General features: G+C 39.1%; 2 protein-coding genes across 2 annotated transcripts in view; one reads left to right on the forward strand and one right to left on the reverse strand.

Moving 5' to 3' along the window:
• The first annotated feature begins 34358 nt into the window (after nt 1–34358).
• Nucleotides 34359–94473, forward strand: CDYL2 (chromodomain Y like 2). The gene is made up of 7 exons (XM_041400917.1): nt 34359–34776; nt 66438–67032; nt 75138–75355; nt 82128–82300; nt 86768–86978; nt 87675–87818; nt 89947–94473. The coding sequence occupies exons 1-7, from the start codon at nt 34753–34755 to the stop codon at nt 90103–90105; spliced, it is 1524 nt and encodes a 507-aa protein (XP_041256851.1). The 5' UTR covers nt 34359–34752; the 3' UTR covers nt 90106–94473.
• A 42037-nt stretch (nt 94474–136510) lies between these two features.
• Nucleotides 136511–144179, reverse strand: part of CMC2 (C-X9-C motif containing 2) — a 12705-nt gene continuing 5036 nt past the window's right edge. The window contains exons 2-4 of the mRNA XM_041400631.1: nt 142849–142985; nt 138696–138767; nt 136511–136772 (exon numbers count right to left, since the gene is read on the reverse strand). Of these exons, the coding sequence (XP_041256565.1) occupies nt 136698–136772; nt 138696–138767; nt 142849–142929 (228 nt within the window). The 5' untranslated portion in view covers nt 142930–142985 and the 3' untranslated portion in view covers nt 136511–136697. The remainder of the gene's footprint in view (nt 136773–138695; nt 138768–142848; nt 142986–144179) is intronic.

Raw genomic sequence — 144179 nt, forward strand, 5'->3', positions numbered from 1 at the left:
AAATAATACTGTCATGGAAAAAAAATAAAAGGAAAGAAAAAAAAAAAGCTGAACCAGCTTCATAGCCAGCAGAGGGAGCCAGGAAAAGCTCTTCATATCCACAGTTAGGGAATAAAGACAAATTAAAACAGATGCATCTTTTCTAACACTTTCTCCCATCTTCCTCTTTCTGGGGAAAGTCTCACATTCCTGGGTTCCTAATCCAGATTATCCATTTCCAGTCCTGTGGAGGCATATTATATGCAATGAAATCTCTTCAAATATTTCAACTCACTTTCTCTCAGAGACCAACAGGATTTATCCAACTTGTAGGGAAAACAGAGTTCTGCATGGACCTGGATGACTTGCCTGCTGTGGATTTTGATCCTGATATCAGGGGCACCAGTTCTCCTGCAGTATTCTGCAGAGCTGAGCCACAAAAAAGATGCACGCACTGATCCATGGCTCGTGCTTCTCCCAAAATACCTCTCCACAGACAACTATCCCTGAACTGAGAAACTGATACCACACCTGAGCAGAGAAATGACTAATGCTGGATTAGCCACGGGCTCAGACATTGCTGTTATTCATCAAATTGGACAGCAGATGATTTGAAGCCTTATTCAGCCAGCAACAGAAATGACTGAAGAACTTACTAGATAGATTAATAATATCACATAAATCAACTCTATTTCTAGCTGAACAGACTGGACCACTATGAGTTGCAGAAAAACCCAGGTGCACTTCCTTCGTTGCAAGTTGTCTTATTTACACAGCTCTGAATTTCTCACCCAGGGCTGAGAAATTGTTCCTTTACAAGAAAATCCAGAAAACTTCCTTTGGGAGAGGGGGGGTCCCTCCTTTGCATCAGTTCAGCATTTCTTGGGGGCTCATTTTGGGCCCTGCTCTTCAGCTACAGAATCACAGCAGCAACTGTTTGAGTAACCCAGAGTCTGAATGGTCTGATCTTTCAAAGAGATGCAGCAGCATTTGACTCTGGGCAAATTGTTCACAATTAATTTTTTTCCCCATAAGAAAAACACTTGTTCCAGTACATGATAACTTTAATGTAGACCATCAGAGTATCTCCACTAGCTCCAGTTTCACTACTGCTGTATCTTGGCTGTTCAGAGACAGAAGGTTTTGCAGGGATCAAGTTGCAGACATTCTTCAAGCCAAGTTTTCCGAGGTTTCTGAATATAGATTTTTTGTCTAATACTAAAAGAAAGATATATTCATATTCATAACCCTTCAGATTTACAAAAAGCATTTGAAGCAAGCCATAACACTCAGCACAGCATCACTTCACTTATCCCACTTGAAGGACTTGGATCAACATTAGGCATTAACAATGTATCAGCTGTAGTGAGCCAGGGGCCAGGATATTTTTTGAAACTTATTTTGTAAACAATCCTGGAGTGCAAGGAAATGTCAGTCTATTCATGAACAGGATGTTAACAGAAAAATTTAAAATATGATTAATAAAACCCAGATCTTCTTCAATGTTCTTCTGTGCCCTTTGGACTGCCAGAACAAAAAGTAAAACCAGGCATTTTATAAGTCTGTAAGTTGGTTATGAGTGCACTTAGGACAAAAATGATTTACTGAAGCTTACATCATGTACTATTATTTTCCACTCTGACACAGAATCATGGTTGTTCAGCCCATAACAGTGATATGCAAACATCTTCAGCCTCAAGCATTTGCTCTGTGACAAGGAATACAGAGCACATTATGTTCCCAACTCTCAGAGCAAGGATAGGGCAGTATTCTACTGGTGGAACAGAAAAGAAAGGAAGAAAATGATTCCACATAGCCTGTATTTATGTAGTCTTCTGCAATGGTATAAATGTTGTGTGTTTGGCTGCATGCTTCGGATTGCAAATGCTGTTTGATCTACTAGACTTACCCTGAACACAAACATATTTCCCTTACTGTTGCATATTATTATTTCTCTTTAGGTTTTTTTCCTGAATATTACTTAAAAGTCTTGTCAGAAGACTTAACAATGCTGTAAGCATGATGATAAAACTCAGTCATAAGGAAATAGCAAACAGGTCCTAACTTCTTCTTTTTACTAACGAAGTGATTATAATAGTCCTGGTGTTTTTCCTCTTTGCAAAGTGTATACGTGCTTCTAAGAGATACTGATATGTGTGCCTTACCAATGTCCTTTATCTTAAAAATAGCATTAGTTACACACAATATAGCAGTTGCTTTGGTAACTGATTTTTCCCCTTTTAAAGGCTGAATAAATAATTGCGTAATACCCATTTAAATTATCAGTGTAAGTGATTGCATTGGTCTGAAGCAACTTTTACACCATAATTTTTTCTGTGGTGCCATGAATATGCATAAATGTTGAGGTATGGCATGATTACTAAGTAAATAACTGTGTCAGCATGGCATGTTGTGATTAAAGGAAAGTATTTGGACAATGATGATTTTGAACAGAAACTGAAAAATTAACAAGTGTTGTGGAAAGCAAAACTTCAACTAGTTTCACTCTACTGGTAATCTCCATTTTAATGAGAGTCCCAAGTGTGCAAGACTTTGGGAATTAAACCATTGCATCATGCGTGTTTTGAGATGATCTCAATAGCAGAATCCAAGCTTGTTGTTTTGGGATTCTGGGCAAAGCAACAAAAGAGACAAATTTCTCAAACTGCACAAATTATTCATGCCGGACTGAAGTCCACTTCCCCAGAAGATCCTCATCTTTTAGAGCAGGCACAGCTCCCAGCACAGCAATCCTGTCCCAGGAAAGCAGGGAAACTGCCTCCAGGATTAACACCCTGGGCAAATCAGGGAGCAACTAATTAAGGGTCAGGTAACTCCAAGGAACTCCACTGCCAGAGCCCAGCTGACCTCAGTGAGAGCAAGGAAGGAAGACACTGTATGTCTCCTGGCAAAATGAACCACATGACTCAAAGCAGCACCACTTCCAGTGAGAAAGCTCTTGTGACTAATGTAGGAATGCATTTATTTTACATATGTATGGGCATACTTGGACATAGTCAAAAAAAATATAAATCATAGCACGGTGTTATATCATTTCTCCCCCTAGAATGAGTGCAAATATACTTGATCTCAACTATTATAACATCTTTCTAGTGACTTACTTAAAATAAAATACTATCTTATTACCCAGAGCATTAAAATGTCATGTTTATATAGCAGAGATTTAATTAAAATTCAGATTATAATAATAATTTAACATCGAAGCATAGAGTTAAATTTCTTTTGCTGAATTCAAAAGAGTACATTAGCAGAGACAGATGTGTCAGTAAAACACCACACTATCACATTGGGGAATTAGGTGCAGATTGGAGCAGATGACCACATTTTTGAATCTGCTGTTGAATGCCAAAGTACATCATCCAAACCCAGTCAAAGATTTCTGGCAGTACCAGATAATGAATAAATAAGGGTAAGTATTTCCTAAGAGTGATTACAAAGATGGACCAACAGATCAAATGTGTCTCAGACATGCACTACCAAAGTCAACCCAAAACTTCTACTGATTTTGGCATTAGACATTTAATAAAATAAGTTGCTTTGGAAAAGCAGTAGCCCTGTCTCAAACTCTCTAGGAATGTAAGTATGGTGGGTTAAGCAGCAGCTCCAGTCTTGAAAGTCTTAGAGGTCCTTCAAGGGTGACAGTGTAGTAAAAAAATCCCATGAAACAGGCACAGCATCAAATATATAGAGGTTTATTACAATACACTGTTTCACCAAAGCAATTTGTAGATTGGACACAAGGAGTAGCTGATACAGCTGACAGAAGTGACTTTGTGCATCACCTCCAAAAAATGTTAATCCTTCTGCACTGTTTAATACTAAGAATTTACTTTTTCCTCAGCCTCTGAAAGAGATTGTCCCATTGCCACCTGTAAAGGCAGTACCTCAAAATTAGAAGTATCCTGGTTTACTGTATCCAGGTGCATGATCAGGTATCCTCAAACATCATCCTGACAGTGGCTACTTTAGAGGAAATAAGCAAATGGGTTTTCAAGTTGTTTAATTTTTCTTCTTAAAGGTCCATTCCTACACCTTGGCCTGCTCAGGAACTTAGAAAGAATTTTATTCACTGTCATCAATTATTTCCCTGTGTGTGACAGTGCAGAGATCTATAACATCCTTGTTTGATTGGTTCCACACTCCCAGTCCCATAAAGGTTTTGATGTTTTCAAACAGCCATTTCACATAATCTGATGCCCAGTGGGACCTTTGTTCATTTAATGCTTGTTCCATGGGATTGTCATACCTTCTCTGCTCCTGTTTCAGACATCCCAACCTAATTTAAAACACACAGTGCCACTAACCTGCTCTGATGCCTCACATTAACCAGAAGTTCCACCAAGTGAAGCACTTCCCTTTTATCACTATAGGCAGTGAGTTTCATGTGATCTTATTTTCAACAGCAAATTACTTCCTGTTGTGAGTTCAACTGTTTGAAACACTTTGCAAAGGATCCTACGCTGCAGGAAATAGTCCTGTTCTATTTAAATATTTGCTGGTTACACAAATTACTTCCTTTTCAAATTGCTTTGCACTTTTTTTTTTTTAGTTTTTAAATTGTTATGTTTAATTATCAAACTGCTTGCAAGTACAGGGTAGCTTGTTTGGTTGGTTTTTTTTCAGAATACTATTAGTTTTAAGTTATTTCTGTAAATAACACATGTTTTTTTTACATCCATTTCAACTCCCACAGAAGTATTTTGAAAAGAACTGCAGCATCAGAAAAAGTAACACTGGGATATTTAAAGTTTAAAGGGTAAAGTTTAAGTGACAACTAAACAGTGATTTTTCCATTCTGATGAAGACAGACCCTGTAATGTCAACCCTTAAAAAATCAAAGTAGCCAAAAAAGCTAAACATTTACTTTCTCTTTTTTTCAAAGCCAAAACATACGAGGATTTTATTTCCAAATGGAAAAATAAAAGGTAGTCTTGAGTTAAGTTAATTGCATTAAAAAAAGTGCTTGGAATACTTGATGAAATGTTTTGGAGGCAAATGCAGAGTGACATGAGCCTAATGAACTACCAACAGCTCTGGTTTGATCCCAATGGCACCACTTCCAGGTTGTTTCAAAAGGTCACTGTAAAAATAACCATGCATTTTTAGGATTAGCCCTGATACCTGCTTGCTCAGTGGACCAGCAGGCATCAAGCAATGACAAAAGCAGTTTTATGAAAGTTGAGTAGTTAGGGCTTAGCTCCGGGGTTGACATCAGGGTCTAATTTTAGGCGGCTGGGTCAGGCACGGGCTCTGCCCTTCCTCGGGAGCGCCAGCCCCAGGGAGCCAGGGAGAGGAGGCTCCCCTGGGACAGACTCCTCTGCACCTGGCACCTGCTCAGAAAGGGAGGCACAGCCACGTCTGATTTCAATGTTGACATTTCTAACACAAAAAAATGCTCAAAAGGGAAAAAAAGGAACTAGGAGAGTGCAATGATCACTCTGCATGACTTTAATCTTCACCTATTCAAAGCCCCAAAAGCAGACTTTGCCAACAAATAGGTTTCAAGAAATGCAATTAAATGTGTGAAATAAACTATTTCTAGGGTTGCTGGGTTTTTGATACCATTTACTTGATCATGTCACTGGCAAATTAGGGAAAAGTCCACAAAGAATTTTCATCCACAAAAAATGAAATTGTCACAGGGGCTGTGAGCTCAGACTTCAAGGCTGCTTTCTAAAAGCACCAAAGACCTGCATTATTTGTAAACTTAGAGGAAATTTGTCTGCTGTGCAATACAATTGTGAAACAGCTAAATTGTGTAGGAGGAGGACAGCATGTTGTAAGTGGTGGATGGGTCTGAAAATTAATACCAAAACCTGCACTTAAGAATGCAGGAAACTCTTTAAGTTTCTCGTGCTGAAATGGAAATATTAAATTGTAGCTTATCTAGGAGATGGTGCCCAAAATGCCTTTGCTAATAGTGTCAATACATTCCTTCTTCTATTTTTTATTGGCTATGCTTCAAAAAATAGATAATCTTTTAACTTCTACTCCATTTGCCACATTTTAATCTCACAGGGCAACAGAGACAAAAGTCTAGTTAAACCAACATTCTACAAAAAGTTGGTAATTATAGATAAAAGAAGTACTGTGAAGTTTGGGGATCTTTTTTGTAGGCATCACCAACCTTTCCCAAGACTATTTGTTCATTACTTTTTGCATCCAGGGACTTTTACAGTGATATTAAATGTTGCTTTTTGTACAGCTACAAATTACAATTTAAACTCTTTCTACAGATCAAAGTTTTTATTAAGACAAAAGTATGTAATCATATCTGAGGAAGAAAATGTAATGAACTTATAAAATCCATGTTGTCTGATGAGTGAGCCCTGATTCTGAGTGACTCCAGTCTGAAGGAACAGGAAGGGTTACTAAACACAGAGGATATTGCAGTATGAAAGGAACACAGTATCTTCATTCAACAAAGCAAGGAGCAAGAGGGTTCTGAAATTAGGCAGAAGGTGGAGTGCTTATAGTCTTCCTTTTAATTAAGGTGATAATTTTATATGACTGTATTGAAAACAAAAGAAGGTGCCTGATCATTGCGGGGAAAACACTGCTTGAAGGTCAAATTCCACTGCAGCTGCATAGAAGTCACCTGCATTTCATATAAAGGGCAGAACTGGCCCTGTGCTAGGAAAAGAAAATATCTCTAACCTGATTTTTCATCAGCTTTTGGATACTTACTTAATTTGCGTGATTATACTGAATTTATTCTATAAATTTATAAATCTGAGGAGCCCAGCCTTTGAAGAGTCTTCCAGAACTCATCTAAAACCATGAAAGAAGGCAGGTATTTAGAAATCTTAGAAAGCCTTGCCCATCAAGACATTTTCTGGCAAGTAAAATTATTGCATTATTTTAAAGGTTGATGAAGTTAAAGCATAACAAAAGACATGAGTTACCTCAAATACACAATTATTCTTGATATGTTTAGTGCAAGATATCAGTCCTGAATCAGTCAGCTGAACACTCTCATTGTGCTGCCAAGTCTTGTAGGTTAATATTTAGATCAGTGAACAGCCACTCCTTCAGATGGAGTCATCTCCTTCTGTTGACACTAGGCCAAAAGGAACTCTGACATTTTTCTCTCATAAAGGATATTACAGTAAGCTTTGTGTCCTTCCCTTTCCAAATACATGTTAAAAATGCAGTCAGAAATTATAAAGCATGTTGTTTAACTGAGAAACTGAGAGCATGACACAGGTTGGAAGATTCACATTAATAGTGCTGTCCCCAAAATAAGTCCCAGAAAGGTTAAGTGAATTCTAAAACATTATAACCAATAATTTAATAACTAATAGGAACAAAGGCTCTTTAGTTCTGTGAGCTGCTAGGTGTCTGAACGACGAATATTTTGAAAACCATCCATCCTTGCTGTTTACAAGAAACTACAAACCAAAAGAGTCTCCAAAAACACGACGTTGCTTCATTTTACTGGGAGGAAGAATGACAAAAGGTGATTGCCCTGCTCTGCTCTGGTGCAGCCTCACCTCAAGCCCCGTGTGCAGCTTTGGGAACCACATATGAGAAAGATACAAAGCCACTAGAGTGTCCAGAGGAGGAACATGAGGATGGTGAAGATCTGGAGTGGAAGCTGTGTGAGAAGTGGCCGAGGGCACTTGGACAACTGAGGGCACTCCCAACACGGTGGGATTGTTGCCCTGTGCAGGACCTGCAGTTGGACTCGATTTTTGTGGGTCCCAACTTCCAACTCAGGATATCACATAATTCTATGACTCAGAGTTGACTGAACATCAATGTTGTTACCAGATAATATAACAGAATTTAGCATTCACTCTCCTTTTTCCAGAAAGGTGCTGAAGTGAAATATTTAGAAAAACATCTCTATCACTAATACAAACAGCAGAAAGTAGTCCTGTTACAATACTTTTAGACATCAATTTTCATGTACAGAATACAAAGTTCACCTTTGGGGCTTTGTCTCATGCTTCCTTGCTTATATTATGCACACTTTCAGGTCAATATCCCTGCTCCTTCCCTGCTCCCAGACCCCATAATTCAGCCTATATTATGCATACTTTCACGTCAATATCCCTGCTCCCAGACCCCATAATTCAGCCACAAACAGCTGGATCCTGCCTTAGCCCTGAGCTGCACTGGGGATGTGGGGCTGTAGGGCAGGAGGGTGGCCATGGCAGTGCACCAAGCAGGACACCACACATCCCAGCAGAGGCTGTTGGTGCAGCACCCAGCAGGGCCAGCGATGGTGATGATGGGATTAAAGTGCTGCTGTCACACCACCCAGCAGGGTCACACCCTGGGATCCACGACTGCTGCACGGTCTGACATGTGAATTGATTCCAGCAGGGACACTCCATTCTGGTTCCTTAGCAGATCTGGGCTTCATGCCAAGTTTTTAGTAAATCATAATTAGGAGCTCAGATGGTAAGGATTGGTATGATGAACAGATCCAAGCAGGGAACTTGGTTCCAATCCCCTTCTTTTTCACCACAGAACTAGAAGAATGACCACCCAGCACTGAGAAATCTCAATTTAGCAATGCTTATTGCTCAGTTTAACAGAGTGAATTGCATGTAATAATCTTCCGCTCTCAGAGCAATCCATCTCCTGAAAAATTCTACTTCATCATTGTGGACTAGCTCAAGAAGAAATTTTTTTTAACCTTGGCATGAGAATTCTGGATAAGATATTCAGTACTCACAACTGGACAATGAAAAAGGTCGGAGGAGACATATTGTTCTGAGCTCATTTTCCTTTTTTATAGCTTTCCAGTTGTATTGGAGACTAAGAACACTGTAAGGAAACTATTGGTGAGAAACAGATCCTCTCCTCATCAGAGCTCAAGTTGCTGCAGGAGGCAGAGCAGATATTAGTCAGGACAGGACTCCTGGGCTGAGGGCCAGCTTTGCAGCCCCAGCAGGGAATGCTCCTACAGCAAAGGATTTCTATCCCAGCCAGCTGTGGCCAAACCCCGTGTCCTTTGTATAATGGAACACACAGACCAGGATGTCAGAATCCATTCCAAGGATTTTGCCAGATAACAGTTAACAAGGATACTCATTTTTACATAATTTATAAAAGCTGATGGCTTTTATATGAAGGCTTTGGGCTTTGCTGGAGAATAAGTATGAAAGAGTCTACTTTACTTCCTCCACTGAGGTTATTTCTTTTGCTCCAAGCAGCAGGACAGCAGCAGAGTCAAGATAAAAGAGTAGGTAATGCACAATGAAATATTAATTTCTACCACATTTTTAGAAATACCAATAATATTATTCTCAGTATGTGTGAGAATTTGAATATTTCACCACTTTTCTTGAATGTTTTACTTGCAATAACCTGTGATATTTTAAATAATTTAAATTTATTTTCACCTTTTATAATTAATAGATTATCTAGATAAGATCTTATTTTTCTCATGCTGCATATTTTTCCTCACGAACTTAGATTAATATTAAAAATAACAGATTGGCTGCATCTTTTGAGGGAGTGAACATTTTTTCTTAGTAACTGTTTAAAGGAATTCACTGTTTGGAGCATTCTACTAGCATTAAAGTACTCTGTATTCTACCTCTGACTTGAATGGGGAGATTAAACTAAAAACAATATATTTGGCAAATGCCAACCCCTACACTTGGTTTTGAGTAGGCACCTCATTTTTTTTATCAGATATAAATAGATGTCATATCTTTCAGGATCACATTCCTTCTTGTTAGTCAGCACTTTAATAGTAAAATACTTGACCACTGCAACATTTTTCTACTGGAGTAGTTAATGGAAACCTCAGTATAGCTCCTATTATGTATTCAAAGTATTTGCCAATTTCCTCTCAGCATGTGAAAACCCTTATTTGTGAGCAATGTGCTTCATACACTGGGACTATCCCAAGGAAGGCAATTACTGCACAAACCGTGGTTTCAGTGTAACGTCCTCCAAAGCACAAAACATCAGAATGACTTTTACTGATACCTGCAAAGGAAGAGCCACCCTTTAAACCAGCTGTACCCAGGGCTGACCTTTCCTAAGGTAACTCAATCACATTCCATTTGGCAGCACAGTGATTTTATCAAAACACCTTCTGTTTTTGTAATTCACTTCATCATTTTTTGCTGAATCTGCTGCATGTTAAATTTTTAATTCAGGTGCAGCTTCTCTTTCAGGAAATACAGAATATTGAATCATCTGAACTTTAAGATACAGAAGTAAAGAAACAGATTTACACACATCAGTGATGCCTCCATAAGTTTTATGGACATCTACTTTCCTTTAAAGTGCCTAACAGATGGCTCACAAGTTTCTAGAAACAATCACAAAAGTCAAGCTTATAGGTCAAACCATCTTCTCTGAATATTAACAATAGAAATGGCTGTAATTTAAAAACCAAAAAACCACAGCCCTACTGAAGTACTCCAATATAAAAATGAAATTAGCATAAAATACTCTAATACCTCCTCAGAATTCAAACTGTACACGGGAAAGAGTGAAAAAATCCAAGAATCAAAGCAAGGAAAAGAAAAAGGTGATTAGGGATATACAAAATGAAGTTCATGAACAGTTGTTCAAAGACCTTTCAAAACAGGGATGTGGAACGAAATGGGAAATAAAATTAATGACCTAGAATGCAACATAATCATCTTGCAAGCTAAAAACATGACAGCAAAACTCATCTCATCATCTAGCAATGATGAAGCTAAAAAAATCATTATATTTATGACTCCTGTAACACCAAAAGCACCCCAGAAATCAGACCCAAAACACGACAACCATTCCCAACAAACACTGAAAGTAAGATTTTAGAAGCCTTCAAACTTCAAAATGACTCCTCACACTTTAAATGCATCTTGTGAGATCAAACTCCTTAATTCCCTTATAGATCCAGTTCATCAGGAACTGTGCTAATAAGCAAAGAACATTGGACTTATGTTTTCCACCTCAGGAATTTTCAGCTGGGTTGAACTTCCAGCTGTGAAGCCACAGAGTAGTGCCAGCCTTGGGACAAACACAGTGGGCTCTGTGTGCAAATCCCCTCCTGCAAGGCAGACTGGAGTGACTGGCCGGTATCAGTGAGAGTGTCCCATTTCCTCAGGCAATGGTGAGGGCTTTTTTATGTAATGATGAAGATGTTTTCAGAGCAAAACACCCACATGATTTTAGCAGAGGCTTTGCTGGCCCTCTAAGCCTACCCAGGTGAAGCTGACAAAACGTTGTTGTATTTCACTGATGACTTATGCCCATTCATTTTTGTGTCATTTTGGTTTTCTTGGCATCTGACTGGATTCTTCCTAAGGCAATGGAAGGGGAGAAGAAAATTCGTTTTTGTGTAGATTTTTGTCGCCACTGCTAATGTTGAAATGGTAGGGCAGCAATTTGTGAGTTTGGGTGATGGCTGTGCAGTTCCAATCTAAATTTGGATCTTGTGCTGGGGAGGGAAGTTTGCTCAAATGGATACAGATATTTCTTATGGACAGAGTTCTTCCCTCTCATCAGTGATCTCATAACTAAGATCCCCTTGCACCTTCTCTGCCTTTATATTTTTTAATATTTTGAAGTCTTTGCTGCTCCAGGGGAAGATCAACTCTTCTCATATGTCTAGAAGGAACATTGTTGTTGTTTTTGTGAATGTTCAAGCAGCATGTCAGGCCAAGGAACTGCTCAGGGCAGGAGGGACTGGAATCAGTTACCCACTGAGTTCCATGTTGTACCTCTGAAAGCATGACACAGTCATGAATCACTTTTCCTTTACACCAGTATGGAATATGACTGGAAAATACACCTATAAACGATACAAGTTCATGTACTAAAAGGAAAGACACAATTTCTTACCTTTCATTTATTAACTTTTATAGGAATTACCCCTAAATTCCCAGTAATGAAACTTAACAGAAAACTGAGATTTTTCCAATGTGATTTTTTGATTTCTGAGGTCAGGGGAAGTTTTCCACACCCAGACAGGTGATTCATCCCAGGCAACAGAAAGATTTTTGCTTTGCTTTCTTACTCATGTCTTTAGCCCTGCTGGTATCCCAATGTACAGTAGGTGCTTAGCCAGGGAGAAGGGATTTTTCACTGCATGGGAAGGAGGAATCCCACCAAGGAGTGGAATGCCATGTCATCAGAACCAAACTCCAGTGCTGTGGTGCCACCTACATTGCCCCATACGAATGTTCTTTCACCTTTCTTTGGAGCCAACCCTTTCTATGGAAGTACCTCTCTCACAGTGCAGCGCCTTCTCTTTTTTCCAATGAAACCTTCTTACTCCTCAAATAATTCCTAAATTAATTGTCCCAATCCCATGTAAAGGACGGGCTGTGGGTAATGAAATCTCCCCACAAACTGGAAAATAGCTCAAGCAGAAGTGATAAGCATCAAATTCTTTTTGGAGGGCTCAGCTGAAGCCAGAGGTTAGTTCCACGTTTTCAAGCCGGCCACAAGGTGTGGCCTCATTCTAAAAGAGGTGGCAATGCCTGGAATGTAAAAATAACTGATGCAGACTCTGCTCTACCTGAGTTTTTCCATTACAGATCTGATATCTTAATGATAGGTTGGACTTGAATAGTCCTGCATGGAAACATTCTTTTGGAAATTAAAAAATCATAGTCTTTGGATTCTTTGAGAGTTTTTTCCCTCAAAAATCCTATATAATTCTCTAGGGAGCTGTGTCACTGCTATCGAATTTTACAAGCTACTGCAAAAGTCAATCTGAGGTATCACTTACTGTTTAGTTCCAGGGGTAATCTTCAAAGTTTTGGTGGGACTTTATTAAATTCTTGCAGAATCCTACTATACTTGCTCCTATTAAATTTCCTATTGTTTTTCCACAGGGGCTTGCACAGCCTGTTAAAGCAAAAGCCTGGAGTCAATATAATCTAATTTGGACATTCTGATGAATGAATTTAAAGGGGAAAATTGAGTCATCATTAATTTGCAGCACATTGCCAGACTTAACAGTAAATACTATCACCATAGTTTTGGAAATATCTATCACAAAGCTTATGCTCCAAGTCTTTTACAAACTGGTTTACTACCACAAACAAACAATCTCAATAATTTCATGATATAGACAGCTGGATCCTAAACCCCTATCCTTGAAAATATAAATTTAAAAGTCAAAACAACTTAGCTTCTGCCTTCAAATATTCTTATAGAAAAGAAAAACAAGCAAAGAGAAAATGGTTTACTGTTATCTAATTAGAAAGCAGAGGTTTTAGTTTGAAACAAACACATTTTATGACTGTCCAGGATGAACAAATTGGAGCAGAGAGCTAATAATTTATACCAGCATTGCTCCATGCATCAAGGATCTTTTATGCTCCTGGGAGGGCATTACAAAAATTAGAGTAATGTAGCAGAAAGAATGAGTTTGATCTTCTGTTACAGCATTATTCTATCACTCTTGCTTTGCATTTATGGAAACTTCACAAGGAACATCTCGAAGACTGAGAGAAGTGTGCCTGCTGGTCAGAATTCACTGGGCTTATCTTGGACTGTGTGATTTCTAAAAAATATGTAGGAGATGAGAAAAGTGGTATTTCCTCTGTGCTTGCTCCCTTTCATGCAGAAAGCTGTATATTTGATGACAGTATTTAAAATCTTCTCCAGCCCCTTTGATCATGTTGTTAATTTTGTTTAATTGGCTCCATCCCTGCCTCAAGAGCAGGGAATTTATAGGATTCTCTTTACTGGCACAGAGCATCATAAGGGGGCTATGACCCAATGAGTTTCAAATAGCAGTTGGAAAGATACTGTGAAAATACTATGGCAAGCAGCAAGAAGTTATGAAAGTGAACTCAGGATTCACATTTTGAACTAATTCAGTACTTCAAGTGAAGGAAAAATTCATATACATTCATTATTATTGATAATAATAGTAAAGTAAGTAGAGAAAGCCCAACTTATAGGCATTATGCATAATCTGCTTTGCAGTGATCACAGAAGGCAGCCACCTTCAGCATAATAACCCAGGAATGGCCTCACAGGCAGTATAAACTACAGGGATTTAAGGCTGAATATATATATGTACACACACACACACATATATATATATAATACATATATACACACACAAACACACACACACACACATATATATATATATATATATTCAAGATTTCAAATAAACATTTAAATGAAAATAAGATGAAAGTGACTACTGATTTAAAGTCCTGTTCTTCAGATATCAGGATCACAGTTTCCAAAGGTGGTAAGAAATTAAACCAAGAAGGGGTCTGCAATGTAGTTCTCAGGGCAGGCCTTACCCCCATATCTCCAGATACAAATAAGACCCTCTGCAGAATTGTACCAGAAAATGGAACTGCAATGTTTTGTAGGAGAAGCTGCAATGAAACTTCCCTGCAAAGTCTCACCCTTTACAACACAAAATTAAGAAAGACTTTAAGAAACCTTTTATTGAAATCATCAGAAAGTCTTTCAGTGACCCTTGGTTTTCATTATTAACTTGTAACACAGCTGAAAATAAACATCTTTAGTGCAAAATAACAAAGGGCAAATGAGGAGGTTCTGTTACTGAAAAATACATTTCAGTATGAAAGTTCACTGGCTGAGTAAGCACTTCACAGTACTTATCTTAATATTTTTTTACATATATATTATAAAACCAACTTCTCCCATTAATTATACAAAAGTGCATACATGACAATTTTGTACTTCATGCACTTTCTCCATTCAGGGTATATTTTGTGAACAAACCTCCACGACACAAACACTAGTAACTCATTAGCATAACAACAGTATATTAATAAAATCAGTGGCATAATAAAACAATAGCTTAAGCAACGCCAACATTTTGTCACCCATGTATCTTCCATGAAAAAGAATACTAATATCAATGCCACTGATAAAAGCATGATTTCATTCTTCTGTCACATACAAAATATCACTACCACATAATTAATGCCATAAACTCACAGGCTGTACACGTGTGTTGCTTTTATCCCCCTTGGAAAGAAATAATTCCAGTGGTTTTCATCATATGCAAGTCAATTTTGCTTTTCAATCCTAAAAGAAAAGCATTGTTTAAGAATTCATTAAGCACTGTATTTTCAGTCCACACTCCTGTGCACAAAAGGAAGGGCATTCACAGGAAGGGAAGGATTGCTCCTGCAATGGAGGCACCCTTGCCCATGCTTGGTTTGCCACCATCCTGTGAGGGACTGAATCCTCACTAGCACTTGCTCTGGTTGATAAACTGCTTCCACTTACCAAGGCCCTAAAAAACATCTTCCAGCAGTTGTTGCATTAGGTTCTAACTCAGCTGAAAGTAAAAATATTTACTGCAAAAAAATTGTAAATGTAGCAAAGGTACAAATGATATTGAGCCCCTCGAGATCCGAGCCGGCTTTCAGGAGAGAATGAACAAGTTTTGTTCCTGACTATCCACCTGCTGCAGGCAAAATGGGGCTGATTTCTGTTATTGATCAGCCCACTCATCGCAGTAGCTGGTTCCAGCACATCCAGTGACGCAATCTGACCAGAAAGGTGAGAAAGGAGGTGAGTCACTACCCTGAGATGAGACACACACGGGCGCTGATGCAACAGCAGGGGGGTGTCAGTTTTTAAATTAATGCTGGAGTGCCAAAACAGCCCTCAATCCAAGGTGCTTTGTTAAGAAGACCCAAAGTTAAGATCCTCTTGCTCAGAAGAGGCAACACTCATCTGGACCCACTTTTTAGTGATGTTTCTTCCTCCCCTCAAAAGTCACTTGGGCAGGGATCACGTGGGGCCTACTGAAAGCCACCTGCAGTACCAGAATTCTGAAATGAGGGAAAGAAATCCCTCCTGATGTCTGTGAAATCACAGGGATTTGATATTTGTCCCTGTTACTTCTGACTAGAGGGTCATGCCTTTTAAAGCTCTGGCCTTACACTAAAGCAGATGTGTGTATAAAGATCTCTTCTGCAATTCATTATCAATTCTAGAACACAATTTTGTTTCCTGAACAGAACAGCCTCATCATTCATTGTTTTTCACTTGCAAACAGCTGCTATTTGCATGGGAGTGGAGTCCTGCTTCTTAAAACAAAGGAGAGAAGGAAAAGTAGTGTGTAGTACTGTTCCATATGATCACCAGCTCCAGCCCTCGTAGCTGGGCATGAGGCCTCATAAAAGAGACCTTGCAAAGCTGAGCTGTTCTTTGTGTTCTTCTGCACAGCTAAGACCATGCATCAAAAGAATGTCTTCTGCTGCAATGTCTTTTCCATACAGAAGAGAATATGTGAAACTTAAAACTCCATGATGAATGTGAAAAATCTTCAAGAGCAAAGAAGAATTAAATGCAAGCTGCTGCAGCCTCTGAACTCTGCAGCACAGCTCTGTTCTAACAGCATGAAAGGAAGAGGTGGAGTAGACAAATGATGGTAAATTGAATGAAGTAGGAGGTTAAAAGGGAAGAAAAAAGGTAGCATGTCTTCTGGAACTGAAATTGCAGGAAAACACCAGAAAGTTGGAAACTGAAAAAAGAAGTGGAATGAAACCTTTATACACTGGGTGAATCACTGTTTGGCTAGAAACCAGGAAATAATTGCTGGAACAGGCAAACAGTGAAAAGCCATTATGAGACCCTCAGCAGGAAACAAGCAAGATGGCTCGGGAGAAGCTGCTGGGCTGGCTCTGGACAATCCCACTGGTGATGCAGGTTAACAGAAAACAGGGAAAACAGGAATTAGGGAGCAGACTCCTGCTCACTGTGAGATGTAATACTACAATGGTCTGATCTAACAAGCTACAGGAAACACCGATCCTAAGAATCACAAATTAACTTGGTAAGAATTATCTGCCTAAGTCAAAAGGTGACATTAAAACCTCTAAAATGGAAGCAGAAGATTTCTTTCCTCTGTCCTTCCATAAACTGGATGGCTACATCTGGTTTTAAAAGGAGGACTTTTTTGTTTCCTACTTAAAAAAAAAAAAAAAAAAAAAAAAAATTCCATAAAGTGTTGGCCGTGTTGGCTTTTCTTGGTAAAATGCTGATTCATTAAAATAGAAAAAAGATCATTGTGAAATACACAGAGGGCTTTAAACTGTATTAAGGTTCTAGAACAGACATGTAGTTTGAGTCTTGCACTTCCATGAGAGGAAAACTGTAATTTAACTCTGAAAAGACAATAGCAGAAATAAGACACACTGGAAACATTTCCAAATTCAAAATTTGAGATTCTAAACCAAAGTCTTTTGATGGAAAAATTTTGTGTTTCCCCTGTTTACTTTTTTTTTTTTTAACGCCATGAGAGGAAAACTGTAATGTAACTCTGAAAAGACAATAGCAAAAATAAGACACACTGGAACAAAGTATTTTGATTGAAAAATTTTGTGTTTTCCCTGTTTACTTTTTTTTTTTAACAATACAAAATCAAAAAGTCTTACCATTAGCTTTAAAGGCAAACTTTCAGAATAATTTTCTCTAAACAGACAGAGATATTCACTTAGCTTGATAAGTGCAAGTTGAGTAGGACATGTCTTTGGGAAAGAGCAGGAGGATCAGATTGTACTAACTGGGTTTAGCCAAAAAAATGTTCTTCTGTCCCACAAGATTATTAAGAAGCTGAAGACATTACTGCACTATATTTATCAAAGTACAAGGCATAAACAGTTGCCAAAATCTCCCTCCTGTGAGGTCAGATACCGAGTCACCAGCAGGAGGATGCTGAGGAGGAGCTACTGCAGTGTGGATGAGGCTGTGGCTCCTGCCCCATCCCAGAACAGACTCGAGTGAACTCGTGCTGTGAAAAGACTGAGTGACCAGGGGGGTATCTGACCACTGGACAATTAATAAAAATATTCAGTCCTTACTCTTGGCAAGTCTGACTTCTGGGTGGTCATTAAATATTACAATATTAATCCTTTGTAACAGCCATGAAGACACACTCGAGTGAAGGAGATTTTAGCCCTCAGCCATTAACATCATTAGCTTTTATTCTGGTTTTTTCAGGCCAACTCAGAGCATTAAATGCACGTACAATTTTCCTAGTTCTTATGGAGGACACAGATGTGAGCTAATTGAAACATCTCAGAAAACATGTATCTTTTGGAGGAAATATACATTTCTTGTGCCTACTGATGTCTTTGTAATTTCACCCTCTTAAGAGATAATAGCTGTCTTCTTTTCCCCTCTAAATTAAAGGTACCCTTATTAACTCAATAAAATAATAGTGGTAAAAGGGAACAAGTATCAGGCCCATTATGCTCTTGCATTGCATAAAACCAGTGTTCTTCAATAGAACTTTTCACTGTGACTGGTCTCTAGAAATTAGACCTCTAAGGAGAAAAAATATTTACACAGGACTTCAAGATTTTAAAATTTAACTTCATTCTAAATTAAAAACCAAAGCTTATAAAAGCTGTGCACACTATCACACAAACACAGCAAAGCACAGCACTAGCAGGGAATGGTATTTCCCCCAGAATACTCTTCCAGATTACTAAGCTAAATATTGTGTCTCTTAATTAATAGCTGTTGATTTATTTTTCTTTTATAAACTATTCCAATTGCTTTTAAATTCATGAAAACTTTTGCTTTCCACAGGATCCTGTGGCAGAGAGCTCCACAGGTAAATCCCATGGTCTAAAGGAGCACCTTCTTTAGCTGCTCTGAACCTTCCTGATGCTGCTTTCATTTCATGCCCCACATTTTGCTGGGAGACACTGTGAACAATTCCTTCCTCACTTTTTCCATGCCACTCTGATTTCATGGATATCTATCATATCCTTCATTTACAGAGAACTTCATTTACTAAGAAGTCCCACTCTTCATTCATTATCCAAGAGGATGCAGCATCACTCCTTTGATTTGGAATGCTGTTTCCACAATTTGCCATCTTCTGGAATTCTACTACATTTCCTTTGAGGCACAGAACCAAAAATTTGTATACAGTGTTATGGATTAAACAGCATAACATGCATCAACTTTATAATGCTTTCTGGTTTGTTTATATTTTTCCTGATTTTTGTCAATATCCATTTTTTTTGACCAATCCTGGATATCAAACTGACACACTGAACTGAGTGACACTCAACTGAGTGATGCCCTGCCCCTGCTTTGAGCAGGGGGGTTGCAGTATAATTTCTCTAGATGTCTCTTCCAATTTCAATAACTCAGTGAGGCTGGGATTCAAGCTTAGGGGATGGCAGATGAAAGATTTCTATTTTGCCACTGTCCAAAACCCTGAAATCGCTCCTGTCTGTCCCAGAGTTATGCACAGCCTCAGCAACCCCCATTGGAGAAAAATGAACACAAACTGGATCAAGCACAGAAAATCATTACTAAGATGAATGGGAAAGGCAGAGCTTATCTTCCACAAGAAAACTAAATGAACTTAGGCTCAGCCTAGCAGACTGAAGCCTGCAAAGGTTTATGATTGATGTCTGAAGTACATTAGAGAGCTAAATACATTGAATGGCTATTTTTGCTATATGACAGCATTGAATTAACAACAAATTGTCCAGGAATATGAACAATTCTTGGAAAAACTCAAGCTAGAAAATAGGAGAAATATTCTGTGAAGGTTTTAAATAACATTTTCATCTGCCAGTGATCCTGGCAGTACCAAAATCAAAAGCTTATAATATTTAATATTGAGTTTACCAAGTTTTGACATTTTTGTGAGCTTTTTCTTTCTTGAAGCTAAATGATGGGAGAGACAATGTAATTTTACAATGTGCTTTAGCTTTCATGAAATTTCAGACTGTAATGGAATATGACACTTGAAATTTCTCTATCCACATCTATCTCAAGTGCAATATATGCAGTTTGAATCTATGAGCTATAGCAACAAGTCTGAGAGAGGCTTTCCACAAATTCTGGATAAAATCCTTAACAATATAATGAGGAAAAACTTCAAAAGTCTCAGAACTGTCTATACTGAAAAGAGAAATATAAGCCCAGAGAAATACAGGTCTTGGAAAAGGTGATTAATGACTTAGAAATTATAGCTGCTAACTCTTTCTAAGGAGATGTCACAAATGTTTACAGAGCTAAAGCAGCAATGGTTCTATCACCTCAAATAAAGGCCCTTATTAATGACTGGAAACAACAACAAATTCCTTGAACATTAGGTCAGAAGACTCAAGACAACAGCCTATATTCTGCCTATTGAAACCGGAGAAGAAAGTACAATCAAAGTAATCAAACTGAACAGGCTTCTACACTTGCTCTTTAAAACCTCATGTTCCCTGACCTCCCAGTGCATGAAGCATTTAAGCTACACAAAGGTGGGGCAGAGTTTGGGAACCCATTGGCCTCAGCCCTGGAGAGCTGTTCAGCTGCTGCTGTGTCAGAGGACCCAGCATGTCAGATTTTATTTGAGCTGCAAAAGTCAATCCGGTAGTTAGGAAGTGCAGAGCATGAGACATTACACACCTCATAAACTCTTCTAGTCAGAGCATTCTACACAAAAGACTTTGAGTCACTGACTTTTTCAGGACTAGTTAAGTACATAAAGCATGTCCAGTGCATTGCTGCTACAACAAAAGGTCTGTCACACCATGAAGAGGGTTTGTGTCTGCTCATAAACAGCTTGGGTAAGACCTCCCCCTCCTCCCAGGCTGCATCCACCCTGACACACATGCATCATATTTTGGGGAGCACCACATGCAGAAAAAGATCAACTCAGCTAAGATATTTGTTTGTTTCCCAAAGGAAAAGCAACAGAGCTTTTCTAACTCTTTAATTTTAAACAGGAAATAAAAAAAAGTTATTCCAGTTTTTAGACAAATATCAGCATCTCTGAGGATCATTTTTCTCCTCCTTTGATGGAGCAGCATTATCACATTATCTCTGGAGTGAACACAAGTCTCCCTACAATTCACATTTTAATTCTCATTTTAATCATTCTCTCTTACCAAGTCTTGACCTCACTAAGGGAATGGCACATACATCACTGGCCTCAGGAGAGTCAGTTCAAGACACTTTTTTGTACATAAATTATTTCGGAATATGTATGTAAGACATACAAAAGTGAGCAACACTTAAATCTTTAATTACTATTATTGCAGATTACATGAATCTCCCTCTTATTAAAGTCGTGAACTTCTGACAGGATTTAAACAAATTACTCTTGTGTGGTGGAACAGATCACATCTGGAACAGCCAGTCCAATCAATCACCATCCTGCTGTGCAGCAATAGTGATGGCAGTTGCCTTGTAAACCTTCTTTGGAGAGCTCCTGGGGAGGAGACCAGGGGTGAACAGGTTCAAGGTAAGCTCAGTTGTCAGTGTTTTCTTGTGGATCTTTTTTAATGTTTTAATTTAATTGCTTAACTGATTTTGTCTTTTGGACACCTGAGCTGATTTACCAGTATAATTAACTCATTTAGGCTGTAATATTCTGATCAACAATTTAATTTGAATGTGAATACATTTATTTGCCCAAGTATATTCCTTTTTCTACTTAATTCTCCTGTCATTTTTTGAAACTTACTGCTTGAAAAGCACACTTAAATATTTCAGCCAAAAGGTCTGGCTGAATCCCATCTCATTTGATGGGAAGTCTTTGAAAGACTTGGCTGGAAGTGGATGGGTTCCTAATGGCTCCCTGAAGGAACACCAGGTCTAAGGGACAGTTGAGTGGCCATCATTGCACTTTTTTCACAAATATTTACCTAAGTGACAACATACATGTTATACTCTTCCTTAGGGTCAACACACCCTGAACATTAAATACATTTCTACAAAGTAATAAAAGTTAAGAAAACTTCCTTGGAGTTTCCTGGAACTCTGGATAGAGTAGAGCTGAAGGCATTAGCTCTTCTTCACTATGCTGCCATTTGAGCCATCCATTTTCTTTACCTCAAAGATTTATGATGACCAGAAATGTTTCAAAGATCACAGAAATAATGCACACAGAATCCTCAGTAACACATATGTAATAATGTGAACAGGATGGATCTTCATTAACTCAGATTCTACACTTTTAATATTCTGTGGCCCAGGTTTACTGACATCTTGCAGCCATTCACTGGTTATTCTGGTACTCGCCTGTATGGAACTGCTAAGAGAAATTGTGTATTAGCCTTGTCTCTGTAACTTAGAGTAACTTCCCACTATACATAAATGGAATCATCTGGGACTGCATCAACCTAATACTAAAATAAATGTGGAACAAATACCACCATCTAGATGTAGCTACATTTGGCTCTATCAATATGTGCCATATTCTACTTAGAATAAATAGCTCTTCAATTTTCATGAACAACGTTTATAAAATCCTGGTCTCAGATGAAACAAGCTTATTCCAAAGCTACCAGTTATGGAATATTACTTTACAAATTTAGATTTTCAGCTTTTCTGTAACTTCCCAAGTTAACTTAACCATTAATGCATGAAATGTGTTGATGGTCAGATAACTCATCAAAACCAACCTCAGCTAGATATCACCACCATATTAACACCAAATTTTCACTGAGTTTTCCTTCAAGTGATCAAAAGTCACAAGACTATAGCTGATGCTGCATCTCTCCCCTATTTCCCCATCATCATTTGCGTTTATGCCATGAGTCATATCCCACAAGGTCAAATGTTAAACACAACAGAGGATTCATTCTATATAATGCAGCCCTCTGTAACATAATTTAGACTTACTCTGATGCAATACTGTAAATTACTTTTGGTTTATATGTTCCAATAGTAAAATTCATGTAGCTTATAATAGGTTTTGATATTATTATTCTTATGTTACTATAATATTGAACACATTAAAACGCAACAGGATGTAAAGACTCCGGTTTGTACCACTTCAGTGGAATTAAGATCTTTGTAACCAAGAGGCAGATCAAACCCAAACATGAATTTTACTATCTACATAGTTTAGAAACATAAGACAGGAAAAGTTCAGTAGGGCAAATAGTATAAAGTAAATTTAGTACTGAAATGTATTTTCCATATAACAGGCTGACATGTTTTTGAAGGTTTGCAAAAGGCACTTTATGACCCATTAGGAATCAAATGCAATATTTGTGGCACAAGTGCATATACTGTAACATTTATTGAGTCTATTTATCTGAGATAAAACACATAGGATACAAAATGTGAAAGCCATTACCATGTTTTGTTCCCATTTATTTACCTGGCCAGGATACACTATTGAATTTCCCAACTCGTTTATGACGCAGTCATGGGAATATGGCAATTGCATAAATAAAAGTCAAAATGCAAAGCTGTAACCATTGAAAAAAGTACAATTGCCTTTTATAGCAGTTCTTAATCTGCTCTTTACTCACCAAACAAATATAGCACATTACCCATTTATTGATCTTTGATGTCATCATGTGACCTTTAAAATGAAAATGCATGGACTTAAACAAAACTCTGTTCTGTAACAGATTAATGCAGTTGGCCTTTGTTGTGACACTGGGCAAGAGTTTGTGATGCTGGATGCCAAATATCATAATCATGGGCAGAGCAATAGGAGAGAGAGGTACCATGGATCAGCATCATTGCTTTAGCCTGGTGATGAGAAGTAACTTTAAATAGAAAATACTTGGGTACATCTAAAATAAATCATGTCTTTGTTGGAAACAGTGATCAAAACACATGAAATTAGTAATGAAATTAGTTTCCAACTTCCAACTAGGCCACATCCAGACTGCAGACAAAAAATACCTTCTACCATGAACACATCTCAAGATGGAAGTGCTGGAACCTCAACACACAAGGATTAAAAAACACCCAAATGCCTGGGTCTTTGCAGTTTTTAGTGAATGCACTGAACTTACAGACAACATTCTGCCTGCACTCACAAAAGTACTAATGATAGAGTCATATACCTTCATTTCTTCTGCCTTTTTTTGCCTTTCTTTTTTGTACTAGTCATACTCAAATACCTGTAATCAGATAAACTGCTGAGTCATTCAGCATGCACTGCTGACCCATGGCTGCTTCAGTTTAGTTTTGTGAAGAAAAGCCTGAGAGAAATTATTTAGTTAAGTATCTGCAGCAGAATTAGAATTTCCTATTATCCTGGTTCTACTCACATAAAAATAATTATTATATTTAAAGTGCATAATTACCTTCTTGCCTACCCAAAAGCTCAATGAGAGCTTTGCTTGCTGACTGAAAAAAAATGAAAGATATTCATTATGTTCTCAAACAAGAGGCTTCTAAACAGAAAAGGTGACATAAATCACACCATTTTAGAAAATACAAAGTTCTGTACCAGTAAGCAACCAATGCCTACCATGATTTTGGTTTCAGAATTTCTCATCGTTTGGCATGCTGGGGTAAGTGATCTGGAGAGCTCTTCCTGAGCTCCCAGCATTTATTCCAGAGGCTTCCCCCAGCCTTTATGCTCTCCGTGAACAACTGCAGTTGACGTTCTACATCTTACTTGATATTTCCACAACAGAAGTAATGGGACATATGTTTTCCAGCTACAACAAGAACAATGTGTGGAGAGATGAGACTCGCAGATGAGGCAGTGCCAAATCCTGCTCTGCTGCCATGATGTGGCCCCAGTGATTTCAAGATGTGGCTTTAGGGATAAAAGAAAATGGAAATGCAGCTACATCACAGGCCAGCTTTAGAATGAAGAGGCAGAATATACAGGAGTATGAGCAATATTATGAGTAACATATAATTATGTTTTAAGGCAGAACTATGAATCAAAACAGTCATTAATGGAACCCCTGAATTTATTAATTTTGGTAAAGAGGTAAGCCACTAAACTGCCTTCGAAGTGGTGTTAATAGAAAGGTCAGTCAGTCATTACCAGCATAAAGTATCATCCTGCACTTTGGAGAATTTGAATGCTTAGTAATGGATGTTAAAAGAAAAGCTAGAGTTTTTTCAGTGCATTTTAGCTGAAAATTGGAATATTCTTCACATAGAAACATACCAGGAAAAAAAATGATAACCTTTTCACAGCAGGAAATGTCAGTGCTAAACTACAGAACAACAGAAATATTACATTTCTATTGGGGTTTTTTTGAAATGCGACTGTGTAAGCGTTGACTAATGGTGAGGGAGAGACACTCAGCAAATATTACAAGTGCTTGTTACCCTGTTTATTGCAGATGTAAGTGATTCAAAATTCCCACAGACAAACTCCACCTGTGAAAACCCAAACAGTATAGAGCAAGGGCAGCTGGGAAGCCATATTTTTTATTTCATGGCAAGTTTTAATTAGCAATAAAAATATTTCATTAAATTTGGGAAAAGGGTCTGTATAAAACATGTTCTTGATTATCAGAATTGAGAACATTTGCATGTTTTCAGATTTTAAGTAAAAAAAATAGATGTCCCAACAAAAGTTCTTCTTCCATGCCCAAAATGGTATTTAATTGAAGAGCCACTTATTCCTTCCAGAAAAAAGTTTTGCTGAAAAATGTCCTACTTGCAACTACTGTTTTTAATGCTCAGCCTAAGAGCCTGGAAACCATTGACACTGATAAATTTGCTTGCAGTAGCAGAGCAATGCTGCAAACTTCCTGCAATCCCCACCTCCCTTCAGGGACCCAGAAATAGCTGCGAAGTCCCACCGTGGGTTTAGCTGATTCATGAGAAATACAATTAGGCCAGGAAAAAAATGCACTGATTAGTCATTTCGCAGATAGGTTTTTGCAGGTGAGAGCTGCAATCTTGGAGAGGCTTTTGGGTCATAAGAAACTCAGCCAAACTGGAGAGGCAATACCAACTGCCCTCATTAACTGACTCTTAATCCACAAGTATAAAGTAATTTGTGTTCTGTTTTTAGGGATTAATCTAGGCCAGAGCAAGAGTTTCTAGTAAGCCTAATGCACAAGAAAATCCCAAATGCTGAAGGAAAAGCTTGCAAACAAGAACATGGCTTGATACACATCTTATCACCCCCCAGTTTATTTGGTGCTATACAGAGTGCTACAGCATTTCCAATCAGTAACAAGATAGCTGTGTTGATAAAGGAATTCTGAGTAATGGGCATGGAGAATTTAGTTACTGAAACAGTGCTCCAGACCTGGTAAATGTAGCAAAATTTCTCTAGAAATAGGAATATAGGAAGTGTTTTACCAACAAATTAATAAAAAACATTTCTTAAAACTACTTGTCCAGTCTCCACAATGCTGGTGTAGGTCAGACCTGTGATTGCTACAGACCAGTCTCAGGCCACAATTAATCCAGAGCAGCACAATAATTTTCCCTTGACAGGGATTATACCAATTTTCCCTTGACAGGATTATACCAATCATTCCCTCTACACTTGATGAAAATGGAGCTTCTTCTTCCTCCTCCTGTAGGTTAAGGGGGAAGGATTTAGAAAGTTTTTAAAAAATCCTGTTATTGGCCATTATTGTTATTGGCCAGTCCAAGATTTATAATGTCTAAAACCCTGTATTTTAAAAGATTCTTACAACCATTTTGACAGGCTACCATGGTTGCTACAGGTTTTTGAAACTCACAAGGCAGAATGCCCTTAAGCATAAAAAGTGCCTTTTCTTCATCCCATTGAATTGTACTCAAGCTGAGCCCAGTTACAAATAGTTTAAAATTGACATTTTCTTCTTATACTTGAATTGCTCAGGAAAATTTAGGAACACAGGACTGGAAGGGATCTCCTGAGTCATCAGATGCAGTCTGTAGGCACCATGTTATATAATTCCTTTCATAAAAGTATTGAGCTCCACCTTAAAAGCTGCTGTTCTTTTTCTGAACCCACTACTTCATTTTCAGGCTGTTCCAGAACCTCATAAAAATAAAAAAGCTTTCCTCTGATTTCAGTTTAGACCCATTTATTTCCATAAGCAAATACTGCCCTTTAGCTCAATAGTTCTTTTCCTTGTCTCGTATTTTTTCCCTCAGGTATTCATATTGTCTCTGGTTTTCCCCTCCAATGCTGAACAAGCCAAGTCTTTTTCAGTCCCTTATCCTAAAACAGGTCTTTCATTCTCCTAATGAGCTTCAGGAGCAGAGGAAGAATGAACTGTCCACGGGCATCCTAAAGGGCCTGGTCTGCAGGGCTAACCTAGAGCTGCCACACTGCTCTTCCCCAGCCCAAACCACTAAGCATTCATCAACAATTTCAGTTAAGAAATGGATTAAGCAAAACTTCTCCAATGCACTCATTTTTGGAGCTCAGCACCAGCAGGGAACAAAAGGAAGAGAGCACCGGTGCAAGCTTGGTTTTTTTATTTCTCAGGTTCTTTTGGAATTGATAATTCTGGAAGTATGTGATCTAAGGACAAAACCAGAAAACATCAAGAAGGGTTTTTTAAGTGTTGTATAAAAAGCCACTGAAATCAGTCTGAATTTTCTAGAAGCTCTCAAAAGGTTTTTAACCAATAGGGGGTAGGTTTTAAACATTTAGTGACTGCCAAGACAACAGAAGCAATGGGACATAGGTCCTTGCAACAGCATAGTACACAAAGACTGGTTGCCTGTGGACTTCTTGATGGATATAATAAACATAGTTCTGGGAAAAGATGTGGGGAAATACCATATCAAAAATGGGAAAGAAAAAAACAGAGATTATATAATCACATTTGGTGAGTCAATGTTGATTTTGATAAAGAAAAAAAAATAAAGGCATGGAAAATTAGCTTGAGTATTAGAAAAAGCTCATGATTTCCTAGAGCCTGGAAACTGCAAAACAGTGACAGTCTTAAAGTTGGTAGCAAAAATCACTGGATGAACAGAGCAGTGTTGATCTGACAGAAAGCATTTTAATGCTCTATATTTTCTATCTTCTATTTCTTGGGGTTTGAGACGGTCATTCTTTGTTGGGTTTCATTAGCTTTTTTTGTATTCTACTCGATAAATTTCTTTCTAAATTCCACCCTGAATTTCTCTCTGTATGGGAATTTCAGGGTGACGGATCAGAATGGCACCATATCTATTTCTCATACAATGAACACACCTGATGCCAGAGAGCAGGGAGAGGAGCCCCACCACTGTTCCACCATTCCTTTTGTGTAAGTTCAGGGCTGAGAAGCTCTGGAGAAGGGCGGGGAGAGCAAGGGAATCATTTGCCAGCCTAAAAGATGAACACTCATCAACAGCATTTATGAATGACTTAGTATTCAGAGTGCACTTGTGATACTCTTGTGCATCCATCACGGACAGACACAAAGAAAGACACATAAACCAGAAAATTAATCCTTTATATGTTGTTTTAGCCAGCACAATGTGTCAGCCAGACTTTAAAAAATACATTCTGAAGATGCCACAGCGGAACAGCAATACATTTTAGCAAGCAAGAGACTTATGGCTTCAATATTACATTCCAAAGTCCAGCCTAGCTGAAGGAAAGGCTGGTACATCACTTCAACAATCACCACTTTTCTGCCCTCATTGGATAGCTCTGAAATCTGCAGCAATGCAGATTAACCTCTTTAAAAAATAGGAAAAGAGCTGTATGTATTGAAAACAGGTGAGAATACATCACAAGAGTCTTTAAGGCCATCAGGCATAGCTTTCAAGACCAACCATAGGTCAAAGGAGCAGTTGATATCATAACTGATTATTCATTTGATTCAGAAGTCCTCCTGAGTCAGTTTTATCTGTTACTGCTCAATTTTGCCATAGATCCCAACAGAACTACTCAGTGGTTCCTGATACAGTAGTCTCTGTCCTCTTATAAGAAATATGTTTTGTAACTTCACATACTCTCTATCCATATATGAAATTTCCTCCATGTCTGCCCTCACTCATGAGAAAGAAATATTATTCCATTTGAAGGAAAATAGCTGAATTTGAAATTAATCTTCTACTTTTGAAATTATTCCTCCTCATTACACATCTGTGGAAATAAATTTTCCAGCTGTCAAGAGCAAATACTGCTTTTTAGGGTGCCACCTTCCAACTCATTTAACATCAGTAGAGTGTTCTCAGTGTTCTGTTAAAGCCTGCTCATGGACCAAGTTACCTCTGTCCTGTTAATCATGTGAAAGTAGAGGCAAGGTTTGCTCTGTAAGGAATTTTACTACCCAAGAAAGGTGATAGTTAACAGCCATAAAGTCTGAAGTGTACTCATGGATTTCTTGGGAGCAAACAGCTGATACACATAACCTCTGCGCTAAGCACACCGCTTCTGCAGATGACAGGGACATTCTGGGTTTATACCCACCAGCATTAGTCTTTTGAGACCAAAAGAAAAAGTTCCTGGTTTTGTGACATGAATAACAGTTCACCTCGACTTGAAACTCAAGATTCCAAACATATTTCAGACATATTTTCCTTTTCTAGTTGGGAGCAGACTACTGTTTTTATGAGTCTTCCTCCACTTCAGCTGCTTTTTCTGTCTTTCGATTGCACCAACAGAGTCAGCAAGAAGGTAGCTACTGAGCACGACTGGCTGCACCAGAAGGAGCCAAAGGCATTTCCTGCCTCTGCTGCTGTCACCACCATGTGACAGCAGAGCCACTGAAGCAATCTCATGAGTTAAGCAGAGTCCACGGCCCAGCTTGTCCATGATCTGTGAGAAGTCCATGACAGCAGCCAGCACACCACACACACGTGGCCGTGGTGAGACATCACGGGTGGGTCAGGCAGAATTCAGACGGGCAGTGAGAGAGGGAATGAGACTTGTGGACAGGAGAGGAGATGTTTCTGGGCATGGCAGGGTGGTACCAGTGGGGCTGTAAGTAGAGCTCTCAGTTCAAGTACTGTCTCTGCTGCTCTGGGCAGCCAAGGAAACACGCCCTGTAACAGTACTGAACCCTCCAAGAAACTGGTTCAGGCTGCAGCTCCTGCTCAACAGCACCAGACTGTGAAGGCACAGTGACCAGGCACATCAGCCAACTCTATCCCTTTCTGAATGTCAAGTGTTGGCAGGTACACCCAAGAATCATCAGGCAGCCATCAATGACCATGTCCCTGGGTTGCAGTGCCTTGTACAGCTAACATTCTGGAAAAGTTCATGGGTCAGACTCTGAAATAGCCTGAAACCAAAAAATAAAGGCAAAATATGTGATCTGCATCACATAGATTTAGAAAACTACATCTAACAATGCCAAATGTCCAAATTCAGGTGTGTTTTACTAACCTTTGTTTGTTTGCTTGACTACACATTTGAGTAGAGCATCAGCATCACAACAACTGGCAGACCATGATCACCTCACAGGTTCTCTTGCTTCCTGCCTTCCTTCAGCTGAAGCCACCCTGGTACTCGCTCACAGGGCAGTGAAGAAAGAGCATAGAGCAATGCAGAGAGCAGGAGCTCCAGAACAGGATACATTCTGCTACCACCCTGGTTTAATTACTATTTGCTGTTCAAGGCTGCACAGATTACCTCCACCCACACAAGGTAATTTGAACACTTTTATTTCGTCTGACTATGTACTGACACGATGTTAACAGTTGCAATTTGAAGGAGTAAAATCCTTAGAACTGAAGTTACAGATCAAGGACAAAATAATCTCAGATCTCTCCCTGTGGTTTCATAAAATTACAAAATAGCTGAGCACGGAAAGGACCTCTGGAGGTCATCCAGTCCACCTTCTTTTTCAAAGGGTTAATTTCAAAGTTAGATAAGGCAGTCCAAGGTCTTGTCCAGTTGAGTCTTGAAAGCCTCTGAAGATGAAGAACCCAGAAACTCTGTAGGCATCTGTTCCAGCACCTAGTCTCTCTCATTATGATTTTTTTCCTTCTGTCCAGTCATATTTTCCCCATTTACAGCTTGTGATCATTGCACCACATCCTTTTGCCATACATTACTCAGAAAAACCTGGCACATCCTCCCTATTACCACCCCTTAGGACCACTATCAGATCCACCTTAGCCTTCTCTTCCCTGCACTAGACAAACATCAGCCCCTTCTTCTGTGAGGTTCTCAGTCACTCCAGCCACTTTAATGACCCAAGTGCTCCCACAGCACAGCCCTCAGCACAGACACACTGTCCTGCTCTGCACCAGCAAGGCTGGGAGGGTTGAAAACTATCCCTACTATCCAGTGACATCAGGTGTGAGGTCCCAGTCTCCACATCAATTTAAAGTTCACAGTGAAGACAGGTGCTCACCTGAGACCTCTGCATTTTCTGCCACATCAGAACCCAAATTCAGTTCAGGGGGTCGACAAGGTAGAGAACACGCGTCAAAGATTTCTGCATTAAAGAGCAAAAACAATCAAAAACACCAATAAGGAATTGAGTAGCTGTTTTCATGGGGACACTTAGTTGACACATGCTCTGAAACTGTGTTATTAAAACTAGAACAGAAGATTATATGTTTCATTACCCAGAATTAGAATGAGAATGGACTGGTTTGTGCACAAAAGAGAGTGTAACTGAGAGGCTGTTCAAGATAACAAAAAACAAACCAAGACTGTCATCTGATGATATCAGCACCAATATGCTGCACTGTCTTGAATGAAAAATTATCTGTATCAGATACACTAAGTTGCACAAACTCACAAATAAACAAAACTCAGGTCTCATTTCCATACATGCATTTAGACAGGCTGATTTGGTTTGGTGTAACTGGTTAACAACAGAGGGAACACACAGCAATACAAGTCAGTGAGAAGTACAACTACAACTGACCAGAATGCCAGGCTGAAACAAAGTCTCAACTTCTCCTTTCAGGGGACTCTGAAAAGTAAGAAGTCACATGCTGCCAAGAGAGCAGATGAAGAAGCAAAATTAATGTACTGTTATAGTACTAGAATAACACTGAGTTTAAAAAGTGTGAGAGGTGAGTTGGGAGTAATCCTTGGTTCCTACCAACATTATCTCCAGTGAAAGAGTCCAGGTGGGAATTTCAGGGAAGGTGAATTGCTGTTTCTATGTTGACATCACTACTTAAATTCACCGAAAGTTCAGATTTCAGGTTTTGGTTTGTAATACACTCCAGCCTGCTCTGTTGTGACAAGACCACCAGGAAATTTGGGGTTTAGTGTAAAGGTACAGACCTGACTCTCATATTTCCTCAGGTTTTATGTTATCTGATTTTTCAAGAATTACTCTCAATTCACACTGATAAATGAATTAGTCTTTCTAATTAAAACTAGGCTTTTTTTTCATTGAGTTCTCTCACTCTAAGACAGTCCATCCTGGTTTAAGAAAGACTTTTGTGGAGGCTGTGGACCAGCTCATGCCTCCCACAAGTGGGCTGGCTGCCATCTCATCTGTACTGACACACTGGTACAGGCACTAAAGAAAAGTTAAATGGTTTGTTATTTGGAAATCAGTATTACAAATGGATTTACAATTTTAAAAAATTTTAAAAAACTAAAAAGAGATAAATTCTTGACAATTCTGAAGTTGAGAATATTTAATGTCTAAAAATAAAAAGACAATATAAAAACTTAGAATAATGTCTAACAACAAGATATTATCACTTTCCAAGTTCTTTATGAAAAATTGTGTGAGTAACACTTTGGAAGGGTACTTTTCCTGCAAATAAATGTAATGCAAATACTAAGTCCCATAAGAACAAGTTTATAGCCCTCACCCTAAAAAGCAGTCCTAATAATTAGCATAGCTAAGTATGTACTGTAATGCAGAGCCTGCTGCATATTCATTCACAGTGTGTATAATTCTCTTCTTAGAGACACTACCAAACCACCAGCAGCCCTTGTATGTAAACAAAGACTTCCACTAGCTTGTATTTAAAGGCATCTATAATAAAAAATAATTAACATGTGTGATATATTTACACATTTTTAAAGTGCACACTGTATGATAAGGCACCATTAAACATATTATTTTAAAACATAAAACATCTTAGCAAAATAAATAAAAAAGAAAAATATTCCTTTAAAATTTAGTTTCCACGCTTCTAAAAAAAAAATCTCCTGTGAATACATAAATCTTTCAAAAACTGTGCCATTAAGAACTCCAGCTAACTTGGCACAGAACGAATTTCTGAATGACCAGCGACAAAAGGAACACTGCTTCTCCCTGGACTACATTTGGTTTCTCCCATTTTGCCAAGATCAAAAAGCTCTTATTTTAGCTTTCCAGGCAAAGAGCAGCTAATCCTTGATCAGCTCATATTTTGGCTGTGCTATCATATACAACATATATTCATTTTCCTGAGTAAAATCTAACATAATATACAAAGGCCCAAGAATCCTATAAGCACAAAAAGAAGTCTCTCCTTAAAGAATGCCATCAGAAACAAAGCCACAGAAATGCCAATTAACTGATGGAGAAAGGGCCTCAGAGCTGGGGTACCAGTTTCACCCCTGACTATGCAGCCATACTCAAAACCCAGCTGGACACAGTCATGAGCAAATGCACTCCAGATGACCCAGGGCTGAGCTGCAGGGTTGGAGTAGACAAGCAACAGAGATTGTCTCCAGCCACCAGTATTCTATATTTTCTTATAATTGTATGTATGTTTAAGTACGTATTTAACTCAGTGTATCATGGAGTTTTTGCTTGTAAGCCCAGAAAAACAGACTTGAAGGTACCTTGTGGCTTCAGCCTCTCCATCCTCACAAATAATGACATTATGGAATCTTTTCCATGGATGGATCCAGCTCCATACTTTTTCTCATTAGTAAGGAATAATTCTTTTCATTTTCTGAAATGTTATGTGTCCTTGCATAGTTTCAGAGTTATTATTAAATCATGCAGAGATTTTCCTTTTCTTGGGCAACCCTCATGAGCAGCCTGCTATGCACAGAGGGTTTGTGAGAGGCAAATACAGAGGTGCAAGCTGAGTCCATGATTAAAAGCCACAAACATAGTATTGCTTAACATATACCATTTATACACCTAGATCCTAAAACCCTGCATATTTGTAGGCTGAGTATCATTAGTTCACTGCAATTTTTATAGAGCAAAGATTCAGGGAGAAAAATCAGCTTAAAAAATTAGCTTACTAATGTGCTGTAATACACTGTGATCACTCTGAATATCACATGCAATCTATGTGTAAACCACACTGAACATGTCAGATGTCTTCCCTTAAGAGAATCACTCATATTAATCTGTTTCCTATTGTCTTGCTATTTGTGGATTCTTTTTAACAGTTCTAATACATCTTGCCCAGATGTAATAAATAAATAATATTAATAATACTAATAAATAAATAATATAAATAAAACTAATAAAACATATCCCAACCTCCTGTCATTTCAAGTTTCAAATCCCATATTCTACTACAGCTTACAAGATTCTGAGGTGTTCACACATTGGTATTTGCTGCTTAAGAGAAGAAGCCACTGGAGCTCCACTTCACACTTCAGTTTCAACCCACATGAAAAATAAGGCCATAACCCAAAATCTCTAATACTGGACTGGACTCTTTCCTGTTGTTCAGGATATACAGGAATATAGGAAAACAATGTGTGCCATTTGCTCCTGTTATATGTACATCTTGATTTCCAAAATCAGCTCCAATTTTGAAGGTTCTATGCACACAAGGGATCCCAAATGAGACTGACTTCTACATACATGATCTACACTTTGTCTTTTTTTTTTTTTTTCACCTTAGTTGGAAAGTCAGGGGGGCGGAGGGAGGAGCAGGGAGAGGAGGCCGCCGTCAGAGCGGCCCGGGGACTTTCCCGGAGGGAGGGCGCGGGGGGACCCGTCCCGGTCCCGGTCCCCGCCCGGCGCGGGAGGCGGCGGCGGCGGGCGGGGTGTGAGGGGAGGGCGGGGGGCGCCGGCCCCGCCGCCGCGGGGGAGACGCGGCTCCCGGCGCTGTGCGCCCGAGCTGCTGCTGCTGCTGGTTACGCCAGCCCCGCCGCCTGCCTCTCCGCTCTCCTCGCCTCTGATTCTGCGCACAGCCAGCCCCAAAGCCTGTCATTCTGCAAAACACAGTTTACTCAACAGAGAGAGCGAGTGGGGGAGCGGGAGAGGTGGAGAGAGGGAGACGGCGCGGAGGAGCCCAGTCCCGCACCCCAGCATGGCTTCGGGGGACCTTTACGAGGTACCGGGGGCCGCGGGGCGGGCGGGCGGCGGGGGGGGCGCCGGCCGGGGCGCCGCCGAGGGCAGCGGGGGCGCGTTCGGAGCCGCTCCGCCGAGCCCTCGTAGTTGCCGAAGAGCGGAGGAAATCGCCGAGGGAAGGGCTGGGGTGGGGGGAAAAGGGCTGGCGTGTGTGCCCGGGGGGGGCAGGGAGGGATGGAGCGGCTCCCCTCCCTTCCCGCTGCCTCTCTCTTTCTCTTTCTCTCTCTACTTTCCATCGGGCTTGATCTTAGCAGGCCTTGCAAGAGGGAAGGAGGAAGGAGTGAAGGAGAGCGAGAGTTAGCGGTAGGATGGGGAGGCGATCGCGGTGTGATGAGCCCGGAGAGTGGAGAAAGTCCAGGTAAAGTCATAGGCGCTCTGGACGTGCTGAATGTGCAGATTAGTGCGAAAAAATGCGCCTTAGCGCTGCCGGGAGGCGCAGGGATGGAGGCGGCTCTGCGCCCGCTGTGCAAAGTGCAGGAGCCGGCGCCAGGTTGCTTCACCTCCTGCCCGGGGTGCTGCGGGGGCGGCGGGGGCGGCGGCCGGGCCGGGCCCCGGCTCCCCGCGGGCCGCAAAGTTTGGCGGGGGCCCCGCTCCGGGCGGCCCGGGGTGCGACGGCGGGGCAGCATCGGGCGACGGCCGCCGGGTCGGGGACAGGCAGGGAAAAAGGAGCCGCCGGGCAGTGGGCGAGACCCAGGCGAATTTTGACCTCCGGCACCCAGTTCCAATGGCCCAAATGAGAAGGAGTCTAGCCACTCTTGCCACGCCAGAGAAGAAGAAGGGAGAAAGCTGAAATGAAAAATGACTGGACATAGGTGTTTGAAATATGCAGTAAGCGGAACCAGGATGGAAGTGTTAAAAACACCAAACATGACTGGATGTCCTACACTTCTTGATCTGGAGCACCTCCTCAGGCTCCACATTTCCTGGTGAAATGGCCGTTTGCACTGAGGTTCTCTGGAGTGCACAGTTTAAGAGCTAGGACAGAAAACATCACCTTCCACTTGGAGCTGTGTGCCAGTGATAGGTACTGCTCAACCATCAGGGTGTGCTTGGGTGTAGAACTGCTGCTGTGGTTGCTTGGACATGGTTGGACTTATTCTCCGTTTGATGATCTTGATGATCAGCTGTAGGGACTCAAGTGCAAGAAGTGCAGGATCTGACAGGTTTCACGTAGACAGTTTTCACTTTGTCATTGTCTTTCGAAGTCTTTAGCAGAGGTCACAGCTAAGGGATAACATTGCTCTGTTTGGATGGTATTTTACTGTGTGTGACACAGACCTCCTCTGAAGTGAGCAGCACTTAAACTCTCCTACATGGTGTTAAATTATCAGAAGTACATGATGATCTGGATAGTGTCATTGACCTCCTCCCCCCCTCCATTTTGCAGTATCTGTCATTTAATTTGTAATTTCAAGGATATTGTATGTCAGCTGTATTGCTGTTGTGACTCCAGAATAGCCAGTGGGAGTTCCGTGAAGAACAACTTTGACCCAAAAAAGTTAGCGATACAATTCTAGGATTAGTAGCTTCTGGGCTGCATAGAAGACGTTTGCCTGGTGTTGTCTGAGTTTTCTTTAGACATTTGGTTTTAGTTCTAGAAAGAAATAAAGTTAGTATGTCTTAGGCTAATGGTAGCCATGCTGGATTACCTCTGACTCATCGTTAAAAAATTCTGCTGTTTTATCATCTTTGTGTTGTAAGATGATGATGTTTGGTAGTTGGAAGTGGGCAGTGTCACTGTGTGACATCCAAGTGAGGTTGCTCAAATGGTCACCTGGTGTGTTCTGTGAGAGAGCAGACCAACAGCTCAGTTTGTAAGCAGTCTCTTTGCAGGCATCTGCATGGAGGAATGAATTTTTGGTACTGTGGTTCAGAGCCTCTGAATCACTTCCTTTCTTTGTTACTCCACTCGAAATACTTTTGCTTATCATTGTACAATATGGAAGAATTGTCTCCACCAGAACAGGTAGGTGGAAGAAGTGTTGCTGTTCCTTTCTTGTTGTGTGAGATGTTTGGAAAATTACCTCAACTGGTCATAGTGTAAAGTCTTCACCTGCATGTGGCAAAAATGTGTGCAGGGCTTCAGTTATCAATCCATTTGCATTTTGCATTTTGCATCTTCACTGGGAAGTTCTCCATGACAGAGGTCAGAAGAAATGTCTAGAAAGCTGAAGAGTTTGTATGTCTAATAGGTAGCAATTGTGTGGATGGTAGTGGCTTCATCTAAAAGATTACTCAGTTTTGCCTTCCTGCTTTTTCCCCTTCCCAAAAAGCAGCTGCATCTAGGGGATTTATTAGAAAGAAGCTCTTAGAGCTTGGATGTCCCACACCAGTTTGCAAGTGAGATGAAGTGCTTTGTGCCTTCAGAGCAGTACAAGTTCTTGAACAAGTAAAATGTTATGTGGGTCACAAAATAACCATTAAATAGTTTCAGGATTTTACCTTGAAATAATTTGGGACTGTGGGTGTAAATAAATAATTTGGATCTTATGGTGACATTCCAAAGGTGTAGCGCACTCCTGATTCCTCTCTCACTCATTAGTAATATCCAAATCCTTCAAGGAGTCTTACTGAACTTCATCAAGAAAGACCAATAATTAACTCTGCAATTTGGAGAATGTAATACTGGCTGAAAAATTATTTTTAAAGTCAATCACGATATAGAAGCCCTGATAAAGCACATGGAAAAAGTGCAGTGTGTATATTGCCTGCATGAACTCATTGTACTTTGGTGGTGCCCAAGAAACTTTTATAAATTTTGAAGTTTTGGACATAGATGTGCATATTTATCCTGTCAGTGCATTCATTTCCTACTGTCATGTCATTTTAAAAGGCTTTTTAACCTTCTCAACTTAAAGATAAATTCAATTTCTGACTTTATATTGAAGCAAAATAAGATCACAGACAAAATAACCTCAGTGTTTGGTTAGGTGGGTGCCTTTTTCCAGTTAGAAATGGCTTTTAATCATCTGTAATACCTCCTATTACATTTAGGTTAGGAGTGTGAAACAGGCACCGATTTATTCTAGAAGCAAAAGAACACCCATTAGGAGTTCTGTGTTTCCTGGTAGTCAGTTCTAGACCTGTGTGGTAGAACCAAGACACTTTACAGCTAATTATTCCATTATATGGTAAAATGTAGGTGTTAGTTTTGATGGTTTTAAGTACATTTTTTTCCCTTTACCAGTAAAGAATATTGTGTATCTTTTAGTGTAATTCTCAGGCTATATGAAATACTGGTTTGGCTTTGCTTGACTTTCATGTGCTTATGATTTCAAGCTTTTATGAGTGGGTGAAAGTGTCATGGAATATTCCTTTTTTTTCCCCTTGCTTTTCCTCTTAAGAGGTAACCTGTTAAATATTAAAGACCTATGGTGCATGTTTCTGTTGAAATAATAATCTGAAAATAAAGGACTGGCAAAAAGGGTCTTCAGAGTAGTCTTCAGTAAGGCTGCCCTGGTTTGCCTTGTCTTTTTCAATACTCTGTTGGGTACATTGACAGGAAGGACTCGTTCATTTCGGCAACAGACAGAAAGGGAAATGTATTTACGTTTAAATCCCAACTTTGTTGATTTCACATTAAAGTTTTCAGTAACTTGAAGTAACATTTTTAGTTTTTCATGTACAATTCCATGTACATTACCTGAACCCAGACAGTTATCTCACAGACTCTGGTATTTTAAGTCTATGAGATGGCTGTAGAGGGGATAAAAATTCCATATGAACTGTGCTCCTCACTTTTTTTTCTGAGCCCAGAGCATCCTTTTTACTGCAATAAAAACCTCCTTTACTGATGAATATGTGACCAGTTATCAGCGTTACAGAGATGCTCTTTAAACACATTTCGATGCTTCTTTTAATTTGATATTTTGGGGGGTTGGTATGCAATGAACACCATTAGACTTTGAGGGGTGATGAAGTTGAAATCTAAAGTGTTATTTTACCATTGTACCTTTGATAAGTGATCTAAAGATTACACCCAGTTCTCTGAAGGGGACTTAACACGTATACGTTTCTGGATCACAATAATAAAACCAGTCTTTAAAATTCAATAGTTATTGCATTAAAGGCAAGAATGACATTTTTAAAAATAGCATCTTCTCACTGAAATGATGCAATGCCCATGGCTAGGAGCATGTCCACCACAGTGACACATCTCAATTCAATCTTAGTCTGTTTAATCAGCAGTGTAAGAATGAACTGCAGTTTATTTCAGCTCACATGATCCACTAGAAAGATAACATACTTCCAGATAATTGCAACATTTCCCATTTATACCTGCACTCAGGTACCAGCAAAGTCAAAACTTGAAGATAATAATGGCACTGTTTGGGCTGCTGAATCCCTATGACATGTGGAGACATGCAGATGGGAGAGAACAGGGTTGAACTTTTGGATGCATGGTTTGGCTTGAGATGCAGGGTTTAGAAAATCATTTTGGCTTTACAAGGAAATGCAAGTTTTTGAATGCTGTACTTTCCATCTTGCATCTCTTTCAATGGAGTCACTTTTTAGCAGAGATACATACTCAAACCTGCTTATTGAATAAACTGAAAAGCAGAAATCTATTTTTTAATTATTTCACGTGTGTATTTTCTAAGAGGTGACTTGGAAGAAGATGGTGTATTTTAGTAAAGGTTATTATTTCTCAAATCAAGCTCTATACAACTGCTCTGTGGTGAAGGAATAGGACTGACTTCACAAGCAGAAAACAGTGGCTTGATACAGGATTTGTGGAACATACAGCAGTTAAGCACCTACTCCTTCTGTACACTGGCACGCTGTGGATGCAGTGCTGATTTCAGTAATACTGAAGCTGGCACTCACAAGCTCTAAGATTTGGTTGTCTGTAAGTAACACCTTTTCCATTTTTTTAGTGGAAAAGCTTTACTAACAACTATTTTGGACAATCAGCTATTTATCAATACATTATCACTGATCTGTTCTCAAAATCAGTGTTTAGAAGGCAACTGTCCTCAAAATCAAGTAACCTCTGAGCAGTATTAGCTTCAGTAGGTAGAAATCCAGAAATTTTGTTGCTTAATGAAAGTTTTCAGGACTCTGTTCCAAATGTGGTGGGATTTGCAGTGCAGACTGTATTCCTCAATCCTAAACTGGGCAATCATCTGTGGTATAGATTGAAGTATAAAGATGGTAACAAAGAGTTAAGCAGAGATCCCCTCTGCCCACGTCATGGGGCTTCTGTAAATTAAAGTTACCAAGCAAGGTTCAAAAGCAGACCTGGATAACTCTGGCAATATTCATTGTCTTACTAAGAAATTCCAGTTTAGAGCTGCATATGGAACATTGCAATGCCCATGACTGTCTTGTTTACCTACATCATCACTGTTACCACAAGCCCAACTTCCTCATTACACTGTAAACTGCTGAGCATATTTTGGGACACCCAAAACCAATTGATTTCTTGTTACGATCTTGATAAAGTGTTTTATCTGGCTCAAGCGTAGCTTGCTTCAAGGTATAAGTCTTAAGTGTGCTGCTGCTTGGGAGGGACACTGAAATACACCCTTGTCACTCTTAAAAACCTGAACATTTGAAGTGAAGGTGCCACCAAAGCCACTGAACTGAACAGGCTTCCTTCCCTTCAGTGTCCAGGTTCAGTGCCCATGACTATCCAAAGATTAAAATTGCATCATTTTTTGTAATACTTCCTCCAATGACAAATACACTGCTTTATTTTGGGCTGGTCTTTGATTGAATATTAAAATCCAGCAATAAACTCATTGCTTAGTAATTGCTTCTGGAAGTTAAAATATTTTGAGAGAGACAGCTCAAATAATGGCAAAATTTAAATGTGGTCTAATATTGAAGGAAATGGGCTAATTATTTTTTTTAAATCAATGGAGTGATTGTGATGGCCAGCTATGTTGTAAATAGCATTTCTTTGTCCATTCATTTGACTTCTAGCATTAGTACAGTTTCTTGGCTCTGTACATTCTCATCAGTGCAATCCCTTTTTGTTGTTCCTTCTTATCGATATATTTTTCAGATCATTTTTGCAGCACATTTTATAGCACTGGCATCCTGACACTGGCAAAAAAATATTAAATACTTAACTGTTTCTTGTATTCAGACTATTAGAACAATATAATTAAAGTCAAATGTTTGTAATGTACGTTCATGCAAATGCAAATATTTTGGTTTTGACAAAAGGAAAGTCATCCTTTCTGCCTGTTGAATTACAATGCCACACTCTTTGTTTACTAGTAAAACTTTACATTGGTAATATTGCAACACTAAAAGGAAATACACTTGAGTCTGTTTTCTTCTATTACACAGAGCAAATGTAGATTACACTACTATTTCAATACTATCTCATTAAGAGTCCTGATATAAAATATTGCTGGAAATCTATTAGATCTCTAAGGACTTTCACAAGAAATTGATAAGATTGACCTGTGTAGAAAAGAATGATTCTTCTCATGCCTCACTAAAAAGAGGAATTAGGCTGACTCTTGCAAAATGGTAAAGGGTAGTATGAGCAGAGACTACTACACAACACTAAAACAAAAACGTGATTTAAAACATCTGTCAGACACTTCTGTCTGAAAATAGCAGTTCCCCTACTTGAGCTTTCCTAAATGTCTCATAGAATACCCACAAAATTTGCACCCCATTCCTTCAGAGGAGCAAACCAGAAACAATGAGGATGTTTTCTTCCTTCAGGTTCTTCAGTGCATTTCTTTAGATTTTGTTGGGGTTTGGTGAAATCATCTTATATTAATCACTTATATGTGCTCATACCAAATGGATTAAGAAGGAATATGAGGAAGTACGCAGCGCTGAGTCTGAGCACCATTGCATACAGATTAGTAGTACCTGTCAAAAGAAATAGAATTAGCAGATACATGTGAACATGTCTTGGTTTGGACAAGAGTTAACATTTTATAGGCCTTCTCACAGATCTTAGGGTCAGTATTTAGAGAAGAATGACTCTGGCTGGTGCAGAGGGTTTTTCAAAAAACCTTTTTGTAAGATCCCAGAGGAGCAGCTGGTAACAAAACCAAACTGTGGTTCAGAAGGTTAGGTCATCTCTTGGACCACCTGGTTTACAGAGAGGTGTCTATGAATAGAGGTTTCAAACACTGGTAATGAGACCTGTGTTGTAAAACAGAGCCATCAGTTACTTGAAAATAATCTCATTTACTCCGGATAATTTATAGATTATTATTATTATTATAATTGTCAAGACAAAAGTTGGCAGTGAAGAGCTGAATGACAGCAAGTGAAATTCAATGCTTACAAATGCAAGCTAATGATCAACGGAAAAATAATCCTGACTATACATGCATAAAAATGAGCCCTGAAGAAGATGTTACTATTCTGGAGAAATCTTGGAGTCATAGTGGAAGGTTTCTGGGTGTGTCCACGTTAGTATTTTAATTTGGGTCACGTGCATGCCTTTGAAGTGAATCTCCGGGTGATCCCCAGTTTCCACACCTCTGCTTGCATCACAGCAGTGTCTTGGAGAGCAGTGACTGCACTCCCTTCCAATGAAACCAAGCCAGAAAATGTGTTTCAGCTCCTAATGGGTGTCCTGTCCATGGGACCAGACTTCTGGCAAACAGAAGTTTGTATGTTATTAAAAAAGCAATTGAGAATGAAAGACAAGATGTTCATCCTTGTGTCCCTGGGGAACATGGTGCTTCTACCTCTGCAGCAGTGCAGCCACTGCCAGGAGACACAGAACTGGAAGTGATGCAGAGAAGGACCATCAGGGTGTTGCAGGGGATGGAGTGGCTGTCACTGAAATGACACCTTAAGAAAACTTTCTGGCTGGGTAAAGAAGTGATTGAATGGTGTAGAAAAGACAGATGGGGGATGTTCGGTTAAGTCAGAGATGAAGGCTATTTATCATTGCACAAGAAAAAATATGCAGCAAAGGAAATAATTAGGCAAGTGATGGAGGCAAAGGAAGTACTTTAAAGTATTTAAATCTTGGAACTCTTTGCCATGGAATGTTGTGAAAATCAGAATTGTAAAAGGTTTCAAAGAACGGTAAAACAGGTTCTTGGCAGATTGATCCCTTTATACTTTTCAGCACAAACCAATCTTTAAACTGCTAATCATGAGAAACTGTGAGGGCAGAGCAAGGGCAGCACTTACTCTATAGATGCTGTTTCCTAAGTATCCAATACTAATTTCTGTTTGAATATACAATACGTTGAGCTAAGTGGACCTTTAGTCTGACCTCGTATGGCAGTTCTTAGTTTTGTACTTACTACAGTCATTAAACAAACATAGTTATTGACTAAGGTGTTGATATGGTGTGCAGAGATCACAAACACACAAGCTTTACAAGCTGAATCCCAGTATTCTAATTCCTAACCCTTGTGAATTAATATCTTTGCAAAGCAAAAGACAAAACAGAACAGTGGGTTTGATTTCTGCTTTAGAGCCTTCACAGTCTAGATTGAGAATCACTGAATCATTAAGTTTGGAAAAATCTTCTAAGACCATTGAGTCCAACCGTTAACACTGCACCACCATCTTCACCTCTTAAGTTGTGATCCCAAGTACCTTTTGAACACCTCCAAGGATGCTAATTCCTCCACTGCCCAGGGCAGCCTATTCCAGACTTCTAACAAGTTGCAGTGTGTGGTACAAGCCAACAAAAGCGTAGAAGAGAGGAGGTAATAAAGTAATATTGAATCAAAATTTTGTAATAAAAATGAAGTTTTGGCTCCTTGTTGTAGCTCAGCTTAATAACTGGACGGAAGGGGTTAAAGATAAACTAGAAAACATTCCAGTAAATGCATGGCATGAGGCAAATGATTGAGTCAGTGTTACTGGAAAGTTACATTAATGGAATAATATGTTTCTGATGAACAAAACAAGGTTTCTCCTACCAGAAAAGCATTTCAGCATCTAAAAGGGTTTATCCACAGCTTTCCCACATTTATGGTTTTGGATCAGATTCATAGACTTCCTTAATACTATACAGAATTGTCAGTCTGCCTTACCTGAATATACATCAAAAAGCCACTAACTTTTAATTAACTTTCAACAAACCCATCAAGTGGCTATTCTGTTGTTAGGGTTTTATTTTTTTTTCCAGAAATGGTGATTATTAATATACTGATATATAAAACAGTCTCATTTCTAACTGACCAGCCTGACCTGTCAAATTCTTTCACACATATACAATGAACTTTTTTGTGACATCACTTGGCAGTCACTGCAACAAAGGAAAGAGCGTTGTTCATGTATTTTATTATTCTTAGTAATAATTGAGATCTTAAATTGTGACATTACATAATTTTTTTGAAGACTACTTTGTAAAGTTTGTTTGACTCTGCTAATGGACTCGCCTTTAAATGTTACACAGCTGAAATTTGCTCTCATATTTTTCATTTTTTTGGGGAAGGGACAATTTTGCAAAATATGAAATTACATTAATGCACCTAATGAATTTGTCTTCCAGAAATCTTTTGTGATAAGTTTCAGGTATTTTAGCATAGGAAATGTGACAGGAAAGGTGCTGGAGAAATGCTGGGTTCACATGGAAGGAAAAGGCACAGTAATGCTTACAGGGCTTGTAAATGGGTTCTGAGAGAAACTGCAAAGATGTTGATCACAAATTGTTTTGGTGATTAATGTAAGGGAGGAATAGCAGACTGCAGTGCAAATGGGAATGCATGAATTTAGGATGACACAGCACAGGAAGACCTTCTTTGATGTGAAGCGACTGAATTTATCTCTACATAAGCAGAGGAAGTAGGAAACTTAGGTTCAGTAATGGTGCAACATAGCAAAGTTTCAAATGAAATAGGAATGTGACTCACATATTAAAAGCTATACAAGGAGGAGGAGGGAAATTTTAGATCCCAAATTAAGTACCAGGAATTAGAGGGAAAACTACATTTATGTTCAAAAATGACTTCACATGATTCCAGGGAAAGTAACCTGAAAGTTCTTGAAAGAATGATAAATACTGGCTGAGGAGGGGCAAGAAATTTGTGATTTGTCTGCAGTGACTGGAAGCAAGAGTCTGTAATAGAGTCCAGTGGCATAAACTCAAGCTTTCCACAATCTAAAATTTGGGAAAGTTGAGAAAAAACTTGTGTCCAGTAAATATTAGCACTGGCTCATCATTTTGTACTGTGCTGACAAGTCAGAACCAATGTACTGTACTACAGCAGTCAAAAAGGACATGGTAGAGATGATGAAGAACTTGACAGTGTTCTATTCATGTGGTCACTATTACAGACCTTATGCTACTGTTTGCTGCAGATTAATACATCACTGCAGTATGCAGTATTTGTACAGTCAGCAAAATGCATCATCGTATGGAAACAGTGATAAAAGTGACAGGAAACTGAAAGAATCAATAAAAATAAACAAAGAAATTATTTCTGGGGGTGGGTTTTTGTGTGTGGGTTTTAGGGTATTTTGTTTGTTTCATTTTTTACAGTGGAAATGCAAAATGACCACTTCTCTGTCTTTATGTATAAAAACAGTGTGAGACAGGTAATTAAATAGACAGGCAGTTCAGGTAGCAAAATTCAATAAGACTGAATGTTCTTCTAACTTACCTTTATGGTCTGTTAATGTCTTATGTGCACTGATGGTACACAGAAGGTGTAACAGAAACACCAGAGAAAGTTGTGCTTGATAATCTCTTTTAACATATACCAATGAAATAGCTTCTCTTTCCCCCGACACACAGAGAAACTCTCAGATTTCTTAAGAAAAGGAAAAGGATGAGACCCTTGGGCAGCTTTTATGGCCTTCCCAGTGCTGCATTTTATTTGCCTCTTGGTGTCAAGAATGGTGATCATCAATTAACTGTGGGAAATGTGCGTCTCTCAGAGGAAAATATTTGAGGATCAATGTGCTGAGCAACACCTTCAGAGCCCGTGTGATTTGGATCAGCTCCTTCCTCTACTTTTTGCTGGTTTAGGGCCTTCTGCAGCATTCTTTACACAATAGTGATGTGTTAGTGCTTTTAGGGAAGCTGAAGTGTAAATACACCGTCAGAATACGCAGTGAGCAGGCTGCCTGTGTGGCCTGGTGGAACTCAGAGCATCAGAGGGCTGTGCTCCTCCCCTGTCCTCACTCAGCATTTGGAGGCCATTGGAAGGAGACTTCTCAGCAGCAGCAAATGACTTCCATTGCCTTCCCTATGCATTGCATCAGGTGATGGGTTAAAGCAGGAGTGCCAAGGTGGCCTTGTCATCTCTCCCTGCTGACTAAGGTTCGTGTCAACAGTCTGTTGTATGGCATTTATCAAATGGATCAAGATAATAAAAATTACAGGCTCCAAGGAAGACACTCCTTTTTTTTCATTGTACACATCCCAAGCTTTGCATTATTCTCATCAATCTTTTGTTACACTGAGAATGTGCTTTCATTGAAGAGCAGCATGGCTCAACATGTGGACTACCAGTTGTAGTTGATAATCTCCTATGAGCTGTGTCTTGCTGCCTCAGGAAGCATTAAGAAATTGCCAGAATTGATGGAAGACTGTTCTTTCTCCCAGCTGAATAGCATCTTCCCAGCTTTGTCATGGGCACCACAAAGGATGACAACTCTTTTTCCTGCATTGTTTGACCATCCTCTGCTTTGGCTTTCTGACAGGACATCACGTTCAGTATTTCTAGTGAGTTCCTCTCAGAAGCGTATCAGGTATGGCAGCGGCACAGGGTGACCACTTACTGACAAGCTGCTGTGGGCTGTGATTCAAATGGTTCTGCAACTGTGCTGCTGTTAGTTTTTGTGCTTCATCCACTCATGTCAAACACCACTGACAACCTGCTCTGTTTAGAAGAAAGGCAGGTCTCCTTTTAACATGAACTGAACCTTCTATTTGTACCGTGAATGATGCAATTTCCTCCCCTGCTATTAACTGCTACTCTTGTAGCCTATTTAGTTTACAGAGAAAAAACGGTCTTGCTTACTGATCAATAAGAGACGTAGTTTACATATAGTTTTTATTTTGGATATGCAGTTTGCATTGCTAGTATATCTTAGCTTACACAACCCTTGATTTTCTACAGTCCATTTGAAAATATGTGCCCAAAGGACAGTTGACAAACCAAGGACAATATTTTTTAAAGTTTTTTTTTATCCCCAAGCTACAAGGCAGAATTCCTTTAGTTAACTGAAAGAAATTCTGCTTTAATATAACACTTTTCTAAGATGTCCAGATTCCCTTATTAATTCTAGGATTTTCTGAGCTCAGAACAGCTTTAACATAACTTCTCCTAAACATCTTTCTTACTTCATATCCATCTGCTGTTGCTCCTGTTACCACCAAAAGGCAGCCATTCCACGATAACAAGCATCTTAAAAGTTGCAGTGTAATGGCAGTTGATCTTTCCAAGTGCTGGGTTAGACACTGAGGATGTTGTTTAGTACTGAGAAATCACCAAGGTATGTTTTGGATGTACATTTAAATACATACACTTTCTCAGGCATTGAGGGGATATCTGAGGATTGCCTACAGATATTTAGTAGTTGATATATCACTTATTCAAGATTTAGAAAGTACTTGAGAAGTAAGCCTCAGGGTTAACAGAGGAGCTGTGTGATAAGCCTTAGATCTCACAGAAGAACTGATAGCAAGACCTACCTTTTCATTCCCCCTCTGATTATACAGTAGTGCAGTGTGGCTTTGCAGAGACAGATACAGCCTAACTGAGGGAGGCAGAGGATGAACCAAGGCTGGTTTACAGCCAGTTTTGAGGCTTTTTTTTTTTCTTTTGAAGTGACTAGTCTGTAGCTTCATTTCTGAGAAGGTTACTTGAACCTGTGACTCAAATAGAGACATCTCTGAACGGGGTAAACCGGTGGCTGCAGCACTTGTGGGACAGAAACTGCTGAGTGCTCAGAGCACATTCCCCTCTGCAAACATGGTGGCAGCTGCTTTCGATCTGTGGCTTCTCACTGCTATTGTGTGAGGGAATCACACTCTGAGTTTCAAGAGCCACAACAGAGAGTAAGTAAAGCTGTGGCTCGTCTAGGACTGGGTGTTATTTTAATGAGCTTAATAAATCCTATATAGGACTGAAAGTTTCTTTGGAGTTCTCAGTCCTGCAAAGCAGCGCTCTCAGTCTGACCTTTGAGCCTTGTACACTGCAGAGCTCGGAAAAACTGCACCAGTTCCACGCTGCACCAATTTCAGCAACATCAGCAGCCCCAGTGGAAGTAGCTCACCCACTTCAGCAGCTGTTCTCAGCATCAAGTTGATCAGACATTGTGCTGCAAAGGGCTTCCACTGCCACGGCTCACCGTGGTCACAGACACTCACTGAAGTCCAGCAGGTCCACACTCACGTAGAAACAAAATTATTTGCTTTGTGAAAGAAGTTCAGAAGATAAGGACTTGGAAGGTTTTTAACCAGACTCATCACATGATTAAAGCTGTAATGTTCATGAATGTTAATATTGTTCTGGTAAAGCATGAATGGCAAGGATTCATTCCATATACAGTATGGACACTGACCTTCAAAGGGAAAAATTCATTGCAACAGCATTTGTCTTACTTTTGGCAAAGCAGGGTGATGAACTAGTATAATTTTTTTTTTTAAAGTACTATCACAGTTGTTTTCTGGCTACGTTACAATTTCATTAATGGATGTGTATTGTAAGTTATCTATCCTTGGACAGTCTACTTTGGAACAGTCAAACGAAAAAATCGCTTTTATAAAATTATTTCAGTGTGGTTTAATACCAAATGCTGAGAAATATGGTAGCTATACCAAGAAAATTAAAAGCCCTAGGGCTAAATATTTTTATAAAAGTCACTTAAAAACAGAACTTCAACCAACTAAGTTGACCTTGGTTGTTATAGTGCTGGAGATCTTGGGTTTTACACAGCTATAAGTACAATGCTGTGTGAATCGCTTATCAGAATCTGCCAGTGGTGTAAGGTTGTGACTTCTACTAATAAAAAATCTGCAGCCTTTGATTGAGATGATTAGGGAAATATCCAACATGCCATTGAAAAGGTTTTCAGGTATCTAAAACCAAAAGATACCTGAGGGTTTGGCCGTTAAGTGAAAATATTCACAATTTTCCAGAATGATCCTGGAGCAAAAGGTTGTGTCTCTCTTCCAGGAAAAGGATGGCATCCTAGAACACAACAGGGTTGCTGCATGTTTCCTTATGGTAGATGTGTGCTGCTCATTTTTGTGTGAGTGTAGCACAGACAAACAGTAAATCTCCCATGTGGCATATGGACAAGGCAGTCACTTCACCAGCAGGGATGTACAATTTGGGCAATACACACAGCCATTTCAAGATCATTCCTAGTCACAAACCACTTGTTCTATTCTGAAGGCTCTGTAAGGAACTTCTTCTCCACTCAGCTCTGCTCCATTGCTCTTCCCATCCATTCCCTTTGTGCTGCCAGTGGCATTTCCCTGGATGTTGCTAGCCTTGTTTTTGGAAGTCCCCTGGCAGCCCTGCTCTGCCCCTGCCCATCTCCAGCTCCCTGGCATCCCTCTGCCTCTCTCTGCTGCCCCCATGCTCAGGAAAGCCTGGAGGATGACAGGCTATCCACAGCTGACTCCACAGAGAGCTTCACCTCCAAACTAAACTCAGGGTGTATTTTTGAATGTCATGTAGGCTACAGAAGTGCTGCAAGGACAGGAAAGTGTTGCTGATGTTCCCCCTCTGTCTCCCTCACACTTGGCTGCGCTGGACCAGGGAGCTCATGTGCCACTAATGGAAACACTCACTGAATTTACCCCGTGGAGTTCCCTGATGATGCAGATCTGGGTTATTTCAGTGGAAATTGATTCACTAGTCATGAATTTCATTTGAGAAAATCATGTAATTTTTGGTTCACTGTCTGCTCTAAAGTGACAGCAGCTCTTTTACATACCCCAACAGGCTCAGCAAACTATTTAGTCAGTTTGAGATTGAGAAGAAAATGCTGTTACGTCTTCATTTCCCAAATGCAGCTGATGGTGAATCACTTGTGCCTAGTGAATGGTCTGTCAGGTCAGCAAAACCAACCCCTTTCTTATTTTTGGGCACATATATCCAAAAGACACTTATTCTTTGGATAAAAAATGGGGATGTACTTTACTATGGTAAAAAATACGTGAGACACTAACTCGAGTTATTTAACTCCTTACAATGTTTCATGTGTCTGCTTTCAGAACACTCCTAGAGTGTTCTGTTTCAATTTGTTTAATTGGTATTTTGAATTCATGGCATACAATTTTTAATAACCCAAATACTGAAAAAAAAAATTTTTCGGGTAAATTGTTATTTTTTTATAGATGTGAATCTTTCATAGACGACTTCTTCTTAAGCTTTTACACTTAGATAGTATTATGACTCTAAATTAATCCAAATACATATGTAGCACTTGAACTTTTTGCAAATGAACAAGGCTGTTGTTTTCCTGTTTCCAGCAGGGTAGATCTGTGCAGATGTAAAGCAGTTTGTAGACAGATGTGGGTAATTATATAGTTGTTTGCAGTGATCCAGTATAGCACAGTGAAAACGTCTCTTTGGCCACGTGACTGAGCACATGGGTACGGATTTAAGACAATAAGTAATAAACTTCTTTTACCAAAAATAAAACTGGGGCACAGAACTTAGCACATCTTCCTTGAATTCAATTTTTCCATTTTTGTTAGTCAAAATTGTGCCATTTTAAGAGGTGCAATGTTTTTCTGAGAAAACTAACTAAGAAAGAAGTTACTGATATTGATCTGGTGAATGCAGTTATTATAGTTACACACTTCATAAAATTGCTCTCTCCCAGTAATATACAAGATAACATGAATTTGAACTTTAAACACAAGTGATGAACCCTAACATCTAGGATGAAGTTTCAGAATATGACTCTAAAGCAGCTACAAAATTTTAGACAGAGCCATCACATTAGCTCCCAAATTTTACAAAATGTAAAGAAACACTGAGACCATCTGTTCAGTAAGTTGCAAACCACTTTGCAGGATTTAATGTTTGGAAAATTAAATTAACTAAGAGATATAAAAAGTGCCAGTGGCTGGAAGTTTACCCTTCAAAATCAGAGTTGAGGCACACTTTTTAACATTAAGGTTATAGCATTCTATTTATGGGATTGGATTCACTACCAGCAATGGTGTACTTTCTGTGAATCTCTTCAAATTAAGACATGATGACTTTGCAATAATGTGGTTTAAGTAAATCAGAATTTGGAACCTCATGCAGAACATGGATGAAGAACGTTCCTGTGCAACCCAGGATGGGTTCATTGGGTATAATTGTCCCTTGTGGTGTTCAAATCTGTAACTGTGAGCCTGTAAGTAATGTCCTGACACACAAATAAGGAAATCTGGGCCCTCATACTGAAAAGAAACATGGTTTCCTCTTAACAGAGTGGCTCTGGGACTTCTTTGGTGCCCTGATATGCAAAACTTGTTCTAGATCTATATTTGAGTTTTAATCTATGTTTCTTTGGGTTTTTAGTGTTATCAAGACACTATATCCCCAAAGGTTTATAGCCACAGAATAAACATTTATCAAAAAAGGAAAACTTTGGTGACATTGAAAAAAAATTCTGATATCATATGTCATTTACTCCAGCAGGTCACTATTATTTTAATAGTTCTGTGTTTACATTGTAGATTATAGTATACACTAAACACCTAAAATGCTAGAAACCTCAAGCTCGTATATGCAGAGTCTGTCTCACCATTATTTTTACAACATTTGATGAACAGGATATAATTAGCTTTTTATGTTAAACAGTGGTGAGAAAGCTGTAGTTTGGAGAAAGGCATGGTGACCAACTGTTGGAGAATGAGTTCTAGTGTGTGAATAAACTAAAAAGTGCAGATCACTCTAATGGAGCAGAAACTTCAGTATTTTGCGCTGTTTCAAATAACAAGTGATTTCAGACTCTAATTCTTTAGAATTACACACTTTTTCACTGTACACACAGTTTATTTAGATTGTCACTGGATGCCCTTCATTGAACAATGCCCACAATTACTTACATAATTAGATTTAATGTTGCTGACTTAGGAGTCTGTGACTAGATGGGCACCAGAAAAGGGAAAGAACCTTGTCTTGGGGATGGTTTATTATCCCAGATCATTTTGGGGGGTTTTGATTTGTTTGTGTCCAGAGTGGCAGCTGTCCCTGCCCCAGCTCTGGGGCTGTCTCTCACGATGTTTGGGAGCCAAGATGGAGTTTCCAGAGGGAGTTGGGGGGCGGGGTGGGAGGCAACCCTTTCATTTCAGCACGTTCCGTTCAACTGGATATGTGCAGCCGGTGTCTCTGACCAGGGATCCTGCTGCTTCTGTGCATTTTGCCTGCTTCTTTTTGGTTTGGGTTTTTTTTGTTTGGTTGGTTGGTTTGGGTTTTATTTTGCTTTGGCACTGTGACTGAGCTTGCCAGCTTGGCTTCTTTTGCTGCTCTGCCATTGGGAAGCCCAGAGCCGGTGCATGCCCGCCAGGACCAGGAACACCCTCATTTAGCACCAGTGAGCAATTCCAGGGACTCTCTGCTGTGTTTGGAGCCGGGCTGCTGCTGCCCAGTCCCCGACGTGCCTCCACGGCTGCTCCAGGGTTTGTGCTACACTGGCGCTGTCTGGAAGGTGCCGTGGTCCAGCTACAGCTGCAGAGCTTGCTGCCGCAGGTGAGCCTGCCCTGCCATTCCAGCTTGCTGTTCCTGAGGTTTCCTGCTCCTTTTGCTCTCCAGAGGGGACCCGGGGATCGCTGCCCCGGTGGGTTTGTACGGGAAGCTCCTTCTCCATCCAACGCCATTACCGTGCAGAGACAGGCGGCCGGCCCAGCGCCACAGCGCCCCCTGCAGCCCCGGGGGAATCATCGCAGCCCTGCCCGGCCGGGAGCCAGCAGCGCCCCTGCTGGCTGTGCCCGGAACTGCACCCAGGGGAAAGTGCCTTTGGCCCAGAGAGGCTGAGGTTGGGTTTCCAGGGGGAGAGTTACACAATTCAATATTTATTCGATTTTTATATTTTTAATAAACATGTTTTTTTCACTTTCACCCCCAATATCAATTTCTCTCATTGACAGAAGAAAAGGGAGCTATTGAAGCCCTTTTTTCCTTAAAAGAAACACTCATTCCAAGGTGTTTTCTCCTGAAATTTGTCTCGAAATCGAGACAAACCAAAATAATAACATGCAGATTGTGGGGTGGAGAGAACCTCAAAAATATCTTTGTTCCTTAAAGATCTAACTTTTTAATCATATTTTTTAAAGCCTATTAAAAAAAATTGAGGCCAAATAGATTTTTTTTTGTTGAAGATAAATTGCACCTCTGACCCTTACAAAAAAATTTAAGTGGCTTATTGATTAACTTGGACAGGACTGTCCATTTTAATACGTATAGTATTACAAAGGGTTTAAAAAATGAGAAGGTACATCACCAAACAACTGAAAGTAAAAAGATATTCAGACTATCTTGAATAAAAACTTGATATTCTATGGCTATCAGAGAAATTTATTAAACACCTCACAGTACTCATCTGAGTAAGGAACATTTCCAGCAAAGTATAGGAGATGTACAGGTGATTCAGACACTTTTTTCTTAATGTCACCTTTGGAAGATTCTTTGCAGCCATTTAGAGAGAAACTGGAGACTATTCCATCCACTTTTCCCCAGTGTCATCTAACCAGTATTTATCCTTACACGTGTCATAAAATATCTGTGATTCCCTCTAGAAGTAATTCACAGGTGCAAACTTGCCTTTTAAAACCTGCACTAACTATTTATGATTGTTGCATTAATGGAATCAGCAAGGCAAGAGCTGTAAAGATCCTGGAGCACACGGTGCTGCCTGTGCTGCCTTTGCCTGCACAGCCCATGTGACATTCAGCAGCCAAGGGCAAGGTCTTTTCCAGAATAACACCAAATTTTTGCACAGCAAAACTAACATTTCTGTCTTTGGGGCACACTGGGCAATCATTAGCACTTCTCTGGCAGACACTCTGTACTAGATTTTGTGATTAACATATTCTGATCATTTCAAGAACAAGTCAAACGTTATTGCACGCTACGTATTAAAGGAAAGTGCTCACTGCTCTAAGCTCCACCTGTAATGCTGCTAAATAACAGCAATGATCATTAGTATCCATGTAGTAGGATAGGTTTACATGGTGCTTTGTTACTATGAAAATAACATTTCAGAGTGGTAATTAGGGAAATATATACTCTCTAGGGAAATCATCTGATTATCTAAAAACAGACTTGGTTTGTTTAAATCCTCTTGCATGACCACAAAAGTTTCATGTTTCCTTGGAATTAAAATTAAAAAATTAAACATGTGCACATCATCTTGAAATCTTCAAAACACTTAATACTTTCTTACTATCTAGAAGGCAGAATCTACTTATTCCAGATACCTTACATTAGTTATTAGCCCTAAAAATACTCCAAAAGGGTGAGGTTTATGTTCCTTCACTGGAATACAGCATGTAAGCACATATAATTAACTATAAGCATAATAAAAGCAAAACTTTTCCCAGTATTCTTCAGTATTTCTGTTGAGGTACTAAGAATATAGCACCTCTCCATTGTGGGTCTTATTGTTTATTTCTGTGATATTCTTTCTATGTATGACTTTGTACACAACTGCTCTTTGGAGAGAAACAACAGTTGAAGTGTGATCAGAAATTCCATATGTTATTCCAGAGCCATATAATCCAGATGTAGTCTTTTCCCTGTGTATTCATCTTGTGAGTTTCTTTCCCCTCCCAAGCATGCCAGGAGCCTTTTGGTCTTATCAGGCCATTATATTGCATATCTGCTCCCAAACTGTGAGATGAAAGCAGTGAGCACCAGTACAAAATGCACATATACAGCACAAGTTCATCTTGGGATTTTTTCCTTTTTTTTTCACTAGACTTCAAAACAGATCTGCTTCCCCAAAATTTTTATTTTGTACACTGCTCTACACACTAATTATTTCAATGCACCTTTCCCATTTTCCACACCAGGTCTGAAATTAATCAGAAATTAATTCATAGAGTGGGTGTTCTTTTTGGATGAGGCACATAAAAGCAAAGAGAAGAGTTGAGATGGTGACAAGGAGTAGAAACACAAACTCTGACCTTGAAGTCCCATCTAAGCATCCTATCCTGCAGAACACTGTATTACTACTTCAGCACAAACCTCCAGGACAGGTACAGAAAACACAAGTATATTTTGATTAGCATTTTCCACTTAGCTTTGTGGTAAAGGTTTGGCAACTTATCCCTCTTATCCCTGCCTTTGATTCCATCATATTGAACAAAGAGCAAATATACAGCTGTTGCCATGGAGCATGTTATATGTTCACACCCCAGCTTAGCACATTCCTTCTTCTCCTTACACCATGAATACTGAATGCTCATTTAAACACTGAAAAGACACCGAGGAATGACTTCACAACGTATCTCAGTACTGAAAAATATCCATTTAATGACTAAGAAAATCTTTTTAACCTCATGAGCAGCTGACCTAGGTCTTCAAACCCATCTTTTTGTACATCTCAAAGAGTGGATGGCTCTTGCTGTATGACTGAAGGCAAATCCTAATGGTACCAGGTCAAAGAAAGTTAGAAGTTCAAAGCTGCTTGTAGGAAGCTCCCTTCCAGCTGCCTGGTGTATCTAAACTCAGATTAATTGAGTCAATTCACATATACACACTTCCACCGATTGCACAGAACTCAGTTTTTCAAATGGAGATGCTTTTCTAAGTGAAAAAGAATTAATAAAGAATTAGTAAGGTAAATATTTTAGGCAAAATGTATTACAGAATCATATAATAGGTTGGAAGGGACTTTTGGAGATCATCTGATCCGACCCCTTGCTTAAGGCAGCACCGACTTAATTAGGTTGCTCAGAGTCTTGCTCAGTCAAGTTCTAAATATCTGTAAGAGTGGATATTCCACAACCTCTCAGGACATCTGTCCCGGTATTTGATCACATGTATGGTTTGTGCTAGGCATGACAGTGAGGACAGCAGAAGTTTATTGCTGACTCATTGACTCATTAGAATCAGATTAATTAGCTATCCAATTCATAAAAGTCCTAGAAGTTAAAAGTCCTTTTTGTAAGCTCATAAACCATTTGCAAGTGGGATCTTAGTATTAAAAGTGACTCAGAGGTTTGTTATACTAAAGTGGGAATCCATTCATGAAGTATCTGGGAAACAGTTTGGGTGTTGGAGCACCAATGTACGTTGGTCTCTGCACTAACCCTGAGTTAATAACAAGCAGACAGCTGCAGCCTTCCCCAGCTCCAGTTTGTGATGGCATCGTGCCACAGAAAGAACATACACTAACCCAGTCCCAGTGAGACAAATATAGGGAATCAATCTTAGAAAAACCTACACTTATAAAAATATAATTCTGTAATTGCCCTATTCTACGGAGGGACATGGAACAAAGCCCTTTGCCACATTGCTGCAAATGCATCCAGGAGCAGCTGAGATATTCACACAGCCGCCAAGTTAGGAATCTGACTAACAAATACATGGAAAATTTCCTCAGTAATATATTCACTGCTTACATATTCAATAGTGCTTCGAGCAGAGACATTTCTAAATGGTTCCTCAGCTTCGTCAGAGTTCCAGTCTCACCCTGACGCTTGATGGGTCTGCACCATCTCTGAGCAGGAACAGAAGGTAGCTGCAGCACGGAGATGTGCACATGCCATCCACAGGAATCCTTGGAGTGATCTGGGAGGCGTTTGGAGATGGGTGGGAAGATCTGTACCTCGCCACCTGAGAAACCCCAGGGTTGTTCCTTAGGACCTCCCTGAAAGGAGTAATGGATTCCAATCTAGAGCAACCCCTGTGACTGGAAGTACTGCCTGGCTGGAAGTACTGCCAACACTTGGCTGAAACCTTATCACCAGGAATCATGATGACCTGAAAGAACTCAGGACTCATCAGTTAACAAGTCCTTGGCTTGAGTGAATTACCAGGGCTGACAGAGGACTCGCTGAGATCAAGGAATGGTGTCCATCTGTTGCCAGAGGCAGCTTTAAAGAGATGTAGGGCCCGAGGCTGTGGCTGTGATGGCAGCTCCTGGGGACTCTGCATGGCCAGAGGAGTTTCAGGGCAGCGTGTGGCCAGAGCGTGCCATGCAGTGTGGTGTGGTCAGCCTGACTCACTGCAGACACTGGGACAAACCCAGATGTGTCAGTGCCTTTCACCCACCCTGGGAGCAAACAGCCTCCTCAGAGCCCAAAGCACACTTTGTTAAATCAGTGGATATGCTTGCACACCCTGCGTCTCTGTGTTTACAGCACTGTCCCATATTTTAAATGCAGATTTCTCATTAGCTGCATGCTCAGATGATTTAAGATGCATCTGTCTGATGAACATTGACAGCTTTCATAACTGCCTTTGCTGATGTCCATAAGATAGTTTGTTCCTTCCAAGCACCAGTAGGAAGTTGGTTTTACACTGGGCAGAATTCAAATCTCAAATACAAATTAAATCTGCGGTGAAAACCAATGCAATAATTGAGGCCAAAACTTGGCCTAGTGACCCTGCTCATCTGAATGCTATTTCTATGGGGATAATGATGTATTATTCTTCCTTTTTGACAATTACTTCTTCACAGATAATTTTTGAAATTTTCTGTGCCATTTTTCTGTGATGGTGCTCTGGTATCCTGGATACTTAGTTGTAATATTCTGTGCTCCTGTCACGCCATTATAGTTGCCTAAAGCATGTTTCTTTATTCCTTTTTCTGCTCTACCTTTCTTTTTGGCTCTTTCCTGTATTCTGCCACCACATTAACTTCATTTGTGTAACCACAAAAATGAAGAATTCTACTGAATTCTGAAAGAAACCTTTGTGTTTCATGAGTTTTCTTGCCTTATTATCCCACTACTTTCCAAACTGCTACTTCAGCTTTTCACTCAAAGGATCACCCCTCGGCCTTCTGTATTGTACAAAGTCATCTATTTTTAGCCCTTTCCCTTTAAAACCTATCCCTGCATGGTATTATTCACAAATTTGACTGTTACTACTTTTGCTATATGGATGTTCCAAACCAGCTGTCCCTTATTCTAGTCTGGATAGAAAGTATGAAGTGGATATATGATTTATCCTTCTCATATCACCTTATCCCAGTCCAGTCACTCATATTACATGGACAAGGTCCTGCATTTTCTTCTCCCTTCTGTGTCAGTGATGGGGAGCAATTACTGTCCTTCACATTCACACCCGAGGATTATTTTTGGTTTGCTCTGTCAGGTATGTAATACTGTTGTCCTGGTTCTGGCCAGGACAGAGTTAATTTTTTGTGGTAGCCAGAAGGGGCATGGCCCTGATATTTTTCTGTGCCCCCTCACACAATTGCCAGGGACAGGGAAAGGGACTCTTCCAGGGAGAGGGGGTTTCTTCCAGTCAAGAAAATGTGGTAGAGGGAGCTGTCTGGTATTGTTTACTTACAGGGAGTTTTTCTGTGAGAATTATTTATTTTCTTATACCTCTTGTTGCTGTTGCTGTTAATTTTTATCTCATTTCTGTTTCCAGTAAATTGCTCGTATCTCAACCCATAGTCTTTGCCTTTTGTGTCTCCAGTTGGAGGGAGAGGGAGAACAGAGGGTGGTTTTAGTGGGAGTACTAAATTGGAGAATATAATTTCTAAGCCATGACAATAATTTAAAAAATAGTTATATCTCCCTGTGTGCAAGAGCTGCAAAATGCATACTGCCACTGGAGATTCTTTACACAAAAACTGCTGTTTCATATCCTAGTTCTAGAGTAACTACATCTCGTTGTCCATTTGTCTTGTTTTCGAACCCAGAGCCTTCATTTTTACCAAACTGTCATTTCAATCCTTGAAAATCTCTGCAAAACTATTGCATTACCCTGCTTTAGATATCGCTGTACAATCCACTTTGAGCCCTTTAATCCAGGACAGACCAGTGTCCCCTTGTAGCCCAGTCTCTTTGCCATGTCACCTATGCATTCCTCCCTGTTCAGTTGGTAAATCCTCTCTGAACATCTGAAATCCCAAATCCTCAGCACCTATAGACACATGTAGTGAAGCAGGGCTTCCCAAAGCCAAGCCTTTCACATCTCTGTGCTCAAGTTTACCACTTTGCTGTAAAAGGGCTAAGAAAATATTTTTCTACCTACCCCACAGGAACATGTGGGTTTTTTTATGACAGTCGTACCAGTAGCATTTGGAAAGCAATGACTCACTGAGTGGCAGCACAGCAAATAGTTTAAATATTTGTTTATGCTGTATTATAGCTAAACCTTTGTGTTTTTTTAATGTGGAATCTTCACTTCTGACTAAGCTTTGGGATGGATGTAAAAGTGTTGAACTGAAGTCCTGGCCTTGAGTTGAATCTGAATGAAGCCCATATGGTGAAGAAAAATACTGTGTAAACTGTACAAAAAACACCAAAAAAAGCCATAACTGAACAAGTTAGAGAAGAAAAAACTGCCAATGAATATAAAAGAAAACAGCATTAATCTTTTTCTAATGATTTCAGGTAAAATTTTCATGTAAATTAATAATTGCTTCCTGCATTTCTGGAGTTGCTTTAATGTTGAAGAGCACCTTTAGTGATAGTAATATTTTTATTTTTTAAGTATTACTTAACACATTTCAAAATCTGTTTGGAAACATGAGTATTTTTAACAAATTCCAAGCAGTTCTACTGAGAGAACAGTGATCTGTTCATATAAACACTGGTTTGCTTAGAAGTCTCTTCAGGTCATGCTCCTATTCCTATAAACTTGTTTTAAAATAAAAAAAAAAAACTAAAATCTTCATGGCTTAAATCCCAGGGATTCCTACTTAGATTTTACTTGCACGTAAGTAAATAGGGAATAACTGTGCTGACTTGTAGTACTTAAAGGAAGTATAGGCAGATTCAGAACCATACTAAGTTGTGCTGAGCCCTTCTTTGCTGATAAACACACACATTTCCCACATACACGCTCTCAGATAGTAGAAAACTGGAGAATCCCACTGAATTTGGCAGAAATTAGTTGTGCCAGCAAGTTTCTTGTGGATGTGTTCAGAACTGACCACTTTTTAGCATAAAGAACACCAAGAATTTGGGATGTCCTGCTTCTTGCTTTCTTTTCAACAATTATCACTGAAATACAATAACAAACTGATTTATTGTACAAAAGAAAACAGATTTGATAAATAAAATGTGCTTTAAAATAAACAGAAATCCCCATATTTTTTGGATTTCCAAAATGTTGTATGTGATGATAATGCCTGTAAGTGAAAAGGATTTAAAGCTTTTATGGAGGAACAGATCCAAAGAGGTCTCCCCCATATTGCATAATAATTTTTGATGGCATGGATGCACTCTTGGATTACAAAGGAAAACCTCCTGTTCTTCCTCTATATAAAGAATATTCTCAAGATTACCTTAATCTGCTGCTATAAAAGATTTTTTCATTCACTTCTTTTGCAACTTTGACAACATGCTTGCTTTCCAAATGAAAGCCTAAAACATTTTAAACAAAATTAATGCATTTAGGAAGGAGCAGCTGTTTGCTGGGCAACCTATGAGCAATAGGCCTGGACAGAAATATGTTCTGTCTCACAAACATGTCCAGTATGAACGGGTCTGTATGATGGAATGACTACAATGACTGGGACTACACTGGTTGACCAAAAAGTCTCTGATTCCTGTGTCATCTGTCAAGTTTCCTGTTCTAGGTTGGTATTAGTTTGTACAAAAACCCCCTTCCCTCCAGTGCAACACTGTTGTGTATATTCTTATTCCTTTTTGCTCCAAAACCCACAATAATTGTGGCACTTCCCCCACAGGTGTAGCTTATACACATATGCTTCAATATCCTAAGACAAGAAAGTGATGTAGATTACATAATTAAATTTATAGCGGGAGATGGAAATGGCTTTAACAGACTGAGAGATTTGAGCACTCTTAAGTTCTGACCAGGAAATGTCTTTTGGAAACAACACATGAGAGGACAGGGTTATGAAAATGGGTCCTGTTGGTAGAGAGTGAGCAGCAGGGCCAGATGGGACCAAGGGGGAAGCAGGGCCCCAGTGTGGGAGTGGAGATGCAGCACTAGGACACATGTGAAGAGAGTCAGAAAAGAACAAGAGAGACAATACCAGAATTTCAGTTTCAGTGAGACTGAATTTCACAGAAAGATGAGACTTCCCAGAAAGCTGGTATAAGGTCACTGAAGATATGAGTGTTCATGGAAGCTGTGGTTGGTTCAGGCCCTCAGATTGGATCTCTGCTCCTAATGAAGGGAAACTCCCTCTGCCAGAATGTCCCTTACACAAATGTTGCTCAGGGAAGGTAATTTACAAAGTGTACTTGAGCAGCAAAGTGTTGGGCCCAGAAAAGAGGGATGTGAAAACACCACATTGAGCAGTAACTTCTAACAGCTGCACCACTGCTGTAAATACAACTGATGGCATTGCACTCCTGGTTTTCCATCTAAACCCCAACCAGGGAATCTCACAGCAGGACACCTCTGCAGTGTTACTGTCTCTGAGGAGGGGAGCATCACAGGTGCAGGACAGGGAGCAGCAGGGGATCTCACAGCATTTATTTGTTCTGTTGTGAGTCTTCCCATATCTGTGTTGAAGGACACATATACCCAATGCAGGGGTTTCCATACCAGTGGTTTCCATACCAGGCTGATAGGCTTTTCCAAGTGAAAATGCAGAAGTCCCAGGAATCCCTTACTAAGTTTTAAGATCTCTTCTGATTCTAAGAAAATTGGAAAACAGAAATGCTTAAAAAGAAAAAAAAAAGAAAAAAGAAAAACTAAATAAAAAGCAATGTCTTTTCAGATTAATGGGGTGTTCACGGATTTTCCTGGGAAGTTGTCGTTTGATGTTTTGCCTAAGAGTAATTCTGATGAAGAATGGCTTCCCTTTTGTTTTTAAGAATATCTAGCCCTTTAACTTTCATTGTGGCCTTCCAGGTAACAACACAAATTTAGTACTGAAGGGGTTTCATAGCTGGACCTGCTCCATGGGTCAGATTCTGAAGTGAGTCCCAGCAGCCATTCCACTGTTATTTTTCTGACATGAATACTGGCTGCTTCAGAAGATATGTTGCCATAATTTTTGTACATCTGGAACAAATGCTCCAATTACCAGATTTTGTGAAATCAAATACAAATAGAAGAAAAAACAAAAATAAGTTACAAAGGCAAGAAAGCAAAAGATTTACTGCTAATGAGATAGAGTATTTCTCAAAGCAAAGGTAACGAAAAGGGGGAAGGTAGGGCAATACTGCATTTTTAAAGACAAACATGTTGAATCAGATGGCCTTTATCTCTCTCAGAAATCTTGCTGCCTTTCCTTCTTTGGCATTTTCTTCAAATACCCTTCCAACACCCTCAGGCACAACATGGGACAAAGACCTCCAATGAAAAAACCCACATAAACCAGTACAAGTCCTGTAATCATAGTAATGAAAGGCAGTTTTTCTAGTGTCTGTCATGCAGTTGCTCTGATGCTCTGAAGAGTTCACTAACAGAGACCATCTGAACACCAGTGATTACAGTCTAAATTGCTTACATGGATGTGCATGGCAAGAGGAGATGACATGTATTTATTTTGGAAATCACCAAGTAGATATGCAACCTTCCAAATGTTTCTAGAAGTTTACTGATCTTCCAGAAGGTGTTTTCTGGGAGCACAAGGATTTTTATTTATGTTCTTGAGAGCTGTGAACTGAGATGAGTATGCTGTGCTTTGACTTTATAGTTACAGCTGTAGAAATAACTCCATAGGAATTATCATTTTTTAACTTAGCCTAGATTTAATTTTTTTGATAAGCAACCAATAACATTGTGTGGTTAAATGATTTTAACACAGAATTTTCTTTGAAGGAAGGGTGGTGGGGTTGTTGTACTCTGCATATTTAAGCAAAACACTTAAGTTTATGAATCTCTAGATAGATGTACTTTAATCCACTAATGTGTTATTTTATTTCACATGAAGTATAGAATGCAGATATATTTTAAAGGCTTTTTATTTATGACTTTCATCCTAGTTTGTACAGCTGGGTATAGAGCTAGGTTTAAGGCTACTTGGAAGCTAAAAAGCGTGTTGCAAATGCATTTGCACAGATGCCATGTTCTTATTCTACTTGTTCTCTTTAAAAGTATTTATATGGTAAGATATCAGGACCTCAGTTCATCCAGAATTAGCCAGCGGGGGCAGGGAGAGAGAATCCAGGGAAGTGATGGTACATTACTTTTCTAGCAATCTTTTAACTGTGGTACCTCTACAAGGTTTGTTTGTAGTCATTGCACTTTTATTAAATTTAACTCCTTAGTTTTCCAAAGCAAATATAGTGAAATCATGGATTTGGCAACTGTAACTGCCAGGGTCACTTTTGGGAACATGTTACTCAGTTCTGATTAAAGATGGAACTGAGGGGGGAAATGGAAAATCAGACACTGAAGCCCTAGATATTTCCTGCATATTCTCAGAAAGATGTATTGCTTATTCTAGGGGAGGATTTAAAGTATTATTTCTGTTAATCACTAGCTGTCACAGAATTATTTCTCATTAAGAGAACTGATATGATTTGCGCAACCTTAAGTAAATACAGAAGGATTATTATTTCACATAGTACCTGTTAAAGCAAATACACATCATTAAAAAAAACAAAGTAGTGATGTTTGTTGTTACTGTGGACTGTAGATAGAAGGAAAATGAGACAGACAGTAGCAGGTGTGGCTAAAACCCTGATATTTATGCCTCCCCTGAAGCACTTCCCAGTGGCACCTAAAGGGGATAAATATTACTGAAGAACTTAAAGCCCTGTGATAGAAAAGGGACCATGTTGAGAGGTCAAGTATATTTGATGCTACCCTCAGATGCATTTAGTGAACAATGAGGCATTAATGAGGACAGGAAAATACCTACTCAGACTTTTAATGCATCATTTGTCAAGCCACTGGGTATTATGGTTGAACTAAAAAAATCAAGGAAAACAAACTAATTTTGGATTATACCACATTTTTTTCATTTTCTCCCCAGCAAAACAATAACTGAAAAGAGGGCTGATCAGAAGCAAAACATTTTGTCTTCAGTTTATTTAGTCTTTATTTTAGTTAGTTAAATTTGAACATTGGCAGTTTTGTTCTGAAAATGCTGTAATGAAATGCTTACCCAAATATATTTGCTTTCTGAACTTTTTTTCAGAAACTATTTATTAAATTTGACCCAATTTCATGACTACTTTTATTCTCCCTTCTCCCTGTTTAAGTGGTTAATCACATCCTCCATTGCCATTATTTTATTTCCCAGGAACAAAGACTAGTCATATTTTCTCCTTTTATCCTCCTAATTGAAATGCAGGATGCCTCATCACCAAAATACTTGAGTGTGTTCCATATTAAACAACACCCTCCACAAAACCGCTTCACATGGAGCAATAATGGGAAAATAAGAAATCTGTGTACTTAAAGATACGTGCACAAGTGCAAAAAGATGAGGGTGGAGAGATGGTTTTTGTATGTGATCCCAAAAAAAGGTATTTGTCCTGTCTTTCTGAGGTTCTTCCTTCAGTGAGCAAGTTGGGGAACAAAGCTGGTGCAATCCCTCAAAAAAAAAGACAAGTAACTCTCAAGTAGCACCAAACTGACACAGTTTGTGTTCCAAGTGCAAAGTCCTCAATCTAATTAAAGGGAGGGGAATGCATGTACTTTATCTGGTACAGACAGAGAAGCAGTAACTCAGACTCTCCACTACTGATAGCTGTGGTCTACCAAGTTTAGCAGCAATTTAATTTTTTCCCCAGGACATACATGTATGTGTTTTGCTTCTTGCTATAGCAAGCTGCAGTAATTAAGGTAACAAATCCATAGGCAGCCCACACAGAGTTCCGTGGTTCAATGTACAGTTTTTCTGGCTAGTCCCTGATAGGAAGATGAAAGTATTTTAAAGCCAAGGCTAATTTGGACAGCTGCTCTCTATAAAGTCAACAAGATCATAATAAGTCTGCTATTAGTTTGACAATTGAAAGCCACACATTCCACATGAGGAAAAAAAAATGTTCATTCATTTTGTGAAGGCTTTTTCCTCTTTTCAGACAAATTATCTCAAACTTGCCTAGGCTGAGCTTCAGTTAATTGTTTCACCTCTCTGAGCAGTCCTGAAGGGGACTGTGCTAAATTCAGAGTAAAGAGGATGCCTTGCTTTGCTTCTGAGGTGGTTCTGTGTAGATATTTGATAAGGCAGAGCACAGGAAGGAGCTGTTTGAGATGCTGCAGTGGGGGCCCTGGAGATGGAGGAAGGTGTCCACTATGACTTGGATACAGATATCTTAGCACTGTTCCCATGTAAATGAACTGAGATAGAAGTATAATGTTTAGTTGCTAATTACATTTAGACCCCTTTGGGGAACCCACCAAGATTTCTATGAACATACAGTTCCAGCCAGTGAACAGACAGAATTAATCCATTGGTTTGCTTTAACAAGGGACCTAAAATGAACAATTACTTACACTGCTGTGATTGCCCTTCTTCAAGGTTAAATTCTCCTTACAGATTCCACTGTTGTTCTTCACATGAAATGATTTTTCATTGAGGAGCAGTGAAAGCTGCTATGATCTATCCATTTATTTATTCTTCTAAATTAACAATACTACTTTGGGTTAATGATAATGATTTTTTTTTCATCAGTGGGATCTTTATCCTTCAGAAACCATATATTAAAAACAAAATTTAAAAATTAAAGAATGAAAAAAAACAAACTATGAGAGTCTTTGAAATTTTCCTTATCAAAACTGCTGTTCCAGCATTGACTTTTCATGACAGCTATATGTAACAAAAACTGTTTGTTCTAAAAGCCCTCCCTACTTTCCCCACATTACCAAGTATTATTCCAACACTTAATTCCTACTGCCATTACAACATTTTTCTCAATGACTTGGTCTGAATTTCACTTGGTGCAGTTTAATCCCAACTTGCTGCCACTGGTGTGTTTGGATTTTCCTCTGAATTCTCCCTCTAGCTGAGGCTTGACCAGCATCCAGGTTCCACAGTATAATGATGAAGTTAATTCACATTTAGGGTGCAAGCCAATACAGTCCATTAGCCCTTGGTGTAGAAATGTTCCTGACAATGACATTCTCCAGCACAGGCTGATAAAATTCATTCCTTCAACATAAGAATCCTGCCTTAATGCCCTTTGCTATTTTATTTTGTAATTGGTGCATTCAAAAATTTTGTGTATTTACTCAAATATTGAATTCCTAAAAATACAAATTTGTGTAAGTTGGAAGCAACAAAGTGGATGTACACTACTGCAAATAAGATCTTTGGTGTAAAATACTGCAATTTGGTGTGATCAGTTCTCTGTTCAAGGTAGTTTCAATACGCAAAGACTGGGGCAGCTTCTAGGGACAAAATACATGTGTGGATTCAGGAGAATGATCAGCAACAAAAACCACTTCGCTGGACTCTGAAATAAGAGGTAGCTGAGGAATGCAAAGCAGCAGTCTCATTTTGCAACCAGATTTTCAAAGAAATTGTGCTTTCTTTAATGATCTCTGTCTTGTTTCTTCACACTGGAGCTATTGCTAGTGTCCAGATTAGATTTGAGGATGTGCTTATGTCTCTTTCAAAGTTTTCAGAATGGCCTTGCTGTCACTGGGGCTCTGGGGTACTGAGTTTCACTCCTGTACTGTTCATGGGAACTCTTTCTAATACAGTTTTGGTTTTTCCTTTTAGGTAGAGAGGATTGTAGACAAAAGGAAGAACAAGAAGGGCAAATGGGAATATCTCATTAGGTGGAAAGGCTATGGGAGCAATGAAGACACCTGGGAACCTGAACACCACCTACTCCATTGTGAGGAATTTATTGATGAGTTCAACAGACTACACGTTACCAGAGAGAAGAGATCCAGGCATGGGAAACAGGGCAGCGCACCGAAATTACTGCGGGAGAGCCGAGGGTCGTCTGTTGAGAAAATATCACACAGACCTTCTGAATCTGGGAAGTCCAAAGGATCAACACACAAAAGGAAGAGAATTAATCCATCTCATCAAAAACAGAAACGAGGATATGCAGCAAAGCCAGGATCTGCAAATGACAGGGCTGCTAAAACTGTGACTTACCGAACTACTCCCAGCGGTTTACAGATTATGCCACTGAAAAAGCCACATAATGGTCTGCAGAATGGAGATGGCAGCCATGAGAAAGATTCTAGACATTTTGGGAATGGCTCACAGCAGCAAAACGTGGATTTAAATGATCACGAAGGAGAACAAAACTTGCCCAGCGTGTTGGAAGTCAGTAACAATTCCCCTGTTGTGAATGGAATTGGTATGTGATTTAAACAACTCCTCTGTGCGGGAGGGGGTGTTAATTGCAGCAACTGCAAACAGGGCCCACTCGTGGAAAAACTGTTGTCACACAAGTGATATGGTGAGAAGCACACAAACAAGTTCCACACTTTCCCTACATATTATACACTTTTTTTTATCAGTTGGCTTCTCTCTTTCCCTTTCCCACAGAGTGATGGAAGCAGTGTGGGCTCTGTCACGAGATTTGTAGTGTAAATCCCTATGGGAAGTGAGGACAGGGCATGGAGTAGGAATGATAACTGAGATACGTGTAATGCTGCAACTTTGGGTTTGTGTATCACCACATAACAAATCACTACTCAGTTAGGTGTGCTCAAACCCAGTGGTCTAGAGAAACCAGAATTATTTTTGAATTAATACCACTCTTGCTAAAGTGCCCTGGAAAGTGTGGCTGAATAAGATTCAAGTTCTCAGCAATAATGCTTGTCATAGTCAGGAGCACTCAGAACAGCCAGGTCCTTGTGTCTGACAGTGACTGGACACATAAAAGTCTTAAGACACACTTTAGAGGAAGGTACAAACAGTCTTGAAGTGAACAAGAAGATATAGGGGAAATGTCTCCCTAATCCTCATATTTACTGACTGGCTTAGTTCTCAAGGAATAAGGTTTATATTCTCTACAAAAACTATTCAACTTAATGGAAATTAAATAGCTTCTCATTATCTATATGTGTCCAATCCTTATGGTTTGTTTGTTTGTTTTTAATCCTACCAAATTTACAGCCTCAGTGGTGTTTTGTGACAGTAATTTCCAGGAGCTAACAATAAGATGCACATTTTATTTAATCAGGATTTGGGATTTGGGATTTTGTTGGAGGGGAGTTGACCTTTACTTTCATTGAATAGCCTCTATGAAGGGATGAAGTGGAGGATGCCCTGTCAGTCAGTAGGCAGCCCCAGCCTTTTCAGCCTTCCTACCTCCTGGAAGGCTTTACTGATTCCTGAGAGTTTTGAGTATCTTCTTGTGCCATTGGTGTGGGAGGTGGTTTTAATACCTTTTAAAAACAGCAGGAGCTGTTCCAAATGATTTCCCACTGCTTACTGATACAGTGATGATAGAACCTTTGGAGAATTATTTTTTCTGCTCTTACACACTGCATAAAGGTTTTCATTGACTGATCCACAGTTGCTCTTGGGGTTTTTTTCCTTCCTTGTTACAGTTAATTTAGAACACAGCTTTATGTATGATCCCTTTCACTATGCATTTAATCTGCTTTACTGTTGCCAATTCACCTTTTTATTTTGATTCAGTGAAGCTCTTCAAAATCTTTCCTAGTTTTCACTCTACTTATCTTGTATTGCCTTCAACTTTTCCTCTCATATTTCTCTTCCCAGCTCATTAATACATACATTAAATAAACTAATCCTCCTTCAGGTCCTTGGGACAGCCAACTTGACATGATGAAAAGTAACCATTTGTTCCAATTATTTATTTTTATTAGCTACTTTCTATAGCCCATGATAGTACTCATTTCCTTAACAGCTTCTGGTGAATTGCCCTGCCAAAAACTTTTCAGAAGTCAACATAAATTATATCACCCTGCTTTCCATTTTCCACCCTACTGGCAACCTGGCAAATGCTCCTTGATTTGGGAAGGAGAACTGACCTTGCCCAGTCTTACTGGCTATATGTGATAGCTACTGGAATCTTTCAAACCAGGCATCAAATATGCTATTAACAACTCCCAAACCAGAAAAGTGCATGGTCAGATTTAAATGCATAAGTATTCCTGATTATGCCAATGAAATTTGAAGTTAAATCACTTAAAAATGTATGTTGGCTTTTGCATTTTGAGGAGTTTGAGCTCATGTAAGAATGCTTAAAATGTTACCTGCTTCTTTAAAAAATTTACATATCTAATTACAGATATATATAAAGTTTTGGTGTTTTTCCAACAGTTTCTAATTAAGTTTTTCTAATAATTTATTTTATGTTATTAGTGGAGAAGTTCTGATACAAAATCTATCTTTGAAATGCATTAATTCCCATATTTTAAAAATTTTTGTTTAATGAAGAACTGAAGGGTCACGAAGAACTGTAAGGTCAAATGAGCCTCTCCTTTGTCCCCACAAGAGCTAAGGAATGGCCTCCATCACCCCTGACTGAATAATCTCTGGCAGACAGCTCTCATTCAGTGGAAAGCTGCTTTGCCTGAGCAGCCAGGTGTTCTCTCCTGGCCCAAGAGCTGATCTCTGCAGCTCCTTTCAAGCAGTTCTTTATGACAGCCTTTGTGCTCTCCAAATCCATCACTTGTGTTCTGTATTTTGTTCCCCTTGCACTCTGAAGGCAAAAGGAAGAGATCTTTAAATCTCTGCCTGGTTCTTTTCTGAAAAGCCCATACTCAGCAGCTCTGCCAAGGTCAGAAATCCCTCGAGTCCTGCTGTGGGATACCCAGCACATGCAGAGTGGAGAAGACCACAAAGAGCAGAGATGAGACTGCCTGAGTAATAGCAGACAGAAATTGGTGAAGAAGGGTCAAAGTCAAATCACTAGTTTTTTTCTTAATAATGCCCTGCAAGCTTGAGAGAAGCCGCCTCTCCTGATACAGTGTCTGAAATATCAAGTGGAAGTAACTTACACTACTCTTCACCAAGTCCAACAATTTCCTGAACTCCCTCAGTATTCACACTCACACAGAGGATACCAGTGTGATTCTGCCCTGTGTCCCATTATTATCACAGAAACCCACACTAAAACCAGGCTGAAATTTTACAAATTACAAATTAAGAAAGTTTCAGAGAAAAATGCCCAGTTTGTTGAATAACTGAAATTTCATTCCAAACTTCTTGCATTTCAAAACTTTCTCCAAATCTGAGCCAAGGTCCTAAGGCTGTGTCCCTAGGGAGCAGGAGCAGTGTGGCAGCCTGCTTGGCAGGACTCCCACGTTTAGCTTGGAGGCAGCCAGCTATGCCAGAGGTTTCAGGCAGTCTGCCACTGAGTCTGGAAGTTGAAAGCCTGGCGTGCTCCATCAGCGCTCGCAGGGCTCCCAGGCACTAGATGTGGAACAAAGAGGGAGCCTGGAGGACCTGGTTTAGCTCCCAGAAGCTGTGGCTCCTGGGCAGCCCTGTTCAGACTCCAAGGGAGCAGACATTTATGTCAGCTTTGAGATTGCCTGTATGGAACCCAAATGAATGTCAGATTCATTTCACAGTTAAGTGTAAGACTGCACAGAAAATATGTATAGAAATTTAAGGTTTGTCATGAGATGAAGCCTAGATTTGGAAAAGTCAAAAATTCCCTTCAATTTGAAAACCTGGCTGTAGGCCCAGCTCTGCTACCAGTGTGGGCCTATGCTTGAAGGTCTCCAAACCCCACCAACCTCAACCAGTATTGTTTCATATTATAATAATGTTTAACCACCAGTGCATTGAACCAAGCAATATAGACAGTAATATCTAAACTAGAAGTAATCAAATAATAGCTATTTTGTTTGTCTGTCCATGCCAGTTCTGTTCAAACAAATAACAGCTATTTGAAAACCAGCTTTTGATGACTCCTTAAATGAATGTCCACCAGTCTCTTTGGTTTAGTGTATAAATCCACTTGGGTACAAGTGTTTCTTCTTCAGCCTCTAGACAAACTCCCATCAGGAAGCTCTTTACCTCAGAAGGATGAGTGTGTACCTACAGGTGTGTGCACAAAATGTCCCAGTGGAGGCCTGGGACCTTGTGGAAGTGGGGACAGATCTTTAATACCAAAAACTGTCTTCTACTTTCTACACATCCTGCCATAAGGAGAGCATAATCATCTTTACTGACAGCTATTTAAGGGTCTGCAAATTGGAAAATATTGAAAAATTCTGTGAACAGCATCCATTGATGCTCCCAGGAGCTAATAGTAGTGGTCTTTCTGATGATATTTGTTGTCTTCTGTTATCACATTTCTGTTTCTCTCCAGATATTGTAATTGAGAGTTACTGTTTTGTCAAGTTTCTTGACAGCATCAAAAAACATCTCCTTTTAATTTTCTCTTTCCTTTTTCTACATTGCTCTTTCTCTGTACCATCTGCTGAAGAATTTCTGCCTGTCATGTATCACTAACCACTGTTTTTCTCCATTACAAAAATCTTTGTAGTCTCAGGGTGCCCTTGATTTAAATACTCTCTGTGACTTAGTCACTGCTTCCTCTTGGTTTTTTAGCTTATTCTGTTTTATTTCTTCTGAAAGAATACTGGCAGTAAAAGACAAGCAAACGTGCATGCTCTCTCAGTTTGGATAAAAACTCATTGCTTTTAGATATCTTACAGATGCTCCCTTAGCTGGAGAAGTCTGAAATTATTAGTAAATTATCAACAGAACACAGCTTTTACGTATGTACAGTATTAACCATTACCCACAAGAAAGACAGAAAAGAGGCAGTTAAAGGCTATTGGGAAGACTGAGGAATGCCAAGCTGCTTTTCCAGGGAGAGTGAGGGAGCATGGCTTATTTCACCTAGAAAAATTAAAGCCTCAGCTCCATCATCCTTTCCATTCAGCATAAATGCATACTGCTAATAAAAGCAGCAGCCCAGCTCTCCTTCCCATGACACTCTGATTGTTATTCCCATCCCTCCCTCTGCACCAGTTTTAATACTCTTGAGGCTACAAGGTGAACAGCATCTGTTTGAAAATTAACCAGTTTTGCAGGGTGAGTTTTCAGCCAGAGCAGATCTCCAGGCCAATTCGTGGTGTGATTGCGCTTACCAGTAGTGGGGTTGCTGTGGAGGGTAGTGGCACAGGGACTGCACCATTAAACTGGCTCTGATGAAACACTCAGAAAATATGCATCTGAAAATAACAGGGGCTTGAGGTGTCCTCCAGCAGTGGGCAGAAGCAGTGGAAGGAGATGTGGAGCTCCAGGTCCCCCAAAGCACTGAGAGTCAGTGCGATCTTTCCTCACGTTCTTCCACTCTTTGTCTGCCTCAGCCTTTTAGAATATCAATTTCTAATGTGTTTTCTGCAGTGCCTGGTAGAATGGAACCCCAGTCTCAAACCCTTTGACAGTGGTGCAGTACTGTAGAAGATGCAGGGATGGGCAGCTAAACTGAAGAGGATTACAGGAATAAAAGAGGCTGGGAGAGGGGCTGGCTGAGGGGCAGCACGATCAAAGTTTACAAAATCATCAAGGCCTCACATATACTAAATGCAGAGCTGTTGCTCCTGAAATCCCTTGATAGCAGAACTAGGGACCACTCACTGAAACTGGTGGAACATCAGATAAAAGCACAGATGAAAGAAAATTCTTCTCTGTGTAGTGGCTACCCAACTTCTCAAACTCATACCACAGGAAGCTGTGGAGACAGACAGCATCAACAGGCTCAGAAGGGGATTAGAGAAATCCATGAAAAGGTCCACAAGCAAACACTGAAGGAAGCAGGAGGGATGAGCCTTCTCATATTTCTATACAACACTTAGGGATGATACTATGGGAAAGGACTGCAGAAGGCAACCAAGCTTGCATTTTCTCCTTAAATAGCATCCTTTACTGCCCTCTTTTACTGCCATTCTTGGAGAAGGATTATGCATGCAGCAGTGGTCTGGGAACATCTTAGGTTCCCTTAAAAAATATTGAAGCTTCTTATATAAATGTTGGCTTAGGTATTTCACAAGTTCTACTGCTGATTAAACACAAAGTAATAATTAGATTAAACTCCCAGTAAAGAGCATTTTCTCCTATTCTGTTTTCTTTTTGTACTTAGACTGAGCATCAAATACTCACTATTAAGCCAGAAAACCACACTTAGATGTATCTAAAGCTTCTTTAGTTAATTGGTGACATCCTTAATTTGTTTCATGTGCAGTATAAATTGCTTTGAGTCTTTGAATGTCTCTTTTTGCCTGTCACAGTCATTTTTCACCTTGACATACTCAGGTGCTGCTCCCCTTGTGTGCACTGAGCAGGTGCTGGCTATTGACCCTCCTGCAGGGACAATCCCAGTGCTCCAGTGGCTCCAGAGCAGACTTTCAGGAGCTCCACCACCTCCACAGAGCAGACGTGCTAAATTGGCCTGCTTCCACATCAGTGCTGTCTTTAGAGTGTGCTGATCATTTTCTCCAGTTTATCGGATTAAACAGGATTACAGGGATGCACTGGAGACATGGAAACAAGCAGCTACTCACTATATATTGTTCTGTTAATGATCCACTTTTGGAAATGGCACTTTTTCATTTATGTTTCTCTCATATTGAATTTAGATATTTCCTCTGATTAAAACTCTTTCAGCTAGCATCCAGATAGTTAAAATACTGTGATAAGATCTATAGTTTCTTACATCATACATTCATTTACAAACTGAATACATAAAAAAGAATAAAACAAACCAAAAAAATTACTGTGAGGCTTTTTGTTGAGCTGGATTATCTGAGTGAATTAATCTTTTACTATTCTCTCATCATCTGTATTTAAAATAGATGTAGCATAATCTTCAACACTACAGTTTGTCTGACACACCTTCCATTCAATGGGCATTTGTGCCTCTGATTTTGTAAGTTCTTTACACTTTTTTGTGAGTTTGAAATCACCACAATTCAGTAACTTATTGCTGGTTAAACAGTGACTAAATAAAAATGCAATATTTAATAGCCTCCTCAGTCAAAGGGTTAATTTGTTTCAGTACATTATTCCCAATGACATGGGCGTTCTATTAGTAATTTCACAAGTTGATTTCTGTTGTAAGAATTCATATCAAAAAACAACCTTAGGAAAAAGAAGAAAAGTGCCATAGGAAATTATTCATAGCTTTTAAAGTTCAAGCACATGGCAATTTCTACACTTGTAGACACTTTTTGTCAAGAAAACAAATTTCCAACTCTTTTGGTTTCAAATGATTTTTTTAAAGTGATGATTTAATGGAATCTGGCCATGTTTGTATTGCACCAGGCAAATCCTCTATTCAGTATAACCCAGGCAATGCTTTAGATGGTATCTCTTAATTCAACAACAAAAAAGAGCTTCCTGATTGACTGAAGAGGCTGCTGCACCAAGGTGGCTCCCTGTGTGTAGATGTGTGAGTACCCACATGCACACACCACATGAGACCCTGTCACACACCGCTGAGCACGGGCTGTGTTTCCACATCCCATCTCCTAACTGCAGTGCACATACAGGATTTCACACACTGTGAACAATTCCACAGGCCACTGCCAACTCTGAGGTGTCAGACAGATCAGTTACCTACGTAAGCATCAGGCTGAAACATAGCTAATCCAAAATGAGGGTAAGTGATTTTGGTTGAGAGGCATCTGTCATGAATTCACTGTTCAATTCTATTCCAGCAGAGCATTTTTAATTGGATGGTGGTCACTTAAACGATAAAATTTAAACCTGTATTCTAATATTCATGTCATCTGCTCTTTAAAAATTCCTGGCTATTTGAAACCAGGAGCTGGAACAGGTCAGCTTTGGCAGGAGTAAAGAACAGAGCAAACAAAGGTGTTTTCATTCAGCTCTTTCTTGGCCTTTCTTAAAAATGGTGCATTGTGGGCTGGTATCTATATAAACAAAAACCAGTGACTTTAATCTCTGTCCCTCAACGACCTGTCTCTGCTTTATTTTTAATGGCAGTAGAGTGAAATACCTGTAATTAGAAAACTGTTATTATATATAAACCTTATAAAGCTCCTTCAACACCCCCGCTCAGCACTGTTACCAGTCATCATCTATTGCCTATTACAGAAACACTGTAATCATCAGCAAAGGAATGGTTTGCAGTTCATACACAGAGCAAGTCAGAATAAACTGTCTTTTAAAACTGACTTACTATTGCTTTTACTTGTTTTTAAGGAGGAATTATATCTTTTGTCTCACAGTTCTCTTTTTTCCCTACTGCTGGATACTCTCCAAAATGGCATCAGTTCCTTGGGTCTAGAGGTTGTCTGATCAGAGAACAAAAAGTTCTGCACGTTGGAGTACAGAATAAGAACAATGGCTTGAGGCCACATTTGACTAGCCAGGCACATTTTTTTAATTTATTTTTTCCTGTTATTTTATATTTATTTATTTTCATTGGAGCTAATAGACAGTATCACTCCATTTCTTTGATGGTATAGAGGTAATTATACTTCAATTTTTTCCATGTGCAAGGTTCTTCTCTGGCCAATGGAAGCTTGAATCTACACAGCACTGTGAAAAGGAAACTTGATGGAGAGAAAGATTATGTCTTCGATAAGAGACTGAGATACAGCGTGCGACAAAATGAAAGTAACTGTCGCTTCAGGGACATTGTAGTCCGGAAAGAAGATGGTTTCACACATATTTTGCTGTCGAGTCAGACTTCAGAGAACAATGCACTGACCCCAGAGGTAAGTGTTTAGCCCTAAAAGCCAAAGAAAGTCATCCCAGTGTGTGGGTTATCTTGCAAACACTGCACTTGAATTTGATTTTATGTATTTTTTTTCCCAACTGATGAACTTAGAAAAGAAATCTGGAGTACAGACATATCTAACTTTTTCATACTTGGGATTGCTATCCAAAATAATGCAATGGAAATTAAATTTTAATTCACATGGCTGAAAAAAAATAAAAGTAACTAAAGGAATGGCAGAAAATCAGTATTTTCAGCATGGAATTGTGTGAAGCAGCTTTTCACACATTGAAGTTACTGATATTTACTATCCTTAGGAGAAATCTGGTCTCTTTCCTTTTTTACTAATTTAAATAGTGCTCCAGTTGTATACAGAGAATTTCAGTCTATATCCTGAGACAGCCTTTCTAAATTCCATCTTGATCCCTAATTACTTTTTCTCTGAATCACTGTATTTATTTATGAATTCTTAACCAATTAGGGGCTCTATCCTCAGCTGAATTGCATTAAGTCATACAACATATAGAAGATGAAAATGAATTCCCTTGTTCCAAACATTATACACACAAGGGCAAACTCAGACTTGCAGCTTGTACTACCCCAGTACACACATGGATCACTGGAAGGGCTGAGGAGCTTTTCCTTCCATTCCCTGTGGCTGCAATGCCCTGTTAAACCATTCCCATGGCAGAAGAAAAGGGGTGTCCATAAGTGCTTGCATCAGGATGGATGTCCTGGAGAGAAGAGAGCACACCTGAGCCCTGTTCCACACCTGAGCCCTGTTCCAAAGGGCAGTAAAGGCCTGATGGATGGACAGGGGCTGCCATGGAGCAGGGAGGGAGCACCAGGAGCTGCCCCCAGCACCAGCCTGGCCTCTCTGAGCATCCTGCAGGCAGAGCTCCTCCAAGGGCTGCCCTCACTGGGGAGATCTTGGCTTTTCTGCCCTCTCTGTCCTACACAGCAACTTCAGGAGTGTATGAAATACCACTTTATGCACCACCTGAGGGAAGAGTAGATTGTAGCTTTGAGGAATCATTTTATTCAATAAGAAAATGAGTAACTTTAAAGTTAATTACTTACAATGGGCAGGTGTGATGAGTCCCCTTCTCAAATGCACAGGTACACATGGGCAGTAATACACTGAGTGATATTAAATGGCTAAAACTGATGGTACATAACATTTATCACTCCTAGTTTTTAAATATCTAATATTTAGAAGGACTATCCTGGTAATTACCACAGAACACCAGATGCTCGCTTTTAAGACTAATTTCTTAAAATGCATTAGATTGCATCAAATCCATCACTCCATCTCTGTCTTAATTACCACTAATTGACACTGCAGGTAATTTAAATGAAGGAGCTCAAGGGCCTGAAAAAAAATATGAAATCATGGACTCTCTGTGTTCAGTCAGAACAGACATACCTTTGCATTGCTGGTTGTGCTGTTCCACATCAGCAGTGTTCAGATGCTCTAACCAGGGGATTAATTCAGGCTCTTTGGATCTGCCAAACCAATCCATTTCATCCTTTGAAAGTTTTCAATATGCCAGGAACCCATCTCTGTGGAAGAATAAATGATAAGCCTGTAATAGTCCTCTCCCTGCATCACCAGCGTAGACTATTTCTAAACCCTTTATTGAAGCTCGCTTGAAAACCAGGAAATACATTTTAGAAAACCACTTTACTGACCAGGATGGTCAGGAATTAATCAGGTATTGAGTTGTCCACATGGAGTTTGTCTGTTTAAACCTCACCCAGGCCAAGAGCAATCACAGGCTCTTGCCCTTGGAAGACTCATGGCTGTAAACATGAAACTGTTTCTTTGGCCTCAGTCCAGGCTGCTGCCCATGATCATTCACACCACAAAATCCAGCACCTCCAGGACTGGCAATTTCACATTCTTGCTGGCAATTACAGCAAAAACCTCAGGAACTGAAAGAGGAAGGTGTTGAATGACTTGTCCCTGCAGTTTGTCACCCATAGCCATAGGTGAGGCAAATTGACAAAGCATTTTAGGGATGTTTAGAGCATTTTCAGTTTTGATGCCTTTTATCCCCAGTGAATATGAAGTACAAACACACAAAATGAATAAAGTGTGTTTTATTTTGTGTAAAGAAGTGCTAACTTCAAGCTTTATTAGACATTCAGTAAATTATGTTTGCCAAATAGCAAATGAATCATTTATTCAGAGCAGGTTTATTTGATGTGCTTAAATAGTGGCCTGGTTCTACTCGGCCATCTATGTTAAAGAAAAAAAAGGTGTGCACTGCAAACCATCATTGTAAACTTTTAAACCTAAGCTTATACAAAATCCCACTCACCCCTCAACAGCTCTGCTTCCCTTTGTGCTTTATAGGAATCTTCAGATGAAATTTGATAGTTGTGTCCAACCACTGGCCTCTGGTATTTATGCCAGTTTAATTAAAACAGCAAAGAACTTATTTATACCAAAAAAAATTAAAGTCTAGAGAAGTCTACCTGCCTCTTCATCCTATGTTATCAGTAACCCCATTTGTGCAGGTGATTTTAGCATGAAATGTGCCAATGCTCTTTCCAGCAGCCTTTGCACTGACTGATGTTGGCTCAGTCCTTCTTTAGGAATTGAGTTTTTCTACAGAAATGTTCAGGGCACTATAGAAGTTCTTCTTTATTTTTTACAAGAGCTTATAAAACTTCCAAGACAGTGTCACGAAACAGCACAGCTTGTTCTTATTTCAGTAGCTTAGGCTTGCTGCTTTTGCTTTTTAAATACATTTGTGAAATATTTAATTATTAATTCCATTAGGGCATTTTTTCTTGTGGGACTTCTGCTGCTCCTGAAGTTCTTTCTCCAGTGATGCTGCTGCTGTTTTAAGTCAGCACATCTCAAGAGTTCAGAGTCTGTTTCAGACTAAATGGACCCATCAGCTCTTCTCATTTAACACTATTAACAGAGCTAGAAATTAATATTCCCCTGAATTAAAAGTGAAACATTCTCTAAACAGCCAGTGCTTCCCTCCAAGAGTGACAGAACTATCTCAAGTACCTTCTCCTACACAAGAATTAGGTTTCAAATTTTAAATGTGAATAACAAGGTTTAAAGTTCTGCCAGGTACATTATGGAGCACTCGTTTGCCTTCACTTTTCTTAACCTGGAAATAATAAAAAAGAGGCAGGTACAAGTTTACTGTTCTCTGTAGTTCTGCTCTCTACACAAAAGTAAATTGTGGGCTTGGGCCAGTGCTTGTGGCTGCAGCTTTCAAGGTTCCCAAGTCCTTTAGGTGCCAGACTGAAAAGACTCAGAATGAGTAACACAAAATTTATTTATGTAAAAAAGCACAACTGGGGAAGATGGCTTTAAAATGTCTTTAAAATTTGTGTTTACGGTAATATTTACAGAATAATTGCCTTTAAGAATATCACAGTGAGTCCTCAGAGATTCAGAAAAGTTAACTTTTATTAACTAGTGCTTCTGTTTATGTGAACAAGAGACTTCTGTTCAAGATACTTTGTGTAATTATGGTGATAAATTCCTAGCTCTTTGATTTTCCCAGAATGTAAGCAAGATGGAAAGCAAAGGGCACCAAATACCTTTGGAAATTTCCTACATCCAGTAAAAGGCATTAAAATAAGCTCTTAGAAGTTTAATGAAGTTTTTAACTGGTTCATGTTTATTTTGCAATATAAGATGTCCTGTTCAAGAACTAACGAGATTATTTACTTGACAGGATTAAAAATATAAGTAGCTTCTGAGAAGGTGATAATTTTATTATATATTTGTGTTTCAGTAAAACAGTAAGTAAAACACTAGGTCTGGTCTAAATTTGCAATCCAGTCAACTATTATAACCTAAATAACTGGCCCATACTGTTCTGTAAATACTGCCTCAGAAACTTGCATCAAATGCATTCAAATAGAAATATTGTCCCCACAACTGAAAATTACCTAAAAGGCCATAAAAAGGCTAATTAATAAAAATATGGATCTGGAGAATATTGCTAAGGAGCTCTGGAAATAGTAGTGTTAGATCTGGTCCACTAGAGGAAATAAAATTTAATTGGACAAATGCCATAGTTTTAGCAAGATGGGGAAAGGTTTAAGGGCTATGGAAGAAAGAAAAAGAAATGGAATCTGACAAAGGTTGTATCTCTGTATTTGAGAACTGAATTCACTACCACATTAAACAGAAATTTGTCCCTAAAAACAGAGAGCAGTTCTAAACTAAAATTATATTTACTGTACAGTACTACAGTTCAACACGCAGTGATGCAGCCCTGGAGACAAAACAACTCTTTTATTTATAAAAAATTATTTTCCTGTTTGTAGCTTCCCTGTAATCATAGAAATAGCTGGGGAGAAATGCCCATCCCCAGATGACCCATGGGAAAGCCAAGGCTCCAGAGGCAGCAGTGAGCAGCAGCTGCTGTGACCAAGCTAAGTGACAAAGGGACCTGGGGAATTTTGGACTGCACCAGCAAAGGAACCGTGGCAAAGCTCCTGACCAAGGGAGTGAGCATTGACCTGGTTGGCATTGCTGGATTCCAATGAGCCTCCAAGCAGCTTTGGATGATAAAGTTAATGACAAACTTAAGGATCTTTAGAAAAAAAATGTACTTTTTGCAGTCTGATGATGCTGATACATAATGGTTTCCTTTTGATACAAACAAGTGGGGCAGGGGAACTAAATTTCCCCTCCTGCTCAAAAATAGCAACCAAAGCCTTCTCAGTTTTAACCATACCTGAAAATTTGATTCCTACTAACAGACTCAATGTCATCCTCTCTAAAACACTGAAAAAACAGTGATGGCAGAATATTGATTTTTCTTACAGGAAATGTAACCCCTGCTCAAAAATTTGGATGTGTTGTGGATGGCTTTAGTCATCCAGATCAGTGAGAGGCAAGATAAAAAAGAGTTTGTTAGAAGAATGATGTGTGTGAAGCAGAGCACTGGTAACAGCAAAGAGGTGGCACATAGGCAAATACCACTGGAGGAAGGGGAATGATAAAGAAACTTGCTGAATGGGTATCATCATGGCATCATACTTAATGCAACATTGCTCACTGGATAGAAAAATGTATTCCCTAATATTATTTATACATTCACCCTAAGAAAGAGCAAATTGTGAGATCTTTTACAGTGAATTAAGAGCATAACGTTGCATTCACATGGAACTAGGAAAACCAAAATACTTTTTTTTTTAATTTTAATATCTACCACATTCTAGTTTCTCTTTTAACACTGATTAAAGGTTTTAGGGGGTTTCCCTTTTGTTTCCCCATTATATGTGCAGTGTTGCTGTGTTTCTCCAGCTGAGGGTTGAGACAGCCTCTGAGGCTCTCAAACAGTGCTCCTAAAATTGCTGATGACATTTTTGTACCTGCATAAGAATTTCAAATACCCTTCCAAATTCTGCAGCTTTTAATTACTTCACTTCCACCCACTGTCACACACTCAGTATTCTGAAGTGCTCTTGCAGAAGTGAAGCATCTAAAAGTTCACCACCTGCTCTCTCATGGCCAGTCCCAGCAGCCAGTAATACTCATCTTTACACAAACCCATAGGGAAAGCAGCACAATCCATAAGATTTTTATTAAAAGGCTAACCAGGGGGTGGCATCAACAAAACTTCAGTGTTCAGGGACATTTCTTAAACAAGGCACTTCAGAGATCTAAAGAAGTTTTGGTAACACAAAGTAGTAAACAGAAATAATCACAGGCTAAAAATCTTGGGTTTCTCTCACGTGGAAACTCTGTTTAAATCCCCAGCCACATTTAGCTCTCTCTTACCTAAATTTACACCAACACCAAATCTTTTGGTGCAAAAAAAGGAAAATTTGAGACAGCAGGACCATGTTTATAGGAAATACTTTGACACATGAGTATGATTAAGGATGGGAGGTGTCACACTAGATGAAATCAGGGCCCTTGCAGTGAGGAGCAAATGACTTGAAATGAGGAGCACATTATAGAGAAAAGGGGGCTGAAATGAGTTACAGCTCACAAACCACACCCAACTGTGACCAAACAAGTTACCCATCAGAAGTTTATGAAATAAAATTTCCTTTAAAAAATCATTAGGAAACAGTTCTCTGCTCAGGTGAAAGGCCATTTTCCTACTATACCAGCAGCTCAATTTTATACAGATTTTGATTAGGTTGGATTTATGGTGTAATTAATAGCTTGATCCAGTTGTAAAACAAAGTCAAAATGTCTCTTTTTCAAGGGACTTTTATGATTTAAGTTTTGTAAACTGTAAAATTGAATAATATATTTGTCATGTTGATGTATATGATGTCCTCTTGTCCTGCTTTGCTCTGGTTGAAGTCATATAAACCAAAGTAGTTGAAGAACTGAAAACTGGGGTTTACAAATTTTGCTTTCAAGCTGTTGAGGTTAATAATAGGCTTTTGCTGTGATAAACATGTTCCCAAGGATACAGTGATGTACACAATGAAAGTTTAAGAAGTTATATTTGAACTTATTAAATTGCAATCAAATAGCATAAGCTGGGTAGAATTTCCCATACAACAAAGAACCAAGTCCTAAAACCTCTTTGAATTAGTAAAACATCAACAAACCACTGCCAGATATAACATATTCTGCAAACTCTCAGTGTTATCATTCTAATGATTCTAATATCATTCTATATTAAAATTATATATATAATTGATGTAACTATTAATAGAGCCCAAATTTAAGTCTCTCAAAATCAGTAAGGTTTGTAAAAGTAGGGAAATGATATTGCCACGGCATGCATGTCGAATTGTTTGCTTTTCTTTATCCACAGATCATGAAGGAAGTTCGGAGAGCATTGTGCAATGCATCAGCTGATGACAGTAAACTCTTACTTCTCAGCGCAGTGGGAAGTGTATTCTGTAGTGGCCTAGATTACTCATATTTAATTGGCAGGTTATCCAATGACAGAAGAAAGGAAAGCACTAGGATTGCAGAAGCTATAAGGTGACCCAAGCTTACCTATGATCTCTAAATTATGAAATGCAGTGTGTGATGATAAAGATATTAATCAGGTCCAAAAATGTTGTATATTTAAATGTTGATTGCATTCTAATTATAGTCCTGCAAATTTGTTTAGTAAAAAGAAACTTGGACCTTTCCATATTAGAAAAGAAAGCACATTTATTCCAGTGCTAATATCCATAGGGATTTATTTTATTCTAATTCTCTGTATTTAATATTTCAAATCACTCCTTCAAATTCAAATACAACTTTGTTGTTGCTTTTCCAGATTCAGTATTGCTTCATGTTCTAAACTGGTTCCTGAAAGGCAGATCTTTTACTTGTTTTAATGTTCATAATTTTAATTAATTCCAGTCCAAATGGGAATCCATGGCTTACTCATATTCTGGTGAAATAGCAGTCTGCCACTGTATTTCAGAACCTTACTAGAAGGGTCTCCACTCTTCTTCTTAAATTTAAATTACTTAATATATATGTAAATGTAATTTTATTTTTGTAACTAAAATGCAACTTTCCTTTTATATATATATATATATCACATCACCTTAATAGAATTCCAGGGTTTATGACATGCAGTCTGCAAATCAATCTGCACAACACATCACCAAATGTTCTATTATCCACTAGGCAGATTTTCCAGTATAAATCAATATTATTCCACTAAAGCCAATGGTATTTCACCAGTCTGTACCAGGAGACAATTTGGTCCCTTTTTTTCCCCCCCATTTCCTACAAATAAATATTCTTCTGAGAGCTTTAAAACTTTATGCAACAATTCTATGAAGGAATATTAAAGAATTTTTTTACAAGATATCTCTACTTGGGATTTATTAGTATAACATAAGATCAGGTTTAAGTATTACACAAAGTATATTAACCACCAGTTAACTTGGTTACAACTACTGCAGAAGATCAGTTTGGATTCCAGGTTAAAAACTTCAAAATTCTCAAAGTAACAATTATTTTGAAAGACTTTAAAAGATACTTCTTAAATGTAGTAAGTTACAAGCTGTTTATACGACCCTAAATATGTTCAAATATCATGGAGTGATATTTTTTAAAAGAGAAATCCTTTGAAGGACACAGCCTAAGTTTATTTTTTAAATGTGAGGGGTTTTTAAAAATGTGGAACCAAAAAGAAAAAAAAAAGTGAGAGTAGAAAATCACTATTCTTATTTGAAAACACAGGCACACTCACCACCCACCAAAAAATACAAATTTAATAATATTCTTGTAAAAATTGTGCAGTTAGGTGTTGTTACATAAGTATACATTTATTTGCATGCATCTAATATACAGGTGTACTTATCAATCCAACATTCAAATAAGTATAAGCCAGACTGTGATACTCAGTTTTTCCACCCTTGGACTCACAGAACACTCGTGAAATACTGGTACAATGTACTGCTTGTACCTTGTCAAGAATGTCGGCTTCAGGCCCACTGAAAATAGATTTTTATTGTACTTCTGGAAACAATACCCTACGTTTTCCATTTAGCACTCTCTGTGCTTTCTGTGAACAAAGGACTCAGCTCATGGAAAATAAACTGTAATAAGAGAAGAAAAAATGTCCATTGCTTCTTTCAGTGGTTTGGATGTCCTAAAATACATCCATGGATTTCTGCCTCCACTGCTTTACATCACGTTAGACTTGTATCAAAGTGAAATTGAAATCTTGGTTACCATGTGTTTCCACTCTCCAAAGAGTGGCTCTCCTGTACCAGTCACAGGTTGCAGCTGAAGGTCCAATCCCTGTCCAGTCTCCTCTCCCATGAATGGTTCAGTCACTGGTGCCGTGCCCTCAGCCACTGGGGATGGCAATGAATGGATGTGCAGCACTGCAGCTCCTCTGCAGGCACTGGTCACAGATCCATCCCAGGCCCACCAGTGTGAGCTGCCACCATCCACATGCCATCCTGGAGCAGGGAAAGAGCAGGAAGGCTGCAGAGCCCTGGGATTGACATGCTCCTGGAAGGCATTCCCAGCACTGGGCTCACAGCACCAGCTGGGCAGCTCTGTGGGACCTGAGCCACAGCATTCTGGGTGTGCTCAGAAGAAAACAGACAAGGACAAATTTATTTGCTCAGCTTCTTTACAGCCCTGGATGTACCTACAAGCCCTGACCAGCAGCAAGAGCCTGAAACAGTGCAGAGATGTCTGAGCATCCCAGCCTGTATTCCATGGTCAGCCTCCCAGATATGCTCTAGCAAATCCAGAAGCCTTCTGCAGACACTTTTTCCTATATTTAAACATCTGGATCTACTGTGCAACAGCAGCTATCATGTGAAATGAACCTTTTCAAAGACTGCCTTGAATTGAAACAAGGATCCTGTAGCCCAGAAACTCTCTGTGTGAACTTATGGTTCGGAGACAAGGAAACGTGCCAGGTTCAGGGTGCAGAGACAACCCACTGAAACAATGCACCAAACAGGAAACAAAGATGAGTGGAGTGCTGGTCACTGCAGCTTCTGGAGACCAAAGGCAGGCATTTGTTCCCCTCATCATCTCCCAGTATTGTAGCCTTCCACTCTATCCTAGAGGTAGCATGTTCCATACCCATCCATTTTACCATCCTCTGTGCTCCCCATTCTTCCCTCACAACAGAGGCTCACTGTGCCTTGTCAGTGTTATGTTCCACTCTCTCCAGGTTCTCGTAGGAAGACTTCCTTCAATCCTTCCCCTCCATTAATATGTTCTGCTTTGTTCTTCCTCCACATCATGTTTCCTCTCCACATCCCAAATTGCTTTTCCATATTCACTTCCAGTCCCGTTTATCACCATGATTCCTGCTTTTCTCCACAACACTGGTTTTATCTGCCTCCACAGGGTCCTCAGATTTACTGCCACCATTTATCCTTAGTTTGCTTTCTTTTTACCTATCATTCATCACATCCCTATTCACAACTGCAGTCCTGTCTGAAAGACTTACGTAACTACTGAGGTTCTCAAAATTCTGGAATTAATGAGGTGCAGTGATCCACAGTCACTACTCAGTCATAAACAACCAAAGAAATAATGAGATAAGGGAACAGCATTGTATCTGCAATGAAAACGAATGACAACTCTCCTTAACCCTGCTCTCCTCTAGACAGAAATGGTCTTGAACAGACAAAAACTATGTTCCTTATTTCACTCTCTTTGTCTTGGCAGTGATTCCTGGTTTACTACTGTGAACAGAGCTGCATCAATTCTCTACTTTCCCATGGTTCTCCTTACCAGAGGACTTCAGAAACAGAATGTATTGATTAAAAATTTAATGCTGGGTCATCTCAGTCTCTGTCCTCATTTAAAACACAGCCAGTGCCCCTGCACTTCAGCCCAGTTGCCACATGTGCTCCCTAACCTGCAAGGCCCACCTGTGCTCAGGTACAGAAGCCTGGATCCTTTTGACCTCAGTGGGAGAGCAGCAACTCATCAAAGGGCATATTTGACAAAATGTTCTTTCCTAAAATCTGTCAGCAAAGATGCAGTCTGGATCTAATAAATACCCAGTGCAGGGACAGAATCTCCTCTTTTGCTTGGAATTTGATTTATCCATGTCTTTTTTCTAAAGTAACTGAGCATCTCATTTGCCTCCATATACCTGCTGTGCACTGAGCTGCTGGAGCCATAATTTGCCCACAATTACACTCTTGCTTTTTCCTAATTGGTGTAAAGGCCATTCCATTCAACAGATGTCTTTCCACAGCTGCTGGTAGGTAACTTATTTAAAAGATCTTCTCATTGCACAGAATTTAACATATTTTAGTTCATTCATCCAGATGAATACGATGACATTTAACTTCCCTGTTAATTCTCATCACATTACTGGGGTAGTCAAGCAAGGGCATCTGCTTTGTAATGGCTTTGCTGAAGATTTTTGCAATGAAGACTCAACTGAAGATTACTCATCCTGTTCAAACATTTCTCTGACTCCTCTTTGCACATCTTGTTCTTTCTGCTGATGTGCCCTAAACACTGACAATCTCCCAATCCACTGATGGACTTGCAGTAACCTTTGACACAGGATCTTAAGAGAACTTTAAAAAAAAATAATAATCAGACTATAATATTTCATCAGCAGCCAAACCAGGTCCATCCCAGCCACTGTGGAGCAAACCAAGAAGTGCTGTGTGTACAAACTCAGGAGTTACTAGTCCAGAAGTAAAACTAACCCAACCAAACCTTTCTGCAAAAAGTACAACACTCAGTGCAATCCACTTTATCAGGCCATATACAACATACACAAAACTATGCAATAGCCCAGGTACTCAGAAAGATTAAATAACTAAAAATAAGCAGACTTTTCCATGTGCAAACTGGAAAGTATCTTGCAGTTCTGACCTCATAAAACTGGGCATTTGTTATGTTCTTCTGTGGTTCTAAATTGTTCTGAGATTAACTACTTTAAACTTGGATATTTATGTGTTACTTCTGTATTCAAGATCGTTCTTTTATTTTTTATTTTAGGGATTTTGTAAAAGCTTTTATTCAATTTAAGAAGCCAATTGTGGTTGCTATCAACGGCCCTGCTCTGGGCTTAGGAGCTTCTATTTTACCACTCTGTGATATCGTTTGGGCAAGTGAGAAGGCTTGGTTTCAGACACCATATGCAACAATCCGACTCACTCCAGCTGGCTGCTCGTCATACACATTCCCACAAATTCTGGGTGTTGCACTGGTAAGGTTTTCCACCTCAAATTGCTGAAGAACCTTTCATAAGTTCCTGATCTTCTTTCTCTCTTTAAAAAGTAAACAATTTTCTTGTATTTAATGGAAATTAAATCTGTGGAAAGTTCATCTAATCACTACCAACTTCTTATAATGAAATAACCTTGGATTCCGTATACAACACCTGCTGTACACAAGAAAGATTGAAAAGCAAAGATTGTCAACATCATGGTAGAAAAGTCAAGAAATACATTAGCAGAATAACCTTGCAGAGTAGTTGTCTGCATCATGTTAGGAGTGGGCAGTAATACAACCAGATGCAGCTCTCTGCTCTTTAAAGATAATCCACAATTATTCCTGTAAGACTTCTTAGCTTTTACCAGTATAATAAATCAGAATTTGCCCCACAAATATTTCCTACTGGGTTCCATGACTCTCCACACAGTATCACTGATAGTTACTCTTGTAAGATCAGCAATACAGATTCACCATGCATGCCAGCACATTTCTCTTAAATTAAACCCATGCTGTGCTCTGGCCACCTGCACAATCCTTAAATAGCTACTGAAACTCCTTTTAAAGTATTTTGCAGTATGGAAAGATACAGAAGAACATTTGTAATTTAATCGCAAAAATAGCAGGCAAGTATGAGAAAAATTTGAAGGGAATTATAACCCAAGATTACCAGAGTCTTTTGGTTTCACAGGCAAATGAAATGTTGTTCTGTGGGAGAAAGCTGACAGCACAGGAAGCCTGCAGCAGAGGACTGGTGTCACAAGTATTTTGGCCAACAACATTTAGCCAAGAAGTGATGCTACGAGTGAAAGAAATGGCATCCTGCAGTGCAGTGGTAAGAAATCAAACTCCCTCATTAAATGACATTTCACAGAGGTAAGGTGTGCTCCCAAGGCTCGTCACATGTGGAACCTCAGTTTCCACAAGAATAACTGTGAAAGAAGGCTGACATCAGAAAACCTGGATAGGGATCAGTGAGCTCATGGAGTTTCTCATTTTTCAGGGATCAGGGTGGGGGGAGTTATTTCCTTTCACAATATTGGCATTTGTTCAATGAGTGGCACCTTCTTGCCCCGGATTTTGAAAGGAGATTTTAGCACAGGTTTCCTTCATGAAGGTGTAACAGTCTGAAACTCCACAACTGTATTGGGAAACCTGTAAGAAAACAGATTTTCCCTTCACTTTGTCCTGGCCTACAGGACAGGATTTCAGCTGAATCTGCCTTCTTTCTGCACCTGCACAGTTCCTGCTGCTGCAGAATGTTCCACACAGCACCCCAGAAGGGTAGGATAGAGCCAGCTAAGCTCTGCTGTGAAGGAGAGGTGAGATCCAGACAAGAGGGTTTTGAACATGTTCTGGTCACAGTGTATTATAACTTTCCTTTTTTGTACACAAAAGTTGAAAGAAAATCCTTTCCTGTCTTCCTAGAGGTTTTTCCCTTCAGGCAGATATACTCCTATTCTGAGCACATCCTTGTTTAAAAAACATGCAGTGAAGAAAGTGATACTGGCTGCAATAAAACTGTAGTAATTAAAGTGAAAATTGTTACAGTTTCTTGCTGTATTTCCTGTGTCTGAAACTGTCTTAGCATCCCTCAGTTTCATTTAGAAGATCTGCTGTAAAAGGAGGTAGAGACACAAGAGATTTTTAATTAAACAAAGTGTAGATTAGATCTCTCAGAAGACATTGAGAATTAAACTCTCTGGAAATGTAGCAGAATTTTATTTGATGATGCTGATATAACATGTATTATTTGAGTTGGGAAAACCTCTGGCCTTTACTGTGAATTCTTCCTTCCTTCACTGCTATTGGTTCTCAATTAAATTTTCTCAAGACCCCTTAGAAAGACCGGTGCTGACTTGTGGACAAAGATAAAGCTTCAAAGACTTGTTCACAAACAGACCACAAAAAATGCACAGGGCCCTTGATTTGCTATTAACTTGAGTTAAAGACAAATACTACTTTGCAATAGCAGTGTTGAAACCCACAACACATAGAAACTGGGCTTAACATGAAGGTCTTGACAAAGCTAAGTGAAGAGAATGCACTTCCCTTCCCACAGAACTCTGTGTTATTTATATTAAATCTCCTGTCCTCAGAAAATCAGTAATGTAGGAATTATTACTGGGTTTGTTGGACCAGTTGAGTTCCTTGTGAGACACATACTGGTGGTATTTAAAAATTAACATTAAAGGAATCAATCTCAATGTGCTTAAAAATGGGTCTGGGAAAAATGAGCTGAACTATGGGAGCAACCATGGACCTGCAGTTTGATTTCAGAACTTGCAACAATTACTAAGGGCTTGAGGTTGGGCTTCCTATTGCAAAGATCTCAGGTGATTTGTTGTATCTGCCAAGTAAATATAACTCCAAAACACAGTCAGAGGTGCTTGTTTTGCTTAGTGCCATTCTTGTAACAAATTATTTCACTTTTATAAATAAATGTAAGCAAGTAGACTTTTATAAATAAATGTAAGCAAGTAGACTTAAAAAGAGGTTTGCAGTAAAGGCCCTTTCCTATTAATTTCTGTATTGATAAGGAAATAATACATGAGGGAAAATTGTTAAAGACAATGGACATCCACATTTGGGTTTCCAACATGTCTAACCTTAAAGGCCACCTTCCAGAAAACAGGCAGCCAGTATATTGTCCCTCACACATTTTCATTTCAATGTGAGGGAGTTCAGCTCCTTGTGCTTCATGGCAGACCTTCAATAAACTAAGGTACTTTAGAATCCCTCAGTCTTTTAAAAACCTGGCACTAACCCATCAACTTCAATTCTTAAAGATGCTGACTATCAGCAAGTGGAGTTGTGGCTAGAAATCAAATGTAATTTCTGTGCCCAGAGGAGTTATTTAGATCGTAAAACAGAGTCAGAAGTCTAAAAATGCTAGTCACACCATTATCCATAGTAATTTTTTCAGATTCAGAATAAAATACTGAGTCGTATTTTGGCTTTAGGTATTGGAAGAATCCAAATGTCTCGTGCGGAGCTTCCTGAAGTCCGGACTTGAAGAGGTGAACGAGAAGGAGTGTCAGATGTTAAAACAGCTGTGGAGTTCTTCCAAAGGACTGGATTCATTATTCAGCTACTTACAAGACAAAATTTATGAAGTCTGATATCTTGGCCTAACTTAAAGAGAAATTGCTCCAGTTGTGACCAGAGTCAGACACGACCATGTTTGAGAAGCAGAGGCAATGCATCAGTGAGGAATTTGTGACAGTGATCCCAATGCCTGTGGCTGTGTGAGCTCCACAGCTGCTTGTAGCCGGTTTGATTTTGTGTAACCAAGACGTGGGCAGGCGTTCAGTGCACGTAACCTGTGCAGAGGCTGCATCTTTCACATTGCTCATCCACATCCAACTCTACATTCCATGTGCTGAGAAGCACCACTGAGGCCCAGCAAGGCTCACCCACCTGTAAGGGTTTATTTTGTCTGTCCTTCTTAACTTATTGTTGCTGTTGCAGCACATCTGGGCTGACACAGAGGGCTCAGTCTAAAATTCGGGTCAACACGACCTTTGGTAGACCCAAAAACCATCCATCAGAAATATGTTAATTATTTTTTTCTAAGTTCTAACAGTTTAATGGACAAATCTGATAATTTATATGTGTAATATGTAAAGTTAGTTTACAAAAACGTCTAGAATTTTTTCTTTGTTAAAATTTATTTAACTTATTTATTTTGTGTTCATATTCAGCTGTTTATTGATCACAGATATTATTTTCATATTACCCTTTCGACTGAATTAAAGGTATCACATGAGAATGCAAACACATTTTTAGCAGCAAACTGAGTAGAAAAATAAAGAATATATATAAAACCCACAGAATACTGTGGGCAGTAAATGAAACAGCCACGTGCATGCTCCTCTATGTGTAAAACTATACAAAAATATGTATGAAAACAGATTCATTAGCCAGGGTTAAGAGAAAAAAAGTGGGTTCTGACACAGTGAATCCCCCTTAAGTCTCTCTTCACTTTCTGCCTTCTTGAGGAGCACTGAAGGGCTCGCCAACCAGATGCTTTATTTAAGTTTACTATACTCTGTTAGCCGGATATCAGTAACAGGGTGAGTGGTGCCGTTACGTGGCATCGTACTGTTTTTCAGGTTTAAACACCCCTTATGGTCTGAAGTCTAAAAGCAAATCCTTATGAGCCTTAGTCTAGTTGCCTGATTCCTCAGGTGTGAGATAATTTCTGCTCTGGAGGCCTTTGGGTGTGGGCCAGCAGTTTATACAAGGTGCTAGGCATTGAACTCAGTGGAGGCAGAGGTTTTGTTTCGCTTTTCCCAGCTCTCCACATCTGGCCACCCCACCACCTGTTACAAGAACTTACGGCTATCCATAAAAGCAGTCCACAATAAACAAGGAAAATCCAATCTGCCCTTTTGGAATGTGATCCTAGTACTGTTCAGTGACACTGACTGACTTCTGAACACTGGATCTCTCCCAGTTCTTTCCTGCTATGGGCAGTTACTGTGGAAAGGACAGGAGCATGCTCTGAGACTTCACCTGCCATCAAAGTATGCCCAAATTGAAACCTCTTGAAGCAGAAGCTTTGCACATTTGTTTGCTTTGTAATTTGTGCACTTGCTCTCCATCCTTGAGCTCAGTGACTTATTATGATTTAAACCTCTGCAAATGAGGCTGCTCAGCTTTCTCCCTCAGCATTTCCATAAAGAATTTCAACAAAGCCTTTGTAAAGTTAACGAACAGGTGATTACAGTAAACAGTAGCCTTCAACATATTAATGTAACATTTCTTTTTTCACAAATAATTAGAAGTGCTGGTTTTATGCCCTGATTGTACCACTAAATTTTAAGGAAATCATCACCCTAAATGCAGTTCTCATGGAAATTCTTCATTAAAAAGACAGAATCTGGCTTCTAATTAGCCTGTTTTAAATGTTTTTTTAAAAAAAAAAAAACTTATTTAAACCATTAGCTTATTTTAAAATGACTGAAAGAGAACTCTTTCAATAACTATTTGAAGTGATGGATGCACCACTTGTTTTTATACCAACCCTTGTTTCTGTCCACAACCTGCCAGCAGCACCACGGGGTGCGTTGGAGGCAGGTGCCCTGGGCCCCGCGGGGCAGGTGCACACGGAGTCACCTGGAAAAAGAGGGATTTCCCGAGGGAAACCCACATACACACACACACACACACACACACGAGTTTGCACATCAGGCCTCCAGCATACACCTTCAGAAAAAGAAAAAGCAATGGAAAGTACCACGATTCCTCAATTTCCTTTATTTCCTTTATTCCCGTCCAGAGAGCCATAACTCCTAGTCATGTGTTAATAAGATTTTAGGAAGTTTATTTCAATACTATGCTTAGTTTTTGTAGATAAATATAGCAAGATTGCTCAGCAATGTGAAGGAATGCGTTCTGAATGAGATTTGCAAACAGAGAAGAATCTTACGTTGTTGGATCTTTTAAACTGCACCATTTCATCTGAATTTTCAGATATCTGTATCTTAGCATTTTTTATGACAAAGGAATGGTTGAAATACATTTTCTATAATTATTTTTCCATTAAAGCAAGCGCTAACCATAGTTAACATTTTTAATTATTCATATCTATACAGTTACAATCTAGTTTTCATGGAATCTATTTTCCCTTCAAAAAAGAGTAATAACAATGTTGAAAGCTTCTTTTCCAGTATTTAAATATCAGAATCTGAATTTTCTCTTGTGTTTCTATCCTTACTAGGTATTCAGATATCTAGATGTACTGTACATATTAGTCTGGGTACCTTTACTAATATTCACAGTATTTAAGATTAAAAATGCAATTTGTTGTTTAAGTATGTTATTTTATTCTTGTGTAAATTGTTTTGTACAATCTTTAAAATTCTACAGTTTTGCATTTGTAGATATTAAAGGTAAGCGATTTATTTTGTGTTGTCCTGCATGTATATTTTTGCTGTAGATAAGTGTTGCTTAGTTTACTATTTCAGTACATTTCTGTTTAAATAAATAAGCTTACAAACTTTAATACAGTATATATTTTCAAAATATAAACTTTTATATTTCTGTGGTAGGTTAGGGTATGCGTTTTAGGCAATCTTTTTCACTACTATGAATTGTTCTTTTAATCTATAATATAATGGTTTTGTGCCAATAGTTTTTCATTAGAATAAAATGCTCTTTTAATGCTAGGGATGAACAAACAGTTTTGGTTGGGGTTTGTTTTATTTTTGGTTTTGGGTTTTTTAATTATTTTGCCAGCCTTTACAGTTTTAAATATTATTTATAAATGCATTGCATTTGTGAATAAGCCTTACCATTAGGTACAAGAAATCTTTAAAGCTGCATAATTGCTTATGCAGCACTAAGGACTTCCCCAAATAATTGCTGGAAGAAAGTTAGCAAATCAGAGTACAGGGCCTTAAGTTTTTCTTGTGAAAAGGGTAATACGGGTTGTTTCTTTTGAACAACATAGGTAGACTTGTCAGCATGGGCTTTGTTATATATAAACTGTGCATTTGTGCTCCCAACCATGGTAGTTTAATCTCAGGCTTTGTGTGGCTGGGTCTATAAAAGTCAAATCTGGCTAAAGCCAGCACTCTTTAGGAGACACTAAAGAAGTTTACATAAGAGACTTATAGACAATCTTATCACAGTACATTTGGGTACTCGCTATCCTCGATGTGTTATCTGTGTCTGCCCAATTAACCGTATGTTTTAAGCCATATTAAATCTCTTTACTGCTATTTTAAATATTACACTGAAAGTCATTCACTAGCTTGCTTGCTCACAGACAGGATTTCGATTTTTAGTGAATAAAAATGTTATGCCTTCCATAAAAAACAAAGGACCAAAGAATTGCATTATTCTAATCAAGCATTAGTTCCTTTGCCAGTGAACTAGTTTGACATTTATACCGAAGATCAAACAGTCTCTTTCTGCTTCAAACACTGCATCCTCATCCATGTCAGGTGTAAGGGGGAAAGATGTATCCACTGAGCTATTGGGAAAGGAGTGATGTTCAGCTGGGATGGCATGTCTATTGGTAAGGCTTATTACCAAACCTCTGAGATGAAGCAAAGAACCAAAAATTCACAAGTTATGTCAATGTAAATTTATTTTCAGAACTTGCACAAATAATTAATTGTAGGACTTTGCAAATTAGGCCCTTAAGTTATTTTGTCAGAATGCCATGGAACAGACTAAAACAGTTTCTAATATTTGTAATGATGAGTACATATTATAATATTATAAGGGTACAGGCACCCCTATATCACAGTGTTGTAAATATTTTCTGAAACTGGTACAGTACTGAGGGACTTGTATCTTCTGATATATCAAATATTGACTGTCTAGATCAAATTGTACACAATTTATTTGTTGATGGTCCTGTAACTAGTGTATGGACACATTTCTGGGTGCCTTAGAAGTTGTATTTTTCATGTGTGTTAATATGCAGTATTTATACATTGTGAGAAGCTGCTTTGAATAAAAACATTGAAACTTCATTTCACTGCAGTGATTTTCAGTTTTACATAATCAGAATGAATGTGATAAGTGGCAGTCATTATATATGATAATACTATTCACAGGCTTCTGCCTTTCCAAAGAGACCAGGCACACAGCGGGCTTTTCAAAAGAAAATTAATTTTTTTCAAATGGCAAAACCCAGGGCACTAAGAGACACTGCATTAAGAACTCTCTGAAATCAATTATGATCCATTTCAATTACCATTTCTTGATCAAGTCCAAGGAAACCAGCAAGAACTGTCTCACAAAAGCACTTCTAGGACACCATTATCACTCCCACTACTTGATATGTGCACAGCACCTAAAGCATTCCTGCCCAGAACCAGCTGCTCCAGGCAGGATTTTGGCTCCACATGAGGGAATTTGATTTTGAAGTGGTGTTTGCCAGGAGGGCCAAGATTCAGGCCAGCCCCAGCCTGGTGCAGGAGAAGGTGGATCAGCCTGTGGGCCCCCCACATGGCTCCAGACAACACTCCTGCCAGGGGCTCTTGTGTACCAGGGGATTCTTTGCCCATAACATCCACAAATGTTATTTGCAATCATGTATCTCCTGTGATTAGAAGAGCAACTGTAAATTACTTCTGCCTGGGGCAGAAAAGGAAGGATATTTTTACAGAGAGCCAAGGTTAGCCAACCCAGCTATATAACAAGGTCTGAAAAAATTACCTACACTTCACTCAAAGGAAACAATTATGTTCTGGCAATTATATTGGTTGGCTTTAAACTGACAGGCACTGTTAGTAAAAAACTGTGGTCAGCTATTTGGAGCAGAGGATTGAGCAATTTAATCTTGCTTCACTATCAACAAATCCAATTATTTATTACAGTGACTCTTGTCAGGAATTAATTTACTGTAGCATCCAATGGACTGTGAGCAACGTGCACACAATGAACAGGGTGTGACACCTTTCCTGTCTAACAGTTTTATTGATAAGTTTGGTTTAGTTTTGACACAAATTGTCATCATGTGAATTTAAGTTTAAATTTTTTAAATTTAATTTTTAAAAGAAAGCAAAATTCCTTAAAATTAAAAACTTCATCCAAATACTTGGAGGAGGGGGATTTCAAGCTTTTTCAAATGTCAGCAAATTAATACACAAATTACATGGAAGAGGAATCTGTTAAGTAGAAAAAAAGAAGTAATTGCATGTATAAAAGAACAGGAAGGTATTAATCCCAATTAAGGTATAAAGACAGGTCAAAGTTCTGCATACACTAAGATGTGCCACTTCTCATTTTGAATAAAGAAACAATATTGCATATGGCAAGAACAAGGAGAGGTTTTGAAAGCAAATGACAGCATGTGCAAAAACCAGAAAGACAATTTTAAACACTGGAGGAGTTCAAAGCAAAACAATTGTCAGAAGTTGGACTAGGAGACAGTTTGGTTGCAAAGGAAAAAGTCAGGTTTGATTCTGGACATACTAACTTCAGGAATTCACCTCTCCCTGGGTGTCTTATTTGTCATTAAACCCCCTCAGAAGTAAAATTTAATCAAACATAACATGACTTCACGACTCTGACTTAACCTCAAAACCAATCTTCAGTCATAGCGTGGAGAGTTTCAGATTACTAAAAAAGCCAGACTAACAACTCCCTCTAGAATTCAAACCATTTAATCTCTGTTAGCACCACTTTGCTTTAATTTATACTCTTTCCTTGGTTTTACAAATTTGCTCATTAAAGATATATAATAAAAATAATGCTGTTAAAAACTTGGTTAAATTCCAATTATTAAGTCCATCTAGTGACTCAGTAATTTTCATCTGGAACAGTTGAGAGTACTATGGGAGAAAGAAGGCAATTTTCATTTTGAGAAAATGAAACATTTTGCATTTAGTAATTTAGTAACTAAAAATTCTATGTTGGACTGTATTACCTTTCCTTATCACTTCATGATACTGGTGTCACTTGAACAAACCCCATGGATCCAAGTCAAGAGCCACCAGCATCAACAGAGATCCTCCTCCTGACTTCACTTGCTTCTAAAGAAACATTTTCAATGTTTTTGCTGACTTCTCTTAGTAGAAAGTCATGCCCTGCTGTGTTTTAACCTTCCTCAACTCTTCAGTCACATTTATCAACTTGAATTCTGGATGACTGTTTAACACATCTGTGAAACTGATTTTATACATTGGTCATAAATAGAAATATACTGGTGAACAACAGTAAAGAGAAAAGTAAAAAAAGCTCTTTGCAACCAGGAGTCATGTTTGAAACAAGGGCTGTTGAACTGCTGCTGCTTCCTAAGATGAAATAAAAAGCTTCATCTAATATTGGAGTTTCTAGAATGAAAAATTATTTAAACACTAAGCAGCAATCTTGACTCGTTAGAACTGAGTTAATTACTATCATCTAGAAATAAGTTATTCACAGTCATCCAGAAATGTGTTTCTGATGTGTCTGTAAATAAGTACTACACTATCTATTACTCCAGAAAGATCAACAATTTCCTACTGCTGTACTTCCAGATGCCTGCTTACTCCATATGCTGCCCACCAGGTTTTCTGGGGTATTCACTTGCATTAAATGAATACAGAAATTCACATAAAACTCCTCCCATGTCTAATTATTTTAGCCTCTCACTTGTTTATTTTATATGCAGCTGCAGCAACATTTTCAGGGGCTCAGACTCTGATAAACAATTCCCTTCCAGTCTACTTTTTTCAAAATGAGCAACAACTCCAAGCTCCTGATGGCTGCACTGCTGGGGGATGCTCCTGCTCCAAAGGGCAGATGAGCACAGCTTTGATGGCTGGCAGCAGCATCCCACTGGCTGGACTGTGGGCTCCAGAGTTTCCCTTTGTTTCTGAGAGCAAGCCTCACTGAGGTCAGTGGTGCAGCCCTGAGTTTTCATGTAATGACCTTTTATCACTCCTTTGCATAGGGCTGCTCCCAGAATGAAGTCTAAAGCCATGTAATTTATTAACTGTAACACAACCCACAAGCTCCTTATGCCCATGGCCAGGGCATCTGACAAAAGCCCCAGACATGGTGCTGATAACACCACCCCACCCCCAGCAACCTGCCTTCATCAGACCAGAAAAACAGCAAATTTTCTTCTTCATGTATTTACATGTAGCAGGATGAAGCAGACTTATTTTCCTGGATGCTAATGTGATGCCAGTTGAAAAGGAATATCCCAAAGCAGTTAGACCTGGTAGAACTCACCTTCCACATATGGCTGTAACTAGATAGAGCACAAAGACACTGTCTCCTTCTAAACGATGCTTTTTAAATAAATGCTTTTCATCTTAAAATATATTCAAAAATTAAAACTGAGCTTTAAAGGAACAGACTGCAATGTGGTTGATTTGAAAGGCTAAAACTTTTCCCAACCATTTCAAGTATGAGTAAATCCAACAGCTCTCCATTTGTGATTCAAGCACTTGGTAAACACACTCCACAACTGCACCATGGCTGTGTGCCAGTGAAATGGTGAGTCAGCAGGCAGGGGAGGCATTTAACCCTCACTCAGAGAACATTCTTCTTACTAACAGAATGAAAGTATGCTATAAAAATGCAAAAATTTATTGGAACTTTTTAACCACTAATACAGGCAACTTTACAGAATTTCTCAAATTCTAAATTAGGACAAACACTTAAGAAAATAGCAAACAGCAAAGTAATGAGAAAAAGGTTCATGAACACATACCAGTGCAGCCCTAAAATCCTTACTCTGACCAAAATCCCAGTGATAACCCTGGCAAGACTGAATGCTGAAGGGTTTCACAAGAGCATTAGAATTGGTAATATTTAATACTTGCACAGATAAAAAAGGAGTACATTTCCCTAAGAAAAATACAGTTAAACTCATCTGTCCTATTCCCAAAGGAATATCTGTGCACACGACTTTGCTTCACAGTGTTCTTGTGGAGTGGTTGATGAAATCACAAGATTTCCTAAATCATTTTTAAATTAACCCATCGCAAAAAATTCCCCAGTGAAGCATCACTGTGCATGATCACTCTAGGTACTCAATTCAGGATGGAAAAAGAGAATTAAATAGTCAGGATTAAAAAAATATATATTTGAACAAGTACTCAATCATCCACCTGAAGATTTGAACAGCCATTTACAAGGTTGTTAAACACTGCCAAACCTGAATGACAGCATTTTATACCCACTTTCTTACTCACTCCTCACAGGTGTAAATAACCAGGTTGGACACCTGGGGAGGAGGGGAAAGGAGAGGGGAGAAAAGACTCCAGTTATTACCTGCTGAGTGTTAGTTAAAGGTAATTATAGACCAGCTGTAAATTTACAGCTTGCCCCCATTAGGGAACAGATACAGTTCCCAGTTATGGCTGAGGAGAGCCAGCTCTGCTGTCCTCAGGCTGCTTGAGCCCACAAATGCCTACACAAAACAGTTTTCTTACACATCTGGCCCCACTGACCTCCATGGCCTGAGCCATCTCCTGCAGGAACTCAACTCACAGCCAGTATCATCCATTTACTGTTAGCTTGTCCTGCCCTGATTAAGCCTGGGCTGTGAAATGGCAGAGATAAGAATTAGTTTGTGTAGACACCTAGTATGTCCACAGTGGAAACACAGTAAGTGTCCCTTCAGAGATATGTGAAAGTCTTTTCTCCCATCTAATGGCCCTCATAAAGTCTAAATCAAAGTTTAGAAAAAAACATCACCTATGGCATTAAGAGACAAGGCCTGACAAACCCTGCTGGAGTAGCCAGAAAAACTTTCCCCCATCCTTCAGCTCTGTCTTTCTGCCAGATGTTAACAGCAGCAGCAGGGGCTGCAGATTACACAGACACATCTGAGCCAAAGGAGATAAATTTGAGCTGACTGTGAGCTCAAATGACTGACCAGAATCTAGGACATTAAAAGATGGCAGTGTCCCACAGAAGAAAAGGAGCCAAAGGAGATAAATCTCCTGAGCCAAAGGAGATAAATTTGAGCTGTGAGCTCAAATGGCTGACCAGAATCTAGGACATTAAAAGATGGCAGTGTCCCACAGAAGAACACAGCAGAAGGAAGGAGATTTTCTCTTCAAACACCACATTCCCCTTCATCATCTTACAGACTGGAAATACAGAACTCTGACCAAAGAATAACTTCATGAGAAACCAATGTCACTCACTGTGAAGGATTCTGCCATGGGTTGCACTTGACCTACAGAGTGTGAGAAGAGAACCAAGTCCTGCAGAATTTCAGTTTAGAAAGCAAATTCCCCATGCATGCTGCTAAATTCCTCCATCTGAGATTTTAGAAGAAATAGAAATTAGTATTAAGCAGTATTAAGCTTGCAGTTTATGGAAAAAAAAATCAAGATACACCTTTCTTGTATGCAAAAGGTTCTAAGTAATCTTCCATAACTACAACAACACTAATTCCCAGAAATTCTGCAGAGCTCCAGAACTCTCTAGAGCACTATTTTATATAGCCAGCACTCCTGCATTAAAAATTCTCTTTTAAAAAAATCCATTTACAAATAGGAAAGTCTTTAACTTTTCTCCTAAACCCAAACACCCTTTTGGTTTTCTTTGTGAACCTCCCTAGGAAATTAAAACATCTCCGTGTCATTCCATTCTACACCGTGTGGAACCTATGGAACACACCAGAAGAGTCAGAGAGCAAAGGAAATGACACATATAGTGACCCTACAAGGGTAACACAATTGTTGATTTAGCACCAGATATCTGAACACTTTAGAGCTTGATGGCTTGTTGTATGAAGTCTCTTCACCCAGATAATATGAATAATTGTTGAGAATTTTATTTATATAATTATGAATTTTTATTCAGAAAGCATTAACAGATACTGTTTAAAATAATTTCAGATACTCAGCACTAAATAAGTGGCTCACTTTCAAGAACCAACCAAGAAAAAACATTTCACAGAATGTCATATATTCCTTTAAAAGGAGAGTTACATTTCATTAGTATGGATGCTTAAGTGGAATAAGTCTCAGTATGGGGACTGTTTTCAGCAATAGTTGCTAATTAAGTAGTAAAGTACTAATAAAATGTTTAGGCAGGTTGCATTTAAATAGCAGTATAATGATATGTAATTACTAAAAAAGAGAGCCAAAACCATTCTGCAACAGACCACATTCAGTTTTCATGCACAATGCAAATCCATTTGAAAACAGAAAGGATTCCAATGTCCACTGTACACTGTCCACTGTGCCAGGGCACAGGCAAGCTGTGAAACTTACACTCTCAGCCACAGAGGAGAAGCTTTTACTTAAATGGACACTCTAAGTTTCTCTCACAGAAGCTACAGAAGTTAAAAGAAAATATTCTTAACACATACAGGAACAAATAAGCGTGCAGTAGCAGTGAGGCCAGCAGCTCTTCTGCAGGGTCAGGATGAAAAACCACCAGGAAAACAAGGAAGAGCCTGTGAGGAAGGATAATACTCACTGACATCACCATGGGGGACACAGCAGGAACCTGTCCCCACAGGACGTGTCCAAAGGTCAGGCATTCAATTCAAAAGTAAACCAGGTGGAGAAGGTACCAAAATGTTCTGCTGCAGCTAGCTATGGGGAGATAAGTATAATCCTTCATGGGTGAGCAAAACATGCAGTAGGCAAAAGGAACTTGGCATAGCCAGAATGAATTTCAACCAAAAGAAAATGCAAATATTTAGAACTTAGAATGTGTCAATGAAGATAAAGGCTCAGGAAAAAACACATAAGAGTAAAGCTGAAATGCACAAGACTGCCGCCATAGCAGAAATTAAATAAAAATACTGCATAGACAAATGTTTATATTTTAGATATAATTTTTACTATTATCTCTAGAAGATAAAAACCAGTAACACCAAGAGCAGGGATATTTTGATTTTCTAGCAACTCCTCTTGTGATGACAGTAGTTGTCAAGTTGTGTACAAATGCAGTAAGTAGCTGACAATCTAGTAGGTCCCAAAATTGATTACAGGATCTTTATATTCTCTATAAATCTTTAAATTCCTCCATAACAGCCATTGGTGTATTTTAGACTAATTAATGACAGGTTGCCATGAACATGGGCCCCTGTTCCAAAAAAGGTCCTGTTTGTTCTTAAATCAAATCTAAGTGTCATTCATATAATTACTACTGTGACAAATAGTTTATAAATATAGATAATAATTGTGAAAATTTTAATTTTACTGTCTGTGAAGCTAAAGATTGGCAGCTCTGTCCAACATAAATTATTTTATTATTTTCAAACTAACAGAGTACATCTCTGCACCACTGAACCCCTCTGAATTCCCAAGGCCAGAGCTGCACTTGTGCTTAAGGGAATCCACGGAATGACATGGCAGCAATGGGGCTCCTTCCAAGTCAAAGACCAGACATCTCCTTCTGTGATTTTTTGAAAATTTGCATCAATGGAAATTAGGTACCAAATGCACAGAGCTGCTTTAAGAACCTGTCTTTTGTGTCTGCCCTGGCAAGCTTTCAGTATTTTGGCAAAGCCTTTGCTCACCTAGGACTGTGCCAATAATCCCTTTTCAAATACCAAAATGCCTGCTTTTGTGAGCACTGCCTGAGTCCAGCACGGCAGTGAGCATGTGCTCAGTAATGCAGCTTTCAAACAGTCATATTCTTAACATGTCCATGTGTTTAAAAACATTCTTTCTTAATCAGACCTTCCTATCACCTTTCAAAAAACAGGCCGAGATACTGGGTTTGCAGAGATTTGGATTATTTTTTGCCTTTGTATTACTTGCAGGCTATCTACAAAAACACTAAATCATTGGTCTGTTTTATTTAATTAAAACAGCTGACCACAGATTATATGCACGAAAATAACTGCCTTTTTAAAACAGGAGAAAGGTCTTGTTTATTTGACAAGAGTGGTTCATTTTTTTAGAGATTCAAACCTCACAACTAGAAAAAATAGGTCATCTTCAACTGATATAAAAAGAATAACTAAGCAAGTACAAAATGCTGAACCCACATGCTTGGGGTGAGGTTCTCACCCTGTAAGTCAACTACTGCTCTAAAATGTTCTCCTTTCTATTCTGCAAGACCTCTCAATTTTCCCTGTGTATAATCTGTGCTTTGAACATTAAGAAAGATGACATTTGTATTAAGGGAGTAAGATATTCAGCGGGTTAATGTTCTACTTTGTGAACAGATTACCAAGAAAGAACCTTCCCTTGTTATAAAAGGCATTTCTGTTCTTTGGATTCAGAAAGCTGATTTCACCATGCAACTGAGTCATCAAGGAAACTGCTGAGCAGCACCAGCCAAGAAATAGAGACCAGGTTGCATCTACTGCACCTTTTTTGCTCAAACCCATTTGTACACAGTCACATCGATCTCTTTAGAGCTCCTCTTGTACAGCAGTTTGGTTTCCAGATGTAATAATGCACAAAGTGACAATGTGACAATGCTGAAGCACAACAGGAACTTCATTCCCACCCTCCCAGACAAGTGTCCTGACCCACAAATCCCAATACTGTGTTTGCTCCCTCCCACTGATCTACAGAATTAAGAATCATAAAACTGAACACACAGTGGGCAAATTCACTGCTTCCAAAGTGGCAGCAAGGTGATCAGTAACACCCAAATTCTTTTTCCCTTTTCTTTCCCAGTCTTTGATGTTGGCAGACATGGTATTAAGGGACACACTTATGTGGTGGACTTGGCAATGTTAGGTTTGGTGTTATGGTTAGACTCAAGGGTCTTAAAAGTCTTTTCCAGCCTAAATGATTTTTTGATTCTATTACAACAGAGATGACATCCCAAACCCAGATTTGTCTCCGTTGCCAAGATGCTGTGGTAAAGCAGACAAAGATAGTTCCTGTCCAAGGAGGAGGAAAATTCACCATCAGAAATACAATTATAAATACAGATACATGGAAATTTGATATTGACCTTGCTGCACTAAAATCAGTAAGAGATTTTTCACCAACTTGAATGGATCAAGCCCACATATGGGAGATCTGCCAGCTTTGCTCATCAGCCTCTACCCAGCCTTTGTACAGTCTCATTTATTACAATCATCACATTAGAGGGAGGTCTTTAAGATCAATACAAAAGAGAAACAGACACAGTAGGTTTGTATGAAATGTAAAAATGGGGATCAAGAGACAATGAGACAAAACACAAGGAGGAAATAGCACAGGTTAGCAGGTGATAAAAATCACTACAACTCAAAGAGAACCCTGAAACATCTTCATGAATACAGGGCTTGGAAACTAACAGGGTAAAGCACAACAAATGAAGAGTTTGAAAATAGGGATTTACTCCAAGCAAAGAGGATGGTTGAATGCATTTTTATATAAAGGTAATTAGGGGAAATAAAATGTTTCTCTCAAAATTGGGACTTGGAATTCCTCCATGGATTTGTTGTCAGCCCGCACAGTGAAAGGCATTGGGTAAGAGGGCTTTTAGTGATTTGAAGGGAAGTAGGGACTAGTCTGAACATGAGGGACAGAGTAATGCACTGACTGATTTACACAGCATTTTGAAGTCTGAAGGAACAATTGTAAAAATAACCACAGAAATTTAAAAACACTGAAAATTGAGTGTTCTCAGAGTGCACAATTACATTAATAAGCAAATGAGCTGTTAATGGGCATCACATGACTGATTTTTGGGTTCACTACTATGAAGATTTGATTCAAAAAACATAAAGATACTTCCACTGTGACTGACAGCAAGACAAATGAATTAGGGGCTGCCAGCCAAAGAGTCTATTTTATCTCAAGAGAAGAGTTGCTTACTCATCTCTAGTCAACGGCCCCTTTTAAACATACTGGAAGTAATTTTAAAACCCCAAGGAATGACGGAATTTAAATTATTTGTGAGGGTGGAAGGCTGAGAAGTTTTTCTACATGACCAGTTATTTCCCAGAAAATATCAGATGCTCTATCATCATATTTATGATATTTTCCCCAAATTAAACTCCAGCCAATACAGTTAAACTCAGACTCATCACAGCAGATCGAATTTGCTCTCCCTTTCTTTGCAATGTACAATTGTTGCAATCTGCTATTTACTTTTCTCATGGTCATATTTCTGAATAAATCAGTGCATTCAAATAATTCCAGTGAATCAGTTAATACTTCAAATGAAGTTGAAATTAATTCAAATTAATCAGACAGCTTAGACAAACAAGTAGGTCAGGGTGGTGAGTTTAGCTCTATGAAACCCAGTTTCAATCCTCTGCTCCAGCATGAGGTGCTCCACACACATGGTGTGACATGTGAATTGCTTTCAGTATGAATCTGCAAAATATTCAGGCAATTTTCACTGAAACCCCCTAAACCAGACAATCAATGAAGAATCCTAGTCCATCAACAGTTTTACAGAGCCATAGAGAGATTTTGGTTGGAGGGGTCCTTAAAGATCATCGCATTCCAACCCCCTGCCTTGGGCAGAGACACATTATTCCACTACACCTGGTTGCTCCAAGCCCCATCCAACATTTCCAGGGATGGCACAGGCACAGCCTCTCTGGGAAACCTGTGCCAGTGCAGGAAAGAATTTCCTCCTATCTTATAGTCTAAACCTGCCCTTTCAGTTTAAAACCACTGCCCCTTGTCCTGTCACTCTCAGCCCACATAAAAAGTCCCTCTGTCTCCTTTTTATAAGCCCCTTATCACACAGACTAACCATTCATCCATCCACAAGATAAATTCAAATTTCCAGCTCCACAGTTAAGCAAATGCAAAATAAAGTGACTAAGAAATTAGTCACTGAACAAGTATATTTGTAAATAAATTATGCATATTACATGAATGGTGTCTACCATTCTCCACAAATCTGTGTTGGAAAGGGCACAACTCTGTAAGCACTGAAATCAGTGACGCAGCCCAGGCTGATTTCCACAGGTCAGGATGAGAGACTTGAACCCCCTACTGACATCCTAGGATTTACCTGTGCTGGATCAGCCCCTCAGCAGACAGCAGGCAGGTACTCTCTACAGGAAGTCTACCAAGGATACAAAGAAAGAAATATTTAAAAGAAAATGGAGTCCCAAAAGTCCTTTACTATAAAGACAGACACTATTTGTGGATGGGTGAACCTCAGCATTTAGCTCCAATACAAGGCATAGAGCTGCAAGGGAGTACATATTTCCATCTGGGCACAACTCCAATTTTATATTAATAAACCTGCTTTTTTTTGTAAACAGAATCAATATCCTGTTTAAAAGTGATTCTCAGAAGAGCAGGAAATTAGAAAATGTTAATATTAAATTAATCAAACTTCTCTTCATGAAATATTGTTCATGTTAACGAATAAATTTTTTTTTTTGGTTTTTTCAGTGTATATACACATGTACACTGAAAATGCTACCCTAAACATATGATCTATGTGTTCATTTTGTTCATATGCCAAGCTACATATTTCCTTCTTATATTTTTTTGGTTTTTTTCCATGTATATACACATGTACACTGACTACCCTAAACATATGATCTATGTGTTCATTTTGTTCATATGCCAAGCTACATATTTCCTTCTTACTAATTCTGATTCTATGAACACTGAGTGCAATTTCTGCTTTCAGGTATTATGAATTATAAAAATTATACCATTTTTCAGGATGAATCATAAAGAATAAGCTTCTTTGTGGTCTTTGGTATTTCTCAGAAATATTGAATGTGCCTCTCAAAGTAGAAGGGGCAGGGGGAAACCATGCAAGAAAGCTGAAATTTCCTAAAACATTTTATTTTATTACCGGCACACCAAATCCCCATTTCCCTGTCCCTGTCAGGAAATTTCAGAGACTCAAATGTCATCAGTTACATCATTGGAGACATTCTAGTCCATGGCTTGCATTTTTACATAGCTAAGGAATTTCTAAGTTCTCTACAGTTTTTCTTTTCCAGAAGGGTAATAGCAGTTCCCAGTTTACAAGAAATGTATCCAAGATGGAGAGAGGCCACCCTGGGGAAAGAGAAATGAAAGCAGGGACAAGGAAGAAAGCCACAAAACTAAATGGGGTGAGGTTTTGGGGAACAAAATGTCCAAAAAGATCAGAAATGTGGCTTGGCTTGTGAACCTGATGAATATTAAAAGCACTCAGAAATCATTATTTGGTCTGAATGTGCATAAGAGGCATGGGGATAAGAGAGGAAAAGAAAGATTTTGCAATCTTTCTCAAAATCTAAAATCACAAAAAATCTTCCTCAAGATGAAAAAAAATCTGCTGAAAAGAAATTAGTTTGTAAATCAGGCTTACTGTGTAAGTCTAAATTTAACCACAGCATTTATTACCAAGCACACTTTAAAACACATCACACCCAGGGAAGGTGGGTTACTTACTTCATCCAGGCTGTCTTTCTAGATCTCAGAAGTTTGCTTCCTTGCTGCATCAAGCCATTTTAACTTTTGAACTGAAGAGTTGCAGGGGCTTTGGTATGACCTATGAAGGAAGTAACACTCGAGCAGAACATACCTGAAAATATCAAGTGCATAAACCAAACACCAGCTTGAGAATCAGCTGCAAGACTGGTGTTTTATTTACTGAGCCCTTTTCCTTTTGTGTCTGCACATTCACCAGCAGGAACGTTTTCTGACGTCTGCTGGAACCCCAGTGTGAGAGTTCACTGGGATGCCTTTGAAGCAGTCAGTAAACATTTTTTAGCACACTGTGTGTGTGCCAGATTAGCTGGGAGCTTCCCATGTCCTGCCCTGCAGCTGAGACCACTGCTGACTGCCCTGAGTGAGGATTCCACAGGCTGGAGAGTGGGACAGAGATAGGACAGTTCCCTGAATTACTCATTCATCCCAACACACACTTGGTCTTTTATTACAATGCACAGAATTCACTTAGGGGAAAGAAAGTAAAGCTATTCACAGTCTTCAACATTTCTACCATTCCACTAGCACATTTCAACAACTGCCAATCATCCCTCTTCTCTCTGTTATCTTTAAAATGTTCAGGTGCTCATATCCCCAACACTGGAGATACATGTCCTCAAAACTGGGCACATGAATCTCTCAGCTCTAGTTTGCAGCTCCTGACTTATACAAACAACTAAAAATGTCCACAAATTAAAACATAATGACTACAGATGCTCAACTGCACATACTTGCATATTTAGCACAAGCAAAGGCAATTTGTACTAGAAAAGACTCTATGTAGTTGTAGACAAAATATGTAGACTCTCCTTTGAATATACTGCAAATTAAACCCAGATCATGGCAATGTTCTCTTCTATGGTGCTCTACCTCTCACATCTGTTTTAAAATAAACACCAAATAGGTGTTTAATTAATGCACCTTAACCGTGACTTTGGGATGCTCTGTGGACAACTGCAGAAAGTCACAAGTCCCACAATAAACTCAACATATCTGAAATATTAACTTCTGTTAAAATATAATTATTTTCTATTGTTACCTCTGTGAACAATAATTGCCAAAGGATATTTGTGTAGAAAAATTCACTCTTCTGTGTCACTGATTAAGGCTTCAGTACAGCTCCTCAATCAATGCAATACAATGCCTACAGACACACTGTATTTTTTCCTACAGTCATAACCCACAGCAAAACCTCTAAATCAGTAGAGAATTTGGTGTTAAACACTAAAATTCTAGGATGCCTCTTTATTCTTATGCACTGAAGAAAGTAGAGAAATATAAATATAGTCAAAGGTTAAAAGAATCTTATTTTATACACAATTGCAGGGTCAACACAGTAGCATGTTTTACATATGAGACTATGTACAACACATAACCACACCTACTAGGCAGGGAAAACTGAATTTTTCACATTTGGAACAAAAATCAAACTTGTCTTGCACACTCTAATCTAAGGACACCTTTATTGAAGCAGTTAAATGGTCTTGTTGCAGGTACAAGGTGTGATCTCCCAGAGCAAGCCTGTCTATTAAAGAGGTTTCACTGCAAAAAGTAGTGAGAGGTTACACAAAGTGACTGTGAGTGCATTTAAGAATGATACTCAACCTGATTATTTGCTTTATTCTTTAAGTAAACAAATCACTACACCTGAAGCCTAATAAAGGCTCCTGCACAGTCCCATGCCTGGGAATTGCACAGCATCAGCTCAGGAAGCCACAGCTGAGCTACAGGAACCCTCTGGGCTGGCAGCCCCAGCAAGGGAAAGCCCAGCACAGCAGATCTCCTTTCAGCTCCCAATGCCTTTGCCAGACTTCACACATCCATGCCAGTCCTCTGCCTAGATGGGGGAGAACAGCAGAAAAATAAAGAGAACTAAACCACATTTGGCAGGACAAGACTCTTCAGTGGGAAGGGAAAGCAGAGAACTTGGGAGGTGCTATGGAAGGTCCCAGCAGAACTCGTATTTGGAGAAACATCCCATACATAATGTAGTACCACATGGCCCTAGGTTATGGAATTTCATAATATTCTTTTCCACATTCCCTAGTGCTCAGGACAGAAACATGCAGCTTGGTTTTGGAGGAAAAGGCTGCCATGTCGTTGTCCAAGGTCATGAGCACATTTGAAATGGCAGGGAGAGAGCAAAGGAAGGCAAGCAAAAAGAAGGAAGCCACATGGTAGGACACCTGCATGTTGCAGAATGGAATGGGATTTCATCCCTATCTCTAATTTACTTTCTCATCATTGGAAAATCTTTGGACTCAAACATGTCCCACAATTTCGAGCTTCTGACTGGATACAATGTTTCTGAATACAGACCAACTGCACTGGAAGCTGTTCCCTGATCAGGGAGTGTATGGGCTGAAAACAGGTAACTTGAGTTCTAGGTGCCATAATTTAGGCCATCAGAATTAGTCATAAACTGTCATTTATTTCCTTTGCTACAGTTTATTACCTGTAAAATGGGCTACACACGTCTCAGACTGTTTTGAAATAAAAATGATAATCCAAGAACAAACATGCAAAAAAGCCTCTGAAGGAATTAATCTACTTGTCTATGTGGTTGAGTGTGAATGTTGTACATAGGACAACCAAAAAATCAGAAAAAAACCAAAATACCAAGTTCCTGTCCATTTTAATGTACAAGGAGTTCATTCACAAATTTCACTCTTGAAACTTGTACATAGGTCAACTAAAAAATCAGAAAAAAACCCCAAAATACAAAGTTCCTGTCCATTTTAATGTACAAGGAATTCATTCACAAATTTCACTCTTGAAAGGAGGACCTTTCCAGCAAATCCACCAATGTGCTTTCACCATTTTGCCTAAAACATTTACAGAAGGGATACCACTCATCATTAAACTTGGCTGACATATAAACCTACAATGAGCTGGAAAGCAGCAATCAAACCTTCAGTTTTTTGATGGAGGCATGCATATACTGAAATTCCCTTATTTTCTGAGCATCACAAAGGAGGCTGCAGAGTATTTTACATCACAGATCTCCCCCAACATCACTACTTTTCTTAACAGAACCTATTTCTCTATTGCACTCACTCTGCTCTACACAGAGCAAGAAGTACAGATGAATTCTTGCTGTTAGAGAGAAGAAATTAACCATAAAGTATCACTAAAGCCTCCAAAAATAACTTGCTCCTTTTGAACTCTGATTATAACTACTTCAGAAAACACACACTCCTGCAGAACCATGTGTTTATTACTGGAAGACCTGGTTTCCTTACTCCAGTCTTTGTATATGGGTACTATCAGCATCTGTAAGAACAGTTTCCACTACTGCTGAAAAGAAGAGGAAGAAACACAATGTGGAACAGAGAAAGTATGTGCACAGCTTATTATGTTAAAAATCAGCAGTGAATGCATGCATTCATGTGCAAGGATTACTGCAGCAAAGCTTACAACCACAGATAAAATTAAACTGATTTTTTTCAGCCTCCTGAAGATATTCCTCATGTAATATAAGATTTTTACTTTCCCTTTCCAACATGCCCTAAAGCTTTCTGCATTCCACTCCCATGGTCTTCAGCAGTGCTTAGAATGAACCCAAAGCCTCTTGCTCCAGTCAGCTGCACCCCATCGACCTGCTGGGAAGCACCAACACTCAAACAGACCTGCTGGGGACACTGAGCTGCTTGCAGCATTTACAAGATCACAAATGCAGTTCATTGTACATATTTCCCTTATTTCATTCTTTATGTTTTAATTCAGAAATTGAGAAGTGGGGTAGATGAGAATGACATTGCAGAAGCTGGTTGATTTGGTAACCACAGTACTTTGTCATAATATTTTTATACAAGAAAAGCCAAAGCAAAAGAATATAATATTAAAACAAATTCTAAACCCAGTTCTCATTTCTCATTGATCTGTAGGAAACAATATCATATTTTTACTAGTTTGTATCATCTGCTAAAAACAACACTAATCTATCCAAGCACACCAACACTCAATACCCTTTTATAGGTGTCAGTGAGCACAGCAGGAAGCTGAGATCACATCAATTTCTCAAACTTAGTTTCTCAGTTTTAAAACCAACATGGTCCCAGCTAAGAATTTTGTCATTTTCACAGCCTGAATGAAGCATGAAGCTCAAAGCAATACTTGGATTAGCTATTCCTTCTCTCAAACTTCTCAAATAATACATTTTCTGCTTGTATTTTTGTAGATACTTTAATGCAAATAATTTAGATTATCATGGCTGCAAAAAAGATAAATATTCATGGCATCAAATATTGTAAGGAAAATTCTTCAGAACAAGATCCCTAAGTCCTAAATTATATACCATTATCTAGTAAAATGTATGGAGCTGTCAGAATTTACATCCATGGAGAATCTTGTTCATTTCATATGTCTACTAAAATATTTTATCCCTTGGTCATGATACAAACATCAAAATGCTTTCACTTTGCAGGTCCTCTAGTGAGCACTACACTACAGAAGGCACTGAATTGTACAAAGAAAAAAAACCCACCCAGATGAAATAGTGTCACTAATTTCAAAACATGCAGCTGATTTTTATCACATTTCAATAACGTTTCTAATCTCCTATCATAAAATATACACCAGCTCTCTGAAAGGCTAAATAACCAACTTCAGCTGCTATGATCTGCACAAAGACTCTGTTTTATTAAAACACATTTGCTTCCATAATTTTTAATACAACAGTTTCTGCTGTACTAGATAATCACTTATCCAAGTTTTCATTTCCAAGCTCTGTGCTTTTGACATTTTACAGTACTTTCAAAACATGAAAATCAAGAACAAAAACATGACAACAAAGAGGATGGTGAAGATGATCTAAGAAAATATTTCCTTTTTTTTTTTAACCTGCCTTAAGTATGTTTTATATTGTGTGTACTGAAATCCTGCAATGACAGGAGTTCACAATAATTACGTATCTTATTATTCTCTTAATAAGAACGTTCATAACAGATGCTGGTTCATCTTCTGACATGAGCAAGAACTCAAAGTTTAAGAAGTACACTCTATACACCCACAGGAGATGCCACATAAAGGAACGTTTTTCATTTATTGCTGTTTAAGGACATTGCTCCCAATCTTTAAAAACAGAATAGGTTTGCTCTGCAGACACACATCAAAGTGTCCCAGGGCTGCTGGGGACAGCCAAAAGCTGTTCCCCAACTGCTGCTCCAGAGCAGAAAGCAGCAGCTTCACTACAGTGAGAGCCAACACTCACTCATAGCCAATTCTTCTTCAAAACTTTGGTGGCAGAGCTGGAGAAAATAAATAAAAGTTCACACTTTGTTATAATTTCATTTTTTCTTTTAAAACAATGCCACTGGTTCTTAATCAATGCCTCATTAAGGGCACCAGATTGGCAATAGTGTAAAACAGAACTTATGCCATCAGCTCTTCCCTGCTTTACCCTACTACAGATCCTCAGAGGCCTTGATCAAGAGATGACAAGGGAAGGGCTGTTAATTCCTGAAGAAATGTCACTGAGCTAATGGGAAAAAAAGAAACTAAAGCGCAATATATTCTCAACATTTTCTTGCAACCATGTAGAAGGATCTCTGTCAATCCTTTAACTGACAGTATGTTCAAGTGTGTTTTCCTGAGACAAATCATAGCAAGAGTTCCTTGGGTTCTGTATTCCAATGAACTAATATACTGTACAGGAAGGAATAAGAGAGAATGGGAAATGAACATGGAGAGCTTCCCACACCAAGTGAGTACCCAAGGGTTTGCAGGCAGCCATCTCTTTCACCAGCCCCTTCCTTCAGCCCTGCAGAGAAGAATTTGGGGTGTGAACACCCACCTTGTGAAGACTGTATTGGTGAAAAAGGTTATCCCCAGATGTTCATCACCATCAGCTGCAGAGGTTTCTGCCCCTTCAGAGCAGCTCCCAGCTGTCCCCTCTAACCAGAACCAAAACCACTTCAGCCAAAACAAAGTAGATTAGCACAGACCTGACTCAATACTGTTAGAAAAATGCCAATGAAAGCTGGCAATACATCCCCTGCCCTTCCCCCTCCAATCCACTCATCCTCTCCCTCATGCAAGCAACAGCACTTAACTGACCCCTTCAGGCATCATAGGATGCTAAATAGACAAATAATGATTTTTTTATTGAACAGGAGAAAAAGCAGAAGGGGGAAAATAGGAAAGCCTTCTTCAGTAGCCAGCTTCGTGTCTTCTGAAATAAAGTAACCAGCAAGCCATGGCTTTATCTTCAGTACACAAATGGGAGAAGGAAGGTTAATTTATTTCACTTAATGAGAAACATAATGTTTCCTCTTTAGCAGATAAAACACAGAATGGGCCAGAAAAGTGTAAACTAAGTATACTCAAGACAGGTCTAAACTATCCAAGGTCTTCCTCCCCTTTAGAATCACAATCTTCTATCCTTTTCATGACAAGAAAATATTTTACAGCTCACCACTTAGAAAGACTATTCAGATTGGTTTACCTCACAGTTTTCAAAGCTGAAACACAGAATGAATAATTACAAGTGTTCACTCCTTCTATTACTTTAGGGCCCTCTAGGGCAAGCTGTTTAATTCTTGCCTTTAAGGCTAAACACTATTTTCCTTCTTGAGAAGCAGTTCAGAGAATGGCATGGGTTTGATCAAGAAAGATTTGAAATACAGAATAAAAAGAATCCTCTTTTTATTAAAAATAATAAAAATTATGGGCAGATGCTATGGACCTCTTCCCTTTTTTCTGTCTTTGAGGAAGAAAAATCACTAAAAGTTTAGCCATATAAAAATAACAACAGCATCAATTTTGAAGCAATGTGTATTTCAAAAGACAGCACATCAGTCAGTTTGGTTTATAGAACCTGAGAAATGATGGTTTAACCTTTGCTGTTACTTCTGTCAGAGTAGAAAAGATTTGGATCTCTGCTTTGGAGTACAACAGATAATGCTGTCATATTCAAAATTATACTTATTGCTTATGCAAATAATAACTACAGCATTTGTCCTGCATTTAATTTTATGTCTGAGTTCAAGTGTTTGCTTGGTTAAAAGAAAGAAAAAAAGGAGAGAAAAACAGTGCACGTGTGTTCTGCATGTAAGTGCACTTTTTTGATGTGCAGTGTCTAATTTGGAGAAACAAAAGGAAGAACTGTTGTGTACTTTAGGGTAGGTAATGCAAAAGCCTTTGCATAATAATATTAACCTAAAAGCTAATTACACCTTAGCTGTGCAAAGTGCATTTCTGCAACACAATGGTAACAAGCTCAGACCAAAACTTTCTGAACTCTTCAGTTTCTCCTGCCCGCTGCATAGATAACCCTCACCAGTGGTGTTGGTCATAACTAACATGTTTTAAAGAAACATGTAAAAATCTTGCAGTGACAAATTTAACCCATTCACTAAACTGCCCTGCACAGAACTCCAGGATGAGCTTTTCTTGTAGAAGGTAAGGCCTGAGCAATCATGTTTGCAACCCATGGCAAAAACACCAGGTTGGACATAATAGTGATGTGAACCAAGAAGAGATGTCTAATCCCTTCCACACTGAAATGGCAGGTGGAGGTGAACTCTCCATACAGCCCATCCCTGTCTCCCCTCACACAGCTGAGGTACAGCTGAGCTGAATTAAAGTAGCAAATAAAGCATTGGGGGTTACTCACAGTGCAAGACAGTCCCTTCCCTCCCTCCATACCTGGAGTCCAAGCTCTTCTCATTCCAGCATGAACATTAATCTTTCCTCCTGAGACATATCCCCAGAACAGCTTAACTCTATATCCTAACTCTAAGTATTCAATTCCAGAAACATCAGCTCATTCTCCTTCCTTGAAAGCTGGCTAGCTAAAATGTTTTAAGTGCCAAAATATTAGTATTAAGCCAGAAGTGCATTATTCAGCCAGTCAAACAACACCTCAAAAGAGCAAGTACAAGTAGCACTGCAGCAGGATCAATAACATCCAGAGGACAAGAGCAGAACAGATCCCTGAGGGTCAGTCTGCTTGAGCTCACTGACAATAACAACAACTAGATACAACAGGTATCTCTGGCAGTTGAGGCACTTCACAAATATAGTATCCTGGAGCAATATACTCTTTGGCCCTGATGGAAGTAGCCCCTTTAAATAACAATCTCTTCCCTCAAAAAATCACTACCATAGACAGTCTTGAAAATTACTGATCTATTCCGTGTGCTTGAAAATGACAATAAATCCTCATCATTTCACACACTTCCTTATTCCTCTGCCTGGTCTATATAATTGTAAGCTCTTCAGGGCAGAAGGTAGGAGCATTTTAATACTGCAGTGAAGAGTACTAAACCAAATATGGCTTTAAGCACTATTTTATTGTCAAAACAATAAAGGTCTACTTCATCCAAATATTGCTTGCTTTGTCAAAAAAAAAGCACCATCTAGAATCCTCCCCTTTTCTGTTTCTTTGTTCTAAGATAAGTAAACTGAGTTCATCACTAAAACATATATTTGACTCCAAAAGGACCCCTAATGAGACTTCCTCAAGATGCTACTCTTTCCTCACTACTATGACTTTTGGCTGCTGACTCTTCCTTGTTCTGCTGACTCCTCCTAATTTCCTCGTGTGTGTTCATGCTTACGTGCGCCTGTGCGCATTTCCTCCTCCACTCCGAGTTCTTCAAAGCAAGCACGGTGCTCCACAGAGGCAGTAAGGAAACAAGGAAGCCAACCTGACTCAGAGTGCCTGTGAAGAGATAACAGTTCAGCGGTTCAAATCAGCATCAGCACTCCTGCCAGCAGTGCCTTGTGCTGCGGTTCTACAGAACGAACCGGACCCTTCCCCCACTGCAAGAAACCCCTCCCTGACCTCGGCTGCCAGAGGGAAGTGACAGCCAAGAGTCAGCTCTTCCTTTGTTACCAACATTCGTGTATTGATCTGTGTCCCCTCAAAGCACAGAACTCCAGCTCAACCTCAGCTCTCCCACCACAAGCTGGTTTTGGCCCTGGGCAAACAAAACATTGAAGCCTCACAACTGAGACCACCTGCACAACATTGCCTCTTCACTCCTGAGCTGGTATTTTACATTTACCAATGGCTAACCCTGCCCAGGAGCCTTTATACCATGGCTGTGAGTGTCAGTTCAAGCTGAGAGGAGGGAAGATGAGATGATAAGGTGGCAGAGCATTTCATTTCTTTAACTCTTCCAGCCCCCTTATTATTGCTGAAATATAACATTACCTCTTTTCCTATCCTGTATGATCCTGATCTTACATTTTAACACCAAAACTCTCTACATTACTTTCTCAAAGAACAGCAACAATAGACACCAGCAGAGAAGACAGAGCCTGATCTAAGTGGTGCAAAGGAGAAAAACCACTGAGAGCACCTGTATCCTCACTGTGATCTGCTTTTCCTGCTTCTCCAGAATTATGGGCTATATTTTTTGTTGGTGGGAACCGACACAGGCTACATCTGCATACACAGGGTTGACATCACAAACCTTATAAACACACACATGTCTAGAAGGAATTTGCATCCTTCAACACTGTGCCAGCACCACCATCTCCTCAGACACACTTAGCAAGCACTGCCCCAAATGTTTCAACTAAATCTGACATGGTACAAGAAAAAGCTGTAGGAGAGGTCTCCAACTTGACAGAAATAGGTTGCAGGCCTGGAAGATGGCCACCTGTCCACAAACTATTGGAAACCACAGACAGACATCTTTGCAAGATTCAGCTGAAGTCTACACCCACCTCCACCTTCTCACCAATATCCACCAGGACTTTGCCCTCCAGCAAAGGTGGATTAACACCTCTAGGAAGAATTTCCCAGGGAATGTTCACAGAGCTTCTACTGCAATACAGAAACGTCTGGTAAAAAAAAAAGTTTCTGAGGTCAGCAAACTGTCCCTGTAGCTCAGAAAAATAAGCTTCATTTTATGGCACAGGAACTTCTGAAGTAGATGAAATGATATAAAGGCAGAAACAGCTGCAGTGTGGATCTAGGAATTACACAGCTGCTTATGTGACCATGGAGAGCATACAAAGAGGCAATGCAAAGTAGAGGTGGAGGTAAGAAACAATCCCACCTCAGTGGATCTGTCCCTTTGGAAGCAGCAGCCTTTTGGATTTAGTGACACTCCGCCTGTACTTTGCACAGGTACAAAACAAGCAGTACTGGAGCCACAATTCAGGGCAGAGAACGACACTTTCCTGAAACTGCTTTGACACAAAAGCATCTCCTGCATCCCAAAACCTGTCTGAAGTACCTAAATCAGCAGTTATTCTCCTGATTGAACAGTCTGAACAAGAAAGGGTACATTCAGAACAGTTTTAGCTATTGATGTGTGCTAACCACTGGCAGTAAGAAAAATCATAAAAACCTTGAAGGATGACACAGACTTTCCAGGTGTGAAATAGCCACTTGTCTCTAAGAGGCAACAATGGCTACAGCAAGGAATGCTGAGAAGCCTCTGCTGTCGTAAATGTTGTGTTATTTTAATACAACCTTGCTTTTATATTCACAGAGAATCCAGCTCCTTTCCTACACTGCTAATTTTATGCCCTCTAGAATGCAGTACTGTAAGAAACACTCAACATTGTGGTGAGTTCCAGAGAACTGGTGATGACACGATATTGTCGGCACCAGTTTTAATATCCATTGAGCTGGGATACTGAACAGACATGGGGAACTTCCTCACAGACACACAGAAATAAAAGGCCTCTCTTTGTTCCTGTAACAAGATCAGTATATGCATTAAAGGAGATTCAAAGGAAAAGTACACTGCATTTCAAAAAAGCCTATCCAAAAGAAAAATCAGGTATATTGTTTTAAGTATCAGGCAGCCTTTTAAGTTATTAGCAGCCTGATACGGCAGAGGATGCTGGTGTGTCCGAGTTCCTCTGACTCACATCTTCTGTAATATGTTCCATACAGGCAAGTCACTGTCTTCCAGTCCCACTGTCTTTGACATGAATTCACAGGAATCTGATGACACAGAGAAGCCTGCAGCTGGTTTTGGTGGCAAACTCCCTCCCTGAACATCCACATGCAACGCTCCATGCACGTGCTCCTCAATACTGTGCACTGTGACCCTGGCCCAAGGAGATTTCATCTGAAAGCTGTATGGCAGAGCAGCCGTGGAGCATGAGGGAAGACAAGAAATGTGATTCCTGCCAGCATTCAGTACTGCAGCAAGTGGAATCACTCACTTCAGCAGCTTATAGATTCACCCTAGTTAAATTTATAATATTTAAGTGCACAGGGCTGGTTTTTTTCCTTTTTAAGGCTTGAAAATGAGGTTATTGTGGACAGCTCAAGTATCTTGTAGAGGCTTCTGTGGGGTTTGCAGTACCAATTAACTTTCCCAAGTAATGAGGTATAATTCCCCCTGAGAATGCCTGCTTCATCTGTGATATACTCCCCACAGAAACGTGGAAATTTCACAGCCAAGGCTCAGATTCATGAGAATTTTTTTTCAGTATTCTTTGAGAAGCGACAGGAATAAAAATTTTACATAAGAACACTTCTACTGTTTTCCTCTCTGGGACAAACACTATATAATCATTGAGAAGTGTTTTAACAGTGAGAAAGATAACAATATTTTATAATCAGTGCCTATATAAAACTATGAGTATTAAAAAGTTCAGCCAATCTCTGCAGAAAACAAAGAAGATAAATGATTGCTGTGAATTAGTTTAGGACTGCTCCTACAAGACAGCTCAGTTTCTCTCATATAATAGGTAGTGAAATTCAAAATTTACTCTGGTTTTTATTCAGTGCCACTGTAATAAAACACCCCAACAATTTGGCAGCAATATAAATGGTTTCCCATCAACATGAATAGTGTCAGTGTGTGGACCTCTATCTATTTTTGCTTGAGCTCAAGTAAATCAGAAGTTAACCACTTCAATGTGAATTACAGTGATACAAGTTTAAGAAGGAAGAAATCAGACCTGGACACTGATTCTGCGTGGCCTTTGCTAATGAAACCAGCTCTGTCATTGTTTATACCCTCACTGAATCCTCTCACAATCATTTGGATACAACAAACAGCTCTTGCAGATGGCTGACTGCTAAAGAGGAGGAAAAAAAAGAGGTGTATAATGGCCACAGTAAAAGGCTTTGATAACAACATATCAACTTCATAAACTTGTGTCCTCCCGTAACACAAGTGAACATTCAGCTGACCACAAGAAACAAAGGAGAATGTGGATGACTTCATCAGCCATTAAGTCTGTTGTGCCTGATCTAACAGCATGATTCAAAATTAAAATCAAGGAAATTTGTCAACAAGCATTTCCTCAGCTCAGAAGAATCCTCAATTGTTGCGGCTTTTCCTCTGCACCCATTTGGGAGTGTCACACAGACAATGAATGGGGAGGACTGGGAGCAGACTGTCCCTGTATTTTACCAATTCTGGATCAATAAACCCAGTCACTGAGGCAGAGGATCAGCCTGTATCGGGTTTAATTTACTCTAGGGACTGGAACAGATCTACAGCAGCACACTCCAGCAGCTCCATCTCCTCCTCGTGCACCAAGACCTGCCAGGCTGTTCAAACGCTGCAGAGCAGCCTCTGTGAGCCCAAGTCCCAGCGGTCCTGAGAAGTGAAATCCAGAGTGATTTCTGTGGCTGTGGGAAGATGTTCTTCAGCAACGGCAGTTACATGGAGAACCAAGAACACATTAGATGAATATTCATGATTCAAAGTAGGATTAAGAAGTAAATGATAGTTTGAGGATGTAAATTATGAGGGAGAATGACACAATCCCATACCATTTAAAGAGTGCCTTCTCAAACTGCCCCCGTACTTTCACACCCACACTTTTTCCCTTCCCTTAAATGTTAAAGAGCTGGGGAAGAGGCCTCATGCACAGAAACTGCATATGGATACCTACCCATTTTTTCATATATTTGTGAAAAAAATCCAAGCTCTGGAATATGCAGGGGAAAATGGCATACAGAACAAATTACTTCAAGGCATAATTTACCCCTCTAGCCAGCAAGTATTTCCAGCTCATACACGTGGCAAGACATTATTTTTCTGATCTGGAAACTTCTTGTATAAATACCGGGCCAGTTTTCAATACCAGTAAGAGTATTTCATACGCATCTCAACTGACTTCACATTTTGCTTTATCAATGAATTCAATCACTTTTCAGCAATTAATCTGTTGAAGTTTTATTTTTAAAAACTTCTGATTTTAATCTGATGAACTGCAACAAAAACTAAGATCTTTATTCTACTTTCATCCTTGAGAAATCTACTTTTTGGCAGGTGTTCAAAGCAGCAAGTGTTTCTATAAACTGCAAGTGCAAATATGTCTCACAGAATGCACTGAAAACAGAAGATTGAGGAGACATTTAAGAAAACACAACTGAACAAAGGGGTGACCTGGATTACAGGGGTAATTTGTTTTATACACCAGTATTTTATATATGCCAATATTTGTTTCTGGCCAAAGCTCTATTCCCTTGGAGAACTCTGCTGAGTAATGTAACAGGGAATACTCTTTGTACTCCAAATTTTCCAGCATTTAAGGGTCTCAGTCTCAGAAAATTTAAGGCTTTTTTTTTTTTTAATCAACAGACAAGAGAAGAAAGAAATCAAATTAAAGCCTAGGAAGTAAGTCCAAGCACTCTACCCATAGCTGATAATCCCCACTCCATGTAAAGCAAAGGAATGGAGTTAACCTGCCTGAACTCACAGCCCAAGTCAACAGGACAGTCAGGAACAGAACCCTAATTCTCCCTCCTCATCTGAGCACCAAGCTACAGCTCTTAGAAATGGAAAAAAATATTCACAAAAAGCCTACTCCTATAAAGGAAGCATAGGAGAGGACAGTCTTATTGAGGTAAATACTTGTTTGTAGAGATTATTGCTTGTCTCACCAATACCCCAGGGACCAACTTGTCTGCACCCATAATTAGGGCTAGCCCCTCTGTAACTGCATGAGGTCATGTTTTTCTTTCAAGCAGCAGTAAATTACCATGCTTCTTATCACTCCTCTCTCTACACAGATTCTCTCAAAAATTAGATTATCTCTAGGGCATCCTTTGCTATTTTGTCATTTGCAGTATCAGTCTTAGTATAGTAAGAAAAAAGGCCAAAAAATTCAGCATTTAGGGTTTGAGAAACAAAGATATTAATGCATTAAGTGGGAAAAAAGAGTGAAAGAAGATCATCCTGGAACTGCCAATTTTCTGTATCCTTTGAGGATTAGATCCAAGCTTATAATTTCTGTGAGCAATTATCTAAATAGAAATGCTCTAATTGCACTAGGATTGTGTTTTCTCTGGAGTGTTATTTCTTTCAAGTATCCTGCTGTTTATTTATATTCAGCTAAATAAAAGGTGTGCTGAGTTACTCAGTGATTTACACTGCAGTAGGGACGTTACCAGTGGTACACAGGAGACTGCTGGGGTAGCACAGAAAGCCCTCTAGGCTGTTCTATCTTACTAGAACTAAGCCCATTCCACTCTCTGTCTTCTAAACTCACAGTTTAATAAAGAAAACAAAGCAATACTTCCTGGATGATTGCCAATGAGCTGCTTTGTTGCCTCTGGAATCACTGCCAGCTCAGGGAAAAGTAGGGAGAAAATTAGGTGCGATGCACAACTACCCAAGGAAAACAGCTTACCCAGCTTGGTGCCCCACGAGTCTGGAAGTGTGTTAGTGGAGAGCCTGGCACGGAGGCAGGACACAGCCACACACACTGTGCCCTCAGCAGGGACAGCAGCTTACACTGACCACTTCCATGTGCCTCCATGGCTGCTCTAATCAATACTGGATCACTGACAGAGGCAACAGCATCAAACAGACAGGACAAAAGACCCAACACTCGTTAGAGTTTCACTCCTAGAAAAGGGAGGTTACACTGGTTGGCCTCTATCATTACACACCATGTGCTCCATTGCTCAGGAAAAGTTCTGTCTGAAAGGGTCATAAACCTGTAAAATGTGCACACACTGGAGGGAATGTAAAACCTCTCCTGCACAAGGAACTCTGGTTGTCTAAAAAGGGGTCCTAGTCAGAAGAAAAGCAGCGGAGGGAACCTCACAGCTCACTGCTTTCAGCTTGAAAACCAAAATGGATCACGTTACCCTAAAAATCTCCAGTGACAACATCAGGAGTGGGATATAATCCTTAAAGGGTCAGGCAACAGAGGAAGTCTTCCATTGCACATATTCATATCAAACACTACTTACTACCCTAATTTATGTTTATTTATGTTTATACACAGTAATGGAGGAACAAACAAAAAAAAAAAAAAAAAAAAAAAAAAAAAAAAAAAAGGCAGAAAGGGCCAAAACTAAGTGAGTTTAGAAAATGCAGGAGATTGCATGAAAATTAGATTTTCAGGGGCACTAAGTATCAGGTCAGGAATAATTTCCTAGAAATGTCACTGCTTTTTCAAAATTCCAGACAAGAATAGCTGCCTTATGTTAACAGGAAAGAAACAATGAATAGCACATTCCTCCTTTTCTTAATGTGCCATCATTAACAGACAACTCAACAGGAGGAGTAAGTGAAGAGGATTTCTATCTGTTTTAATTCTATTTCTGTGTAGAAGAAATTAATTTTAACCATTTGCAAACAGGACAACTATTAGAGCCATGGCTCTGTTCTCACTTACCACCAAAAAAAAAACCCACGACAAATGGGAGTTTGTATAGAAGCCTAATTTTTGTACCAAATTTTACCATGCAAAACAAAACATGCACAGAGCACTTGTTGATGAGCCACGGACATCTGTGAAACAGGTCCCAGGAATAAAACACAAAAATATGTTAACTAGCAACTAAACCCATAACTGCAAATACATTCCAATCCCTGTCAAGGACTGAAAAACATACATTTCAGAAATACACCTACTTAAAGCTAATTTTCTATGCTGCCATGAACATTACCATCAGTGAAACAATATCTCCTTGCCTGTCCTTTAACAATGAGGAAGATGACTGTGAGTAAAATAAACATGATAATTTCTTGTCCAAAGCTGTCAGTCAGACTGATGGAACAAGTCAGATTTTCCAGAGCTGAATTAAAAGAGAGACCTACCTGATAATTTTATTGCTTTTCTCTGTTTCTCCACTGAAGTGAGAACCTTCAGAGCCTGGGACATCCAACACCAGAACAGACAAGTCCTACTTTACACATATGCAAAACATGAATTAACGTCAAAAAAAAGGGTCTGCTGAACAGGCCAGATTCAGAACGACTCTTAAGGGGAAACAAATTCTATTTTAACCAACTGAAAGTTTTTCTAGTTAAGTATGTTTCTACCCTTTAAGTCAATAGTTCACTTCAGCCATGTAAGAAACAGTCTTTCTTCACAATATCACAGTATTCTCACACAGAAAATTTTCTAAGTGCATTTTAATGGCTAAGCCTTTGACACAAGAGGGATACATAAGCCTTTGCTTCCTTCTCGTTCAAGTTCACTCCCTTAGAAACACGAGCTCAAGCACACAAAATCTCCATGTGGAAACAGAAATCCACAATACGAATTAAGGGGATTTTTTCCTCCCAAAGGGGAGAAAAAACTCAGGAAACAAAGGAACATGATAAAGAGTCCCGGAGAGCAGGGCATTCAAGAATCCCAGACCAGCCTTCAGCTCTTCCAAGCTTCATTTCAGCTGAAAGGGGAAGAATGTGCCAATGAAGAGCTTGGTGTTTAAACCATCACACAGAGATTTGGGGCCCAACCTTTTGCAAGTCCTGCCTGCTCATCTTTCTTCTTCTTCTGGCTCTAGAGGAGCCAAAATGATATTCAAAGCCAGAGCTCTCATGGTGTTTTAATGACCTTGGGATTCCCAGTCCTCTATATGGACCCCCAGATGAAAACCAGGTCCTCTGTATGTGCCCAAAGGTTTATGCACGTCTCTCTTCAGGATGTTCTGCTATTTTTATACAAATATCACAATATGCAGTGGCAGAAAGAAAGCCTTTCTGAAACAAACTCATACTCTGCTTTGTCTTCCACAAAATAAATTTTTTACCACCTAGTTTGCAAAATTTGATTACACAATTGCTCTTGCTAAATTCCAGCAATCATTCAAATTTCCAGAAAAACAGGTCTATTCAGGACTACCAGATTTAGAATTGAAAACCTGGAGGATGCACAGTAAACCAGTACTTTAAATTAGGTGCTAGCAAACCATAAAATTCTATCAACATTCTTCTGTATTTATTCTTTCTAGAATAGCATTGAATAAAAATTAGAAGTTTTCCATGTAGGACAGGAAATAATTTTTGAGATTCCTCATTTGAAGACAAAATAAGAAGAATAGTTTTCTCTGCAATAATTTGGTAATAATTTTTACTAAACCATTCAAGGAAGAGGCAGTATCTCAAAGGCTCTCAGTATCCAAAATACTTAATGAACAACCTCTGGATTCTGAAGGCACAGTTTGCATCTCAAGCTTAAATCTTACTTTATCTCTGCTTCATCATCTCCATCTCAGTGGAAGACAGTTCTATACTGTTTTCCATGTCATTACTGGGTGCAGTAGCAATGTATTTCTATTTATTACGAGTGCAGCACTCTCTCATCACACATCCTCTTCTGGCTGCTTCAATGATGCATTCTCAAATATATTTTTTGAACTGTGCTCCCAATTTCCTGTGAATAAGACTCTCTTATATGAAGATGTCCCCTACAATAGCCTTCTCTTTCTCACACATATTCAAATATCAAATGGAATCTGTATTTCTCATGTATCTTAGTAATTTTTGGCATATTAATAAAAAAAAAAAATCAAGATGTTTAAGGCACTGTTCCAGTCATAATTCTCACACATACCAGAAAAAGAGGATCAGCTGCCTTCCTGGTGGAATTTCACCTTGAGTTTTATTTGATAATTCTGGTTGATACAACGCAACAGACAGGCACTGGTCCCTTTTCCCAGGGAAGAAACCCAATCTGTTCCATTAATGCCCAAGAAAGACACAGGCTTGAACAGTTGTATCACCATAAGAAATAATTCATCATCTACATTCCTAAAAGCTCTCTGCTTATAGAGAGTATTTTCAATCCCATTCAGTGCACTGGTGACCTTAAAGAACAAAGATCCAAGGATGTAAACTGTTTTCACACACTTTTTTCATTTCTTCTCAGGACCTTTCATCTACATCCGGCAGAGCACAGGTGTGCAAAAGCAACCAACAGAAACATTCTGTGTTCTAGAGCAATTGTAGCTTTTCATTTAATTAAGAGAAAATATTTAAAGCCATCACTGCCTCCATGAACTGTTCCTCTCTAATATAAATGGAGGGAATTACCATGGGGTCTATGAACGACAAGTTTTCCATACCACTTTTCTCCTGTCTTAAGCCAGTCTCTAATTGAAGATGTTTAATTGCTTATGTGGATGTTGATACACTAAGGTAGCACTTCAGGCTCCAGAAACATGGAAAGCACGAGCTTTGAAAAGTTTACCCTTTTGAAACTGCTTAAAAGTTTATGAAAACAATTACAAAAAGTGATACTGAAATTAAATACACACAAATAATTGCAAGGCTACACAAAATGTATGTGCTGTGTACTACAAAGCCAAGGAGACAGGATCAAATGAGTTTGCATTAAACAAGGGGGTGGGGGGTGGAAAAAATACTTCAGGAAAACAGAACAATGGCATAATTTAGCATATTTGTACTTGGGCCACATCCAGCTGATTGCTTTGGAAAGGATTCTTCTCAAAGTGAAAGGAGAATGGAGGAAGGGAGTTCAGGAAAGAGGCGGCTGTTTGTCTTTAAAATAAATTATTTGGAGAATGCAATGAGCAGTGAATGCATTACGTTGCAGTAAACACTCCAAATACCTCAAGAATGCTACAGCAGTGTCTTCATTGCTTTGATTGTTATTAGGTAGAAGGCAAAAAAAATGTTACTTTGTGGAAAAAGAACTAGGAGCTCTGCCAGGAATGGTCACATCTAACACACATTATTTATGACTGCATAAAGTGCAAGAATTAGTCACTTAATGAAAAGCTGGAGGATGTCTGTTACAAGACATGAAATGATCATAACTTGTTAAAGATAAAGAAGGTTAAAAATGGGAATCTCTTCACTCAGGAAGCTGCTGTGAGTCTCCACCTCATGTCTACAGAAATGTAGTTTCAAGCTTCTGCTAGAACAGATGTCCCAGGCATCACTGCTGACCTTTGTAAATTCAAGACCCAACTCTGCCTTCTCCAAATCTCTTACACACCCCCACTGATATCTTTGACATCACAAACGACCCATCTTTCCCTAAAACTTCACTTTGGTACAATTTATACTCTGGGCTTCCTCCTTGCCCTTCTATTTAGAGCTCCATTCAGTGGTCTACTCTTCCTCCTCCTGCCTTTGCACCCTGTGGACATTTTCCAAGGGGCTCTTCTCACTCCATCCCTTTTTCACATTGTCTATTTTTACCCTTCTGTTGACCTCATTCACTCACATGGTCTCTCCTCAAGCAGGGACTGACAACCCTCAAATATTCCTCTTTTGCACATCTGTACCCTACTACCTTTCTCTTGGCTCACAAGTACTGCAATACTAAATATAACAATAGAATTACACATTTATCCCACCCAACCTCATTCCAACCATCACCTTCCTCTCCAAAAAGAATTTTTTACCCAACTACAGATTAAGGTTTTGAGACAGAGCAGTCATAAGATAGATATTTTTCCTTTATTTATACCACACTTATTTTCACTTTATATTGTTTATTCTGCATATTAAAGAAGAGAAAAAAAGAGCTGTCTGAGAAGGAGGAACACTCTTTGGATTTATATTCAAACAAGAAGATGAAACAGGACAACAAGAAACAATAGCTTTTTGCTGTTGTTCAGAAGATAACTGAAATTTTGTGAAATGCAGAGAGCTCTTTGTACCTGGAATCTAATTACATAAAGTGTTCTGTACCTCTGCCACTGAATGCTGGGGGTTACAGGGTTTTTTGCTCAGGGGTTTTAAATTGTGCTTTTATATTATTTTGGCTCTTTGAAAGCAGCTCCCCATTTTCCTAAAGAATGGCTGTTTCCAGCCATCAGACTTTGCTACCTCTGCTACAACAACGTGACCGTGCCTGGCTAAGTACTTGCTCAATCTATTTATTCAGTTTCCAACACAGCTCAGCACCATGTATCATACACATCGTGCAAAAATTTTGCTTAAGCATAATCATGGTTCTTGAAACTCAAACTTTGCCACACAATGACAAGGTCTCCACATTACCAGAATTACTTTCCCTCCTCCTCCGCCCCCATCCAACTTCTCATCAGTCTCCAGCATGACTCAACCCCGTTGAAAAGCTGTAGGTTTACAAGTCATTTCATTTCTTTCAAGTGAGATACATCATATGGAGGAAATAAATAAAATGTTTTCAGAGTCTGGTCCCCAGTGGATAATAGGGTCTATCTGAATTCATGAGCTGCTTCTAACTGGAAATTTTTCTACATTAGTTTTGGTTTAACCAGAGTGAAATCCCCATTTTGAAGCCCACTGGCTGATGGCAGCAGAACCTCACACAGTGGCACATTAACATTTCCTTCTTGCTCTTTGGGCTGACAAAGAGTTTTGGAACTATTCCTGTTACAATTCCCCCCTTATCTCCAAGACTGTGGGCAGGGTGAAAACTGCCTTTGGACAAATGCATTTTTCCTGAGGTCATGTGTTGAGAGCCATCTTTTACTTGCCAAAACCCCAGATTTCAGCTACGCTCTGAGGTTTTCAACACACTTTTAACCACTTCACTTCCAGATCCCAGGCAGTTTATTGGCTAGCCAGGAGATGTTTGTGCATGTGCTCTTCTCTGTCTCCCTCTCACTGGCCTGTGTTAAAATTTATACAAAACAAAAAGGGCGGGGAGGGGGGGAAGGAAGAAAATTACTGTCATGAATCATCCTAAGGAAAATGAAGTTAAAGTATCATGTTTTCATAGTCATGAGAGATTAAAAGCAGAAGCAAACATTTATCTGGATCAACTGATATACCATTATGATTGCAGCTGCTTCCCCCACTCCCCCCCCAAGAGTTTCATGGTGTTAAAATTTTGAGGATGAATTATGTCAAGTTTTGGATATCCCCTGCTAGCTGCTACTTGCCCTTATTTCTAGTCAAATTACTTGAACTGATCACTGTCAGCACTGTGCAGAATTAAAAGCCCCATTGGAAAAGCATCCCCAAACTTACAAAAATAATTGCAGAAGAATCAAAAGGGGCAGATGTGAAAAAAGAGCAATGAGGGCTAACAGAGAAGAGCTGGTTCATTGAATTGAAAGGGGCCAGGTAGTAGCTGAAATTTCAGTATTATAAATAGGACATTATGTAGCTGAACTAAAAATAGGAGTTTTATTTTTACTTGATGTTCCTCGCTGCTGGCTGCTGACCTAGAGAAAGAGGACTCAGAAAGGAGAATTAAACAATTCCCCACAACATGCAAAAACCCAAAACCACTAGTCTGGTGCCAGTGCCTATTTGTAAACTAAGAAGAATTTGATTTTTTAAACCAATTTCAAGAGATGCTTAACTGAAAGAATTCCCTAATACTGCTGTGAAAAGAATGTAATAGCAGAGGACAATTTCTGCAGAAAACCAACAGCAATTACAAATTCCCTGTCTACAAACTCACTTGTAAGAGAAAATGGCTGCTTTATGTACTCTGATTCCTTCACCCACTCTGAAGGTGTACAACTGCTCTCTGTGCTGGAAGCACTCTCTGCTCAGCAGCAGCAACACATAATCATTCCAGTACTTGGTTTCAAGTCAAGACTGAGCAGCCCAGCACAGGTCTGGAGGAAAATGCTCCATCAACTTGCCACCTGCCAACTGTCTCAGGGCAGCATCTTGTGTTCTTCCCTTTCCTAAAGGCAAATTTTACACTTAAACTGAGAATCCCAATTTAGGTATGGTAAAATGGCAGCTTGTGTGGCCAGCTGCTAAGAAAAAAAAAATTAGCATAAGCCTAAACCACCAAATCTGGATTTAAGTTTCATGCCCATGCATCTAATCTTCAGGACAAAAGAGACTTGAGACCATGTTTTTGGTTCTGCTTACAAAGATAAGAGGAAGTCGTAAAACAAAACCAGATCTGAATCTGAACTTAGGTTCACAGCTGTTAAAGACCATGGCTTTTGGAGGAGCCTATCACTAGTTCAAATCTAAAAGACTCAATAGACTTGAGGCTTCCCTGGGCTGATTTTGGCTTTATCTGCTAAATACTGGATCTTTGCAATGTACCACAGACCCCAAGGGGCTGTGCTCAAGTATTTATCCATCACCACTTTCGTAGAAAGCTCAAATGAAGATGAAACATGGTGATTTAATTTTGAAGAGTAAGCCATAATTAATTAAAAGATTTTATAGCATCAACAAAAATAACTTGCATTACTTCTCATTGCTGATCAAATTGAAATAAAGGCATTTATTATAAGAAATTATTGTAATTATTTAAGGAAAAAAACTTAGCATCTGTGTAGTCTAGATGCAAATCTACTAGTCAGTCATCCTTTCCCAGGGGCTGAAAAATAGCAAAATTCTTATTTGCTGTATTTGTACACTATTCACATCTGTCATTACATCAGTGATCTGATTTGTTTGAGAACGCTAAGACTCAGAACATAATTCTGCACTTAGCTGAAATAATTCTAAAATGCAGGTTAGCACAGAGGCAGATGATAATTCAAAACTTCTTGCTGCTGCTAAGTTATTTTAGCTTCTCTCACTGTCAAAGCCAAGTCAAACACACCTAAATTAAAATGCCTATTTGCAGTGTCTCAAAAGACAACAGAAAGATTAATGTATTTTTTTTCCACACTTGAGTTTTGGTAATATTTTTTCACTTTTCATATGGTGAATCAAAATCCCCAAATAAAAGTAAACACTCTCCTTAAGGCTGTACTGTTGTATTACTGCTGGGTTTGGATCCATCAGACAGCTTGAGAGAACAAGAACCATAACCCTTCCAAACTGGAAATGTTGGCTAAATGGGTCACCTCCTTTCTTTCACCACTGTACCAATTTTTACACATGTATACATAGCTACACACACAGATATAGGTACACATGCACACACACAGCACTACCCCAAATCTAGTTTTAGATGCTACTAATAATTTTGACAATCCAACATTTCTGCCTTTTCCTCTTCCCATTCCTTAATAGCTCCCTTGCATAAAACAGACATGAATTGTTGGGCACCCTCTGGAGCAGAAGCAAGTGGAAGGAACACAACTACGGAATGGACACAGCAGAGACCCAGGTTCACCAGACCTCCATCTCTTAAGCATCATTTTTGGTGTAAGGGCACAAGGGAACTTCACCTTAGCAGCACCACAATACACTGAAACTGGCCTGATGATCTGTAACTACATCGAGCCACAAATAAAAGTCCCGATGATTAATGTCCCAAGTTCTTCCTCACATATTCAATCTATTAAAATATATATTTTCATAAAACCCAGGTTCCCCTCCTGCTGTGCTGTTCAAAGGGAGAATTCTCACTTCCCTTGCAGGTATCTTCACTTTCTGTTCTCCCGTAATACATACAGCACACTTCTGTATGCAGTCTCTTCTAAAACATTTTAAGACCTAATTAACAACAAGAGATAAAATTACAGCATCTCCAGTGAGTACTGGACACTGGAATTGGTTTCCATTCAGTGCACCACTCCCTGCAATAATTTGCAATTTTCCAACCAGGAGACTGAGATCAACTAAATCATTTTTGCCCCCTTGAACACAGCACCAAGCACAGAAACAGAAGCCCATGAACACAAGCCCAGCACAAAACAAAATCCAAGGGAGAACGTCTAGCTCTTGTTATAACCACATGATTTAAGAGTCTCCATTTTGAATACCAAGTAGCTCCAGAGGCAAGTGTCAGGTTTCTTGTCCCTGCCCCTCTTCATCTATTCTTGGCCACTCTGCAGACAGAACCAACAGCGGCACTGCTGCATCACACTGAGGACAAACTGGCTTTCTGAAGAAACTTCTAGTATTTATATCTTCTCACATAACTCAAATGAGCCTTTTCTACTTTCCTAGTTCAAATAAACTATTTTATCACAAAAAAAAAAAAAAAAAAAAAAGAAAAGAAAAAAGAAAAAAGACAAAAAGCATCTTGACACCCATTATTCACAGTTGCTCCCTCTCTTACAGTGAACAGCCAACAGGTTTTGGACTGTTTGCTGCCACACATCACACATTTGTACATCCACCTAAATGAAGCCACTATGGACCAATTATGAAAGATCTGTTATTCCATTCGGAGTTACTCATCTGGGGATTTGATTTTTGATTTGTTTTCCTCTGAGGTTTTTTTTGAGCACTAGTGGGATGGAGTTTAAATTAAATTGGGACCATCAGCATCCCAAAGACAACTATTCAGTAGCACACATTTAATATTGATTTAATATGATTATGTGGGCTGTTTGTAACCGCAGCTGTCTAACTAATGCCACTTAGACACAAAGTACTTTATATATTCATTACCAGGAATGTTAGAATATGAACCAAACCAAAACACAGCTAAATAAGCCACATAAATATGTAGCTCTGAAAGCTACAGGAAAGTTAAGAATTAAAAGCTGCAGTTTTCAATTAACAGAGACAGCTGAGGTGGATTGTTTTGTTCATTGCATGCATGGTCTAAGGTGCCACTGGATAAATAATTACATTACAGAATACCCAGAGCAAGCGACAAACCAACCATTACGCTACACAAAATGAATTGCTAATAAATCAAAACTCCATCCATGCCAGTTGTCTTTGAGGACGACCTTTTATTCCTGGCTGCTTCCAGAGCCAGGTGCATCAGCCAGTTCCAGTATCCTGCTGAACTTTGGAAAACAGGAGTTTTGCCTGGATTACGGCACAACATAGCTGCTCCTAAAATATCTCTAATAGCTGTAACTACCAATCCAGGAGGTGGAAGAGTGAGGTGTAGTCTTCTAATCCTACCAGACACCACAGGGATGAGTTTTTGGTATTGTCAGCGTCAATCCCCACTGTGGTTTGTGGTTACACGTGGGGCAGTGTGTCAGAGCCTTGCTCAGTGCTGGACACAGCAAAGTCCAACCACGTTTGCTAATTTCAACAATGTTGTTCTGAGCACAACATGGACTTGACTTAAATAGATTAAAAAATTGGGTGATAAACAGGAGTAGGATTGTGCAACAGAATTCAGCATCAATGAGCAATCAGCAGCATCCCCAGAGTATGTCAGAGCACGGGGGTCATCTGTGACAACTTTTGGCCCATGAGGGAAGAGTGTGGATGTCATTTTACCTGAGGCAAACACTGTGGTTGGGCTGCACAGAATGTAGGTGCGATGGCACCTCACCAGCATCCAGCACCCGGTTCTTACAGGGGCTGAGGCCATTCCTTAGCACAGTACGGTGTTGGTTGGGCACAGACCAACACCTCAACACCGCAATGCAGCGGCAAAAGCAGTACCCAGAGCCCCGCCAACATGGCGGCGCGGCCTGAGGGAGCCCCGCCCGCGCGGCGGGAAGGCCGCCGCCTCCCGCGGGACGGAGCAGCCGCTAGGCGGCGCTGCCGAGTCCCGCAGCGCGGGGTGCGGAGCGGGATGCGGGATCCGGAGAGCGGGATACGCGGGACGGGATGGGGGATGCGGGAGGCCGGATCACGGCCGCCGATCCTGGCGACGTTCCCGGCTGCCAGGCGGCGAGCGGAGACGGCGCTGACGACCGCGGTGATCCCGCAGCGCCAAGCGCTGACGGCTGGCCCCGGGAGGCAGCGCAGGCCGCCTTGTGCAGCTCCGAACCGGCCGCCGCCCCGCATAGGGCACGATCACGGCCGGTGTCTGTCGTTCTGCCAGCCCTCGGGAAAAATACCAAAACATTCCCAGTGTTCTTCCTGGCAGCCCGTAACGAAGGGTTTCCCAGTGGCACTGCCGGGACGGAGCCGCAGTCACCGCTGGCACCGCGGCACAGCCGGAGCGCGGTGATGGCAGCGCGGGGAGCAGCCGCTTCAGCCCGGGGCTGGAGGGGAGATGAGATCTGCTTCAGGTCGAACAACTCAAGCGTCGGACTGCTGGCAGCAAAGGTCATGAATAGCTTCCAATCAAAGGTTTTTGTAAAAATTAGATCGCTAATGTCACGCTGACAAAACACGGCCTTTGCTCTCAGCACCCCAGCGCTGGGGATGACACGGTCCTATCAGCGTTCCTCTAGCTTAGCCACACATCCCATGCTCTTCAAGGCGTTTGACGCTTTTGCCAAGCTGAAACAAATCTCCAGGTTCTGGATGGCTGATGTCTGTACTGGCAATGAGTTCTGTCAAGCCGTCAGTAATATCTTTGCAGATAATTACGGTCCCAAAAGATTTTTCTGCTCACTTATATCTTTGAAATGCATCTTGTTTTATCTAAGAATACCAATAAAAGTCTCATTAGTTAAAGCAATAGCTCCACACGAAAGTCGCCAGCCTTTAAAATGTCAGCAAATAATTCAAAAGAGTAATTTTAATGCATGATGGTCCACAAGAACCATTTTCAGGGTAAATATGTATTTTGTTCCTGTTGATGTATTTTTTGGTACACACCAATTTAAGTAGGTTTGGGGAGCCTGATGTGAATTTACTATTCACCTTCAAGTTTATTAGTAGACCTTCATGTACTGCAAGGTTCTGTTGATGAGCATCATGGTTATCACTGAGCCTAAAATACACAATCTAATGGGACCTCTTAAGATTTGCTGATACTCCATTCTAGTCCATGTTAATAAAACTCAGTGTGTAACTTTAGTTGTAGCACTAAAATCCATTATGTTGTCCAGGTAAAGAATCTCCTTTGCTTAAGCACTAATGTCAATAATTCATTTTCAACTCAACTGTCAGAATCTGGTATCAGTTTTCCAGTTGTTCAAATGCTTTTAGGTATTCCACAGAAGTGTGTTTTCATTTATATTAGAAAAAAATTGTATTAGATGTCATTAATTTTTTTAAAGCATGGACAAGGAATACCTGACTGTTGAACACACTTTATACACGAGGTGTGGAGCTTCAGCAAAGTATATAACACATTGAGAATATTCATTATGGTGATTTCCAGTAACAGAGGGAATAACTAACTCACAGGACTAGTCCTCTCCCAAATTGTACAGGCAGCTCAACTAAATCAAGGCTTTGCTTCAAGGTCAAGAAACTACACATCATCTGTATCAGCAACAAAGGACATAATTCCTTGAGGATGTTACAAACTGAAGTTTACAGGGAAAAGACAAGTGGTACATTCATAATATATTAACACTCAGCACTGCAGATCAACAGGAGACAAACCCTGTTGTATAAAGAAATTAACACCAGAGCAAGAACTCACCCTGCTGTTCTTACACTACGCTGCTGCTATTCAGCAGAATATTCTTCCTTCAACTAAAATATAAATAAAATTAAAAAATAAGGAAAACAGAATGTAATTTAGTTTTCCAGCAAGAGAAAGTACACTACAAATAGTGTTACCAGGTGTTTTTCTGGTAAAACTGGAGGGATTTTACTGGACAGTTATAATTCCCTTTGCTCTGTCCTCCTCCTGGTCCATGTATCCTGGACTTTTATGGCACTTCAATAAGGAAAATCCTCATCATTATGGCCAGAGCTGCCATTTCCTCTTTCAGTTTCCCCCTTCTTCACTTTCCAACATGAAACACACATGAGATTCTCACATGCAATTCAACACAAATTACATGAAATTTCTTTTCCCTCTCAAATACACTCTGTCAAAGAACAATGGGCAAAATTTTCCTATAGACAAATGACATTGCAATAAACTGTCTTCAAAGTCTATAGATAAAAGGTTTATTTCACCCAAGCTCACTACAGGAAACAAGACAAAAACCCCACATTTACTACTTCACCCTTATCCCTTTCTCTGTCAGATAAATCATCAGTATTTTTACACCAGTGTTTTTCAGCTTCAAATTAGCAACATGAACTCTCTGTCAAACAAAAGGAACAAAACCCACAGGAATCAATGGGCACTCTCATATCACACTATTAGTGGGCAATTAGCAAAGAGAAACAGAAGGAAGACCATGATCAGACTTTCACTAAGTAAACAAAGCTGATCTGTAAAATAGATTTATAAATAAATGTAGTTAAAAGTATCAATAGGAATTGTGTGTGCCATTTGGTCTTTCATTCACTAAGCACATTGATCTTTGCAAACATGATTCTGACTAATGAGCTGTGTTAAGTGGCTCTTGGTTTCTTATTCTGTTGCTTTGTGAAAGATTGGGACTCACAGAAGCTGATTAAAGAAACAAAAGCTTCAGTGCTTCTGCACTCAGATATCAGCTTCTCAACCTAATCTCTGGAACAATTCTCAATTTATTTATTTACTTAAAGGCTACAAATCCCATTTAAGAACTTGCCTGAAGTAGGTTGTATCATCTCATTGGAAGGAGTACCATGGATGCAGAGTTCCCAGACAGGGGAGCTCACTACAAAGTACTCTTTCAAAGTACTATGAAAAGTACCAATAAAGGCTGTACCACTTCCAACCATTCAATTATTAATTCAAACAGTGCATTGTTTACTTGTTCTAAGAAACAAACAGCATGTCAAGGTGCAGAAAACAATTGCTTCAGCTTTGCTTGGACCTTTCACTGAAAACATGTGTGGCTTAATTTTACCAATTTAATTGGGTCCATCCAGATATTGAAAAATAAGTAAAATTATTCTATCTAATTCACCCTTCAAAAGAGCTCACAAAATACCATTTTCTGCCAAAAACAGAGACATGTACCAATTTCAAGACTGAGTATCAACAATGGTTCTTACAACAAACCATGTAATTCACTGTAAAATAGGCACCTTTTTTTTCCAAGTTTTCTAGATACTTTGTATATTAGGCTCAATAAAATTTATATTTTAAAAAAGTCTTTTGGTGCTAGGCAGAACAGAGGCATTATTTAAAATAAGGCAAACCCAGCAGACACACAGAGAAGCAGCTCCATCAGTGGACAAACCAGTGTATGTTTTGATATCAAATCTTCTGAATTCTGAGACTTGTTCTAGGCTTTCAGCAGTCTGATGGAAAATAAACACCTTTTAAAGGCTAACAAGGCAACCTGGTCACACGATACACCTTGACTTGCCTGAGGAAGTTACACTTTTCTTCACTTCAGTGTCAGCTTTGCTTCAACCTCAATAGTCATAATGTGACTTTACTTTTGTACCAGAGAAAATGGAAGAACTTCAGCATATATTTCTGGCAGCGCTTCTCTTCAAAAATCACTCAGCACACATTGATTGTACTCAACAAAAATCAAGGGGAAGCTTTGTAAATCCCTGGAAATGTTCCATTCTGAATTTCTAAAGCCGCTTGTTTTGGGTATGATGAACAAATTGTCTTACAACAGTCTACACTGTACATATGGTTGGCAGGGAGGATTTGTAATCTTCTCAGCTGAAGACAGTAGCTTCATCCTTTTAGCTTCAATAAAAATACTAGAACTCCAATCATTTCTTGATAGGAAATTCCCAATGTCAAGCCACATCTGTTTAAAATTTCTCTTTCCTAATCCATTTAAGAAGCGTTATCATAACACTACAAAAAGTGATGGAAAAACTAATTTAGTGTTTTGCAATGAAAAACAAACAAAAAATCCCTACAAAACCCATTATATGAAAGAGAAACTGCTAAACACAAGATAATAAATGCAACTCAGTACAAAGTGGGGAACACAGCTGCCCTGAACACACAGTACCTCACACACAGCAATTCCTCATTACATAACAACCACAGAAGTGCCAGAACAAAGACTTGCCACAGCAGTTTTCTTTTAGAGGTCAAAAATTAAGTTAGGTTGTGAGCGATGTATGGTGTTTATTTTTTCACACTGCTTGCCTTGCTGGGAATGACTATGTATTAGATGCATTTATTTTGTCACCATTTCACAAACCACTGGACACAGGTGATGAAACACAAGTATTCTGTCAGCTTGCAAGTGAACATCCCTATGGAGCTGCAGCTGTCCAGCCACAGCACAGCTCTCACTTCTCTGAGGCTTTGTGAGCATTTATTATCCTCTGTCGCTTCTCCCGGTTTCTGCGCCTGTTTTCTTCATACTGGAAGAGAGATAAATTAATAGATCAGCTGTTATCATTAAACAGATATGTTTAATTTAAAACTGTAGAAGCATTTTGTACCCAGGAACAGAAACAATACATTTGACTGATGAGTTAGAAATACAGCTCTTGTTAATATCTAGATATAGGTTCATTTTTACTTTGAAATTAACATTTTTACTTTGAAATTAACATTTTTAGTTTGAAATTAACATTTTTTCCATTAAAATACAGGTTTCTAAGTTTGAGGTTATTAAGCTAAAGAGCATTAGAACATTCTAATAATGAATATTCAGTTAATCTTTAGGAATTTAATTATACAGTGATCTAACATAAGACAGCTACACTTCACACAAGAAAAAAAAGTTGCACTGGTGCTATTCTAGAGCACAGGTCAGGCTCTTTTCCTTTTGCAAGATACTGATTAATGTGTATCTGCCTTCTGAAAAATGAATTTGTCATCACAGGCTTGGTCTATTTTTGATCCTGGTCATTAACTATACGCACAGCTAAAGCAGGATACCAAGATGAAAGGAACAAAGACAAATTTGGATTGAATGAGGATAAGGCATGTGGGGACTTTTAATGATTTAAACAAGAACCACAACAGAGGAAGGACTCCAGTGTAAAATGGAATCAAGAAAGCCTTCACAGGTAAGATACATGTACAAGATCACCATGCTTTCAAGTACACCCCTGCACTAGCAGAAGGTTGAAGAGCCTTTCTTTCATTGCAAACAAAAAGGAAACATTTTCATGGCTCAAATAAATGAAAAATTAAAAATCAATGCATCATTTGATATGTATTTCATGAGAAGAAAATTATTTTTGTCCTTAGGTTAGAGCATATATTTGTTCAATATTTTAATAATTGGTATCAAGAATAAAACCCAAGTAAGCCACAAATATTCAGTTCTCTATATAATGTAATCAACTACTAAAGAAATTGATTTTGCAAAGGATTTGCAGTTTTTCATCCATTATACTGATTGGTCTATAACTGAAATAATGACCCAAAACATTACTTAACATTTACAGAATGCTTAACTGTTTCCCTTGCCAATATTTAATTTTTCAATAACCCGTCCATGTTTTTATGTAGAATGAGAACAATGGATCTTTAAAAGCCACATCTGTACCTATTCAATATTGGTGAACAACCTTTCAGGGGCTTCCTAGTAATGGCATATCAATATAAGCAGATTTTAAGAAGGCAGACAAATATAATCCTCAAGAACTCCTTTAATCTAAAGGCTTCAGTGGAAGAAAAAATAAGAATAATGAAATTTTGTGGAAAGAAACTTTTTAGTATGCTGAAATTTATTAGAAAATTAGAAAGTACAGTTTAAAGTTAAAAGGTGTGTGAAATGTTCATTTATTAGGTTCTGTCATGCAGGTACAACCACCATAAATATAAAGAACACTCTTCTGAAAATGTGCCTATTAAAACAGTTAATCCACTTAAACTGTCTTCATTCCTTCATATCTGCAGATATTTTCATTTAGGGCAACTCAGCAACTCATTAAGTAGTTTCAGTCAGTGTAACTGACTTCAGCTTTAAGTGTTACTTATGCAGAGATGACCATTACTGCTTTATATTAAATTCTGTGCAAATACCACAACGAAAAAAAAACTAAGAAAAGAGTCAGAAGCAATCTGTGAAGTGTCAGTTCCTATCTGCAATATTTGTTTCATTAAAATGTGTTTGCCTATTTTTGTATATCAAAAAATACACCACACCATTTGTTAATGCCAGATTTTACTTGACAAATTTATTTTGAAAAGTTTAGATTTGGTCTCAAGTGCCCACAGCAGAACGTGCTTACATTTATTGATTCCTACTACTTAGTAAAAAGCAACTCTAGTTCTCTCCCATTTTTTACTAAGCATTTAACACACAATATTTATAATTTATTGCTTACCTCTTTTTTTAAGCACTTCCTCATCTCACGGTCAATATCATTGCAATGGCCAAAAAACTTCAAAACATTGTGCTAATGAGTTAAGAGAAAAAAAATTAAAATTGAAAGGTTTCTTCCTCTGAAGCTCTAAATTTATTTAAATTCATTTGCATTTTTCAACATATCCTGGTCTTCTCCTTTCCCTTTCTTGGGAAAAGTGGTGTTGGGTAACTTTTTTCCCCAAGCAGGCAGAGGTTTGAGCTACTCCTGAAGCTCACTTGAGCCACCCCTGCCTGGCTGAAAGTTGAAGGTACTCACCATGCATAACCAGACTAAAGGAGGACACCTAAGCTGAAGCTATTGTTTAAATGCAGAACATGCATTTTATTGATCTAGAAGTCAGTCTCACAACTCTCACTCACACTAGGTTAAATAACATAGTGCAGAACATGCATTTTATTGATCTGATTTGATTGAGAAGTCAGTCTCACAACTCTCACTCACACTAGGTTAAATAACATACAAAAAATAAATGTTCTGAACTCCAGGTTGTGATACAGAGGCAATGTCCTCCCTGCATCAGTTTTCATTATTTCTTGGTGACCTAGAGAGGCAAAGGATTCACTGCTCCAAGATCCCAGCTACATGAAGAATGTGCTGTTGCCAGAAGATGCAGGCACTAGGCTTAATTGACTAGAATATTAGAACTAGTATAAAAAATCTCTGTGGGTCTTGAGGTTAATAAATAAGAAGCATTTACCATCTTCATGGCACAGCTCAATTGTGGGCCTTAAGAACATTCAAGTGTTCCTTAGTTTATAAAAAACTGCAGGCCTTGTCCTCATGGAGGCTCTCCACAGCTAACATGATGGTATTCACCATAAAAATCTGTCCTCTTAGCCAGGATTTCTTCGAGCAATTCCATTCTACCAGGCTTCAAGCACTCTTAGAAGGCATGGCTGTAGGACTGCTTTTTCAGGGGCATGCTTGTGCCAGGTTACAGAATGTCAGGGCAGAACCTGGCACCAGAGCTTCCAAGTGATTTAGAAGACCTGAAGGAGAGGGCTTTTAGCAGATATTTGCAGCTACACAACGAATGGAGACAACTCAGCCAATCTTACAGCTAATGAATTTAAACAAAAAAGACCAAGAAGAACAAAACAGATGCAAATGAAGTCCCCTCCACATTTCAGAGAGAAACTTACGTGTATTTCCACAGCTGACCAGCAGCTGGATGGATTCATACAAGTGATCCACGAACACTATTAAGGATTCAAACAATGAACAAGATCTCAGCCAATGGAACACAACTGAAGTAGGAGTGGGTTAATAAAGTTTATGACAAACACTTCACTATAGCAGTGCTATAATTAGCTTGTTTATACCTCTGTGATTCATAAAGGGCATCAGATGACTGAAGCAGTTGCACGGAACAAGTGATGACTTTACTGCACACTGATCTTGCTTTTACAACATTTTCATTCCAGATAATACAGATTTAATTTTGTATTCTGCTTCCATAACTGCATGTTAAATTTCAAGGTGAACACTCACATTTCAAGCTAACTCCACTCTGAGCAGTGCATACAGTGGGTTTAATCTATGTTTATTTAGCCAGATTCCTAAAATGTCAGCTTCTTGGCTGAGATTATAAGGGAAACAAAGAACCAGTTTTTCAAAAATAGCTATTACACATATTACAGTGATACAACTGCAAGACAATACACATTTCTTTGAGCTGCTACCTATAAAAATTTGTCTATTTATAGCACATACTTGGCACCAGAGTGGAATTATTAAAAAAAGAAGTGACATCAAATAGGAATCCCATTAACCTCTCCTCACTTGATACAAAATTTGATATACAGGACAGGTTCTAGATTAGGGACAAAGTAAATCAAATTGACTATTGTGAAAGTGGACACCCAATTAAAAAATAATGCTCTTCATCCCTCAGGAATGGTGATTTAAATTGCAGATTAAGGTTCTTAGGACATTTTGGCATTTTAAGAAAACAGCAAGTAGTAACCAATAACTCATTAATATGACTGACTTCAGATTTCAGTGAGTTCAATTTAAAAATATTTCAGTACATTCCCATTGAATTTCAAATGAAAACATATTGCTCCCTTTCAACTGAGTGTGAAAAAGTCATCCTCACCCTTTCTGTTCTGAAACTGCCAGCACAAACATCCTCTCCCAGCTGAGCACAAGACTGACAAAAGTAATTCCTCTTCATGCAAAGATCAACTTCAAACAAAACCAAGAGAATATAATTCTGTGCATGACTGTTATTGCTGCTCCCAGTGCCTTCATAAGTCAGATTGACAAGATTCCTTTGAATCACTTGCTGCCAAGGAGTTCAAGTGCACCCTTTAGTTCCAGTTCTCAAGGCAGTCTAATAAGCTACATCACACAAGTCCATGATACTTCTATCTTCACATTCATTTAAAACAAAAAACAAACCAAACCACAAAGAAAAAGCCAGCCAACCATTCACTACTTGCAAGCAATACATCAATTCTGCTGCATTTCTACTCAAAGCACAGAAAGCCTCCCTAGGTATGCAGGACAAATCTGAATGTATTTTCTTTCCTAACTGGATTTATTTTCATAATTATGAAAAAATAATTACAACACTTTCACTTTATATTGCTTACATGCTGCCTGTTCTCCTAACTGAGGGTCATTTGGCAATCCTTTTGATACCCTACTAGTTAATGTACATGTAGTCTTCTCACTAATTCTAGCTACAGAACATTTACCTACATTGTAACATTAAAGTTGTTGCAAAAAAAAAATCAACTAAAAAATGAAAGGAAAAAAGTTTCTACAATATCTCGAACTACCTAAAGTATTTTTAGGCAAATTAAAATTTTTGAACTTGGATGAAAAGTGTAACTCCTACATTTAATTCAACTTTTAGTTTTAAAGCTCAGACCACAGGAGCAGTGGAATGGGAAGCACCACCTGTGAGATGGCATCAACAGACTGCAGTGTGCTGATGTTTCAAGATACTGCACTGCAAGTGCCAACAAAACAAATCACAAGTTGCTGAAGAAAACCAGTACAATATACTCCCTGTAAATGCATTTTAATATTAAAACTCTGCTCCCTTCATTGCTGTAATTTAAAAATCATAACAAACTGTGGTGCTGAAAATGGTTTTTAATGTTTCTTTAGCTAAGTTAAAATCTTGCAAAAATGTTGTTACCCGTCTTTCAGATAAAATACCTTCTCTCAAATTTTGTGAATTATCAGCCTTGTTTCTCATCCTGCATTAGAAAAAAGGATCAACATCACAACTAACCATGGAGGTGAAAATATTGTGGATTGCATGTAGTGGTGTAAATCAAGAGTTTTCACATTCACAGTGAATATTTAAATATATTTTTATCTCAGTAAAAACAATGAAATTAACTTTTTTATGCACTAATACCGTAAGATTATCTCTGCAGATTTATTCAGAATATATTGGGAAAATAATTAACAACATTGCAACGATGCTGCAGAAAGCTTTCAATGCAGGGGCCAAATCTTCTATATCTAGAGATGCAGAAGATGTAGACAAAGCAAATTTATAAAAAGGATTTTAAACAAGTGAGATGAGGATTCCATAACCTTGAAGCAATGAAGAGCCTGGAGAAGACAGCTTAGCATTTCACATCCTTGGGTAGGTGCCCATGAAGAAGATGGAATCAAGCAGTAATTCCCAATTAGCTCTCCAAGCCCTGAATATCAGGTGTGTGGCTGTGATCCCCACCAAACACATCTGCTTCTAACCACACTGAAGCCTCTGCCCCAGGGACAGCTGCAATACGGAAATGCTGTGAGCATACAAAAAGAGGGCATTTGAAGCTGATTTTATTATTGTTTTTGAGGGATACACAGTACTAAGAGATGCAGAAGTTATTCCAATTCTTAAAATAGGGCCCTAAATGTTAAGCTGCAGCACAGAAAACTTTAAGGTATGTTTTATTTCCTAAATAAATCGCTGGCATGATTTTACATACAGTCATGAGACAGCTCTTCAGTGAAAACACACCAGCTATATTTCATGGCTGTTCTGCCTAGAGCACGGTTTTCTCTCCAAGATCATACAATATCACCACTAATTTATCTGACACTCATTTCCCCAACCCACCCACTCTTTTCTCTGCTCAACACTTCTTACCTCCTTGTGACACTTCTTGAGCAGACTGATAATTAGGTTACACTCTTCAGTGTGCAGATGAGGAGACAGGTCTGGATGCATCTTTAGTTAGGGATGATTTTAGTAGCACAAGGACAAGAATATGAGAAAATTTCCACCTGCCAAAATTAAAATAGTGTCACTATCAAGTCTGATTTAACATGTAAGATGTCATCACTGTGTTATTTTAACAATATTTGAGATCAAAATGCAGTATAATTTATATTACATGGTCACAGTCATTAAACCCAGCACATGTCTGATCTTCTACACAACCCAAATGTTAACAGTCAAGTAGAAGTTTATAATCTTGGCTATCACAGACATAAACCCACAGCTGAGATTTTCATTTTCAGGGACTCTCTAGCTGATATTTTAATTTTCAGGGACTCTCTAGCAGCATTAATCTTTCTTGGAACTCCAGATTATCTTTTCACCTTCCTACTTCAATTTTCTGTTTTCTTACTTCAAAAAGTTAAGTGTATGAGATTTTCTTTCTACCTTTTACAAACACTACAACAGGTAGCACAAAGCTATTCCACTACAGCACTCTGAGGACTGGAATAATTTTTAGCTATCTACACTTTTTAAAAAAATCCTAATCCAGACATTGGTGATGCTTTAAAATCTTACTTAATCACTTCATCGAAACAGTATTGATATTTTTTTTAAATCACTAAGAATTGAAATGTCCCTTCTTGCAGCTCCATGTTGTTGCCTCTTGCTCTTAGGCTGTGCTGCTTTGAAAAGCAATGGGATTGCTCTCCTACATGAATCCTCCCCTCCATCACACAGTGGAAGCAAGCACTCAGGTTTCCCTCATGTTTTCTCTCTGAAACACTGAAGGGGACATCCCTTCCTGCAGGGTTCTGTGGGGAGGGAGCAAGTTCTTTAGTTGAAATTGATTGAAAGCATCATATGGCAGTGGCTGAAGGAAGATGACATCTTTGTTCAGGAAGATCACTAGGAAGGGGAGGAGAAAAGTCCAGTTCACACCAGGACAAATGGGCTAATCTTGGTAAAATTTTACTTTTATGGCCCATACTACCATTGAATTAGAGAGATGTATGTTTGTTTGTTTGTTTTTAGTATTTTGTCATTTCCCTTTCTCCCAGAGGGATCACCTTCCCAGTTGCAACACTGCAAGCAAACACTACTACAACTTGTACTAAGCAGCCATCACTGTCCTGCTAGACAGACTGGACAAATACAAGTAGCTAATGGTCAGATTTTACTATTGCAAAATCCTAAAATTCAGCTGCAGGGCTGACAGTTACAATCTCCACTGCTATTCCTAGAATGCTCAAGGAATA

This window comes from Onychostruthus taczanowskii, unplaced genomic scaffold (assembly GCF_017590055.1).
Source record: "Onychostruthus taczanowskii isolate IOZ18803 unplaced genomic scaffold, ASM1759005v1 scaffold18, whole genome shotgun sequence".
In the NCBI taxonomy this organism is placed as follows: domain Eukaryota; kingdom Metazoa; phylum Chordata; class Aves; order Passeriformes; family Passeridae; genus Onychostruthus; species Onychostruthus taczanowskii.

Excerpts from the sequence above, each read along its gene's own strand:
- CDYL2 (XM_041400917.1), top strand. The coding sequence starts at position 34,753 with ATGGCTTCGGGGGACCTTTACGAG. Across the intron at positions 67,033-75,137 it reads CCCTGTTGTGAATGGAATTG|GTTCTTCTCTGGCCAATGGA; the intron begins GTATGTGATTTA and ends TCCATGTGCAAG. Across the intron at positions 75,356-82,127 it reads ACAATGCACTGACCCCAGAG|ATCATGAAGGAAGTTCGGAG; the intron begins GTAAGTGTTTAG and ends CTTTATCCACAG.